Source organism: Notothenia rossii (genome assembly GCF_949606895.1).
Source record: "Notothenia rossii genome assembly, chromosome: 10".
Taxonomy (NCBI): domain Eukaryota; kingdom Metazoa; phylum Chordata; class Actinopteri; order Perciformes; family Nototheniidae; genus Notothenia; species Notothenia rossii.
The window spans coordinates 25,014,085-25,158,263 of NC_136908.1; the positions used below are offsets into that span (position 1 = coordinate 25,014,085).

Genomic DNA, 144,179 nt, shown 5'->3' on the forward strand with positions numbered 1-144,179 from the left:
AGTGCAACACACGTCTTTCCTTCCTGAGAGAGGGATCCCTCCTCTGTTGCTCTCCCTGAGGTTTCTCCCATTTTCCCCTTTAAACTGTGTGTTTTTCTCTGGAAGTTTTTCCTTGTACGATGTGAGGGTCGAAGGACAGAGGGTGTCGTATTGCCATACTGATATTCTGTACAAACTGTGAAGTCCACTGAGACAAATGTAACATTTGTGATATTGGGATATATAAATAAATATTGATTGATTGACTTTGAAAATGCACTTTGTTATAATAGAATAGCTTCTTGATCAGTGTACAAATGCTGACTACTTCAAAGAATGGGAAACTCAGCTTGACAACTTATTTGTAATGAGTCTTAATCCTAAAGCCTATTTCCCCTTTGTGGAGTTTTTCTGCAAAACATTTTTTATTAAAAAAGGGAAACCAATATGCAATGTCTCTTTATTTGCCATTTCATTTCAATTCCATTTATCCTTTTTGTATCGTTCATTGCATTTGTTTTTAATTCAATGTACACATCAGCATGTTCCTTATTTTAATTGCCTTTTAAAATCTTCCATACTTGGCTGACTGTATAGTAGATGTAGCTTCAAAAAATTAAATGTCTCTACATATGTTGAGGTAATTTTTCATGAGCCATTTATGTTTAGGAAAAGGAACCACGTTCACAAATTTGCAAGTAGGCTACCACAGTGACGAAAAAGCTGCTATTGCTCAGAAACGCAGTGATTTTGGCTATTTCCTGGTTGGTTACCCTGCAACATGCAACGTTCATTAAATGTCCTCATTGTTTGAAAGGTCAAACAGCTCTTTTTATTTCCTTACCAGGCAAAAATATCAATCATTGTCTAATTTTGGGACTGACACAAAAAAATATTCAACTTGAGGTTTTTTTAGGAATTCCTTTCTCCAAATAAAGAAACTCAGCAGTTTCCTCGTCTATTCTACAGCCAACGTAAATAGCTAACAGGTCAAAGTCATGTCTAATTTTATTTACAACTGTCATTGTAGAAGTGTTGATTGCACACTGGGAGGTTGAAAAAACAACAACAATGTGCACAAAATATAAATGTTGTAGGAAAGCATGATTTTTATTAGAAGGGTAAACATGAGGAATATGACCACTGTGAGCCCGACAGCACCGCAACATTAACCTTAACTTTTACAAAGTCTAAGGATTCCTTATATTAATTGAACTGCCTTTGTCTGTCAACCAACTGGAGATCTTTTTCCAAATCCAACCCTCCTCCATGGTGGGAATGTAGCCGCTCAGCTTTCAACCAGCTGGAAGAGAAATGAAAAGAAACGATGTGGGTGAATGACAGAGAAAATGACAAACTATAACATAATTTGTGGTCTTTTAATTGCTGAAAATGTCAAGCGCAATACACAAAAAAATTAGAACTGTCCTACTTTGAGTGCTTTTAGACTGCCAGCTTTGACTTTAAAGTGCACATTTAAAATTCACATTCATGTAAAGGGATAGATTGGATATTTTCTAAGTGAGAGTTATATGAGGGACTTAGTAGACGGGGGGCAAGCAGCAAAAAAATATTCAAGCCACCTAAAAACACCAATATCAGTTTAAGCTATATTTTCACCACGACCAAACGCCATTTTATGGGGATCTAAAGCTGTTATCTATGTTTTTTTTTTAAAGAGCCTCCAGATCCCATTAACAAAAACAGTTGTTCTTCCTCAAACACATGTGAGAGGTGGGTACGTTTGTTTGTGTTATTGTCAATGTGTTTTAGAGGGTTAGTTATGATCCACCAGTCACACAGTCATTTAACCAGTAAATCACATGTTCTGCTAGGAAAATTACATTTTTCCAATCGAGTCTGGTGGCTTTGAAGAGTGCATAGATAACGGATTCAGTTCCTCGTTTGAAGAGCTGTCTGAATACATTGTGAAGCGGTGAAAATATTCTTTAAATGGCAAACCCAAACAGCTATTGATTTATTTTTGGGTATAGCTTAAATACATTGTGCTGCTGCCCCTGGCACATCATTGCATTACTTAGCTTTGTTGCAGTAAATATTGTCAGTTTCTCCAAATACGAAGTGCATCTCCACCATCTACTTTACAGAACACTAACTATGGATAGTGACTTTATACAATATACACTATGCCTTTAAAACATTTACCAAAACAAGCAGCAAGGTTAGCCATCATATTTCAAAATCTATACGTTCATAGCTTTAAAAGTTATAAATAAATAAGTAACTAAGGCATCATTGAGCACAGGAAAGGATATTAAAAGTGGAAACTTGACATGAAATTGCCTGGTGGAGCTGAATAAGAGACACAAATCTGCCTACTGGGCCTCCTGAACATCTGCTATTGTTTTTCATCACAACAACCCCGGTGAGAATAGAGATATCAGTATTCAGGGGAAAGTTCAGGTGACAGTCTGCATGCAAGATGTTTCCACTGTACAACAACAGCAGGTGACTACAGAGACGAGGAGGAAACGCAAAGGTGAAGGAGGAAGAGACGATTCAAGGGCAAATCCTCCAAAGCCGCTTGAGTGTTCAGAGGAGATTCCTTAAGGAAAATTGCTGTTGATATTTTAAGAATTGATTTGACCGTCTCCCATTGTTTCCAGTGTCAGGAAAAGGGAAAAAAACGTAGTAAGCAACTCCAAAAGAACAACTTCTGGGAGCAGCATTAAAACGTTGAGTCCAAAATTAAAGTGTGGTTATCCACCAGGCCTGTGAAAAAGAACACACTTCCAAATGTTTAAGTATAGCCCTATTCAGCCTTATATAGTTTTCTGTGCATGTAAATGGTCTGCAAAGGCTAAAATCCCAGTGTTCCCTCCAGAGGGATTAGGTACATCTCAAAAAGGGCTTCAACAAGTGCTCTACATATAAAATGCTTTACATGTTATAATTATTGTAAAACAAACTATACAAATGTGGCAAATAGTAAATACAAATAGTTAAAAATAATTGGGGTTATAATGCATCAAAGAATATGGGCATGGCGGAAAGTGTTACTGGTTTTGTTTGTGGTGCTCACACTAATGGATACTGAGGAAAATAGTTTCTCAGAAATAGTTTGTTCCGATAAATTCCAGAGAAGACATACAGGAAGTCCCATGCATCCCTTTAGAGAAAAATGAGAGCAGAAACCACACATTGCTAAACCGTGTAAAACCATTAAAGGGGTAGAGCCACATTTGAGATAACTTCAAACACACTGGAAGGTCTAAACAAGGAACAGTACTGATTTAGCATGAGCTAACAATTAAATACAGTTTTTTTTTTTACCAATACGGTCTCAGAAGTGTATACAAGTTCATTCATGTTGCTGCCAGAGGGACAGCAGTACGAGGAAGGAGGCAGGAGATTATAGAGAAGGATCAACGAAGAAAGGGAAGTACATCCTGGGTTCTTATGAACACAGTCAGATACACATTACTTGAACCCCTTAAGTCTGAGATTCAAACCTAGCAACATTAAACCAATACATCTTACTGGTTTGACTGGTTTTGACAAAGTCTGACAAAAAAACAGAACTCCTCAGATAAAATCAATTGGTCAAGTATTAGATCACTCACTAGGGATGTAGCTCTATATTTATATCGTTACATTTAAAAAAATAAATACTGATATGTTAATAATATGCAACAAAAAAAAGAATACTGGTATGTTATATTAAATTAAGAACTTGTAAAGAATCCAGGGTTTCTAAAAGAAGTTTAGTTTATTTTCTTTTTTCCCTCCCTCAACTGCCCCACAATCAATTTTTTTAAACAAATGTGCCATAAAAAGGGAAAAAAAGAAATATAAAAAATGCACAATATTCAAAAGATCAGGATGGATTTCATTGAATGATTTGAGTTTTAAGTTGGAGTACTATTTTTAAAGTTGTATGCATAAATGTGCTGGTTATTATATGTACATATTTGTTAATAAAGAACATTTTATTACTTTAAGTTCAATTTGTTTCAAGGACTTTCTTTGTAGATTTAAGGACATTTCTTACATGGATTTATTATTTATTTCACTGGTATAAGGGATAATGAGGCTCTCAGAAAGAAAAAGTCCAACTGAATATAAAAGCAAACAGCAAGTTTATGAATTATGACTATAAAAGGTCCTGCATTTTTTTTAAGCAAAGTGAGACTTTTGAGAAAATCGGGTGTCAACTGTTTTAAATAGCGGTGATTCAGTTAGCCTGTCTCAGTGTGAAACCCTCTGATACCGTATAGATAAATAAAGGCTATGCAAATTACAAATGTTGGATTTAAGGTTTCATTAAATGTTACTTTCTCCGCCCCGTTTTAGCTTTTATAGGATATTTTTTCAGCAATAAGTTCATGCATTATATTATTTCCCTTAGTATTGTAAAATAAAATTGTCATTGCGGTTTTCTAACTGCAAATTAAACCAACATTGACGGTTTCTCCACTGCTCCCCATCAAAACTAATTTAAGAACATTTTTAAGTACTTTAAGAATGACTGGCAGGTAAAACAATGCAAGTCTGTCATATTTTCGACATGAAAGGCATGTAAAGAGGAGGAAATGTAGCTGATGGGAAAAATAGGAATCCTAAATGTACAGTCTGTGCATGAGAATCAGAGACTGAGGGAGAGAAAAGGGCAGAGTCATCAATTAAACAAGAGCAAACCTGTCCAGCGAGGGCAAACAATGTGCAGCCAACGTCAATACTTTCAAACTCCTTCCTGTGAAAGGCCTCTGTAGAAACGTGCATGGCATTCTGCTCTGCTAAATGTCCAAACATTTAATCTTATTTGTGTAAGCGAAAGGCAGAAGCAGCGAAGAGCTCAGCTTGCTTTGTGATTATTGATTAGTTCTTTCAGATTTGATATTGTGATGAAGAGAAACAAAACATTACATCCTTTCCGTTTCTACAACAGGGATCACACTGGTGCCAAGTTGAGTCTCCATTTTCCATGTTTTAGATTGCAAAGATATTTTTTGCTGCCATTGTTAAACTTGATCAGCTCTTGTATAATCTCCAAGGAGGAAGGAAGGAAGGAAAAAGGGTTTAAATGAAGGAAACTTGGTCTTTACAGGCGACGGCGAGGGCGGGGAGTTCCGTGGCGTTGGAGAAGGCAGCTACGATGGAGGCGAAGACCACATTGGGGCTCAGGGAGGCGTTGACGGCCGCGTGCAGGCCCCGGGCGCTGTAGTACTTCACCAGAGGGACGGTCTGCCGGTGGTAGGAGTCCAGACGGGAATGCAGCGTCTTCTCGTTGTCGTCACTGCGGCGGATGAGTGGCTCGCCTGTCAGCTGAGTGCAGACAAGAGCAGAGGAAACCCATGAGAAGAAGGACAGAGACAGAGGACGGGCTGAGATTGTGAAACCTGTACAATCAGATCAATGCTCCTCAGTTTTAAACCTAAAGCCACATACACACTGCACGCTACAGCTCAACTCATTTTGAGCTGCGTTTACGGAGGTCGACAGGTATAAACGCGCTTCAGCAGCCCAAAACACTTCCATTAAGGGAAAAGCACTGTAGCTTCAGAAATTAAGCAAATGAAAAAAAAACACAAATGTGCCAAACCACATCAAAATGACACATCTTCACCAACTTGACAACATGAGTAGCATTTAGGATGCTTTATAATCCCTGAAAGTCAATAAGTGCTCCGGTCCCAGATGTGGGCATCACTTTTTGTGTGTCCCATGGTTTCCGTTGAGTTTTGAACTTCTTGCAGCGTTTTTTTTTTTAAGGAAACACTGCACATGTTGAGTGAAGTTGCTGAATGTTTTCTAAATGTGGTGCATGTGTTGTAAGTTGGTGAAGCGGTTTCTTCATTTGCATATATTTTGGCACATTTGTGTTTTTATAATTCCATAGTTTTTTAAGTGCAGGTGTTTTGGGCCGTTGAAGCGCGTTTGCAATTGTCGGCAGCCATAGAGTTTCTATATAGCTAGTACGATCGACTATTGGAAAATGCCATGGTTTGTTTGGAATCCAAACAAAGGAACGTCTGCACTTAATAATTGTAAGATGAGGTGTTTGAGCGAGATGTACTGTAATACCCTATTGAGGATTCTCTCGGAGAAATGTTTTTCATTTTCAGCAAAACAAAAGAATGCGTTTATTTGCAGTGTTTTTACACATTTGTACATTCTTTAATGAAGGAAATAGACTACATGTCATCTTTTTTAACTATTGAGTCTCTTCCTGTTAATCAACTCCTTTGTGGTGATTCAAGATTCAACCTGTTAAGCCCCAAGTCTGTTTTTCAGGTCTCAGGCTCAAAAATGACATTCCCAGAACAAATGACAATAACTTCACTTCTAAAAAGGGGTAAATGAAAAATGTTTTTTCTCAAAGCAATGATAAACCTGTGATTTGGATTTAGAAAAGTCAGAATCAATATAGATTTTTTTTATTTTAAATTCAATTCTGATTGAACATAGTAACATTTTTTTAATGATAAGCCGCGTTCACACCGGAGTCCTTTCCCCACAATAGTTCACCAGAACTACGATATATTTGCGTTCACACCAAAAAGCCCCAGGAACTAAATTAGTTAATGAGAACCTTTTTACCCCCTTTTCAGTCCCTGCTAGAGAGCAGGGACTTTCGTGGGAGAAAAAGGTTCCTATGTCTGATTGGCTGGGAGGATTGCAAACCACGCCCCGTAAAACTCCCAGAAAGTTTTGTGAAGCCGCCATTTTATTATCCTCGCATTGCATTATTAGTATTAGCATTAGCCCAGCGCAGAAACACAGAGAGACTAACTTATGGAAACACAAAATAATGGGAGCGGCGTTCTGGCGATTTACTCGGTCGGATAATCCAAAAATCAGCTCCTAACGTCTAACCCTATCGTCTATTCCTTGACCTCTGAGTGAAATGTCACGGGGTTAAGGGATAGTGGATAGGAGAATTCAAAAGAACATAGGAGAAGAGACTGCGGTACCTTAGAGAATCCGACTGCACTTTCACTATCCGACGTGTTTATGCTGCGCCAGCGGACGTCATGAATGTGCGTCTGCTGCTGTGGGAAAACTATGGAATCTACAGTTTTCTATACAGCTGACTACAACATGGATGTTTAATAAGAACGAGGGACTACTGTAAACTCATCTAGAGACTCTGCACCGTGCTCTGATGCTGTTGCTTTATGCTTTATGAACGTGGACAACAGAGAAACATATTCTTCATGACCAAAGTTGGAATTGAAATAAAAAGGAAAGTGAAACTTATGCTCGTCACCCTCTCCCTCCGGTCCACATTAATACAAATGATCCCAATATGATTGTATGAACTATGAAAAGATCTTAAAATAACCCCACAGCTCAGTAAATACTGTGAAATGTTGACTTTATTTGATAATTTCAGTAAAAACTAACGTTCATATTTCTCTTTTTGATTATAATACTGATGAACGTTCAAAACAAAGCACTTTGGCAACTTACCACATACGTTTTAAAATGCTTAATAAGCACCGTAACTTTCATGATATAATTTCTCTGTCATAATCGGTTGTTTCCGTGAACGGCCGACTGTTGTGTGACGAATTCTGCGGCTGCAAGGCATTGTGGGGCAGCATTTTCTCCTCTCCTTTCGGTAAGGGAGGTCCAGTGGTTCCTAAGCTAAAGGAGGTTATAAAGGAAGTTTGAAACCTCCTTTCCTATCATCTAGAGCAGGGGTTTTCAAAGTGTGGGTAGGTGAGCCTCCCCTCAGAGAACATAAGAACAACCGCGCCCCCCCTCACAATTATTATTGCTGTTATTATTATTATTATTATTATTATTGTTGTTGTTGCTATAATGCAGGGGTATTCAATTGCATTTCAAAGAGGTCCAGTAAGAGAAAATGTAATTAAATGCTCTGTTTTCGCTGTCTACCTTCCGCTATTTGAAATTACTCCGACTGTTTCTCTCCTCTTGTCTCGTCTCTCTGTGTGTGTGTTTGAATCTATCGTGCTGACTGCACCGATTTGATTGGCTGAGTAGCGTCACCTCCTTAAAACATTGAACAATAACTTTTTTAAACCTAAACTCCCCCACTACTTGGACTATTCCTTGCACCCCTCTAGAATAAGCCCGAATGGTCTCAACCATATTGCATCAGTAACGTGCACTTGTTATTATAACAAGATCGCAAGGACACTGGTAGCGATCAGAAAATTGAGTGTTGTTCAGTTTGTGTGTTGTGGAACATGCGTGTCCGTGCATGAAAATATACCACACACCCAATTACAATTGCATGTTCAATTCACTACCCTGGAAGTTAATACAGTTGTTAAAGTTGGAACAGCCTGTGGACAGCCGTTCTTCCTTGCATGTCAGTCGCCGACACCTTCTTACAGAGGACAGGCACATCTAGCTGCAGCACGACCCGTATATTTCCGCACGCCGTGTTCTCAAGACATATTTTTTTTAACATTTTCAACATGGTGGATAAATCCTTATATGCTCCCGGCAACACACTGAACGTCAACTTTGCCTCCTTATTACACTCACCCCTACTTTAGTGGGAACAATGAGTCTGCGTCTTTGATGCACACAGGAATAAACACAGATCATACTCTGGCTGCAGCCTTTACCGGTACTTGCTTTTGATCAAAGTCAATGCGGAAAACCTGCACTCACACAGGTAGGTGGAGGTGAAGGGAATGAGCACTTTTACAGCCTTTTTAGCGAGGTGGGGGAACTCGGTCTCCACAGACAGCCACAAGTGGGCAAGTGTCATTTTACTCGTCTTTTTCTCTTTCTTTTGTGTTTCACGCTGCGCCTCCCCTGAAGCTCTCTGGCGCCCCCCAGGGGAGGCGCGCCTCACACTTTGAAAACCGCTGATCTAGAGAATTCGAACAGCACTTATCATGGCTGCCACTGAGGGACTTCCGGGTAATTTCACTCGGTTAGGAAGGTTCCTAAGCTAAATGGACTATTCGACTGCAGCCCCTAACTCCGGGGACTTCCGGCCGGGGATTTTGGGCGGCGGTAAAGAGTGGCGAAGTCCTTCCCCCTCCGGTGGATCTCCATGGGACCTTATTTCGGAAAAATTATGTATTGAAGTCAATGGAGAGAGAAAGATTGTCTTTCGATCCCGTTTGAATTGTGCCACGAATTACACATATGATGTTTGTCAATTTAAAAGATAAGTTTGCAAGAAACAAATATATATATGTGTCGTAAAACTGTGAAGTAACACATTTGTTTGTGTGAAACGCTCAATGAACTACATCTCTGGTCTCATAGAACAACACACGTCACCAAGATGGCCGTCACTACTGTCTTGTCAACAAAAGGATTGACTAACCTCACTATCACCACAATGAAACACGTCCAGAAGAATGTCATGCAAAGCTGCCTGCCTTCGATTCTCTCTGAACTGCCTGGTCTTTTTAATGTTTAATGTCAACCATTTGTGCAGATACCGTGAAGTAGAAAAGATCGCAAATGCTAATGTAGCGTTAGCATTTCTCCCCCAGGCTTAAATTGTGCATTATAGAATAGGTTGAGCAGACGTCCCCGTTTTCCGGGGACAGTTCCCGTTTGTATTGGCCTGTCCCCGGTTGAAACTGTCCCCGTTTTTTAACATACGTTAAAAACACATAGCAAGGTGAAACAAAACGTTTCATGTCAGGAAACACTGGGTAAACAGACTGTGGTCAAGCCAGCCCCCACTTCGGAAAACACAGTCAAGCCAGCCCACACGTTGTATTGCGGTGCGCGAATATCCTATGCATTACGGTAGAGGCCTGTAAAAACTGCCTTCAAAATACAAGCGTTTACTCTGTCAATAACAAATATACCTAAAAGACACACCAAACATATTCATATATACTGGAGCTTAAATTAAGAAATATGTACTATATAATGTGATCGATAATAAATTAAAAGAAACTACGTATAGCTACCACATTATAACTGAGTGAATGTAAAATGTAAGTATATAGTTATGAAGACATATCTAACATTTCCACTGGGTGACTAATTTCAATTGATGTTGACACCATCTCTCAACACTCCTAAAATAATATTACTTTCTGAAGCACAATTTAAAATGTGCTGTTTAAAATCTCAAATTAGATCTATTGTCCATTAGGGCTGTCCCGAATACAATTTTTCGGGCTCCGGATATTCGGTAGTAATCAGCAGCGAATATTTGAATATTCGGTGCGGAGAAATTTGTATTTTTTTTTAATACACTTTTTTTTTTGGTCCCACACAGCTGAAGTCTTCGGCATTTTGTGGGTGAAACGAGGTGAAGCGAGGGTGAAGCGTGCCGTTTGCGTTCGTGACTGAGTGAACGCGATGTCAGGAGCACAGGCTGAGATTGTATATATTTCCGCATTTTAACAGTGCAATTCAAAAGTATAAATATAGTATAAGAATATGGCAATTCGCCTTTATTAATAGCATAGATTTAGAAATAAAAATAAAAAATTGGGAAAAATAAAATAAAAAAACCAATATCCGAATAATGAAATTGAAACCCGAATAGTTGGCCAACGAACGAATATTCGAATAGTCGAATATTCGGGTACAGCCCTATTGTCCATCTATATTTTGATTATTATTTAATGGAAACCGTCCATAATCAAAGAGTCATTCGAAGTCAATCAAATACTTATTTCACTTCAGGGTGATAGCAGGAGACCCCAACTAGTCAATCAGAGAAAATCAGGAAATTCTGATTTAGAGTTTCAAAATAAAATACTTTTGAAATCTCATATATGGGCTATTGTCCTTCTGTTTTTATACAAGAATAAAAAAAAAACTGTCAAATTATCAAATACTTATTTCACTCCAGGGTGATGGCAGGACACCCCATCTAGTCAATCAGAGAGAATCAGGACAATCTGATGTATAGTTTCAAAATAAAAGACCTTTGAAGTCTCATATCTGAGCTATCATCCCTCTGTTTTTAGATAAGAATAAAACAAAAACTATCCTGTATCAAATACTTATTTCACTCCAGGGTGATAGCAGGACACCCCATCTAGTCACTCAGAGAGAATCAGGACAATCTGATGTACAGTTTCAAAATAAAAGACCTTTGAAGTCTCATATGAGCTATCGTCCTTCTGTTTGTATCCAACAGTTAAAATGTTCGAATTAGATTGAACCAGAATTGTCCCCCTTTTTTCTTTAACAGTGAAGAAAATTGGATATGTTAATGGTATATTGATGGCAAAACTCAAAATGAAAATCTGGTCACCTTATTATAGAATGATCACACCGGTGTGACAGTACTCTTCAAAGGGTTCACGAAATATGACTACTACTCTCACTGTTTAACATGTTGGGTTACTTAAAGACCCTGTGAAGTGTGCACCTGTGCATGATCTGTTATGCTAATATGTATAGTAATGACCAAAATTGTCCATTGGAACCCATATCAAAAGATGTTGGAATAGCAACGAATTTGACGAGTTTTGAATTTTCCGGGGAAATCTGCAGTCGACCTTCGCCTTCGTGGGCGTGGCTTGCGATCTACTGCGTGACGTCACGAGATGGACGCCGCCGCACTGTTTACATTCACCAACGCTCATTTTTTCTCTTTTTCAAAGTCGAATTTCTCAACGTTTTTGAGCTAGTATTTTCCTGGAAAGTGTGTCGGAGTCGACTGGAAGTGATTGCCAATCGAGAAAACCTGACAATGGAGGCGACAGTGAAGAAAGAGGGATGAAAAACACAGGGGAAACGATGCATTGCCGCTGGCTGTAGTAATGTCAAGTCTGCCGAAGTGGCGATGTTTCTGTTCCCAAAAGATGAAGGTGAGCCTGGCTGGTGTCATTGTTTCGTAGATTCTTTGATTGATCATGATAAATAAAGGCCACTGGTCGATTCGAGAGAGAGAGAAAGAGAGACTGAGAGAGTTACAGGGTTGTTGTTAGCATCTGGTGCTAGCTCGGAGCTAACGGAGATTAGCTGTTTCAACAATAAGGAGAGGGAGAGTGCTCTCCTGTGGGACTGAGAGAGATAACGTCAGCTCAGGGAGGTAAACTGTAGCCTAAGTTATCTCAGTGGGTTTGGTCATCTATGTTAACAAATATTTCCATCTATGTAATATTAGTTGTATAAAATAGGTTAAGAAATCCTTCCAATGTTTTTTGATTATTGAAATATATGTTTCATATGAGTGTTGAGAGCTGTATCCATAAATCTCTTAATGTTGCCCTCAAAGTGCACCAGATTGATCACTTTCCTCATCTATCCTGTCCGAAAAGCTGTCCAAATCAATCATTTCTCTCACACTAGTATCCCTTTCCAGAGTCGCCGCCATGTTTACAATCGCAACTGGGTACATCTTGTGACGTCACAGCCACTATCGTCTGCAACTTCCGTTAGGCTCAGACGGCAAAATTAATAATTCATTAATTAATTAATTATGAATTATGAAAAATTAGTTTTGCCATGAACAGGCACAATGATATGTAAGGAATGAAACTGCCATTTCATTTTGGTGCAAAAACATGCACTTCACTGGGCCTTTAATGTTAATTCATGTTAAGGCTAATAAAAATCACAAGGCTGTAATGCTAACTAACGTGCTAGTTACTAGCTAGGTAGCTAAACTACTCCAGCCACTCCTGGTCCTTTCATCAGAAGGGAAGCGAAAGAACGAGCAAGACCCATTGCTGGTATGATAACAACCTGGTACTAAGCACACAGGCATCTTGTTAAAGTTATCTTAGCCAGTTATCTGATCTTAGCTATCTCTTAGTGGAGGAAAACAGTTATGACATCACTTACGCGACTCTGGGATTTGTAGTCTTTCTAGTTGCGTATTTGTCATAGTCTTATATTTCAACAGTTTTACGACAAACTGTGACTTTTTTGATATGGAAATTATTTTTTTTAAGATTGACAAACATCATATGTGTAATTCATGGCACAATTCAAACGGGAACGAAATATATGTTTTCTCTCTTCATTGACTTCAATGCATAATTTTTCCGAAATAAGGTCCCATGGACCGGAAGTAGATGGGCGTGACTTCGCCACTCTATATACGCCGTGAAGTTGTTTGCGGCCTGTCAGTATACCCAAAGCAGAAGAAGAAGAAGTGACGTCAGAGGCTTCATTTGCCTAATCCACCCACAGGGACTTATTTAGGTGTGGACGCCATCTGTACTTAGTTCATGAGAACTAAAGAGTTCTGATGAACAGTGGGAAAAGTACTGCGGTGTGAATGCGCCTATAGTGTCCATCCAAAAAAGAAAACATTACTTATAGTGAAAACCATCCTTGAATGATGGGATCGGAGACTAATGGCGCATTTCAACTACAGCGCAGAGCTCGCTTTAAGCGTGCCGTTGCCCGGCCCGTTTTTGGTTGCGTTTCCACTTGTCGTAGTACCGGCTAGCGGGTACTATTTCACCGTTTTTCTGGTCCCATAAAATCGAGGTTCTTTCCGGGCCAACAACCAGGCTGAGTCAGGCTGAGTATGCTAAACTAGAGAGAGAATCGCTGGCAAGGGGGTTACAACTACAACAACAACAAAATTAACATATTTTACCGTGATTTAATTGTAATAAACGTTTCAAAATTATGCCGAAGTAACAACATACTGATACCGGTTAGTAAAAACCATGAATTAATGCTTTGACAAGTCTGCAGACAGACGGCAGGCGAACAACCTTTTAAAATGCGTGTTTTCTGAATGGAGATCGGCTAAGCTAACGCAGTATATGCTCCGACCGTCCACAGTCACAACAACGGCCTATACAGACATAAATAAACCAGCGACTGTATTCGCCATGACAGACAGTCTGTGGTTTGTACTTGTTTAACTTTTGTCTAGTTTCTGAACAGATATGAGGAGCTGTGAGCTTGAGTGCTAACAGCTAATGTTGTTTTTCTGTGGTTCTCATTGAAGATGACGTCACGGCTCCGCCTACACCATGTTACTATAGTTACTGCCCCAGCTACTAAACTGTAATGGAAACGCAGCATAAAGTGAGCCAGTCCTAATAAGGCCTAACGAGGACTAGCCATACCGAGCGAGGCCCTGTAGTGGAAATGCACCATAAAAGCTTTAGGAATCCAAACTATAACATATAATAAGTACCCTGTATCAAGATTGATGCAAAACAAGTGACATTAAGAAGCCCTCAGACGCTGTTTCTTGCAAGATGTTTAGTTTTGCCCCCAGTACCATCCAAAGGATGATACCCAGAAACATCTTAATGTATACATTTAGTAAGTGTCCCTGGACATTTTTTCTACATTCAGCTTGCGTCTGATGCTGGCTGATTGTCACCAGTTTCAGACTTGGCAGTGAGTTTAAGTAGGTGGCAGATTAGCCAGAAGTGGTTTGTAAGTGGGTTGATAGTTAAACTACTTACGTCATCCTTCATGGGCTCTTTGGGGGGGTTGAACTCCTCGTGGTAGGAGCGGCCACTCGGCTGATGAATTAGTCTGGGGGAAACGGAGGGGACACGGTGAGAGGCAGGACAAGGACGAAAAAGAAATCAGTGAGAGCAGAGGAGGCTGGATGAGGTTTAGACGGCCACGGTGACTCACATTACATTACATGTCATTTGTTAGAAACTTTTATCCAAAGCAATTTACATACATTCAGTACTGTGGACAATCCCCACAGGAGCAATTTGGAGTGAAGTGTCTTGCCCAGGGACACAATCTCATGCTGACTGCAGTGGGACTCGAACTTGCTACCCCCTGATTCCAAGTCCAGCACACCATCCACTTAGCCACAGCCTCACTAACTGCTTAACTGTCCCTTTATCATCCCACATGCTGCCCTTGCCCTACTTGGCGTGTAAAAAAGGCAGCATGCGGCCTCCTCCTTGCAAAAGGACCCCCGCAGACAGAAACCTGGCTCTCTGCAAATGGTCCGCCATTCAGCGTGGCATACAGATAATGTGGGGTGAGGACGTCAAACACTGAATAACAGACACTAATAAATGATTTCATAGGACCGATTCTTTAAAAGCGCTCACACGAGTTGGTGATGAAGGAACACGTCTGCCTGCTCAATGTGTGTCAGCTTACAAATCAGAGCATGGCATGTTCTATTTAACCGTTAAAACGGCTATGTAAATCATGACTTGTTGCACAGTGGAGGCTGTAGACATGGAAACAACAGCATGCTTCCAATTAAACTTTTAGAAGTGTTTTCTTTCTATTCAGGCCTCAGCCTGCTGAGATTATGAAAGGAGTCAGAGCGTGTTAGAGCAGAACAGCAATATGTACTATCAGAGCATCTTTCAAAATAGGTGGAGAAATAAACAATCAGGTTGTGCAGTGGTTTCTGTTGGTTGTCGTCTTATTTAGCTTGGGGCAAAATGAAGACAAAGAGGAAAAGTCTACTTATTTAACCAGATATGCTGCAGGACATCCTGCATAGCATGTGTTTCCAGGAATGGTAAATTAAGTCCAACATTGAGAGAGTGTTTGAGTTATGAGAAATGTTTCACAACTTCCTAACTTTGTCTAAAGTTCAGTCTCCATGTGTCAGCAGAGTGCTGCGGTCTCTGCCGTCAGAACAGAATTAACATGGACCCGAGAAGTGGTCTGTCTGTGGCAAACACACAAAAACTATCCCTGTTAAATTACATGTATTATATTTAATTGTTTATGCACAATAGCACTGCAGGAGGAAAAATAATGACGACAGAAACGGAATTAAATGCATTCACCGATTGCTGTAATATAAAATCTGAGAATATAGTACAGCAGAGTTTTAGAAGTTTGTGCTCATTCAAAGATGGCTAAAACAAAAATAAATTAAAATCAGCAAGCAAGAAAGCTAACAGTTTTCTGAATGCAGTAAAATATGTTGTTTTCTTTTCTGAGGGATAAAAGGTATTGTCAGTTTTGGAATAAATTATTTTCAATATTTTGAGACATTTTGAAAAGTCCAAAGTGTTTGCTTATCGAGACAGATCGCATGAGGAAATCATGAATTTCAGGAACAGAACTTTGATATTCCTTTTTAAGAATCTGCAGAGGAAACCCCTCCATGGACTCCACTGAGTCATTAAAGGCATGAATGTGACAGCAATTGAGGATAGAACCGGCAGACGATAACACACACCGGTACCGAAGACATAGCACTGCCTTTAGTTTCCCTCCATACATTGCACACATGAGTACTGAACAACCACATGCATGCCAAGAAATAGAGGGCATCAGCAAAGTTGCTACTCTAAACATCTGCAGACAGGGGCGGATTGGGACTACAAATCAGCCCGGGCCTCTCGACTGGCCACTTTGGTACCGCCGGCCCACCGCGGTACCGCAAGTAAATACCGCTAGTAAATTGTCGACGGGGGGGGGACGGGGTGACTTACCGCAGAGGTAGACATTAAGGGTAAAATGCCACTGGCCCTCTGGAACAACACATTTGTTGCAATAGTAATTTATGCACTAACTACATTACTACTTGAATCTTCAGTTCTTCCTCATTTTCCTCAATTGTTCATATTTGGTTTATTAAAATAATGATATTGTGGTCATTGTTAAAAAATGTCTGCTATTATTATGAGTATTATTATTTGTATAAAGCGCTTTCTTTCTGCCTTCCTGTCATTAGGAGTTAGAAATGTAATGGCTATGCAATTGATTAGATTAGAACCTTCATTATCCTAAACTGCTGGGACATTTCCCTAAAGCCAATACCTTTATATTGTCTACTCTTCACTTACTTGTCAGCATAGGTCGGCATTGATGTACAGAGCCAACAGAAGACCTTGTTTATATTGGCATCATATTGAGAGGTGCAGTGACGCGTCCTAAAACCAGGAAGTAAGCTGCTGGTTCCCTCGACAAAAAGCAATGGGATTTCTCCACAGGGTTTTGGAAAATAGCTGGAAATAAGGTCTGTGGAAAACAAACCTGTTTGATGAATGCACGTTTTGTTCAGCCGGATAATCTCCACATGTCTACCCTACTTTTATAATTTTCGAATCATAAATCTAATCGATAGATTATTAAAGGGTTTTAGGACGCGTCACTGCACCACTAGAAGCCAACTCCATCGATCAAGCTGGCCGAAACTTTCTCTCCCTCTTCTTCTCATGCTCCCTATCACTCTCCTTTAACTCCTCCAGTGACTTTCTTTTATTTGATGATTGTTTTTTGCCCGGCGCTTGGCCGGTTACCGCTGGTATTAAAAACATTTTGGCGAATGGTTAGGTGGCGCAATAGTCTGTAGTGAAGGAGCGCGCTCCGGGGAGCCTGCTCGCGCTGCGCTCCGGGGAGCCTGCTCGCGCTGCGCTCCGGGGAGCCTGCTCGCGCTGCGCTCCGGGGAGCCTGCTCGCGCTGCGCTCCGGGGAGCCTGCTCGCGCTGCGCTCCGGGGAGCCTGCTCGCGCTGCGCTCCGGGGAGCCTGCTCGCGCTGCGCTCCGGGGAGCCTGCTCGCGCTGCGCTCCGCAGCAAACAGCTGTTTGCTTTTCACCCAACAACGACAACCGACTCACAAAACGCTATGTTGTAGCGTTGATAAACAAAAAAATGTAACTAAATTGTTAGTCAAAATACCAATACCACAGGACCATTTTTTTTAAAGCAATATTTTTAGTGGCCCGAGCGGGCAAAGTACGTTATGCTGGCCCGGGGTGTCTAAATAGTGCTTCCGGGCCAAAGGGCCATTTAATCTCGAGCCCTTCCGGTTACCGGCCGGCCCACATCGTCCGACCGGCCCACTTCAGTACCGGCCAGGGGCGGCGCCAGGGGGGAGCCCCCAGGATTGCCAAAGCACCCCCTCAGCACCCCCAAGAAATATATATTTGTTTGTTTTTTTCGATTTTTTTATTTTTTTTTTAATTAGAAAAATTATTGATTACATCAATGCAAATGTGAAACAAACAAATGTTTGACCAAAAACATAAAGCCAACACAGGTGATTAGGCCAATGGCCAGCACCCATTAGATTTTTTGACCTACCCAGAGGCTAAATTACTTTGTGACACTTTAGTGACTTCCTGTTAGCTGGAGCGCCAAATTATTTGCTAACAGCAAAGTGACAAATGGATCGTTTTTTAGTCCCTTAAACGTCCACGTGTGGACACTCAATCAAAACCACCTGAAAGCGAGAGGGATTCTGCACATAATAGGCCTCGTGAGTACAAGTAGCTTACTTCTGGCTCTCTGTGTTTCATTCAAGCTCTGCTCTGTGTGTGTGTGGCACGAGCCATTTTGTGTGCGTGCTCGAGCACCGGTGGGCCTCTACCGGAGATCGTTGTGGTTAGCATCTGGTGCTAGCTAGCCAAGCAAACGGATATAAGGAGCTTTTTCAACAACAAAGTGGAGGGAGAACTCTCTCCTGTCAGACTGAGAGTCTCAAATAACCTCAGCTCAGGTGAAGTAAAGGACTCTCAGTGTTTAGATAGTTAACTTTAGTCTAGTTATCTCAGTGGGTCTCAAACGTTTTGTTTTAAAAAGGGGACTGATTTGTAAAATATCTATAAAGAAATAGTAAATCTGTTTACAGTTCTGTTTCATATGTATGTTGAGAGATGTATCCATAGATGTCTTCATTTTGCTCTCAAAGTGCACCAGATTGATGCTTTTAACTTCAATATTTAAAAAAAAAATCTTCAGGAGCATTTCAAAATGCAACATGGGGAGGGGGGGTGCTAGTGGATCGCCGGAGCTGTTAGATTAACATTAAAATGCTTATATTGTAGTTCTAAGTGCACTGACTTGCGGCCTGTAGCACCATCCTTGATGGAGCATGCAGTATGTGTGGGCAGGAAAGGAGTGAGCAGAGAGTAGAGTAGTTGTCGATTTTTGTTCTGTTTTCTGTGACTATCTGCCTCACCCTGTCAGACTTTCAGTTGCGCGCGCTACTAAAGAGACGTGTTACCATGGAAACCAAACAATGGTTCAGCTGTATTAAAGTCCGAGTGGAAACAGTTGTGAGAAATCGGGAGAAATGCAGGAGAAATATGACCACGGGAGGAAACCGGGAGAGGGCAATGAAATCGGGAGTCTCCCGCGAAAATCGGGAGGGTTGACGAGTATGAGTTGCAGTAGAAAATTCAACTGTAGCGCTGGTGCATTAATGGGAAACCCTTAAAGTTTGAGCCCCCTCTATGAAACGTCAAGCTACCCCACAGCATCCCCTAGAGAAAATCTCTGGCGCCGCCACTGGTACCGGCCCATCGGGATTCGTCCCGAACGTCCCGATGGCCAGTCCGCCCCTGTCTGCAGATACATTTTACATTGGTGCATCCCTACCAAACTGGTACGTAAGCAGAGGTTAGCAAGCTAGGAAATAACACAGTAATGTGACATCCTCTTCCACATATAATTCCTGGTAAATTACATGGATGACCTTTACAGACATCGCTAGTGATTCCCATTATTCCAGTGTTTCCCCTATATTTCAGCAGCGGCGCTGCGCCGCTGCTGAAATATGCGCGCCGCTGCTAGGGGGCAGCAGATAAAAAAATAAAATAAAAAATTTTTTTTATTAAAAGAATTATAAGTGCTGCCCCCTAGCGCTCGCGGCAACTTCGAGCCACCGATACGCGGGAAAGCTGTCATTTTCAGAGCTGAAGGAAAACTGCCTGACAAGACAGACAACAGCAAGTTGAAGCAGACATAACTTTATTTGGACACAATCACCTCAAGAAGAAGGTCATAACGCCATAAATGTAAGTTATTATAATTTAAAATGTTGTTACATTTAGATTAAATAAATTAATACTTTGATAAAAGCCTACAGTTAAGAATGAATTACATCTAGCTAACTTAGCTAGTTTGTAAGGGATAATGTGCAGCGACGCGGTCATTATGGGGAAAAGAACACCCGACAGGCTGATCAGGAGCCCGACGCGAAGCGGAGGGATCTAGATCTGCATGAAGGGTGTTCTTTTCCCCATAATGACCAAGTCGCTGCACATTATCCCGCTTATTACATGGCCACATTCTCAACAAAGTAACGATATGACTCCCAATATTAATTGAAATGCTTTTATAGATTTAGAAAATGTTTTTATTGATTTAAAAAATAGTACGCTATTATTTATTTAAAATGACATGCATCCGCTAAGAAAAATAGTCCTTTGTTACTGTTTGAACTAACGTAGCAACGGCAGGAACTGCTTCGATAACGTTTTAGAGGAGCTTTCTGATTACAGATTTGAAAACATCGCTGCTTGCTTTAAAAGTAGCACAATTCATTATGTCAAAGCTTGGAAAGTATCTAGATATCCCTGCCCAAATGCCAAAGTAACTGGCAACTGAATATGTGTCGCCGTTTGATGTCTATGTCTGGACCGTTGCGTAAAAAGGAGGGTTTCTGCCCCGTTAATTATCCGCTGTTTTTCTTGTCCCAGTTTGAAAAGCAAATTGCATGCAGTTTGCTTTTCGGCCATACTGTATACAGTTAAATCGACCGAAGTTCTTTGTAAGCGTCCTTAACAACGGTCAATAAGTCCTTGACAGCGGTCTTTCTGTTCTGGATTAACAACGTGTCACGTGTTCTGAATTGACCAATCAGAATAGAGTATTCAACTAAGCCATGTAATAAAGCTAGTTAACACCCAGTGTAATAGATTGTTCATCACATCTTATGTTATTTTCAGATGAGTTTAAAAGGCTGGCTTGTCAGCAAACGAAAGAGAAGTGATGATCGTGGTGATGAGGAGGAGGTTAGTTGGGTGAAGTTAGGGAGGTGGGTCTCTGTTGTCTGGCAGCAATGTTTTGAAAGGGGAGCAAATGGATACACACTTTTTGGGAAATCGTTTTTAAGTAGTTGTTTAAATTTACAATTGTATTGACTGATATCTCGTACTAGACAGGACATGCGATGAGAGTAGGCCAGAGCAGAGGAGGTGAAGGAGCAGGTCAGGATAGAAGAGAGGAGCAAGGTGCAGCTGCTGCTGCTGTCAGAGGGTCAGAGGTAGGAGGATCAGAAAGAGCAAGGCACCGGCAATCAGGATTTGATCCAGGGTGGATGGAGGACCCGAGGTTCAAACCTTGGCTGTACAACATAGCTAACCATGGTGAGAATCTAACATATGGAGCAGTTAGGGGCTTGATCTCTCAGATGTTTTAACGATCATACAGTAGCCAAAACCTCTTAAAGAAAATAAATATATATCAAAGATCTTGTCCCGACAGGAATGTTCTGCCGCTTGTGCCGCCAACACAAGCAAGCACCGAAGCGGGGGGTGTCTACACGGCCATTTATTGAGGTTGGGTGCATGCTTTTCCGAAGCGACTACCTTGATAAGCATGCTGCCACTCGGCACCATCAAGAGAGTGTGAAGGCACACGCCGCACTGATTCAAGGTAAAATTCACTAATACTGTAGGCCTACTGTATCTTATTTTTAGCTTATTATTCACAAAACTCTCTGGTTTAGTTTATTTTTTTCAGTTTATTTATTTTAAAGAAAAGAATGCACATTAATCAACATATCAGGTTTTACATCAATGTAAATGTGACAGATTTAGCTAGTAGACCTAAGCTAGTTTTCATCTGCAGTCCCTCAGCAGGTCAACATAGTACAAACAACACAGTAGGCTATAATACATTACAATTTTTATTTTTATTTTTGTTTACCTTTCAACAGGGTCCTCAGTGCTGGTCGCCTTTGACCCAGTTATCACCCTTGAACACGAAGCGGTGATTGGTGGTTTTAAGTGCCTCTACCACCTCACGAAAAAAGAACATGCTCACCATACGAACTATGCTGACCTTTTGGAGCTCGCAGAACTACTTGGCTGCCAGTATTTTGAGAAGTTAAAGGTAAGTTAATGCTTTCTTTAATCAACTTCATCACAAAAAAAGTGTGCAATATTTAATCTTAAGTGCATTTGTTTTCTTTAAGATCGGGAGGACCAACTACACATCTCACCGAATCATCGATGAGATGTTAGAAATCCTGGGCACTGTCGTTGAAGAGCCTATCTTGGCAAACATCAGTGCTTCTGTGGCAATTGGGCTTGAGGTGGACGAGACCACAGATGTGTCTGTGAAGAAGCAGCTCGATGTTCACGTTAGGTATAATTTTATTCCAAGAATGACAACAATTAAGACTTAAAATAATTTTGATTGACGTGTCTTTATTATGTTTAATATAGTCTTGCATAGCCAGACCTATCTCCACACTTCGTTTACACTGTGCCAGCGCTGAAGAAAAGTCTGGCTGGACTCATTACCACTCGGGGACAGGGGGGCTCCGGGGGAAACGCTCTATTTCTTTAAACCAATCACAGTTGGTTGGCGGTTGCTAGCTTGTTGTTCTTTCACGTAGTCTGGATTGAATCTGATCGGGGCAACAACATATTCCACCGCCACTTATTGGGTAGTAATAATAAACAAATAAGGCTTATCCCAAAGACCTACATCTGTTGAGTCAGTCTGACTGTTTAATATGTTCATCAGATACATGGACAAAAATGGGCTGCTTTACAGCCAATTTCTGGACCTGGTGACAGTCAGCGATGGCAGAGCTGACACCATAGTCAAGGCAATAAGAACGATCCTTACAAAAAAGAACATTCCCACCCAGAGGATTTATGGCCTGGGGACAGATGGAGCAGCTGTTATGACTGGTATGAACTACCAACAAAAACAAGGTTGATATTCACTGCAGCTTAAAAACTAAAACATGACATAAAACATGTTTGTCCTGAAACAGGGAGAGTGAATGGAGTGGCCAAGCAGCTACAGGACACCTTCCCATGGATGGTGTCGGTTGCATGTGCCGCACACCGCCTCGCCCTGTGCTGCAAGGACGCCTCATCAGGAGTGGCTTACATGAACTCTTTCAGGGACCTTCTACAGCAGCTACACCTGTACTTCAGGAAAAGTGCGAATCGCACAGCTGTACTCCAGGCTGCAGCAGAGTGCTTGGGCCTGGATAACTTGAAAGTGAAGGTAATTTAAAAGGGAAAAAACATCTTCCATATTTGGAGGCACCTGATATGACTTAATATGCTTTCATCTTGTGGCTCTAAATATTTTTAGGAAGTGAAGGACACACGCTGGCTTTCGCAAGCCATGGCTGTTTCCAATCTACAGCGGAACCTGACCGCTGTCCTGGCAGCCTTGGCTGAGGAGACGGAGCATAAGAAATGCCCAACAGCCAAGGGGTTGTATGGCTTTCTGGCCACCTACCGCTTTGTGGCATCGGTCTACCTGCAAGCAGATGTGCTGCCACATATCAGCAGGCTGTCAAGGCTGTTCCAGAAGGAAAATGTCAACTTCCTTGCTCTGAAAGTGCAGGTATACTTTCCAATGTTTTATTTTTGACACCACTGTCCATACACTGCTCATACTAACCAGATATCTGCTGCTGCTGCATTTACACCTACTCTGTCTTTGTTATTAGGTCCCTGTGACAATGGCCTGCCTCCGAGCAATTAAAGATGCTGGAGACCATCAGCCACCAGGGTCTTTCCTTTCAAAGCTCCACGCAGACCTGGACAACCCTGCGGGACTTGGGGCTTACAGTATTGTCCATGAGGAGGAGAGGAACAAGAGGGGGACAAGAAAGGGACTGACCAGGGAAGAGCTCTGGGCCCGGTTCAGGAGCCAGGTATGTTTGTTTTGGATTTAGCATTTAGCAGACGCTTCTACTCACCAGAACTCACAAGTGTATCTCCTTTCTAAACAAGCGACTAAGAGCATAATCTAGAGCTAAAGTCAAAGTGCAATCGTAGCAAACAATAATACAAAAGGTGCTTAAGAGGGAGGATCCTGTTAATACTAGATGCCTATTAAGTGGTTTGAATATGGACACAAGTTTCAGTTTAATAATCTGTTGCTGTTATGGTTAGGTGATGGATCCATATTTCGATGGCCTGCTGGAGAGCCTGGAGAGGAGGTTCCAGAATCTGGACCTTTTAGGGGCCTTCCATGCGCTGAGCCCTCAGGCAGCAACTGGAGATGAGGCCAATGTGCAGCTCCTTGCTGGCAAATTTCTACAGGCTGACTGTAATGAGGTGCTGCAGGAATGGTCCTCTTTTAAACAGCAGCTGATAGTTGGGCCATTCAAGGTATCATAATGAATTACAGTAACATTCCTTTTCAGGAGTTCTATAGCCTGGATTGATGTTCATGTTGTGTTTCAGAACTTGGATCAGCAGCAGGTGATGCAGGAACTGGCATCAGAGGTGGGTGAATGGGGGCTGCTTTACCCATCTCTGAGCAAGCTGGCTGCCATTGGCCTGACCATCCCAGTTTCCAGTGTAAACTGTGAGAGGGATTTCTCAACATTGAACCGGGTAGGATACTTGAACAAGTGATATCATTATTTGACTTTATTCAAATCTCAACCCCATGGGCTCCACATCCACTCGTCTGTTGATTATTATGTTTGTATTTACAGGTGAAGACTGACTTGAGAAATCGCTTGCAGGGGGAACACCTTGCCACCTGTATGCGATTGAGCATCAATGGCCCCCCAACCAGAGACTTTCCCTTTAGGAGAGCCTTAGAGCTATTCTTTAAGACCCCCAGAAAAATAAAGTGCTCTCAGGCAGGATGCCAACTGTGCCATCATCACTAAATGGAGTGAGTCATTTTATGTATAGAGCATAAAAAAAACATCATTTTATGTATAGAGTATAAAGAAAACATATATGGATCAAGAAACAAGGCAGGACAAATGATATATGAGAGAAAAACTAAGGAAGTAAACCCCTTGGCAGAACCCAAGATATTCAAGTCACTGGGGCAGTGGAACGAAGTGGAGACATTTGGCACATTCATTACTAGGTGCCATGCTCTTTTGACACCTGATATTAAACTAAAAAATTGCCTGATGAAAGTGATGTAAATGAACAACAAAAATAAAATAAGTTACATATGTGTTATTGGCTATGGTAGTTTATTGGTATGTTCAATTATTTGATTATTAAAATGTAAAACGATCTTTTTCATATGGGTGTTTAGAGTTAGATCTAGTCTCTAGTCATTGTGTGCTCAAAGTGCACCAGATTGAAGCATTTTATATTAAAATGTAAAAACAAATCTTCCCGGGGGGGCATACCCCCGGACCCCCCTAGAGGATGTGATGTCCAACCACCAATTATGTTCATACAATACTGAATACATTTGAAGCCTTTAATGATGTATGTGTCTTTCTTGTGCTGGCAGACAAATAGAAACATAATGGCGGGAAGCACTTCGCACGCGCACACACTTAAAATGTCCATGCGCGCCGCGCTCACATTTTGCTGGGCCCGCGTGCCTTAGCACCGCTGCTATGACTCCATCCTAGGGGAAACACTGTATTCACACATCCAATTAATAGGAAACATTGCACCTGTTCAAACATGGTCATGATAAAAACAAGGTAATAGCATTACAATAAGTTATAATCTTTTTTTTCAGATTAGAATGTTACTCCAGTTTTAATCGACAGACATGTTTTCAGTAAACGACCGAAACCACTGGGTTGTGCTGTTAGCTGCTTTAACATTTAACCTAATGAATGTAAGCAGGAGAGTGCAGAAATAATTTAACCAAGTTAAATGGAAACACAGCCCTTTCTTAGCCTAACTGTGGAGATTGAACTACATGTTGATGAAATGAAATGTTGTCGCCCTAAAGATAAATCAGCTGAGGATGGTGTGCCCCATTTGTCTCTGTGCTCTTAAAAGGTCAGCACATGTCCAAACTAGTCTGTCACAATACCAGAAAGGTTTCAAATGTGAAGTCTGTCCGTCATATTGAGGCTTTTAGAACACGGTTTCAGCTCATACCAATGCCAGAGAAATTCCACAATGTTCGGTACACAATTGTACCCTGTAGTTTTTCATATAAAAAAAATGAAATGCCATATATTGTAACGTTTGTTTTGTTTTTAGTTTTTGTCAAATGTGCAGGATGTACTGTGACGCCCTTGTGACAAATCTCTGACTGTGTGACCTCTTTTCATTTCCTTTTCACCAGAAAAAGGAAATAACTTCATTTTCAGAATTGTATTAACGTCACCATTAAATATCACTTGATCTAAAAAAAAAAAGGATCAAGTAAAATCCAGAGTGGAAATCCAAAAAAAAAAGAGTGTCAGTTGATCATTTAATTGTGTATTTAATGCAGCTACAATTTAAGGATTTTCTTTTTGGCATTTTTGTTGATTTAGAATCAAACTGATTTATAATCAATGAAGACACTGCCCTTTATTATTTACTTCAACATACACGTCTTTTTATGGTTTGTTTGTTGTTTTTTTTGAAAAATCGCAAGTTTCCATATCTACTTTGTGTCATTTGTGTGAAAACATCTCCTTTATACAACTTTATTAATTCCCGCATCTTGACAAAAAAAGCAGAGTTGATATGGACTATGAATGGACTGACTGTGAGCTATGGGCTTAGTGGTGTGTTACAGAAGGGCAGCATGGTGTTACACTATACCAGGGGTCGGCAACCTGTCTGATATAAAGTGCCATTTCAACAAAAAATATCTGATTAGTGTGCCAACGCTCGTTAACTGTCAACGGGAGGGCGGGGGGAGCCTCGCTGCGGGGTACCTGTGGCCCTCTGTCGCCTGTCAGCGCAATTTACATGATGCAGTTTAAACACAGTTAAATAAATAAAGGGCGGTGCCGGCCGTCAGCGAATCGAGCCCGGTCGTCAACGGCCCGCTGGCGACCGGCTCGGTTCTCTGACGGCCAGACCTACTGTAATTCTCCAGAACACACAGTTGGCCAGTCCGCCCCTGTGTAGCATATTATTTTCGATGACAGATGAGCAGATCGCCACTGGGTTTTCGACTAAGGACACAGCCACGCAAAAACTGCGGCATGAACAGCTCCTTATGGGTAATGCAGAAAGTCGACTGGAGTTAAAGAGAGCGGGGCCTAGAAGTTATCCTTCTGCGCTGCGTTGCGTGCATGGCTTCCTTCTGCAGGCGGTCTCGTTCAGGATCCGAAAATACAATTAAAATATTTTTGCACACTTACTCCTAGTAAGGGACTGGTTACGGTCCCGCGTGCCAATGGTGGCACGTGTGCCAGGGGTTGCCGACCCCTGCACTATACAATGTAAAAATACTTATTTAAATGTATTAGAATATACACACATACAACCTAATCTCTGAGAAAACGCACAACATGAAGGATAAATACACAAACTGACACAATGAGACAGGGGAGTAGTGCATGTTAGACAGAATGAAGCAGCACCACAACCAAGCGCTCCCAACTGCGGCTGACGGACGCAGACACACCATAAAATCCCACAATGTGAATACTTATTTTAACTTAAAGGAGCTTTACCAAACGGTAATGCAAGTCAACAGCATCTCGCATACTGGCTGCTAACAGCTTACATGTACTATCTTTCCTTCTGCTGATATCAAATCAGACATTTTGTTTACAATGTTGCGTTATTAGGGGGGGTCATTTTAGATTTTAAAATGTTGACAGGATGCCATAATTCTCAAGCCCCTTGATACTGATTGTATGGTACCTACAGTATTTTAGAAATAAAGGTCATATCACAAATTAATATCAGTTTTGATGCTTTTGACCTACCTAGACAAACGTCACAAATTAAATCTCTGTCTAAAATAAAATTAACACAATTTGCTCTAGAACTATGCTTTTATAAAGGCTTGCGTGACTGTTGTATGAACACCATAAACATAACAGTGTGTCTTTTATCTTAACACTCAAAACTAAACTTAAAATAATATATTTGAATGTTTTTTGTTGCCTTATAGTGAAGGCCACATTTCTTAAAAGCACCCGTTTGTTTCTGATAGCTTCATTACTATAACATCCTGCATGTTTCCCTGTTTGTTTGAATGTCACTGGGGAGCTGGAGCTTAATTCTAATAATTACATTTTTTGTTCTTCGCATATCTCTTTGGAGACTCATGAAAAGGAGCGTTCCGACACAGTTTACAAATACAGTAAGGCACGAGCAGCCACAGCAGTCATCAGCTTCTTTAAAGAGCCTGTGACACGAACCCAACAACTGTTGTGCAATGAAATAGTGGGCTACTAGTAATCTCGAACCGTCAGTTTAAAAAAGAAAAAGCGATACCGTTCCGATAAATATCAATAATTTCGAACATCGCGGGAAAATTCCTTCGACTCATTTTGAGGTTTTGGGGGAAGCCGGAAGTGACGTCAATGCGGGAACGCTTCACTGTGCGGCGAGAGAGCCAAACACGGACAAAGTGTGTTGTCATGCGTAGAAATGGTGAATTACTGAGTTTAGGCACGTTAATAACGTTTTAATGAAGTTGACTACAGTATATTCATATTTGTCAGTGCTTTCATGTCAATTCGGCAAACATAAACATAAATGATCGTGGTGAAGATGATGATTAAATTAGGATTAAAAATCGGTAGTGAGAGCTGCTGAATTTCCTCCCGTCGGATGTGATATAAAAACAAATCGATTATTTTTGTAAACTCAAGTGGATGAAACTACATTTATTAGTGCTTTCATGTCAATTCGGCGAACATATGATACATTAAATGATCGTGAGGCTGATGATTTAAAAATCTTTTGTTTGAGCCGGTCTGCATTTCCTGATGAGAAAACAAACCTTAGCTTTTTGTAGTTGCAGTCAGTGGTGTAGTGGGCGTTGGAAGCGGGGGTACCCCCACTTATTTGAAGCATGATTTATTTTTTTAATAGTCTAATACATCTAAAATCATTGCCAGTGTTATCAGTTGCAAGTGTGTGTTTGTTGTAATAATGACGAAAACATAATAGGCAGATTTCACAGTATTTATAATAAAAACGTAGCTCAAGCATTTATAAAACTAGATTTGAAGCGTGTGTGTGTGAGGGGCAGAACTGTGTGTGTAGGTTGACCAGGTGTCCCGCACTGTGCGGGACTGCACACACAGCATTTTTATTATTTGTCCCGCGTCCCACACATTGAGACTATGTCCCGCATTTGAGTGATAGTCGCGCAGAAAGGCCGGATCGGTTCGCTGACAGCCGGCACCGCCCTTTATTATTATATTGTCTAAACGGCATCATGTAAGTTGCGCTGACAGGCGACACAGAGGTCCCCAAGCCCCCCCCCCCCCCCCGTTGACAGTTCACGAGCGCGTCCATAGTGTCTCCCGTCCACCCACCACCCCGTCCACCCAGTTAACATCCCCACTACACCACTGGTTGTAGTAGTACACCAACATGGATTAAACGTGTGTTTTTTTTTTACCACAATGTTGGGGAAATTAATGGATAAAATGCACGTATGATTATTATTATTATTATTATTATTATTATTATTATTCCCACTCCGATCGGGACACTAGGTCCACCGTTTCCCCGCAGCGAGGCTCCCCCCATTGACAGTTTACGTGGGCTGGGCTGGGTGCAGTGGCGGACTGGCCATCGGGACGAATCCAGATGGGCCGGTACCGAAGTGGGCCGGTCGGATAAGTCACTAGCACATCCCCCACTCCCCCCGTTGACAATTTACTAGTTGTACCGAAGTGGGCTGGTCGAGAGTCCCGGGCTGATTTTTAGTCCCAGTCCACCACTGGCTACATGACCGTATGATCGCCCATATTGACGCACCTAATTCCTAAACTTCTAACAGATACAAAATAAACCGATCCTTCAGCCTCATATGAGCTCCCAGACACATTCAAAATTAAACTGTCATCGCTGTCTGAGCTTGCTGCTGTGTGCGCCATCGTGCGTTTACATGCAGATGCTGGGATCCTGAACGGTGCAGCTGGAGCGCTGTGCCCGCATTGACGTCACCCATAATTTGGCGGGACTTGAAGAATCCCCGAGAAGATTCAGGAAATGGTCAACATTGAAGGGCAGATTAATGGTTATCAAAGTACAAATATCCAAAACCAGTTCAGTAACGGTTTTCAAGGGGACAATATTTACTCAAATTGATGGGTTTGGATGATGGGGGAAAATCGTGTCACAGGCTCTTTAAAGATGCGTCCTGCGACCTTGCAGCTGCAGGACACTCTCCGGCCTCCTCCTCAGTTAATCGCATGCTTTCACGCTCCACTTCTCTCCGGCATTATCTCACTGTCCCAGTCTCTTCTGTTTAAATTAGTTAACCCTTTGGAGTCCTTGGCTAATTTGGCCGTTTTCGCATACTTTTGATTTGTCTTACTAAACCCCATTAAGAAATGTTTGGCATGTCAATGTTTGGTATCTTTTTTTTAAGGACAACCTCACCTATATAACCTGATAGTTATTTATTTCATTTTGAGATACTATATGAACATTTTGGAACCAAACTCACAAAAAAACGTAAAAACTGATTTTGAAAATGATATTATATTTCATATAGGTAACACAAACATACACAACGAAACCATTTGAAAGCTGGAAATATATACATGGGATGTCACTATGATAAATGTGAAAGTTTGATTGAGGTAGCATGAACCTATATACAAATTGAACAAATAACAGGTGTATCCATAGGCTTTTTTCCCTCATTTCTCAAGTTCTGTCAACAGTGACACAGTAGGCACAACAAAACATTTAAAAGCTTAAATAATGTACATGCGATTTCATTCTGATAAGGTAAAAGTGTTATTATAAATATAATACAAATATATATATAAACACATTATGTACAAAAATCTGTTTTTTCTGTCTTTATCTGTGCCACGCTTCTTGGCAGTTTCTGTCAACTACGACACAGAGGGCAACATCACAGGCTCCTCCTCCATGTCAAAAAACAAGCTTATAGCTTTCATCGTTCAGAGTTCTTTTCATTATAGTTGAATCTTCAAAACTCTAAATCTAAATTCTCAATGTTTGTCTGTCACTTTACTTCAATCGCAGTCTCCCGCCGCCTGTCTTCGTATATCTTTGTCTCTCTCCATTTCCCGCCGCCTCTCTTTGGTTCCCGCCGTCCCTCTTTGTCTCTTTTGTCTTGCTTCGTATCACTCCGTTTACCTGATTACCTCACCCCCTCCCTGGTAAATACATCCTGTTGAGCAGAATCTACAGTTTCCAGTATTTTCTGTTTCGTAAAATGATAAAATACGGCGAATATATTAAAATGTGTGCTTCCATTATTCATACTTTTGAAATATATTTGCATTAACTTTATATCACCGTATCTCCGTGTTTATTGGGTATTTTTGAATGAAACAAAGACTGGGATATAGTTTCAAGCCAGTACTTTCGACAGAAACAAACAGCAATGCTGTCCGGACTGTTGTTTTTATGCGGCACCGGCTTGAACAGGTCATGTGATCTGATCACGCCGGCGTGACGGTCGACTCCACAGGGTTAATCTATGGATGGGTTTAACACTCCGAGAGAATGAGGAGCTGTTTCCATCCTGGGAGCTCATTACTCGTTGTTGTGCCTGGGAAATAAAACAGATTGGATCCCTCCCCTGGTGGTGAATAATTAATTGTCCTACCTTCCACAGATCCTGCGGACCAACATAGAGTCGTCGACGGAGAACTCGATCACCGAGTCCAGGCTCTCTTGTCTCTTGTCCAACAAATCGTCCAGCTCCAAGAGACAAAAAATACTGTTAAAAAAGCTTTATAGTTTATTTTTGTCTGGTATAATGATCAGATGAAATGAAGATATCAGCTTAATGTCAGACATGTTACATATGCAAGTGATATGTTAAATAGAAGTGTTTTACTGTTAAAATGTACATTTTCAAATAGTATATGGTTGCTTTTACTTTACAATTTGCCTCTCTTTCACATGAAACAAAATGAAGAAAAAAAGGCTTCTCTTTCTTTCCTTTCTACTAATGAAGAAAACATCTAGGATTTAGTTTGCAACATGTTATTAGATATATACTTTTATTATTATTGATACTCTTAATTTATTCCAAACTTATATTTGATCATCCACCAACTAATAATACATTTTATTTATATAGCGCTTTTCACAACTCAAAGATGCTTTACAGTATGAGGGTGGGTGGACAAACAAGGACAGGCAAACAAATAAATATAGTAAAATAGAATAAACAAAAAAAGGCAGTCAAGAGGAAGTTGATTGAGAGGGGGGGGGGGGGGGGGGGGGCTTATGGGTAGACAGAGTTGAAAGGATGTATTTTGAGGCGGGACTGAAAGATCTTGGGGGAGGGGATTCCAGAGCCTAGGAGCTGCCACTGAGAAGGCTCTGTCCCCAAAGCTGCAGAGTGTGGATGTGGGAATGGATTGGAGTCCGGCTGCGGTGGATCTGAGGGACCGTGGGGGTTGATAAGGAGTGAGAAGGTTTGTGAGATAAGGGGGGGCCAAATGGTGGAGTGCTTTGTAGGTGAGGACCAGAATGTTGTAGTTGATGCGATGGGAGACAGGAAGCCAGTGGAGGTCTTTGAGGACTGGGGTGATGTGATGAACTAGAAATAATCCTACATTTTATAATTGTTTTAAAAATGTAGGGTGTATCTTTCCATCTTTCTGTTGGTCTTTATATTTGTTTTGACCTTACATTTTAAGAAAGCGACGCAAACAGTTTGTCCTGCTTGCGTTGTAGCCTCCCCTTCAATTATGTTGTTTAAATTGCGACAGTACGCATGGAATCCAACATTCAATCAGATCAGATGATCGATGGACTGAGCTAGACTGACTCGAAATACATACAAAATAGACCAAAACCTCTCAAACTCACTTTAACAACACTTTGTACCTCGTTTGTTTAATCTGTACACAAACCAAAATGTAAAACAAATTTCCTAAAATGTGAAACTACTGTACAGTTTTGTTTCTCAAGATAAGAGCAGAAAGTATAACATCACATTAAAGAGGTCATATCATGTTTTAGGGGGGTTTTCCCTTTCCTGGAGAGTGTTATAGGTTTTGGTGCATGTAAATGGTCTGCAAAGGCTAAAATCCCAAAGTTCCCCACAGGGGGAGTTTCTCTACCACATACACATAACACAGTGACATCACTACGCAACACTTGCACTTCTATTGGCTAGCGCTTGAACACATTGTATGTGACAGTTTAAGGGGGTGGGATATCTCTAAACGGTTGACCAATCAGAACAGAGCCGGCAAGCTAACCAATCAAAGCAGACTGGGCTCTGGTTTCAGACAGAGGGTGAATAGAGGTGCTGAGAATAATGTCCTTTATAAACACTAACCATCTCTGCTTGTTTGACTGTGCGAGGGAATCCGTCCAACAGGAAGCCGTTGCTGCAGGGCGGAGAGTCCAGGTTCTTCTCTATGAGCTCCACCACCATCTCATCACTGACCTGAAACACAGCAACATATCCTCATCCATCTTTTTATCTGCATAGCAACAGCTCTGCACAAGAGCCAGAAAACAACATGTGGACAGGGATTTCTTCCCCGGCCACACAGGGAGGAAATAAAGGGAGAGGAGACAAAACAGCTCTGAGGAAATCCGTCGCATGCTGAGACAGAGAGAGGTTATGCAACAGTGTTTCCGCCAGACCAGGGCTGAGAGGGCGTCCACCCCGAGAGCTGGGGGGGGTTGTTTTGAATTTTGACTTGAGCCGTCCCTTATAGATAGGCCTACTGTCTTTTTACGTTAGTGAGCCGGATCATTTGGCTCGGCTCTCTTAAAGCGCCGGCTGTTTCGGCTTCCAAACGGCTCTTCATGTTACCACAGTTTACCACGGAGCCTCAGTTTCGCCGCTGCGAGGCTCTGGTGCTCGCAGCTCACGCGTGTGCTCCACTAAAACCCCACCGCTCAGCGGCATGAATGTGACAGCGATTGAGGATAGAACCGGCAGACGATAACACACACCGGTACCGAAGACATAGCACTGCCTTTAGTTTCCCTCCGTACATTGCACACATGAGTACTGAACAACCACATGTATGCCAAGAAATGGAGGGTAGTAAAAACATTTTTCAAACACCAGTTAGTATCGATCAGTCTAAATTACATTTAACCAACTCCATTAGCAGCTATGCAAATAAGTGTTAGTAACTGTTACACTTCTCAATTTATGACTGTGCTCCAAGTCAAAAGATTAACATTTTCAGAGAAAATGTCTGGTTTTCTGTCTCTCAAAGACAAACACATGAGACATGAAGTCATGAGGGACTGAACATTAAAGGCTGTAACATCAACACAGAGCCTCAGAGGAGTCTGAAGAGGCAGAGAAAGGAAACACACAGATCCTGAGAAGCAGAGGAGCAGACAGTTACCAGTTTGCCAGCGTCCATGGTCTCCTTGAGCCTCTTGCCGAGCTGCGAGCCGGAGGCCACCATGGCCCTCAGCATGTCCCCGGTGGCCAGGTGGCACACACAGTACCGCTCTGCTAACCGCGGGGCCTGCAGGGAGAACAAGAGACATTTATGATTTATTAAGAGCTTTAGATGATGATCACCACCACCCTGACAGATGAAGAAGGTGCTTGGCAGGGCATTTGTTCTGTCAGAGGGCGAACCACCTGCATTGTTCTCTGAGAGAAGAATGAAAGCAGTTTTTGTTTTTTGCTGTCAGACTCAAACGTTTTCACCAGAAGAGATTCTTGGATTTCATGCCAAGCCACAACTTATTTAGTTGTGCCAATAAAATTATTAATTAAAAATAATTGGAAAGGGTTTTTGATTATCGGTTAACTGTTTGTCATTTTTCAACAAGAAATAGTGACACTTCAATTATTGTCAAGCCTCTTCAGTGAGGATTTTCAGATTTTCCTTGTCAGATTTATCAATAATGATTAATGATCAATACATTTTCTCACTCCTTCTGGCTTGAGTTATTCTTTCATCTCTAAAGACAGGAATGCATCTCCAAAACTAGTCAATCTTAGAAGAGCTCTACTGAGAACAGAGGACGTAAATCGACTGAGAGAGACTGAACACACTGAGGTAATGCCAGCGCATAGGTCGGTCTATTTGTAACTGCTCTGACAAGACAACACTGTGGGGCTGAGGGAGGTCAGTGAGAAAATGTTTTGGTGTCACCACAGAAGTTACTGTGTCTAACAAAGTTACAATACAAATCTGAATTATGTTATCATGCTGGGTTCTTACAGGCAAAGGCAACTACGTGCCCTTAAGAAAAATGTTTGGACGGCTGGACTTCCTGAAGCAATGGATATACACGTAATCAGTAACCTTTATATCAAGAAACCCCATCTGCCACGTTTTCCTTGCGCAGCCAAAGGTTGAAATTGCAATCTCTGCTTATCACAATATGGCATCTTTAAATTATTTATTTTATCTGACTAACAATTTACAACCCAAATGATTTAATGTATAATGATATAAAAGCCAAAACAAATCCCCACATTAAAGCAGGAACCATTTGTTTGTGATGTGAACAGTTATTAGATAATAATCTAAATTTGATAAAAATCCACCAGCTATTACACCACAGAAACCTAACAGATAAAACAATATTTTACATATTCAGGCTTCATGATTGCACACACTTTCTCTAGCAGATGCTGCTTACTGCAGATGAGTATTAGTTACATTGTTATTTTCTTCATATAAGCCTGAGCTCCTACTTAAAAATGTTTTCCTACGTGCCAATTTAGGTGTAAATGTCATCGAGCACAAGTAAAACATGACATATAGTCATTTGGGACTGAACATGAAGGGCTTCAACATAAACATAGGGCCTTAAAAGATACTTGGTACTCTGGAAAATTCTAGTATTCAATCCTCACCTGTCCTCTAATAAAGTTTAATCTTATCTAAAACAATAATCAGATATTAAACAATAACTTGATAGAGGAATTTTCAGTATTCTGAGAAATTTTGAAACTTCCAGTATTCTGAGAAATGTTGAAACTTCCAAAGTTTTTGCTTGACCAGACAGAACGCATGAGAAAATCAAGAATTTCATGAAAATAATTGTGTAATTCCTTTTTAAGAATCCTCCATGGACTCCACTGAGTCATTAAAGGCATGAATGTGACAGCGATTGAGGATAGAACCGGCAGACGATAACACACACCGGTACCGAAGACATAGCGCTGCCTTTAGTTTCCCTCCGTACATTGCACACATGAGTACTGAACAACCACATGCATGCCAAGAAATGGAGGGTAGTAAAAACATTTTTCAAATACCAGTTAGTATCGATCAGTCTAAATTACATTTAACCAACTTCATTAGCAGCTATGCAAATAAGTGTTAGTAACTGTAGTATCGATTGAAGCACAATTCATATGGTTGGATAAGAACATGTTGGACATGTTTACCTCTAGTTTTTTTTTCAATGAAAAAAGGTACTGTTTTGGATTTTAAAATCGCTCTGTTTTTTTAGTTTTTTTAATTGTTGGATTACATCAATCAAACAGTGTACCAAGATCAGTTTAAACTTTTAAATCCCTTCGAAAAACTGACATTTATAAACAGGCTTTTATGTGAATAACTCGATTTGCACTTCTTACCTTTAAAGTATGTTTGTGTATTCATAGCTAAAAAAAGTTTTTAAATGTCTATAAATGCTGTTAACATACTCTGGCCTTTTTTCATTTCTGTAGATGCCAACTACATGTTGTTGTTGTTATCATGTTGTTTACCTGTCCTGTAATAAAGTCTAATCTTACCTAAAACAATAAATCAGCCATTAAACTATATTTTGATTGTGAGGAATTATGGACTTTTTCTTAAAAACCTCAAATTGAAGGCTACAAAACCAAAGTCGACAAATCAATGGGTGACATACATGGATTAGGTCCACTTCTCAAATACAGTCTATGGTCGAAATCCTTCCAGTTATCTCCTATGTTTTAACAAAATGCATTTTATACACTATCAATGACTAATATACAAATGCTAAAAATATATATAAAGGAACAAAAGATGTACTTGAACATCTTAGGAGACAATGCAGTGAGTTTTCTAAGTATCCAAATCATTTGAACACTGACAGCAGTAAATAAGAAAACCAGTTTGACCCAAACTTTTTTTATCTGTTGATCTGTACGCAGAAAAAAAACACTTTTGTTTTTCATTGTGTACTTGTATCAACATCAGCCAAAGCAAGTAACTGAATGGTGTAAAACAAATAAAAGGAGAAGAGGACACAGACACACCCCTGTCTTCATCAATAGAGATTTGGTAAAGAACCGTGAATAGTTTTAAGTTCCTGGGAGTTAGCAGCTCATACAGCTAAACATGGTATTGATCACATATCCCCATACTGGTGAAAGAAGCTCAAAAGAATAACTGTTTTTCTTATGAAGAATTAGGAAAGAAACATTTCCCAGCCAAGGTCTGACTAGCTTGAGCGAGGAGCAATAGAAACCACCCTAACTGGAAAACATTACAAACATGCGCGGCTAAAGCTAAAAAACACCACCCGATTCCTTTGTAAAAAGTATTCTTGTAGGAAACTTATATGTTTGTATGTTAAAAATAAATAAATATTAAAGTGATAACAACTTCTATAGAAACATACCATGTACATTTAGGGTATAAGCAGACATTGACCGAACCTCAAAACAACTATAATGTGGCTTTAAGGAGGTAAAAAATTAGGCTTGGTGATATTTTCAACTTTTGTAATATCTTCTGGTTTTTCAGTGACACACAATTGATAAATGATTGAATATACATAAGATGTAGGAATTAAACTTCCTCTGTATTACCCAGTTGCTACAAAAACAACACCTGTAGAATTTTAGCATGACATCTCAGACAAAATAGCCTCATTATATTTATATTTCTTATGTCTCGGGTATTGAAGGAGGTTGTTATAGTTGTTAACATTAATATGAAACTGACAGACATATTTAAGAATAATAAAACACATCTCAACAGAGTCCAGGTGTGTTTTTTCTAAGAGTTGAAGTCACAAACACAACCAGTTCAACTAGATGTGTTAGCATTAGCATTAGCATTAGCTTGTACAAATACCGACCATGCGCAAAGGGCTAACAGCTAGCTCTGTTAGCTCCCCTCCTCTCACCTGAGTCCCCTTCCCAGCTCCGGGGGGTCCGAGCAGGATGGCACGGATCCCCTCCTGCACATCGGCTATCGCCTCCTTCAGTTGCGCGCTGGGGGGCATGTCTGGAGCGGGAAACCAGCAGGGCAGAAACTTTAATAAAGTCTGTCTGTCGTCCTACTGACACCTCAAACAAGTTCAGCCAGGAAAGGACACGTCTCCGCCTCCTGTCTGCTGCAGCGACTAAACCCCGCCCCCTAATGCTGTTATGATTGGCCGCGAGACTGCTCTGTCACTAATTGTGAGCGTTGATTGGAGGAAATCTGGGTGATGGCTCTTGTGTAATATCCGACATGGATTCCATCAGGGATGTTTCTTTTGTTAAAGTAAATTAAACTATAATACAAATAAAAAAACGTGAAACAATTGATGAGGATATAAATAAGTTTTTTTTGTTTTCTCAGTCAAATGTTTTCTTCTGATTAGTTGCTGCTCATTATTGGATACTTTATGTTGTCAAATGTGTTTAGTATTTTAAAAATGTAAGATGTCACATGTTTTACTTTTTTTAAATCAGGAATGTATGTAGTATTATGCGTGTGACATTTCTATAAAGTATATGATAATATTTATATGGAGTATGTTTTTAATTATTTTTAATATTCTGTATTATTTGTATTATATTCTTATATTTTGTGTTTGTTTTTCTTAGTTTTTTTATTTGTATTTGTGAAGAAATCCAAATAAATTAACAAAAATGTTCACAATTATAATTGTAATGAAGTTATCTTGACTAAACAATTAAAATCAAATCATTTATTTATTTAGCTGGCAGTAAAATACAAACCAATAACTCATATAACATTTGTTAGATTTTGAGGAACTCTGTATAAAGCCCTCCCCCAGCATTTTCTTAATTTAACAGTGTGCAGTGAAGCGTTCCTTTAGTTCCCTAAAGACACTGATGATCACAGCGATAAAATGCCTGAAGCTGAAGTGTTGTACTCTGATTTAAGGTTCAAAAGAGACAATGGAAATACTCATGGTGAGTCCTATAATTATCTATCTAATTATCTATCTACCTATTCCTAAAAACAAAAACCTACCTTTTCTAAAAAAGAAAAGACACATGTGTTTCTGTCATTTGAGTGAAATGTGTATATATTCAGAGCTCATTTAACAGAAAGTTGGGTTGTTTTGTGGTTTGTGTTGCAGGCAGCGTTTCCTCACCGCATGAAACCACTTACTCTGAAGTCAGGATTGTGAAGAAGCAGCCATCCAAAGAGCTTCCTGGTGAGTGGTCAAAAACTATTTTATAAATAAGAAAGGTGAACAGGAAAGTAACCTCCAGTCAGTTGAGTCAGAATGCAACTGCCACAAAATGTCTGAATAAAACTGTGTATCTACTTATCATCTAAATCTTACAGTTAAGGGCTCAGTCCTTGAAACAAACAAAACATATATTAAACAAAACAAACAAACAGCTCGTACCTTAAGAAAGATTTGGTTGTTTACAAAAATAAATATAGTAAATATTACAGTAAAGAAATTATACATTTGCTTGGTAGAATGTGTATTCCTACAGTACTTAAGTAAAATAAAAATATTGCATCCTGATGTGTCAGTTTAAAAACCCTCCATGTTTGGACTTTATTAATGCTGTAAAAAAAAATGAAAATAATACTGTATTTGGAAGGTTAGGGTTACATTTTTACACTTTTGTTATAAAGAAGAAAAAAAACATCACTAAATGTAGAGAGGACTTTCATGTCAGGGTTTAGTAAGTGACTGTAAAATGTGTTGATGAAAAAAAGACAAGTTTTAGAAAAGAATAAGGAACTGAACAAGAGGAAAGGATATAAGTGTTAAGTCATCTGTTTGACTTGCTTCCTGTTTGTTGTGTCCCGTCAAATATGTTAGTTTTGTCATGTTTGTGATTGTCATGTTCATCATGTTTCATGTTAGTTTAGTTCAATGGTTCTCAAAGTGGGGGGCACAGAGGCATGACAGGGGGGGCGCGAGAGACCAGGAGGAAAAATGGTTATTAAAAAATAAATAAAAAATAAATTCATAATTTGAAAAATTATTGATTCGAAAATAATATGATACAGTACTATTACGTCTGGGTCTCTGTGTTTCATTAAAGCTCGGCTCTATGTGTGTGTGGAACGAGCCATTTTGTGTGCGTGCGCGAGCGAGAGAGAGAGAGAGAGCGCACCGGTACCGGAGATCGTTGTTGTTAGCTTCTGGTGCTAGCGAGCTACGCTAACAGATATAAGGAGTTTTTTCAACAACAAAGTGGAGGAGAGTCCTCTCCTGTCAGATTGAGAGACTCAGTGAGCTAAAGGACTCTGTCAGTGTTATCTCAGTGGGTCTCAAATGTTTTGGTCACCATTAATGTAAACAATTATTTAGTAAAATTATTATTAGTAAAACAAGAATAAAGTTTAAAAGGGTGATTTGTAAAATATCCATAAAGAAATAGTCAATCTGTTTACAGTTCTGTTTCAAATGGGTGTTGAGAGATGTATACATAGATCTCTTTATTTTGCTCTCAAAGTGCACCAGATTGATGCATTTAACTTCAATATTTAAAAATAAATCTTCTTGGGGGAGTATGCCCCCGTACCCCCCTATGTGAGGTCCACACACCACCTATAAAAATAGCACTTTACCCCTGCTTACACCTATATGCCTCGAGCCTTCATTGTAACTGTCACACTGTGTATATGCGTGGGGATTGTTGCAGTAGAAAATTCCACTGTTGCGACCGGTACATTAATGGGAAACCCTAAATGTTTGAGCACCCTCTATGAAACGTCAAGCTACCCCACAGCACCCCGACTATTTGTGTTGGCCACTGAGCCTGACTTGTGTTGGGGGGGCCCGACATTTTTTTTTCTCCAAAGGGGGGGCCTGACAGGAAAAGTTTGAGAACCACTGGTTTAGTTTATGTTCTACTTCCTGTTTTATTTTGTACTCACCATGGACGTGTCTCAAATCAGGGGCTGCACCCTTCGGAGTACGCAGCCTAGGCAACGCGGTCCACGGAGGACCCAGACCACGTAGACCGGGTAGGCTGGACCGAGCGTCCTACGAAATGAGACGGTCTAGCCTACGGAGCGCTTCGTATTTATGTCACGTGATACGCGCTGTTCGGTTGCGCTGCTCCATGGATGTAGAATAAATGCTCCAGCAGCCTGCTAGCATTATAATTAGCTTACAAGCTAACTCAGCTGAAAAGGATCCAGAAACTTTCCATTGACTTTTTTACTTTAACCATTTGTTGGAGATCACCGACGGCGATGAAATAAAGAGGACCATGGCCAGGTAAATAAGATGAAGCTGTTCCTTTAGCCCCCAGTAATGGTAGGCCTACATTAGTGAGTTAACAAGTAAATTATATATAGCTGATGTAATTTAATCATATTATTTCATATATAAAATAACAAGTCTTAATTTTTCTGTAGCTAAAACAATATGTATTTTTAAATGAACAAAAGCATGTTGTATAGATTGATTCTTAACAATATTAGTGTTCTAATCTGTGATTATAACAGTTTATATTCTCCTTCTTCCCCTAAACCTGCCCAGATGATGTCCCATTGACACCAGGTCAGCACCTCCAGGTCCAGCAGCACCGTGACCCCCCTGCTCTGCTGAAATACACAATTAAACATGTTCTATTACTTATTTTTTGTATTAATAAAATTAAACTGAAGACAGTTTAATGACCTATAGATATCCTATTATTCCACTGCTTATGTACACATGTTGTAAATAATGGTTAAAACCTCAGTAAATGAAATAAACAATGTGTTTAACAATTACAATTTTAATTTAATTTTGTATTTTCATCTAATCAAAAAGTAGAGGTAAGAATATATCCATCCTCTCTCTGCAGCTTCATGTCTTCTATTATTATAACTTTCATCATTGAGACAGAGGAAATCAATGTTATTTAACATCACAAACAGTAAAACAAATATCAGCAAAAGTGTGTTTATCGAGCTGTTTATTTGTATTATATGTGCAGCAAGTATAGAAGCAGCTGTTTGGGGAATCAGACTCAAGCTATAATCGTTAAATATCTATTAAAAGAAAGGACACATACAAAATCAAATTCTGAAACTAAGACACAAGTCTTTAGGAGTGCAGTAAGCAGAGGTCTGGGTGGAGGATGTTCCTGATCGCCGTTTAGCTTTCTTCAGCACCACGGGGTGTCCAGGTGGATGGCAGCTCTGTCCTGATGATCCGCTGGGGTTAGGGGTCCTTCTCCAGCAGATCCATTTCTCCAGCACCTCGGGGGGTCCAGGTGGATGGCAGCTCGGTCCTGAGGATCCGTTGTGCACTTTTCAGATTAGGGGTCCTTCTCCAGCAGATCAATTTCTCCAGAATTGTCCTAATTACAGAGAAAAACAAGAGGAAAAAAAACAAGTGAATTAATCATATTAAACAGGGTTGCAAAAGTATTATTGCAAAATGTAACTCAAAGCATTTCAGACAAACAATCCTTAAAGGATCATTTAAAATTATGTACTGATTGTTTTTTTAAAGACTAAAGAGGTTAAATGACAGTCACACTTGCATCCCTTTGACATCACTGCACAAACAAACATCAAGCAAAAGGCTGCTGTCTATTTTTGATTGTCTAATTATTATGGAATTAGGATACAGTAAATACACTTTAACCTAAATAAAAGATGATCAAATCTGGTGGAAATATTGAAAATAGGCTTATTTTGTTGCCCTACCTCAAAGCAGCATGAGCTGAATACAAAGGTTGTAATGTTGTCCCAAAGTAAACAGTAAAACATTGCAAAATGTCAGAGAAATAAATAAAGCAAACATCAGCTACACATCTGTATTATTTAACGAAAATGTACGTTTTAATGCCCCTTGGGTTTGACGTGTGTGACGTTAATTTAAAGTAAGTTAAAACCCAATACTCCGCTTGATGCTGCTTTTAAATCCACTCTGCTAGGGAGAAAAAAACTCACTCTTCCCTGCGCGCATTGCACCCTGGGATATGGTAGACCGCGAAGGATACATCAGATGTATCCTTCGAATCCGGGAAAATAAGGCCGTCGTTTAAGAGACTCAGTGTTTTGCCTTTTTATCCTCCATGTCAGCGCTTTACTTCTGAACATTTTTTATATCCTCTGAAAGAGGGATTTTGTTTTTTCAAGTAAAGATTATTTTCTTCAAACCTTTTTTGTCTCTGGGTTGTGCATTTGAGTCCTCATACTATTGAGTCAAGGTTCTTTTTCTCATGTTTTCAGTTGTATCTTTCCTGGCTGAGTGAACATTCCAATTAAGTAATTTAGACGTGTCTATTCATATTTGTCGAAGTACGAATACTTGGACAAAAAGCCAACTTCCACAGTCTGAAAAATAGTCAGACTTCCGCAACATCAAACAAATATTTAAAACAAGTCATTAAAAAAACGCCCCAGGGTGTCAACAGCATCTTCAAAAGTTCTTTAATACAAAACAACACAGGGACAAAAACAATGTTTCATGGTCAAATGTTTCTGCTTCCGTAAGATTTATTTCTTCAGACTATTTGAAAGAAAACCTCTACATTTTTATTACATTACATTACATTGCATTTAGCTAACACTTTTATCCAAAGCGACTTACAATAAGTGCATTCGACCAGGAAGATACAAACTTGAAGAAAACAGAATCATATACGTGTAGTATCAGGCATAATAGGGTAGGAACCTTTATGATGTATTATGATTTTTACAAAGAGGTTCTATCTCACACAGGCTCCGCCCTCTACTGAACTCTGTGGGTACTCTCATAAATGATACGCGAGCGTTCACACGCTGAAGTTGTATCAATCAATCAATGTTTATTTATATAGCCCAATATCACAAAGGTTGCATTTGTCTCAGTGGACTTCACAGTTTGTACAGAATATCAGTATGGCAATACGACACCCTCTGTCCTTAGACCCTCACATCGTACAAGGAATAACTTCCAGAGAAAACCCATAGTTTAAAGGGCAACATGGGAGAAACCTCAGGGAGAGCAACAGAGGAGGGATCCCTCTCCCAGGACGGACAGACGTGCAATAGATGCCGTGTGTAAATCGAAGAGATAATACATTTTACAGTATAGGTATACCAAATGTTTGGAAATGCATGTGTCTATAATAAGAAGATGAATCCACGAGGAGGTCAACAATCCTGTGGGAGCCATCAGGGAGGTAGTATGATGAGAGTCAGACAGGACCACAGTGACAGGTTCAGCCACGACTCGAAGTCCAGGACTCAGATCCAGAACTCAAGATAGAGGACCCAGGACACAGGACCGCAGCAACAGGATCAGCCACGACTCAGGACACCAAAAAGAAATTTGGGGGAAGCTGGGTTATTCGGAACATGAGAGTACACAGACAGACAGAAGGAAGAAGTAAGGTGTCCCCCGACAAACTAAGCCTATAGCAGCAAAACTAACGTGTCTACATACATGCACTCCCTTAGGATAGGTTGAGAAAAAGGGCGTAGCAAGTAAGAAGTAAGGAACAGAGGTGGAGAGGCACAACGTGTCTACGTACATGCACTCCCTTAGGATAGATTGAGGGAAAAGGGTAGCAAGTAAGAAGGAACAGAGGTGGAGAGGCACAATGTGTCTACGTACATGCACTCCCTTAGGATAGGATGAGGGAAAAGAGTAGGAACTAAGATGTATGCGCCACATCTATACCATGAGCGCATTGCTCCTAAAAAGTGTTTTTGGCACTGACACCAATCAACAGCTGTGCGTCGACTCGGCAGGGATCAAGGCACGTATATGCCTCTCCCTGCTTCCACCGTCTACACACACCACCAAATTTCATACCATCAGTAAGGAAAAAGAATAAGAAACTAAAATGTATAGGTGAAGAGGCACAACGTGTCTACGTCAATGCACTCTTGTTAGATTATTTTGATAATTAAGCTTTATCAAAAAGGAAGGTCTTAAGTGTACTCTTAAAAACGGATAGGCTGTCTGCCGCCCGAACACAAACTGGAAGCTGATTCCACAAAAGTGGAGCTTGATAAGAAAAGGATCTGGCTCCCATTGTACTTTTAGAGACTCTAGGAACAACCAACAACCGTATAAACGTAGCCGGCCAATCAGGGCAAGCCTACCTGAATGTGCGCGCAGGCTCACAGTATATAAGGCAGCTACACCTCCTGACTGTCATCCTTTTCTCTTCAGCGAGCGAGACAACATCGGAGAGAGAAAAAGAAACATTTCGAAAAGCAAGTGAAAGAAGGAAAGCATCTTACCTCCATGGAGTCGCCACTGCAAGAGACCCGTGCCTGTCCTTCATGCCCTGGCTTGATAGCGGGCGCCGATCCCCACCAGCTCTGTTTTGAGTGCCTGGGGCCATCACCGTCCTGCACTGCCTGCCGAGCGCTCCCACGGCTCAGACGCCAGCACCGGTGGGACCATTTCAAGACCCACTACGTCTCACCGCATGCCGATGACACTGACGACCAGGCTGAGCTCGAGGTGGTGGAGATGGGGGACCAGGATATGGCCAATGCGACGCCATTTACGTTCGCCATCCCAGCTGTGCGGATGGCTCCGTTGGCCGGAGAGGAAGATGATGAGCACTTCACCTCGTGGTCGGTCACTTCCGTGTCCGGAATCCGTGGAAGTCCACCGGCCAAAGCATTTGCTGAGGGGAACTCCACTGGGGCGGGTGACCTCCTACGTCACGGTGTTCACAGATGACCGTGACAGGATGGGGGGGACATGCCTAGAGAGAGCTATAGGTGGTGGCTGGCCTCTGACAGAAACTCGGCACATCAAACTTCTAGAGCAGGGATGGGCAAATGGCGGGGACTTAAACCAAGACTTTGTTTATTTGAAATCAGATTAAAAATAAAAGTGACACGGACCCTGCCGTGTTATCTATTATTACTATACGCTTTTCACTCATAATTTCAGCGGGAAGGAGGGGGAGCGGCGCTGAGGAACAGCAGAGTGCGGGTTGACAGGTGCCTGTGTTGACATTCCCCTTATTGTGCGTTAGCAGAGACAGGCTACAAGTGTCTTAGGTTCAAGTTAGACAACTAATGTCTGGGTTAGTGTTCATGACTTGATGTTTATGTCATCTTAATGGTTCATCTCAATGCACACACATTTTCCGTGCTTTCCAATAGTTTAAAATAGTTTTATTCCACTGTTAAATAACTTGTTCAATGCAAACATGCCACTTGTAAAAATGTAATAAAATGTCTGTGAACGGATATTTGTTTAGTGAGCTTATTAGAGGATGTTCCTTGAAAGATTGAAAAATGTCAATGAAGATGTCAGACTTAGTATATTTGTTAATAATTACTAGGGCCGGGACTTTAACGCGTTAATTAAGATGAATTAATTACACAAAAATTAACGCGTTAAAAAATGTACGCATTTTAATCGCACTTATTTTTGCACCGCGGAACGTTTCTCACTGGATGAGTTTCAGGGGTACCGATTATACTGTAACACCAACTAACGTTCATGACTTCAGACAACAAACCACAGTGAACAATAGCCAAACATGAACGAAGAAGCTGATGAGACCGCTTTGGTTGGCCCCGTGGATGGGACATTTTGTTTTAAAAAACGGACGGATGGAAGCGTCGATAAGATCACGGTTGTTTGCAAATTATGCAAAAAGGAATTCGCATATCACCGCGGCACATCAAGCCTCAAGTATCACCTCAATGCAAAACATATAGCAGCTAGCGTGGAAGCTAGCGTGGACGTTAGCCCGGCTCGGAGTACAAGGACCCACACCCAATTCACATTGATCAAACAGTGGCCTATGCAACAGAGAGATTTTATTTTTCATCAGGATATTGGAAGAATAGGAGGGATTGAGGTCAATCACTGGCACTTTTTTATTTTATTTTAAATGGTACACTTTATGTTGAACTATTTATTATGTTGTTGGTGCAACTGGCACTTTATGTTGAACTGTTTATTGTTTTGGCCAAGGTTATTGAGAGAGTTGGACTGAAATGTATTAGATTTTTTAAATCAACTGTTGGTAAATCAACAAACTCTGTTATGGCCTCTGAAGCAACAGAGAGATGTTTTCTAATAGTCAGGGTTTCCAATGTTCTGAATGTACTTGATGTCACGGTTTGTGAAACAAGCAGGACCCAAATGCAGATATAAACTGACAATTCCTTTATTTCAAGGCTATGATATATATATATACAATGACAAAACAGAACACTCACCGCAGAACTAGTCAGGGAACAAGACGAACCGACCAAGACAGACAGAAAACTCAGAACTTAAATACACACAAGACTACTCACACAACAAGACACAGGTGAGGAGGGAGGAGAAAACACAGGGGCCCAGGTGAACATAATCAGACAATTAGACACACCAGGGAAACTAATGACAAGAGGAAAAACACAGGGAAAAGGACCAGACAATAACCCAAAGGAAAACATGACATGGAAAACAGCAAAAACACCCAAACCTACAAAACTATAAACGTGACATAACATGAGAATCGTGACACTTGAAAGTATTGTGTTTTACTTAAAAAACAAAGTGTTATAGTTTACAGAAGGTCTACCTACCTATAGGCTACCTGAATCTCTGAAATGTATTATATTCCTAAATATGCTATTGCTACACTTTATGGCAAAAATTGCACTCTTCTGTTGGTCTTGGTTAAGTACCACCTTGAAAAAAAATTAACAATGTTTTGTTGCTTAAGCTTATGTATTCAGTCATTATTCAATGGTATACTAAAATCCATGTGAAAAAAATTGCTTCTCACTGTTCTCAGGTCAAATATTTATATGTGATTAAAAATGCGATTAATTTCGAATAATTAATTACAAAGCCTCTAATTAATTAGATGCATTTTTTTAATCGAGTCCCGGCCCTAATAATTACATATAATACATGGAATTTGTGTTTGTGTGTGTTCCAAGTGAATCTGCGGCCCCCTGGTGGCCAGTACATACATTATGTGGCCACCACCACCATACAAGTTGCCCATCCCTGTTCTAGAACTACGGGCAGTAGTACTGGTCCTACAGCACTTCAAACCCTTACTACAGGGCAAACATGTGCTGGTGAGGAGCGACAACCGCACCACAGTGGCTTACATCAACAGGCAGGGCAGAGTCCGCTCTGCCACCTTGTTGAGCACAGCGGAGAGCCTGTGGTTGTGGGCCTCAGAGAATGTGTTATCTCTGAAGGCCCACCTCATCCCGGGGGTGGAGAAGCAAATCTGGGCCCAGTTCGGGAAAGCGGAGGCGAAACTGTTCGCCAACCAGCGCAACAACCACTGTACCCTATGGTTTTCCCTGGCTCTGCAGGACAATCGCGACAATCGTGTTTGCGCACGAGCCATGGCCAAGAAAGCTTTCCACCGCTTCCAATGAATTGTCAGTCATTCTGTTAGCCCCAGGTCGCCGCTCGGCGCCGTGGTGTGCAGAAGTGACACAAATTGTGGTGGGCCAGCCCTGGACAGTTCCTCAGTTCTGGGGGGCGCTGTCTCAGGAAGCAGGTGCAATAGGGGCGTTACCGACTGTAGGTGCCATAATGCTACTTAGCCCAAGTTCATTATTTGTATTATTATTATTATTATTATTATTTGTTTACGTCACTTTTATTTGTTTGTTGAGCACTTAATAATTGTAATTGGTAATTGGTAATCGTCACATGGGTGTGGTTTGTCTATATAAGTCACCTGTTTCATGTCGAGTGCGGATGACAGAGGGTGAGCTTGTGCTGTCATTTTTTCTGTTGACTGTTTCGTCCATAGTTACTGTGTTTTGATTTTGTTTATTAAATATCCTAAAACTATCTTGCTTCAGTATGGACTTTCTCTTCGAAAACGCGTTACAGTTTATAGCCAAGCTTAGCCTCACGGCGACTCAAACTGAACTGGAAATTGAGCCGCCACACCCACTCTGGGTCAACCTCTCCAGGCTTGGCTCTTGAGAGGGACAGGCTGGGAGGAGGTGGACTGTCTGACAATATTATATAGACTATCCAGCCAGTGGTGCATGTCTCCACCCCACAATGAGATCTGCCGTTGGTGCTAGAGGCTTTGGTTACAGAACCATTTGAGCCTCTGGAGCTCTCCTCCCTGAAGGCGCTATCATTGAAAACAGCTTTGCTGCTTGCTTTGACTGTGGGTCAGTAAGCTGTATCTGAAGCCCTTGGATATAATGCACTTACAATTCCCATGCATCAAACTGCTGCCCAAAATTCCATGCCCAAAAGAACAGAAGGACTACAGACCAATAGCCCTCACCTCAGTGATTATGAAATCACTAGAAAGAATTCTGCTCCGATTTCTTATCAGTACAACACAAGACAAACTGGATCCATACCAATTTGCCTATAAACAAGGGTGCGGCACGGAAGATGCTGTGGCCACTCTGGTTCACATCATCACTAAACATTTAGATAAACGCAACACCTATGCAAGAGCCCTCTTCCTAGACTTCTCATCAGCATTCAACACAATACAAGCAGACATCTTGGTGTCTAAAATGGCCAAAATGGACGTAAATCCATACCCGATTTACTGGTATGCTGCTTTCCTCACTAGTAGAGAGCAACTTGTGAAGGTTAACAAAACCCTGTCATCTGCCATCACAACCAATGTAGGGGCCCCCCAGGGCTGTGTGAGTTCAGCTGTGCTCTTTACTCTCTGATGATTGTCGTACCAACACACCAAATCAAGTCATCATTAAGTACTCTCATGATACTGCAATAATATCTCTGCTAAGTAACACAGACGACCCTGAGCTGCACCAACAGGCTGTAAATCAGGTGGTTGAGTGGACTGATAGCAATGCTCTTGAGATCAACACCAAGAAAACTGAGGAAATCATTTTTGGCTCACCATCTGACTCCTATAAAGTCCCCATTGTCATCCATACATATGAAATCAAGCAGGAAGTTTCATATAAATACTTGGGTGTAATGATTGACCATCTGCTGTCATGGAAGGATCACATTGAATATCTGTGCAAAAGGACAAAACAAAGAATTTATTTTCTCCGCCGTCTTAGGTCTTTTGGGGCGAGCAGAGAAATTCTTCTGTTGTCCTTTACATCTGTGATCATGTCTATTCTGCAGTATTGCAATACTACCTGGTACAAATGTTTGTCAGCAGCTTTAGAATCAAAACTGCTCCACCTGTTAAAAATCTGCTCAAAGATTGTTGGTCAGCCCTGTCAGAGACTCTATGACTCAGCCTATCATAACAACCTAGTGAGGCTGTCCAACAAAAATAATCTCTGACCCAAACCATGTTCTGAACAGTGAATATGAACTGCTACCATCTAATCGGAGATACAGGGTCCCACGATTCAATAAAGTCAGACTGAAGCACTCCTTCGTGCATCAGTCAATCCTCACAGTAAATACAGAGCTAAATCCCAGATCAAATGCACGCTGAAGGCTCTTTGAGCAGCTTTTCTCTCACTGATTGTGCTGTTATGTTAAATGTTTGTTGTTTGTGTTTCATGTATTGTGTCTGGATACTTGTCTGTTGATGTTGGACATGGAGCCGCTGTGACGCAAGTCAAATTTCAGACTTGATCTGACAAATAAAGTAATATTGTATCGTATCGTATGCTCCTTAGGGACCTGGGAAACGTGGTGCGCAGTAATCCCCATACAGCGCTGGAAGCAGGCGGGGAGAGCCTTCCCCACTAAGACATAAAAATAAATTGTCATTGATATTTGCCAATTATATGTATTGAAATTACAAGCTAGAAATGCAATGTCTTATTTTATTCATATACTTTCTAACCAGATATGTCCACGTCGGCAGTACTCACATCAAATCTTCCAGATCTATATTCTTAAGGTTTTTATTGCGTGATTTATAGAGCATTTTAGATTTGTTTTGTGACTGTTGAAAGTATTTTTCAGATTTTTGGAGTGATAATTGAGATAATGAAAATATGCTCTGTAATGGACTGCATTTTTATAAAATGTCCTAAAAAGGAAACTGTTTTTTGAACCAGGCAGTAGGGTGTGAACATGTGAATTAAGGTTTTACTGATATAGCGTCTTATAAGTTCCTGAAAACAAACACACAAGGAGCAAAACTGTTTTTCTTTGCCTTTCAAAAGATAATATGGTTAAAGGGCATACAAAATAAAAGACAAAGAACAACAATATTCAGAAAAATAAAAGTCTTCAAATAAGAAAGAGAGAGAAAATAAGGTCAAGAAAATGACTAGGATTTATTATCATACTATTATTTGTAACAGATGTCATAACAGATACATATTTGTGAGGCTTTAAATGGGAGTACAAATCTAGGGGAAATGTTCATAAATATCACACTTTCCCAAAGGTGGGGAGGGCATGCTAAGACAGAAGGGCATCAGGTGTAAAGAATCTCACCATCACACAGGAGGGAAAACACAAAGACAGGGAGTAAACACAGGCAAAGGGGGTGAAAAACTGGAAATGGGAATAGTAACAAGGAATATTTAACTTAATGTAAAGACATGTCTCTCTCTTGTTCTCCTCAACAGATACTCAACAGCAATCTGAGTCAGGTCCACGATGTAGAGTCACCTCAGAGAGAGCGGCTGTGTTTGTTCTCAGCGTTCTCCTTGCAGCTTCTCTCATCGCCCTCGTACTAACCTGTGAGTTTGCTCTCTTCTCCTTTTTATTTCAATTATTACCTTGATCTGTCCTTATGATAATCCTCGCTCTAAATTGGAATGATTACTACTATTCTACAAACCATACTTTATTTCTCTTTTTTAACAATCAGTGTATAAAAACAACCAAACCAAAGAAAATCTTCGGGCTGTGGAAAATAATCTCAAAGGTTGTTTTAACTCATTTTGTAATAACACTCACATATTATCATTACTTATATCTCTAAAATAATAACCTTCACCCTATATTGACCTTGGAATGTTTTGCCTCTGATGGATAGTGTACTCTACAAACTATACGATTCTCCAAAAGATGATAGATGAGCGTGACGCTGAGATAAAAAACCTCACAGGTAAACTTTGTCCACATCCAGATCTCTTTCAATTGTTTTAACACTCATATTGTTCTGTTAAATATTCATCTTTGTGTCTCTTCTCGACTGAGTGAACCATGGAAGAGTTTTGATCTCTGTTCAGGTTCTCAACTAAGAGACACCTCTGATGAGGTGAAATCTTTTTTTATCTTTTTCACAGAGAGATTCTCTGCAGTAAAACCATGCAAACTGGAGTCAAAGTGTCCTGAAGTAAAAAGTCAGTGATGGATTTACTTTCTCACATGTTTTGCATCTTCTGATGATGAAGTGACAGATTGTCACACACATAAAACATATGTGTATCACCTGAATAAAGACTTTGCTCTGATCTTTTTAAAGGGGACTCATGTACAAAATGTCCAGTCGGCTGGGAGCGTTATGGAGGGAAATGCTATTATTTCTCCACCAATAAAGCAACATGGTCAAGGAGCAGAAATGAATGCAGACATCACAGAGGAGATTTGGTTAAGATAGAGAGCAGAGAGGAGCAGGTATAACACACTGCTGCAGGGTCACGATTCACCACTTTGTTTCTGCAGTAGTTAGCACAGAAAAGTTATTCAACATATTTGTTTTTGCTGTCCAGGAATTCCTGGAGCAGAAAGTGAGAGGTGAAATGACTGCAGATGAGGACAAGTTCTGGATCGGACTGACGGACTCAAAGACAGAGGACACATGGCTGTGGACAGACGGATCACCACTGGACAACAGGTTTGATTGTTGTTAAGACTCTTTTTTGTCAATTTCTAATATCAAAGTCATCACTTTAATTAAAGCACGTCTTTCTATTCCAAATATCTCAGTTTGAAGTTTTGGTGCGGAGCTGAGCCAGACAACTATAAAGAGGTCAATCCTGATGGAGAGGATTGTGCGAGGATGGGGGAGAGAGGCAGAGCAGCACACGTGATGTGTTGGTTTGATGCATCCTGTGAAGACCCTCACAAAAGTATTTGTGAGAAACCAGAAGAACCTGGACAGTTGAAGTGTGTCTGAAAGCAGTTCAGGTTAAGTCTCGCTCAGCATGTTTAAAGCTCATGATAAAATAAATAAATACAGCCCTGCAAACATTAGAACAGTTTCTTGAATGTGTTCAACATCAAGGAAGGGTACCAGAGGAGGAGGAGGTACTCTCTGCAACTATTGACATTTTCTTTAAGTCCTTTTTCATGCAAATCATTTTATTGGATTTGCAAAACAAACATTGTGGAAGTGTAACTTTAGACTTCGGGTTAATGTGACAGCATTTCTCATTATTTACAGAATGTAATTATATTATTTGCATTTCAATACAAAATATAAAAATAAGTAAGCTCCACCTCAACCGACTCCAACAGTAAAATCATATGAATGGACAGGTAATAATAATTTGATGATATAATATAAAATGGTATAAAAGTCGGGTCCATTTACGTTTTGTCAGTTTGATTTTTCGTTTAAACCAAAAGCCAAAAATCGAAAAGACCTGCCTTTTCTCTTTTTTTTTATTGTAGGGCTAACCCATACAGTGGTGGGGCTCAAATCAGTATTTGCAATGTAATTACATACACGCTATTTCGCCCCCCTTTATGGAAAGCCCAAAGTGCCACTATTCGCCAGTTTAAAACGGGCGTTTTTTAATATGATAATGAGCCCCACCTTCTTTTTTGCATAGCCAGTACATTTAAAGTGTGTGCAACCAATCAGTGAAGAGTTAAGCCAGACTAAAGCAATCTGTTGATGAAAAATTCCTTTAGCCTACCCCATTGTGAGATTTAGATAGATAGATAGATAGATAGAAAGAATAAAGAATAATCATAATAATTCAATCTAAATTAAACATTTACAGTAAATAATATAAAGTATAAACATATCTACAGTCACAACTTCATTATTGTTATTCATACTTTCTGTTATGTCGTTTATTAATGTTTATTAATGCTTTCAGTTTCCATCCAGTAATATAATCACAATGCTATTTTGAAGGTGTGTTCAAAACAATCTATGTAATGCAACTTGCTGTACGTACTGCTACACCTACTATTGGGGAATCTGATGGATGTTGTAATGTTTGTGCTGGAGCCGCTTCATCCAAAACAGTACTCCGGTTCGAGAGATGACACCTGACGGGAAATACAGTCTCAATTGGTACACACTGTGAATATGAGAGGGGGGGAAATTAGCGTAATAAATGGTTTTTAGACAATAAGAAATATAAAGTTAACTCAAATAAAGTTGCTCAGCATTTTTTTATTGTCAATTCTACTGCATAACTAATATCTCACATCTGAAGGTTTAAAGAAAAGGCACCTTAAAATAAAAATTAGTCTTTCAATACATTTAGTTTATTTTGTCTTTTGAATTGTTTATCTAAAATCAAGTAGCTATAACTGGTACTTATCGTTTTAAGATACAGTCCGGTTATAATGCTGTTTGAAGGAGGCACACAGGTAAGAGCACTAACTAGCTCATGTATATTAGCTTGAATTAAATGTATTTAACGTATAATTAAGTGAAGACAAATAACTAATTTCATGCAAGAATATTAATCTTCGCTTGATTCCAGTGTTGAATTTATATATATTACATGTACTGATTTATATATACAGTCCATGGTAAAAACCCATATATACATACGTATATCTAGGAGCCAAGTGCAGTACAGAGACAGGGAGGCAGATATCCAGGTCCAAACAAAAAGCGAGCTTTATTCTAACAGCAGGCGAGGTAGTAGGACAAAAGTAAAATTAACTAACACTGACAAGGGGACACAAGGAACAGGAGCAGAGGCACCTGCAGCCTTGGCTGCTGTGCTCTCAGTGTTTTGTCTCCCTGTTCCTGCCTGTTGGCGTCAGCTGATAGAGGTGTTATTGTGCTTTATCTTGTTATGCACAATGTTGATTATTTTCTCAGAACTAGCTAAATACATGGGTCTGGGGTAGAGATCTTCAGCACATTTCTTGTGAATTCTCCGGCCGATGCACCAAATAAACCATCAGTGTTGCCATCAAAGTTCCTCTACCCGTGTCTCTCTGAGTCTCCATTGATACAGAAGTTTCCATCACACTTTTCAAATACCTATTTTTAATTTGAATTAATCATTGTACTTTTCAAAGTGCAGTATCAAAACCTCAGACCCAGAGTTAGCTCCATATGTGTTCTGTTTATGGAAATTTGATTAGCTCAAATGATCTGTTATTAGCATGACCTAGGCTACCTTTGCACAAGGCTTTCTCCGTCCTGTTGAGGATTTTGACGTTCTTCAGAATGGTCCAAAATGCGGTCCAAGTTCTGGTTCATCCTTTGTTGCAGTTCTAAAAGTCTTCTCCGCATTCTGCCTTCGATTCAGAACGTTCTGGTAGAGTGGTCAGTAACTAAGCCGTGCGTCGGTACAGTTATAGCCAATTATTATATTATACTCAGTGGCGGCTGGACCATAGGGGGTGATAAGGCGCAGCCTTCCAATATATATATTTATATAATATATATATAATATTATATAATGCGCCGCCCTCCCATATATATACGTATATTATATAAATATATATATATATATGGGAGGGCTGCGCCTTATCGCCCCCTATGGGCCAGCCGCCACTGAGTATAATATCATAATTGGCTATAACTGTATGTATATATATATATTTACACATATACAAGCAAAATTACTATATATATATATATATATTATAGAATAGTAATGTTGCTTGTTAACATCTAATAACCTTTTGAAGGACTGAGTAGTCCAGATCTGTCTCTTTCTCTGGTCCAGTATATATATATATTTATAAAACGGACAAGTCAAATCAAGCAATCTGATTGGTTCTTAGCCGTGATATACTGAGCGTATACCACGGGTAGAATTGTAAGTAACTTTTCACAACAAGTCAGTATCCCTCCGCGTCTGAGAAAAACAGTATACCGTTGGTGCAGTTTGCTTTTCATACTGGAACAAGAAAGCAGCGGAGAAGTAACGGGGCAGAAGCCCTCCTTTTTGACGCAGCGGTCCAGACATAGACATCAAACGGCAAAACATATTCAGTGTGCAGTTCCTTTGGCATTAGGGCAGGGATATCTAGATACTTTCGAAGGTTTGACATAATCAATTGTGCTACTTTTAAAGCAAGCAACAATGTTTTCAAATCTGTAATCAAAGAGGTCCGCAAAAACGCTATTGACAAATCAGATTGCTTGATTTGACTTGTCAGTTTTATAAATAAATTTAAATTTCTTCCGTTACGAAACAAACTTACAAAGCATAAAATGGAAACATTTAAGATTAAATTCGACCTCCGGGGGGGTCTTACTATATGGAGGAGTGGATTGAGCAGTGCCTATCTCCAGAAAAAAAAAGCACCTAAACTACGACATGCAGAGCTACGTGAAGAGCAGGTAAACCAACTGGAAAAGTACCACCATTCAAAAGCTTTCTGATGCGGGTCTTGAAACAAAGAAAGCAGAGAAATTATGACCGTTAGTGGCCACAGGTGCGAAAGCTCTCTCCAGAGCTACTGGAAGCCCAATCTCGGGGACCGGAGAAAGTGGAGCAATATTCTCGCCACGCCAAGCAACAGCCTAGAACAACCTCAACCTATACAAGTGACCACGTAAGCCATGCTACTGATGCTGGACAGGTTTTCAGTGGATGCACAATAAACAGCAACATACACATTAATGTAAATAAACAGCCAAATAATGGATCAACGCTCTCTGTCTAATATGTTCGCTCGCTGTTAGTGTTGTTGCATAGCAACCACCTTGCACTATGTTTTGTGCAGAAGGCAACGGAGGGACTATTTTATTTTGAACATCATTATTTACTAAGAAAAAATATTTAAATTAGAGTGTATATTTTTCTTTCATATTGCCACACTTGGTAACCGTTTTATAAAAGCAATAGCTCACTTCAGGCCGTGGTATATGCTCATTATATCACAGCTAAGGGGCGTGGTTCGGCCCGACGCGAAGCGGTCTGTCGTGAGCTATTGCTTAAATATATATATATATATATATATATATATATATATATAGTTTAAAGTTTCCTTAAGGGGATCCAGACAGGCTGAAGCAGAGTAAGACAGATCTGGACTCCTCAGTCCTTCAAAAGGTTAAGAGGTTAACAAGCAACATTACTTATTTGTCAACTTTCACATTTCAATGTATTCCTGGCAAAGGAACACATGGTGATTTAAAGAGCCTGTGACACGATTTTCCCCCATCATCCAAACCCATCAATTTGAGTAAATATTGTCCCCTTGAAAACCGTTACTGAACTGATTTTGGATATTTGTACTTTGATAATCATTAATCTGCCCTTCAATGTTGACCATTTCCTGGATCTTCTCGGGGATTCTTCAAGTCCCGCCAAATTATGGGTGACGTCATTGCGGGCACAGCGCTCCAGCTGCACCGTTCAGGATCCCAGCATCTGCATGTAAACGCACGATGGCGCACACAGCAGCAAGCTCAGACAGCGATGACAGTTTAATTTTGAACGTGTCTGAGAGCTCATATGAGGCTGAAGGATCGGTTTATTTTGTATCTGTTAGAAGTTTAGGAATTAGGTGCGTCAATATGGGCGATCATACGGTCATGTAGCCAGTGGTGGACAGGGACTAAAAACCTGCCCGGGACTCTCGACCGGCCCACTTCGGTACAACTAGTAAATTGTCAACGGGGGGAGTGGGGGATGTGCTAGTGACTTATCCGACCGGCCCACTTCGGTACCGGCCCATCGGGATTCCTCCCGATGGCCAGTCCGCCACTGCACCCAGCCCAGCCCACGTAAACTGTCAACGGGGGGAGCCTCGCTGCGGGGAAACGGTGGACCTAGTGTCCCGATCGGAGTGGGAATAATGATAATAATAATAATAATCCGTGCATTTTATCCATTAATTTCCCCAACATTGTGGTAAAATGTTGGTGTACTACTACAACCAGTGGTGTAGTGGGGATGTTTTTACTGGGTGGACGGGAGACACTATGGACGCGCTCGTGAACTGTCAACGGGGGGGGGGGGGGGGGGGGGGCTTGGGGACCTCTGTGTCGCCTGTCAGCGCAACTTACATGATGCCGTTTAGAAAACATAATAATAAAGGGCGGTGCCGGCTGTCAGCGAACCGATCCGGCCTTTCTGCGCGACTATCACTCAAATGCGGGACATAGTCTCAATGTGTGGGACGCGGGACAAATAATAAAAATGCTGTGTGTGCAGTCCCGCACAGTGCGGGACACCTGGTCACCGTACACACACAGTTCTGCCCCTCACACACACACGCTTCAAATCAAGTTGCATCAATGCTTGAGCTACGTTTTTATTATAATTACTTTGAAATCTGCCTATCATGTTTTCGTCATTATTACAACAAACACACACTTGCAACTGATAACACTGGCAATGATTTTAGATGTATTAGACTATTAAAAAAAGAAATCATGCTTCAAATAAGTGGGGGCAGGGGCGTAGCTGGAAATTCTGGGCCCCATGAAAGAATCTATTTGTGGGCCCCCAATCCATGCGAGTGCGCATTAGCGCGCACGCTAAAAAAAATGTGGCCATTTATTTATTGATGAAAACGCATAATATGGTTTTTACCTATACATTCGGATCAGCAGTTCAGCACCAGTTCAGGATGTCGCATTGCGTTCATCTTCAATGAATGGACCAATGCAATAGTCTACCAAACAACCTTGAGTTGCACTAGCTAGGCATATTTTCCACTATTCTTGTGACAATGTTTTCTGATACTCAACATACAAAAGCTGTTACTTGTCCTGTCTCTCTGTAATCCCATCTCCAACACAAATAGTCTACTCAAGCACACTATTAGGTTGACAGACACTTACATTTTGATGTGCTCTGTAGTATACAATCGTTCCCTGCTTGGATATACCTTTTACGAAGCAGATTTTGAACTGTCGCGGGCAGAGCACTAGCTTTTTTGCTGTAGCGGCCGGGTTGCTGCCTTTCTCAGCAGAGTGCTAAAGCCCTACCTGTTACACGCGCAAGTAATTCGAGGAGGCGCGAGTGACAAGTGTTGAGTTATTGGTGGGGACAATTCAGGATTCTTGGATACTGGTGGGGTCAGAACCTTGCGTCCACCCCCAAAACGACACGATGAAACCCAACCTCGAAAACCCTGTTGAAGTTAATGAACTGTAATGGACTGCAAGAAATCAACATGCACTGACTATCAACTTTATCTTCTGTCTATTTAATTGAAAATTACACCCAATACAGGAATGAACAAACAAAAAATCTCAACATTCTTTGACTTATTAAATTAAGATTTGAACAACACAAGGACAAAAGTATAAATTAACTGAAGATTTGAACATAATTATAAAACAATAAACTCTCAGGACATGAACACACTTACAGCAAACAATGAAAAATGTAGTGCGAGAGGACTATGCATCAGATAGTAATTGTTCACAATGTGGGCTGTAGCCTGTCAGCTTACTATAGGGAAACATCCCACAATCCTGTCATAGACTGGATTTTTATTCCTAAATCCCGAACGCCAATCGCCGGACCTTCTTGGTGGCAAAATCTTTTACGAGCTCTTTGAAATCAAGTGACAGAGCCAGCTTGCTTTCAATCGATAACATTGCAAGGCTGTTCAACCTCTCTTGCGACATGGTAGATCTTAAATAGCTCTTGATAAGTTTCAACTTACTAAATGATCTTTCACCACCAGCTACGGTAACTGGGAGCGTCAAGAAAATTCTGAGGGCAATGCAAACGTCTCCAAAAATGCTCTGGAGTTCCATCTTGTATATTGCATTCAGTAGATCAAGAGAGCTACAATCAGGGGGGAAAGTGGCAGAAAATATTTTATTGAGATGCTTTATCTCACTCTCAAACTGATCTGTGAGATCCTGTGAGTATTTCTCCCTCAGTGGCTGACACACAGAAGCCATGACACTGTCACTCAACTTCCCAATTTTAAGTATGGCAGCAAATTCTTCAACAATATTTGCTGTTGTTTGGAACCGAGTGTCCAAGTCACTTATGATCTGGTCCATGGCAGTGAGAAACACAGTGTTACGGAATGTTGTTTCTGGCCTATCCTCCTGACCTGTTCCTTCAGCAGTTTCATCATGAAACCTCTTCCTCCTCCTCTCACGGCAAAGTTCTTTTTTGAAATGAGGTGGAACCTCCATTTCCTTAGCTACCATTGATGCCTCAGACAGAATAGCATCCCATCCATTTCTGAGAGTCTGCATCTCATCTCTTAGTGCAGCAACATTACCTGCCTCCACCTCTATTGAGATTTTCCCTGACTGGAGTATCACATTTCTGTCATCAATAGATTGCAATACTTTCACCCAAATGGTGAGAAGGACAATGGCATCAAATGACATGAGGTAGTTCCTCAGACCAACAGCTTCAGATCTGGCCTCACCTGTGAGACTGCATGAGCTCAGTATGGTAGCAAGGGCTTCAATGACACCAGGTAGGTGCTTTGCTACAGGTTTCACAGCATCAATTCTCGCACTCCAGCGAGTGTCAGATAGCCTATGTACAGAGCAACCTGTTTTCTTTTTGTATATAGACCAACGAGATGGACTGGCACTTACAAATGTGTAGAGGCGGTTAATGTAACCAAAAAAGTTGGATACTTCAGGGCTCGATTCTGCAGCATGCACGCCTACCAGATTCAACGTGTGGGAGGCACAAGGTGAGAAAGTAGCAAGATTATTCTTTTTCAGTATTTGTGCTTGGACTCCCTTGATTTTCCCTGACATATTCGCCCCATTATCATACCCTTGCCCCCTGCAATCACTAATGTCTATCCCTAGATCCAGAAGCACACTCTCCATCATGCCTGCTATTTCACATCCTGTTTTTCCGTTGAAATCTTTGAATTCAATAAATCTTTCAGTGATCTCCCATTCGCCTGTGTCTTCATTATAATGTACATATCTTATGAGCACAACATTTTGCTCGGTGTGGGAAATGTCAGGCGTTGCATCACAAATGATTCCATAGTATATGGCATCCTCCCTTTCCGTCAGAATGGTTTTTAAAACCTTTCCCCCACACAATTCAATAAACTCGTTCTGGATGTCTGGGCTCAGATAATGAGTTAGCTGGCTTCCTTTTTTGGATGTCCTGATTTTGTCTAAGTGGTCTTTCAAGAGTGGATCATATCGTGACAAAAGTTCTAGCGTACCTACAAAATTTCCATTGTGGACATCGCCCAAAGCATGCGTTTTACCTCGGAAAGCTAAATTCCTCGTTGCCAAGTGCAGAGTGACATCAAGGAGTCTCTGCAAGATAGCTTTGTTTTTCTCAATTTCAGACTGTAGCTCTCTCTGCAACTGATGATCAACGCCACATGCAGTCATAACCGAACACTGTAGGTGTTTCCATCGCAAATAACAGTCCCTGTGATTCCTACTTGTTTCATGGCTTGGGAATTTATCATACATGCGACGCCACTCGACGTCACACATCTTGTATTCCTGGTCACTACTCAAAGCACTAAGAGAGGGTATTTTTTGCTCCTTGGAGAAAAGAACACATGGTATGCAGAACAGTGCATTTGCACTTTCACTGTGAATCAACCAGTCCCTTTTCACTTTTCCCCTACCCTTATCTGCTTTGGTGTATTTCAAGTAATCTGGAAATCTATTTCCCTTTGAATCATGTGGAATTTCTTGATCTGTTTCTCGCATTGCTAATTTCTTTACAATAGTTGCCCTGTCCTTGTCACTCATCCTAGCTGGGAACAACCCTGGGTCAAGTGATAGCAGATTTTCTACCTCAGACACCACTACAGGTGGCTCAGTATCTGTGGCATCCTGTGTCGGAGCCTCACTTTGTCCCTGACATTGACTGTCCATAGCTGCTTCCTCCTCATCTGTGCTGCTTTCATGGTCCTCGACCTCTTCTTGTACTGGTACCTCTGCCTCTTCACCTCTGCTCTCCTCGTTGGCTGCCTTGCTCGAAGGCCCTGGCTCTAGAGTATCCATAGTGTACATAATTTATAAAATGCCCTATAATAGTAATAACACAGTACAGCTCGAGCTATCTCTTAATTGTTATAATAATAATAATAATAATAATAATAATAATAATAATAATAATCATTTGTATAGATATTTTTCAATTGCTCAAATCTAGCTATAGCTACTGTAACAACCTCAATTTAATGTGCCAGTGGTCAATGGTATTGCAATTACTGGAAGAACTAGAGTAACTAAATGTGAATATTACCTAAAGTTCTATTCAATGCATGGTAAGCATATTTAAAATCTGTTTGTTAACCCCAAGCCCTGCTGCTTTACCTCCCTCTCCTTCAACTGGGAACCGGCCTGAGGGAAGGGGTACTGATCCTGAAGCCGCATCTGTGCATTAGAGCAGATGTGATTAGCATGTAACATTATACAGGTTAGGTTAGCTAGCCATAGCAAAAGGGCATAGCTGCTGGATACAAATTCACTGGGCTCATCGACACTCATCTAATTTTTGATAGCAACAGGTAGCTAACGTCAGCCACAAAATGTTGGCTAAGCTGTTATGGGCTTCAAAACAAGTTCTGTGAATAAATACCTTTCTTGTGAAAATACTTGGTGACTATCTGTCGACCTCTTTTATTATTTTCCTCTTGCTGACGTTTTTTCTTTCGTTTCTGAGCTCCTGATTCATGAGCTGTAGAGGACATTTTCCTGTCAGTCTGTTCAAGCTGCAAGCTGCTGGTGCACTGCTGTGCCGCCTAGTTATAGTTGAAAGTGGGGGTGCAAGATTAGTAACTGGCAGGCAAGGGGTGGTTTGGAGTGGGTCAGGCACGACCACCTCCATGGCAGAATTGTTTTAATTTAATGAACACCTGTACGTGCAATTTCCTGCAATATAGAGCACAGAACTGTCTCAAAATCCTATGGGATCCTAAAGGATTCCTATAGGGTTCCAAAAACGTATAGAGATTCCTATAGCATTTTTTGACTAGGGATGTTATCCTAGGTCTCTTTCTCACTTCCTCTGCCTCCTCCCTGAGTCTGCACAGTCACCACATCATTCTACATTAAGGAGAGCAATACACTTATGAGTACACTGAACTGGTTTGAATACACAATCTTTATGCTACTCTGTAAAGAAAGGGAGAGAGGGGGGAATATATTATCCAAGTATTTGTGTCTTAATTTGTTATGTTATCCTACACTTTAAGCTGACTGATATTTCCATTACCTGTAACTCTTGTGTCTCTTTCTCTCCTTCTCTGCCTCCTCCCTGAGTCTGCACTGTCACCACCACATCATTCTACACAGGAGAGCAATACACGTATGAATACACTGAACTGGGTTGAATACATGATTTTTAATTTTTTCTGCCATGTTCTACCTGGTTGGCTGGCTGGCTACACACACACACACACACACACACACACACACACACACACACACACACACACACACACACACACACACACACACACACACACACACACACACACACACACACACACACACACACACACACACACACACACACACAGTGTGCAGGTTAGTTACAGTAGGAGATGGGCTTCTATCATATTATCTTCTATCATTCTATAATTCATTCTTCTTTTATTTCTTTTATTTTCATTTCAGGTAGTTGTACCTTACTAGCTAGCTAGCAAACGTCAGCTAACCGCTAGCTAACATAAAGAGTGACCTGTAATTCAATGCAGCGAAAATGAAGAGAAGGTGATGATTATAAATGTGTTTTATTGTATTGAGTGGTAGAAGTAAAGACATGTCTAACATATTCTTTGTTTGAACAACTTACTGAAAAGGTCTGCCACCAATGACAGACTGTTCGCGGTGATTTACACTCAGCCTACCTGCATCAGGACTGCTGTGGGTGGGAGGCAGTTGATCAAACCATTGTGAGCTAAATGCGGGGGGGGGTCACAATCTTTGGAAACTTAAAAACTCGCTATTAAGTGTCTATAATCAGCACAAGTTCTTTCATTGCGTATTATTAATTCGATTGAAATTACACACTTATGTTTACAGTGATATATTGGGGGGGAAATGTCATATTTTTCATATGATCAAAAAGTGGGGGTGCAAAAGCACACGTTTGCTCCCCCAAGGTCAATTGTGGGGATGCACCTGCTCCGCTTGCTCCATTGCTCAGGCGCCCATACCATGCAATGAATGAAGGGAGGGGTGCTCATTCTGTCAAACAGAGTAACAAGCACCTGTTTGTTTCTTTTGGGACGTTTTTTTTTAATACAGGCAATTATACTTTTGAGTCATTCACATTAACTTACTTTAGGATAATAATAAAACCATATTAATAAAAAGATAATAATAGTGTTCTCTGGGCCCCCCCCCCAGTGCTGGGCCCTTGGAATCATCCTAACCTCCCCCCCCCCAGCTACGCCCCTGAGTGGGGGTACCCCCGCGTCCAACGCCCACTACACCACTGACTGCAACTACAAAAAGCTAAGGTTTGTTTTCTCATCAGGAAATGCAGACCGGCTCAAACAAAAGATTTTTAAATCATCATCCTCACGATCATTTAATGTATCATATGTTCGCCGAATTGACATGAATGCACTTATAAATGTAGTTTCATCCACTTGAGTTTACAAAAATAATCGATTTGTTTTTATATCACATCCGACGGGAGGAAATTCAGCAGCTCTCACTACCGATTTTTAATCCTAATTTAATCATCATCTTCACCACGATCATTTATGTTTATGTTCGCCAAATTGACATGAAAGCACTGACAAATATGAATATACTGTAGTCAACTTCATTAAAACGTTATTAACGTGCCTAAACTCAGTAATTCACCATTTCTACGCATGACAACACACTTTGTCCGTGTTTGGCTCTCTCGCCACACAGTGAAGCGTTCCCGCATTGACGTCACTTCCGGCTTCCCCCAAAACCTCAAAATGAGTCGAAGGAATTTTCCCGCGATGTTCGAAATTATTGATATTTATCGGAACGGTATCGCTTTTTCTTTTTTAAACTGACGGTTCGAGATTACTAGTAGCCCACTATTTCATTGCACAACAGTTGTTGGTTTCGTGTCACAGGCTCTTTAAGGAGACGTCTACATATCGAGAAAATATCCTTATACTCCAGAGCAGCCTTTCCCAAACTCAGGGTCGGTCGCGGACCCGTTTTGATTGGGTCGCATTTAAATGCATTGCTACACACACACAGCGTCAGAGCTGATGGCTGCGTTGCAAATACAATATTTTCATAATTGTTTTATTTAATCTTTTATTTTGAAAATGAAATTATGCAATATAGCATTGTATATTGAATGATTTAATTTTGTAAATACAAATAAACTAAAAATAAAAGATAGTATTTGTATCAGCTCTGACGCGTCCCCCGCGAAAGTTTTCGCGCTGTCTGTTTATTGTCTGTTGATTAATCCCGATCGTACATGATGGCAAAAAGATGATACAAAGAGGAGTTTTTAAACGTTGGCTTCACAAAAGCTGTTAGAAATGGAGAGGAGCGGCCTCAGTGTGTTTTATGTGGAGAGGTGCTCAGTAACGAAAGCTTGAAAATGAATAAATTGGACCGGCATCCCCAAACAAAACAGCCTCTGCATCGGGACAAATCGAAGGATTTTTTCATCTGCAAAGAAGATTCTTTCAAGAAGCAGTGTTTTGACGGCGGAAAAGTAAGTCACTCATTTTAATCATTTGTTTTGTGTGTTTGTGAGTTTGTCAGGGTCTGTTGTGAAATTGTTTCGTTAATGCAAAGTTGGATGGAATGCTGACTGAGCCCCGGAGCGGACCGCCAGCTGCGCGCTCTCGCGCGTCCTCTACTCGCTCCCGCGAGTCCACTACATTCTGCAGCGGCATAGAGCGGTGTTTCAACTTTTACGAGCCTGAAATGTTTTTAAAACGGCCGGGAGAAAAACAGAGAAACAATAACCACAGGAAGATTAGAGGGAAAGTGACCGGCAGTATGAGAAGGAAAGCGAGAGAAAGTATCAGCCGCACGGACGTGACTGCTGCAGTGTGATGCACATAGGAATACATATGGGGGTTATTCCCTATCTTTATTCAAGAGCGTAGTCTTTAAATTTGAGAGCATACTTTATTGATTTCACGTTCAGAATATGTATTTATTTCCCTCAAACCCTGTCCTCACACTCAAATAGTGCCTGCTTGCGCTTAGATTTGCTCTGCTTCTGCTCAAACTGTACGCTTGCACTCAGATATATTGCTGCTTACAGGTTTCCTGTGTTCCAGCTTAAAACCTTCTCCTCGCACTCAGGCTGTTTCTTTGCGCTCGTGAAATGTCTGCTCTCAGATTTCTTCTGTGCGCGCTTGGATCTTTTGTGCAACAACCCTGTCAAAATCCCTCTGTGGGGATTCCCCACAGTATTGGGTATGTAAGTCGCTTTGGATAAAAGCATCTAACAAGTAACATGTGATGTAATGCGCTATAAATGTGGTTGCCAGGTCCACATTCGTACGCCGGCTGGTGTTAAAAATCACCCAATAACCCAGCATTGTTAATGATAATATCTTCTCTGTTATGGCATTTCTGCTTTGATTCTTATTTTTTCTGGGCAAGCTCAAAGGGAAGGTTGTTATGGTGAGAAACCTAATTGCTGCGATGCACTTTTATAATTAAATAAATATTTTCATTTACATTTTAAATTCATGGTGTGTTGCATTCTTTGTTTATAATTGTAGATATTATGGAAAATCATGACATTTTTTTAGCTTGGGTCCCTTAGGACCACAACATTTATGTTTTGGGTGTCATGCTGAAAAAGTTTGGGAACCCCTGCTCCAGAGGGTTAAGGAAAAGGGTAAGGCAATTGTATTTTAAGACAATGAAGGCAGCCTATATTGATATATTGTTTGATTTATTGATTATATTCAAAGGAACATTTATATTTGGTGCCCTGCATCTGGAATAATGTACAATTTACAGCAAAGCCGAACAATTTCAGGAACTTTTCATCTACAGATTGCTTTGGTCTGGCTTTACTCTTCACTGATTGGTTACAGACACTTTAAGTGGCTATGGAAATCAGGAGGGGCTCATTATCATATCATAGAGAAATGAGAACTACTCTCGTTCATCTCTCGGTCATTTCAATCAATGATGACAGGAGGCACAGCAGCCCTCTGTCTGATGGACAGATGTGTTCATGACGACTTATATATTTACTTTTAATGAATTGACAGTGCGGTATAATGAGACAATAACAACACAGGCTACAGATGCGGACATATACACACACATATATTTATATAAAATATATATATAATTTCAGAATCAAAAAAGTATGAGAGCACTCTCATAATAACGTAACACAATCAGAGACTGGATATCTACTAAACTACAGCATACAAATACAGAGAGTAATGTAGGCCTGTTACACTGAGTGATGTATATTTTACACACTGCTCTGCTTTCTGCACGGACCTCACAGCTGTTCTCACTGTAAACATTGCATCGCAATGAAAGCAGTTACTAAAATAATATCCAGGGGATGCATGCAGAGCTGTCATTGGCTGAGATAAGTCCGGCCGTGCGTAACGCCTCCACCGTTCCCGGAAATGCATCCGCGGAGGAGCCGTGGAGGACCCATCAGTGTCTCCTCGGTTAGAGCTCCAGAGAGCCTCCTCGATGCTCGATCCTCGGTCCTCGATGCGCATTTAGAGAAATGAGATGTCCTTCAACATGGCACGCTGAAATCCATTTCCGGGTCACTACAGGAGGACCGAGGAGTCGAGGAGGGGAAATTAGAGAATTGAGAAACCTCTCTACACACTGTACCGCACACACACTACACACTGTACCACACACACACACAGCTCCTAAAGCATAATCAGGCTACAGCCGTTGTGTATTTTATTATGTGAAGCACTAAATGGTCTTAGACAAATATCGACTCTTTGTTTGTAGATATCTACTAAACTAAAGTAAATAAAGAGAGTAGGCCTGTTATACCGAGTTATATATATTTTACACACTGCTCTGCTTTCTGCACGGACCTCACAGCTGTTCTCACTGTAAACATCGCATCGCGATGAAAGCAGTTTCTAAAATAATATCCAGGGGATGCATGCAGAGCTGTCATTGGCTGAGATAAGTCCGGCCGTGCGTCACGCCTCCACCGTTCCCGGAAATGCGTCCGCGGAGGAGCCGTGGAGGACCCATCAGTGTGTCCTCGGTTAGAGCTCCTCCAGAGAGCCTCCTCGATGCTCGATGCTCGATGTGCATTTAGAGAAATGAGATGTCCATTTCCGGGTCACTACCAGAGGACCGAGGAGTCGAGGAGTCGAGGATGGGAAATTAGAGTATTGAGAAACCTCTAGTCTGTCCATGTAAGCGTCTGTCGGTCTCACGTCACGATCTGTCTATCTGGCTGGCTGTCTTGCACTGTCAGCCATGAATCCCTATCTTATAAAGTATGATTATTTCTCTGTATGATGTTACTGACACTGCTGAATTGATGCGGCCGTATTTCCCGTTTGCGTGGTCAAGTCAGCATCGAGGGTTTTTTCTTCAACACTATATTAAAACAGCTTGGAGGTTGAGGATCGATAAATACTATTTAGAGTACTTTTACTGTGTACTTTTTAAGTGATTCTCTGTCAAACTCCCCTCCTGAGTACAATAATGCATGATTTCTGCTATCTTTGATGAGAGATACAATGATTTTCTGCCATAAATTCTTAATGAGAGTGATACTGTTTGACTCAGTATACTCATTTAATTACACCAACAAGTACTTTTTCAGGTATTCTCTTTCAAATTCCCCTCGTTAGTACAAGAATGCATCTTAAATAAAAATATGTCATGAGACTTTGTTGGACAGAGTATTTTAAGAGAATATGGTAGACATGATATCAGCACTACTTCCAGTCAGTACTCCAGCAGCAGCTATTACCCCTTGGGAAATCTTTAGAGACTATCCTGCATAGCTGGTCTCAGCAAAATGACACACCCTGTCACTCTTGTTGGCCTCTTATGATGACGCTGTCTTAACCTTTAACAGCCAGCACCACCATTTGGTAGAGCACATTTTGTGTCTTGATATCTTGTTGAAAAAAAAAAAAAAAAGTGTAACTCCATCTTTATTCAGCCAGCTCTACCATCTGGTTGACATGTTATGCACAAAACAACCTCTAGATGTCACTGTGGTTCGAACAGAATGCCCTTCAGCTAGCTTCCACTGAGAAAGTTGGCATGCTAAAAATCACTCCTGAAGAAATTACTCTTTTTGGTCAACTTTTGTAAGGTAACCATATCATTTTTGACATAACTTAGTGTCAGAGCACTGACTGAACATAATTATATAACTTGATGCACAAAACATTTTGTAACAAGGGTGGAATTATTTTTTGGAAAATATGCTCAACCAACCGGTCGAATTGGCCTTCATATTGTAAACTAGCAATATGACTTTTTCAGAGTTTCAGAGATGTTTTCCAATAAAATATGGTAAATAGCTAGATTCATGGTAATATTACTCAATCTAGTACTGCCTTATGAGTCTCAGAGTGAAAGAGTGATAATAATTTATTTAGCACCTTTCATGCATGCAATGCAGCCCAAAGTTGCACACAGATGAGCAAGTTAGGCCAACACAGGATATAGACATTTGCTGTTAGGCCATGCAGTTGTATGTTGTTAGGCCAATTCAGCATATACAGATGAGCAAGTTTTTTTTTTTATAATGAAAAACACTTTACATTACTTTTTTCCATTTCTTTTTTTTCTTTACAATTATAATTTATAATTTATTATGAATATATCTGGTTGTATATATTGCTCATCTTCCATACAAGAAAACAATGTATTTGAGTTTGTGTTTTATTTGAGTTTGTGCTTTATTTGAGTTTGATGCATACAAATCGATACAAATACTGTAGCCTACTGTATGATGATTGTTAAAAATGCACTTTTGCCAAGGCTAGCTCGACCAGTTGGTAGAGGCTCATAAAAACAAAACTGTGTGGTCAGTAAAAAAATAAATAATGGTTTGTGGTTATTTGTGTCATACACTGAAAAAAAGGGGAAAGTGGGGTTGTTCAATTTGGAATTTTCTGCATATATGAGACAGAATTTATGAATTTTTCTCATCGAAACATCAATCAATCATGTAGAACTATTTTAATCTTGAGGGGTGTACGTTCTATAAGTCCCAATAATGTTAAGAAATAAGAAAAAAGTTATGTTTATCTCTGTAACTCCGCCCACTGAGCACATACATCAGCATCTTGCTCTGCAGCCGATTACTCAGTCAGCTTCTTATTATTGACAAATATTTTATTCACAAATCAAAATGGTCGGACTCAAACCACTACTTTTAATAGTTTCATAATTTAACTTGAACAAAATGGCACTTTCATGGACAAGATGAAAAGCAGAACAAAAAGCAAAAAATCTTTATTTGATGTTGAAGCTTTTCTTCAACATCAAATAAGGGAGGGGGGGGGGTCACGGAAGTCACGACCATCTACTTCCGGTCCATGGGACCTTATTTCGGAAAAATTATGTATTGAAGTCAATGGAGAGAGAAAAGTTGTCTTTCGATCCCGTTTTAATTGTGCCACGAATTACACATATGATGTTTGTCAATCTTAACAAATCATTTCCATGTCAAAAAAGTCACAGTTTGTCGTAAAACTGTTGAAATATAAGACTATGAAAAATCCGCAACTACGTAGAAAGACTATAAATCCCAGAGTAAGTGATGTCATAACTGATGTCACAATTGTTTTCCTCCACCAAATAAGAGATAGCTAAGTTAAGATAACTTTAACAAGATGCCTATGTGCTTAGTACCAGGTTGTTATCATACCAGCAATGGGTCTTGCTCGTTCTTTCGCTTTCCGTCTGATGAAAGGACTAGGAGTGGCTGGATCAAGTTAGCTACCTAGCTAGTAGCAAGCATGTTAGTTAGCATTACAGGCTTAGCCTTGTCATTTTATTAGCCTTAATATGAAGTAACATTAAGTAACCCAAAATGTTAAACAGTAAGAGTAGTAGTCATATTTCGTGAACCCTTTGAAGAGTACTGTCACACCGGTGTGATCATTCTATAATACACCATTTAAGCCCAGGGGAGAAATGCTAACGCTAACGTTACATTAGCATCGGCGATCTGTTCTACTTCATGCTATCTGCACAAATGGTTGACATTAAACATTAAAAAGATCAGGCAGTTCAGAGAGAATCAAAGGATGGCAGGCAGGCAGGCAGCTTTGCATGACATTCTTCTGGACGTGTTTCCTTGTGGTGATAGTGAGGGTAGTCAATCCCTTTTTTGACAAGACAGTAGTGACGGCCATCTTGGTGAAGTGTGTTGTTGTGCGAGTCTGCGAGACCAGAGATGGAGTTCATTCAGTGTTTCACAAAAAAAATGTGTTACTTCACAGTTTTACGACACATTTACATTTTTTGACTTGCAAAATTATCTTTTAAATTGACAAACATCATATGTGTAATTTGTGGCACAATTCAAACGGGATCGAAAGTTAATCTTTCTCTCTCCATTGACTTCAATACATAATTTTTCCGAAATAAGGTCCCATGTAGCTCCCCCGGAAGGGGAGGGACTTCGTCACTCTATAGAGAGGCGAGAGGCGAAGTCCCTCCCCTTCCGGTTACTACATCTCCCGTCTCGCACCCATGCTCGCACCACACACCAAGACGGCTGTCACGTTGGCACATTTCACTTCTTTGTTTCAGAATGAGGTTTTAAAAGAGGTTAAAATCACTACAAGTCTGGGCATGTTGAGAGCTGTACATACACAAAAGGGGAGTTAGTCGGTTCCGTAAGAGCCAGCATGCGGGACCGGGATTCTGGGATTTGTAGTCTTTCTAGTTACGTATTTTTCATAGTCTTATATTTCAACAGTTTTACGACAAACTGTGACTTTTTTGACATGGAAATTATTATTTAAGATTGACAAACATCATGTGTAATTCGTGGCACAATTCAAACGGGATCGAAAGATAATCTTTCTCTCTCCATTGACTTCAATACAAACTTTTTCTGAAATAAGGTCCCATGAGTCCCACCGGAAGGGGAGAGACTTCACCTCTCTATAGTGAGTGTGTTGGGTAGGGGGGGAGTCATAGCCGATTGATGAGCTTGTGGCATGTTTGCGGTACGTCTTGTTTTAAATGATTGTTTTATGTCTGCTGTCAGGCGGTGTAGAACTTTACTGCGTCGGTCCGGTGTCGGTACCATATGTGTTCGGGGTACCATATGTGTTCGGGGTCCGTCTCTTACCAATGACGTCACGCATTGTGATTGGCTGTACGGTAATTTACCCAGGGGTGCTCGGGGGCAAATCACATCTACAGATCAAGACGAAGCGAATGGAAGTACTCCAGTGGCGGCCGGCCCATAGGGGCACTAGGGGCGCCTCCCCCCCTCTTCCCACATGTTTGATTGTCATTAAAAATTAAAAATAAATAAAAAAATATATGCAGGTGTAGACTCCGGTGCTAGTGGATCGCCGGAGCTGTAGATGAACATTTACATGCTTATTGTAGTTGTGAGGGCAATGCCTGTGGCACCATGGAGCATATGTGTGGGCTGGACGTGTATTTTACAGGAAAGGAGTGATCAGAGGGTCGAGTTGTCGAGGGTTGGCAAGTATGACACACACACACACATACACACACACACACACACACACACACACACACACACACACACACACACACACACACACACACACACACACACACACACACACACACACACACACACACACACACACACACACACACACACACACACACACACACACACACACACACACACACACACACACACACACACACACACACACACACACACAGTTCGTATTTAGACTCCTGATTTTAAATGCCCTAGTATGGTTTTGTCACCATTTCCATAGCCCCACCAAAAATATTTTCCACCAGCCGCCACTGAAGTACTCCTATACTCCTAGCGTGTGAAAATGTTTGTGAAAAACGTGTGCAAAGTCTCCGAAAACGGAGCAGTGGCTGTACGGCAACTCAAGAGGACCATCATACACGGTCAACTTCCGAACATTTAAACATAGCCTACACTTCATTCTTTACTTTGTCCGTTATTATATGTAGAAGATATTACTTTTTTCTCCGTCATGTTGTTTCCATAGCAACAACTTCAAACAGGAAGTTAACCTAAATTACATTTAAGACACTGCAACGAAAGTAACAAAAACAATGTAAAATCCTTTTCCGTTTCAAAGAACACAAATTGGGTTATTTACATAATTATGTTTACACTGTCGATTGTTATTTTTGGGGGACACACGACACATCAAATCACATCTACAGACCAAGGCGTAAGAGACGGACCCCGAACACATATGGTACCCCGAACACATATTGTACCGACACCGGCTCTGTCTACTCTTGTGCCGACGTTTAGGGGTGCTGAGGCAGGTTGTAGCCTACCTTACATTAAGCGACCATCTTTACCCATTTAAGGTGTTGATTGTTAAAGATATATTACAATATTGTCTGTGGGACCACAGTGTTTTCCCTAAAAAACAGTGTAGGTATCTGCTTTGATCCGCTCTGTGTTCATGTAAATACCGTAAATGCACACAGAGCGGATCAAAACAGACACGATATTATGTGTGGGGGTGTGTCCCGGAAAGCGACACTTGATAATGGAAAGTGGAGGATATTAATGATTGTGTTTTTCATTTTAGCAGCTGTGCACATACCATGAATATGGGGGAAATGCCGGACAGATCTTAAAGTAAGGGTTACGATCCAGCCGCTGTGAAAATAACTTATCTTCCATATTTGCCGTACACTTGTGTTTACGGAAGTTGAGATGTTTCTTGCTTGTGATTGGTTGTTCCTCGTCACATGACGAGCAGTGCGCGCCGCTGCGGTCCCAAATTTGAAGGCCGCGGCCAGAAAAAAAGACCTTGGCAGCCAGTGCACGTCTCCATTGAAACCAATAGAAATGAGCTCGCAACACTGATGTGTATGGCTCCGTACAAGGTTGTACTCATTGCATTAGTATACTGTAGCTTTTTACACTGGAGGCGCCCATTTTGGCCGAAGTCGGTTCATATTAACCTAAAGGTACATCATTATGGTAAATGTCGCCTTTAAGGAGCAGAACATTTTTGTTTTATTTGTGTGTGAATAATGAAATAATTTCAAATGTGTTTTTCTGTGATAGGTAATTGGTGTGGAGAAGATTGACCTCAGCCTTGCTTTGAACATTGTTCCAAAGGCTCTGTAGTAAATGGTGAGTATTCAAATGTTTTTGTGTGATTTACTTGACTAACTTAAACTTGATCTTTAACTAATTGAAAACTGGTATTAATCTAAACATTTCTGAATATTTATTCATAACATTTACATACTGCAAACATTGCAGGGATATACACATTCTCTGATTTATTAGGCAAAAGTTATTCAGAAAGTGAGAGGCAAAAGCCAAACATTCTGCGATAAAGCCTCCTTCACAAAAGGGATAATGTTTTGTTTGTTGAAATGGCTATAAGGGTGTTTCTTATATGTAGTCTTGCATTACAGTAATACTTATCTTAAGCCGCTTTGTTAAAAAACGTAAATTAAATGTAATGTAGTCTAACCTGGTTGTTCGTACTTGATAAAACAAGTTATTCTCACTATATCACAACCAGTAGCGTGGCGTGGGGAAAAAATTAGGGGAAGCCAATAATACGTCCTTTCTTTTGGGGTGGGGGGGGGGGTGTGGTGGTCAATGTAATAATGTAACCAGATGAGTGATTACAGCGCCCGGTATCATTTTACACACATTTGTATCATACAGATGCAGGACTTACACACGCCTGTTATCTGACCGACAGGTCCGCGCGCACTCTCCAGCCGAAACTCTAATAAGCATTCATTCACAAACTAAATCAGGAGACCTTTAACGTTTTACGTCTGGTTCGCTCCTTTGTTCCTCGCTGTACACAGCTCCAGTTTGGGCATTGGCCTGTCATCAGATTGTATTTGTTGTTGCTGCTGCAGCGGAAGTTTAGTCCAATTATTTTTGATGAAATACTCCAAATCTCCACCCTCCATAATTGCTCTTGCTTCAGTTGCTTGCTACTTTCTAACTGCGGTGAGAGTGGTGCAGTGACGCTATCTATCTTCTATCGATTAGATTTATGATTCGAAAATTATAAAAGTAGGGTAGACATGTGGATATTATCCGACTGAACAAAACTTGCATTTACCTAACAGTTTCTTTTTCCACTGACCTTTTTTCGAGCTATTTTCCAAAATCCTATGGAGAAATCCCATTGCTATTTTGTCGAGGGAAACCGAGCGCAGCTTACTTCCGCTTTTTGGGACGCGTCACTGCACCACTAAGTTGATGCGATTTGATTGGATTGTGAGGCAAGGGAAGCCAGCCGCCTCTGGCTTCCCTTGCCATGGCCCTGACCAATCACAGGTTGGCAGGGGCATGACGTGAGCCTCATCTGATTGGTCAATCCCTCCATTTTTTTTCACCAAGGGAAGCAAATTTCGGCTGGCCTCCTCTCGCAACAGAGAGTGCAATCTACTGTTTCACCATAACATCTAGAGGGGCGCTGTTTCACTCTTTGTAAAATACTCAATGAGAATGGGGGAGAGACGGGCCGGTGTCGGTACCAGATGTGTTCGAACTTCAGGGTACCATATGTGTTCGGGGGCCGTCTCTTACCAATGACGTCACGCATTGTACGCATTGTGATTGGCTGTACGGTAATTTACCCAGGGGTGCTCGGGGGCAAATCACATCTACAGATCATGACGAACCGAATTGAATTATTCCTATGCTCCTAGCGTGTGAAAATGTTTGTGAAAAACATGTTAAAAAAACATGAAAACGGAGCAATGGCTGTACGCCATTGGCTGTAGGGCAACTCAAGAGGACCATCATACACGGTCAAATTCCGAACATTTAAACATAGCCTACACTTCATTCTTTACTTTGTCCGTTATTATATGTAGAAGATGAACTACCTCTCTGAAAGGTCCCAATGTGTTAATTTTGATGGGCTGTCTTCTGAGTGGTTAAACATCACTAAAGATTTTCTGACTGCTTTGGATATATAATTACACCACAATAAGGTTTTACTATCACAGTGCACTGAGATTTGTGACAAACTGTAAAGCACTTACGCATCACTGTACACTGTAAACCAAGGCAGTTTTGCCATCACTTACTGTACTGAGGCTCAGTCACTGGTACATTTTCATTTACATTACATTAAATTACCAAGCTGGTACCACTACATGTTTTTAAAGCTCGGTTGGATGCTCCACAGTCAGATGCTGTTGGTACCTGTACATGTGGATAGATATGTAAATTGTAATCCCTGTATTTTTTGCTGTATGATGTCCTTTTGTTGTTCTGTTGTTTAAGTTTTTATGTCTTCATGTGGAACCTACTGCTGCAGGTCTCCCTTGAAAAATAGATCATTGATCTTAATGGGATTTTACCTGGATAAATAAAGGTTTTGAATTGAATGTCGAGCATTAACTGCAAGTCACTCAAATGCATAAACTGGAGAATAATTATGTTACAAGTGTTACAGAAAACATATCCAAGTGTAACAAACATCCAGTATTAACCTTACTGTTTTTTTACTAACAGTAACCAACTAATAATTTTCATGAAGTGCATATTTATTCCAAACTGACAATATATATATATATATATATATATATATATATATATATATATATATATATATATATATATATATATTATATATATATATATATATATATATATTATATGTAATAAAACATAATGCACAATGATACACAGTATCCAAACTCTTTAGGCACTGGTCAGAGGCATTCATGTAAAGCAGATCACCAGAATCCAATACTGGTAAAAACGTTGCAGAGATCAAATGTTTCCTTGTCTGAAAGGAGAAACCTAATTTTAAAACAACATTTTCAGTGTGTGACTTGAAAGATAAGTTCTGATCAATAATAAAACCTAGATATGTGTATGTAGTGACCCTTTCAATGTCAATGTCAGTCCCTTGAACAGTACAAATGTTGGGGAGAAAAGAAGTTAACTTTTTGCGATTTGAGAATATCATGAGTTTGGAGTTGTCTGCATTTAATACTAACTTGAGTTGAGATAAATGGGATGGAATAACATCGAAGGCAGACTGGAGGAAATCAAGACTTGCTCTATAGAAGAGGATGAACAATAAATAACAGTATCATCTGCATAGAAATAGAAAGCAGCATTTGAAAGATTATTAGAGATTATTTACATACAGTATATGGTGAAATTATTGGTCCTAATATGGAACCTTGGCGCACACCCTTTCAAATCAAATCAATCAAATCAAGTTTTATTTATATAACACATTTATAAACGATTTTTGGTCGAGCCAAAGTGCTGTACAAATAATAAAAATACCCTACAGTAAAGACATTTTACAGCTAATACAACAGCAGTTTGTTCAGAATATCAGTATGAGAAGAAAACGACACCCTTTGTCCTTAGACCCTCACATCGTACAAGGAAAAACTTCAAGAGAAAACCCACAGTTTAAAGGGAAAAATGGGAGAAACCTCGGGGAGAGCAACAGAAGAGGGATCCCTCTCCCAGGACGGACAGACGTGCAATAGATGCCGTGTGTAAATCGAAGAGATAATACATTTGCAACATAGGTAGACCGTATGTTAGGAAATGCATGCTTCTATAATAATAGGATGAATCCACGAAGATGTCAACAATCCGGTGGGAGCCTTCAGGGAGGCAGCACGACGAGACCCAGGCAGGACCGCAGAGACAGTTTCAGCCACGACCCGAAGTCCACGACTTAATCCAGAACTCAGGATAGAGGATCCAGGATGCGGGACCACAGCAAGAGGATCAGCCTCGACTCAAGATCACATCAAGACACAAAAGAAGAACATTTTGGCTGGGTTAATCGGAACATGAGAATACACAGATACAGACAGACAGAAGGAAGAACAAGCACTCCCTTTGGAGTGATTTTTTTTAAATATTGAAGTTAAATGCATCAATCTGGTGCACTTTGAGAGCAAAATGAAGAGATATATGGATACCTCTCAACATCCATATGAAACAACTGTAAACAGATTTACTTTGTCTTTATGGATTCGATTGTGGACTTGATTGTGATTGCTGCACATTATCCCTTACTTAATAAATACTTTTTTTGATAATCTATTATATAGAAAAGTATATCATATTGATATATAATATATAATTTATTGATAATATATAATATAATCAAATATAACAATCAAAACGAAATAAGTAGTATTAAGTATTAGGGCTAAGAAAATATTGTACATGTGAAATAGTTGTATGTATTGATTTAAATTGACATGCATACGCTAAGAAAAATAGTCCGTTGTTACTGTTTGAACTAACGTGCCAACGGCACTGAACATATTACATATTACCTACCATATTACGTTATATACTTCTTACCTTCGATTTCTCTTGTTCTTCTCCTCATTCGTCTTTGTTTTTCTTCAAGTTTTATTGTATTTCTTCAAGTTTTTATCTTGTTGGTCGAATGCACTTAAGCGTCAGCTAAATACAATGTAATGTAATGATCAAAAAACCCCTCTATACTAGTCTAGACAGCGTGGGTAAATTACCGTACAGCCAATCACAATGCGTGACGTCATTACGTCGTGACGTCACTGGTAAGAGACGGACCCCGAACACATATGGTACCCCGAACACATCTGGTACCGACACCGGCAGCAACACACAACAAAGAATTTCCGAAACTAAATGAAGTGTTTTTATTTATTTATTAAAATTATAACTACAATCCGAAAAAACAGGGGAAGCCTGGCTTCCCTTGGCCTCCAGGAGAAAACGCCACTGATCACAACACCATTCAACAGCACCACAGATTCCATCCTCCAAAAAGAGCTTTTGTAAAAATACCTCTCACAGAGTTTTAACAAAAAGTATGATCACCTCCATGAAGGAAGGATTTATTGCAGGACTTGTGCATTCGACTGCATTTGATTTTGCTCGGAACAACAAAAAAACCTGCATTCTTGGAACGCAATGCCCTAGTGCAGGGGTCTGCAACCTTTTTGACCAAAAGAGCCATTTTGCTCCTTTTTCCCAAAAATGTTTTTGTCTGGAGCCGCAAAACATATTTCATAGCTTGATAGCTAATACAGTTGTATTTATTGTTATATCAGACAAAAACTACAGTTTTTTGCATTTATTAGGCTATTTATTACATTATATAAAACTGTTAACCTCTAATAAGAAACAAAGAACTCCTAAAAGGATAATTAAAAATAATACACAGGCCTACTTTAAAATAAATTAAACACAGCACTTGGGGAGTCCTCTGCGCATTTGAAGGAAAAACAAATATTATTAAAATGGGCCCACTTTGAAATAAATAAAACATATCACAAACGCGCATCATCAATGAGGCCACGAGATAAGTTTGTGCACAGATGGAAGGCTGACAGGCAGGTAGGCCATCCAGTTATTTTAGCCGGGCCGGCTAAAATGATTGGTCGTGCTTTTTACAGCGCTACGGCTTCCAGAGATTACTTTTTGTATGTATTTATTGTCAACGCATTTAATATATTCATTGCTATCGGGACGTTAAGAGCGTTCCATGGAATATAACAAAAAGTGTTTTCTGAAATAAATTACATACCTCATTGAATTATGACTGAAGGTCGTCAGCTGTCTTCCTCTCCGTGTTGTTCATCGATACGTAAAGGCTGCAGCACCTTTGACAACTTCTCTCTACATATCAAACATACCGGTAAACCAGCATCGTTTGCTGTGAAAGCATATAACTCAGTCCACACAGAATTAAATCCTGTGTTCCTCCGGTACTTTTCTCTGATTTATCCATAGTTCGCTCATCGAGCCGGGGGTCAGGTTATTCACCCGGAGGAAAAGGCGCTCGGCCACTCGCGCGGAACCGTAGCAGGATGTGACGCATATTTTAGTTGACCTAATTAAAACCGTTTTGTTTTTTATTTATGTGTCACAGTATCACCTCAAAATACAAGATACGAAACATTTTCAACCGTGCAACAAAATATAAATAGTCCTACAAGTACTTTTATTTTATTTCCTTCTTATTTTTGTCTAAGCTCAAGGGAGCCAGAGCAGAGGGCTTAAAGGGCCGCATGCGGCCCGTGGGCCGCGGGTTGCCAACCCCTGCCCTAGTGGGACAGTAGGGTATAATGAACTATTTAAGATAAAGATGGCGCCTGCCCATTAAGGGCTTTGTAGGCGAGAAGAAGAATTTTTAATTCTATCTTGTGTTCTACAGGGAGCCAAAACAGGAGTAATGTGGTCCCTTTTCCTTGCTCTGGTCAATACATTTTGAATCAGCTGAAGCAACTTAACTGACTTCTTGGTACACCCTGATAATAAAGAGTTACAATAAGCTAGCCTTGAAGTAACAAATGCATGGACTAGTTTCTCTGCATCGTTTTGAGGCAAGATATGCCTGTGTGATTTTGTAAATACATTTAGCACAGAACTACAATCATAACATCATTAGAAAATGAAATGATTTGATAATTTTTATGACTGTGATATTTTCTTTTCTTTGATAAATGCGGAGTTTAACAACCCTGCCCCTCCAATTAAGATTTCTTTCTCAGCTGGATGTGCTATCTGACAAACTTCTGAAGATTTTTGAGAAGAGAGGAGGACAGATAGGCCAGCGTCTGAACTGTATTATGTCAAACATGACTCAAGTAAAAATTCATTTTAAGGAAATTAAACATCGAGTCAATAGTGTACACATTTCATAGAGCAAAACAGATTCTTTCTTTTCGTATTCCCCTTCACTTAGGTCAGGGGTCGGCAAGCCGCGGCCCTTTAAGCCCTCTGCTCTGGGTCCCTTGAGCTTAGACAAAAAATAAGAAGGAAATAAAATAAAAGTATTTGTAGGACTATTTATATTTTGTTGCATGGTTGAAAATGTTTCGTATCTTGTATTTTGAGGTGATACTGTGACACATAAATAAAAAACAAAACGGTTTTAATTAGGTCAACTAAAATATGCGTCACATCCTGCTACGGTCCCGCGCGAGCGCCTTTTCCTGCGTGTGAATAACCTGACCCCCGGCTCGATGAGCGAACTATGGATAAATCAAAGAATTGTACCGGAGGAACACAGGATTTAATTCTGTGTGGACAGAGTTATATGCTTTCACAGCAAACGATGCTGGTTTACCGGTATGTTTGATATGTAGAGAGAAGTTGTCAAAGGTGCTGCACTGCAGCCTTTACGTATCGAGAAACAACGGGAACAACACGGAGAGGAAGACAGCTGACGATCTTCAGTCATAATTCAATGGGGTATGTAATTTATTTCAGAAAACACTTTTTGTTATATTCCATGGAATGCTCTTAACATCCCGATAGCAATGAATATATTAAATGCTTTGACAATAAATACATACAAAAATTAATCTCTGGAAGCCGTAGCGCTGTAAAAAGCACGACCAATCATCTGAGCCGGTGTTCCGGATTAACTTGTTTCCCGATCAACTTGTTTCCCGATCAACTCGTTTCAGTGGGGTGCGTGGCTTTCAACTGAAATACACATTTCGATCGCTTTCTTCTGTCGTTTACATACATCTTTTGGTATATTTGGCTTCTTAGGAACACGTTGATGCACATCCAGTACCAGTGTGTGAGGTTGTGATTACGATGGCGATATCCGGACGCGAACAGCGAGGACTACAACAAGACAAACGAGTTGCTTGAATAAATCATTTAAACCAGCTATTGTTGCCAGACTTATTACGGAATATCGTAGTTAATGTCCAAGTCCATCTGTGTATACCTTCAGACAGCCTCCAAGTTTGAAAGCAGCGTGGAGAAGTCTTCATCTGTGTTAAACTGTGATCCTCCCAGGGAACTGGGACCCGCCCACGTTAAAATGTGACCCGCCCAGGTTAAATTGTGTTACGATTTCTGTGGCTATCTACCAGCGATCATGTTTAATATGAAAGACTAACCACACATGTATCCCTTATAAAAACGGTATTGTGCAGCACTCATCCAGATAACATGTGACTGTTACCTGGTTTTGCAAAGATAGCAGCAGAAATGTCATTGGTGATATTTAGACTTTAAAATGCTGCTTGGTCATGAATGTTGGTGTCGGCAAACAATATTACGAATCCTCTATTCAAACATAATATTCAATGTGCATCGATATGAAAATAACAAAAAAGTTCATGCTGGACTCAAACCCGAGTCCCAACAGTAAAAATCAATCATGCCCTGCGCGTTACGAGTGCGCCACAAATTATCACGTCTTAATAAATCGCCACAGCTCATTTTCTTAGATTAACATTGTCAACAAGTTCTAGAAAAATGCAACCCGACATCATATTGATAATAATATATGATACAAATGTAAGACTGACAACAATAATAGTTAGTAAAGGATTTATTGATGTGAATGTTTTGAACAGTGAACACTTAACACAGAAATCGTAACAGTTTAACATGGGCGGGTCACAGTTTAATCTAGGCGGGTCACATTTTAACCTGGGCGGGTCCCAGTTCCCTGGGAGGATCGGTTTAACACAGATGAAGACTTCTCCATTCAACACGTCCTAACAGATCACCAGAGAACAATAAATCCAGTCGCTGTGTTGATGCCTGTTACATCACATTACATTACATTGCATTTAGCTGACGCTTTTATCCAAAGCGATTTACAATAAGTATTCACTGTTCAAAACATTCACATCAATAAATCCTTTACTAAATATTATAACTGGATGGCCTACCTGCCTGTCAGCCTGTCAGCCTGTCAGCCTTCCATCTGTGCACACATTTATCTCGTGCCCTCATTGGTCATGTGCGCGTTCGTGTGTGTTGGAGGAGGGGCTCTGTGAGGAAGTCTGAAGGAAGAGGCACATTTTCTCCGGTTGTGTATTTTCAAATTGTGTATTTTCAAATTCTAGCGCACCGAGGACGGGCCTCGACCGCGAATCCGGCGGCGGAGAGAGGAAGGACGACGGGACGACTGCTCCCCCAGCCGCGGCTCGAGCCCAGCCCCGCTTCGCACCCCAGGTTTCTCCATTCTTACCTACCCTAACTTTAACTATTTTTAGGGTGCAGCTATATGTTTTATTTATTTCAAAGTGGGCCCATTTTAATAATATTTTTTTTCCTTCAAATGTGCAGAGGACTCCCCAAGTGCTGTGTTTAATTTATTTTAAAGTAGGCCTGTGTATTATTTTTAATTCTCCTTATAGGAGTTCTTTGTTTCTTATTAGAGGTTAACAGTTTTATATAATGTAATAAATAGCCTAATAAATGCAAAAAAACTGTAGTTTTTGTCTGATATAACAATAAATACAACTTTATTAGCTATCAAGCTATGAAATATGTTTCGCGGCTCCAGACAAAAAAAATGTTTGGGAAAAAGGAGCAAAATGGCTCTTTTGGTCAAAAAGGTTGCAGACCCCTGACTTAGGTTAATGATGTCGATTTAGGGCGGGAATGTCTTCTCAAGAGGCTGTGTGTGCACCTCAATGAGGACCCAGAAGATCTGCTGAGAGAGTTTGTGGTCAGTAAAAGTAATATTTGACCTTTTGATTTTTTTTTTGGGCTTTAAAATGTGTATTTATTTTTATTTTTATTCTTTATTTATTTGGGGTCACATTATAGTACAAGTACAGTTTTTCAAATCATATATTTTCAGAGACCCGAAAGTGACAAATGAAATAGCAAACAAAATTAGTCAAAGTAAAATAAAAACGAAAAAGTACACAGGGGTTGTTTGAAATAGCAAATGTCTACACATGCACATATGCATACATATCAACATACATATACACATTCAATACACATACACATATACATGTGACCATACATACACATCTATACATATACATTCAATCGGTGTATAGGAACAGTCAAATAAAGGATGGTCGTCTTTGGGATACAGTATGTAAATTCTCCACTTTTTCCATACTTCTTCAAATGTGTTTTCCTGAAGCCTCATTGAGAAGGTGATTCTTTCCATAACATAGATTTCATGGATTTTGTCGTACCAGTTGTCAAGAGAAGGGATATCCGCTTTGAGCCATTTTCTAGTTATTGCTTTTTTTGCTGCGACAGTGAGAATTCCAAATAATTGTTTTGTTTGAGTTTGTGGGGATTACGAGTACGAGCCCAAATAGAAATTCGTCCCAGTTTAAAGGGATTTTTTCCTGTAGTATTATTTCCATTTCGATATGGATCTTTTGCCAAAAAGTTACAATTAAAGGGCAAGCCCAAAACAAATGGTAGTGGTGTGCTAACTGAGAACCACATTTCCTCCAGCGGCTGGGGGGCCCTAGATGATGTGATTTCTGAGCAGGGCTGAAAAAGTACCTGCTCAGCATCTTCCAACTAAACATTCTGTAGGTGCCTGAGCTCGAGATCTTCCATTGAAAAGTACAGTAATTTGTTCAGACTTCGTCAGTGATGGTTTTTTTGGTTTCGTTTTCCCATTTGTGTTTTATATAGAAAGTATTTTCCTTTTTAATATCTTTAAGAGCTTGGTAACGTTTGGAGATTACTTTCATCCCTGTGTCTGATGTGTATGCACTGGTGAAAACTATTAATAAAAGGGTTTTCAAGGGCCTTCTGGCTGTCTGACAGGGAACTATTTAAGTAACGGCGTACCTGTAGAAATCTAAAAAAATCACCGTTATTCAATCCATATAGTTTTTTTTGTGTTTGAAAATCAAACATGGTTCCTTTGCTGAAAAATGTGCAATATGAAGTAAGGCCATGTTTGGCCCAATCTTTAAATGTTTTACCCAGCTTGCTCGGGGTGAAATCAAGATCATGTGAGCACCATCTTAATATCTTCATTTCCTCCAGCAAGTCACTCCTGGTAAGGATCCTTAACCATAATTTTAAGGAGAGGTTTATCCAACGGTTATCTTTTTCCAGTAAGTTTTTAACATGTCTTTTATCCCCTAACCTTGCCTCGATTGGTACTTCTCCTAGTACATTATTCTCAATTTCTTTCCATCGAGCTCTGTAGTCTGGCTTGCACCAGCAGAACATGCTTCTTAATTGGGCTGATATATAGTAGTCCTTCAAGCAGGGGAGCGCTACTCCTCCCTTGTTTTTTGCTAGTTGAAGAGTACAGAATCTAATCCTTGGTTTCTTCCCTTGCCAAATGTACCTTGATATGGTTTTATCCCATTCGTTAAACTGCTTGTCTGTGATTTCAATTGGTAGATTCTGGAAAAGGTATAAGAGTCTAGGTAGGATGTTCATTTTCACTGATTCTATTCGAGATTCAAAGCTTAGCACTGGGATCAAGTTCCATCTATTTATGTCTTCTTTTATTTTCTGACTTAGAGGGTTGACATTTTGTGTATACAATTCCTCTAAATCTTTAGAGATGCTTACTCCCAGATATTTTAAGTTATATGCTTGGCTTGTAATTGAAGCTCAGTATTTGGGTTTTCGTTATATTAATTAAGTTTGTACCCTGAGACAGAACTATAAGTATCCAAAAAAGTCAGTAAACTCAAGAATGATTCATCTGAGTTTGACAGGTATATTAATATATCATCAGCAAATAATGATAATTTATGTTCCTGACCATATACTTCTACACCGGTAATATTGTTATTTTGAGTAACCCCCAAACTCAGAGCTTCGATATAAATTGCGAATAAAAGAGGGCTAATTTGACATCCCTGTCGTAATATGTATTTATTGAAACACCACATATTATATAGCCAAAAGTATGTGAACATCCCTGTTTTTTGTTTAATAGCCACTACACTGAAAAGCTAGAGGGCTTTTCATTTAAAACGGATACAGGAAGTGAAAGATTTGTTATCAGGTCAGGAGTATATCAGATAACAAGGAGGCTTAAAAGTACTGAATCTGACCAAATGTACTTGTTAAACACAGGGATTTAGTAATGGGTATATGTATTGATTTGTTAGATCTCACTCTGTTCCTTTTGTGACTGTGCACTCTGCAGGCAGAAGATGAAGACGTCATTCTGCGCTCCATTGAGGGGATTACAGTGGGACTTTATGTTGTCAAACACAATTCCACCATGAGACCAGAGGACAGACTGTCCTGGAAGGCCAACAGGTACTAACTGATGTGGACAACATTGCATTAGCTGCTACCATGTTATTTGGACTAATGCAGGGGTGCCCAACTAGTCGACTGCGACTGGGAATCTCCCCGCGATCGACCGGTCGATCGCAGGGAGATTCTCAGTCGATCGCGAGATGTGTCTAAAAATATAACAACAATATTCCGTTTTATCGTTAATGTCCTATAACATAATCTTCCTGTGCCAGAATAATGCACTTGAACGCATCAAAGCTTTGTGATTGGCCGGCGTCACCCCATGTATCGGGGCATGGCTGGTGGGCAGTGGGCATAGTTCGCTGACGTTGTCCGTGTCAACAGGAGTGACAGTCCGCACACACACAAGACCACAATTATGGCAGAAGCAAAAAAGCCCAAAATATATAATTTTCACTCCGAGTGGGAGGTTGATTATTTTTGTATCTATTCCAATTCAAAGTCCATCTGTCTCATCTGCAATGCGAGCGTGGCTTTATCGAAGAAGGGTAATTTAGGAGCGGCATTTCAAAACAGTGCACAAACGCTACGAGACGGAATTCCCTCCTAATTCTGCCCTACGCTCCCAAAAGGGGAGGGACCTGAAAGGACAGCTAAATGCACGGCAATCCATTTTCACAAGGCCCAACAACAATAGCAAGGCTACCATAGCATCTTATCGTGTCAGTCACGTTCTTGCGAAACACATGAAGTCTTTCAAAGACGGCGAAGTTGTGAAAGAAACATTACTGGAGGCTGCCGACGTGCTTTTTGGGGACAGTAAAAATAACAGTAGCATTTCAACAGGTTTTTGATATAATAAAAACTCAAGTTAGATACTGTTATTAATCAGCTGTAAGTTTTTGTTTGTTTTAACTTATTAATTATAATAAGAATGCGAACTTAAATTGATTATAGTCTATTATCAATTCAGGTTAAGAAACTAGTGTTGCTTGCATCCTATCTTAAAGGCATTTCTTTTTATACTCTACTAAAATGCAACAAAAAAAGGGTTTGATTCTATTAATTTTGTCTTTTTTATTGCACTTTGGCAGCAGATTCCTGTGTAGCTTCAGATCTGAGTTGTCTTATTAGTAAGCCTAATTTATACTTTTGTAGCAACACTATTTTTATATAATGGCAAAGCAAGGGTTCAGAGTCTTTTCTCTTTTTTCTGTGTCATATGCGGCAGCACTGTTCAATGTTTCTTGAAAACATTACCCACTGTAGTATGTGACGTGTGAATAAACTCCAACTCTGTATCAACAATACTGTTGTGTAACTTCAGTTAAATACCTGTATGTGTGTAGATTAGAAAGAGGTAAGATAAAGGATCTGCAGTATTTTATGAAGTATTAATCGTACAAAGGTCAGTTTTATACAAGTAGAAGTGTTTATTTACCTGGTATTAGGCTGTCAGTAATGGCTACGCCTCTCTATTTGGACTGGTAGATCTCGGCAGACTGGCAACTTTAAAAGTAGCTCTCGGTTCAGAAAAAAGGTTGGGCACCCCTGGACTAATGTATGCAATGAACCTGAACTACCCCCCTAAACTGAAGTGCACGTTCAAAGTGCTCCAGAAAATGTTAATGGAGCTAGATGGCAACATGCTCTCCAAGAAAGCCCACGCGTTTAAAAACGAACTGTTTGAGTGAGCTGTTGCCATGGACCATTGTAAACTTTTACAGCATTTATACTGGACTTTCATCGATACAACTGTCTTGCACTTCCTTTGCTCATGCTTTTTGTTGTATTTATTTGCATGTAAACTGCTGTGTTTAACTTCTAACTAAACATCATGCTTCATAATCTCTTCATTTTTTTATTCAAAAATGTGTATTTGCTAAGCCCGGCCGGAAACCACAACATCTGCAAGCAACAGTGTCTGAGGGCTTCTTAAGATTTAATAAACTATGAATGTTTCATATCCATGCAACGGGAAGAAACTCAGCTAACTGATGATATGAACCAACACAAGACTAATGCTGAGCCTCTGAATTAGCCCTGAGCGAGAAAATGCTAACGCCGTTAGCACAGAACTCACGGTATAAAACCCTTATTACTTATCGTAAATGCACATCCAACCCACCGATTAGCATCGTGAGATTACACAGATTCAATAGGTATCAGTATCATCACTCCATGATCAAAACTCGTGACATGAGAAACATAAACAGACATCACAACACGTGGCATTGGGTAGCAAACACGGCACATTTCTTACCTTAGCTGTTATTCTGATCAAAAGTTGTCTTCAATGGCGTTAAATGATAAAAACGCTGCTGAAGGTTAATCCATAGGTTAATCCAATGTGTATGTGTCACTTTGAAATGATTTCTGATAATCCATCAGCAATAAACCTAGTTTTAAGTTTTCAGATTTTAGAGTGTAAAATAGGTTTCGCTTTGGGCAAACTGCGTGCGCATTGCTCTCATTTCTCAATGGTAACGTGTGTGTATGTGGAAATTCTCCATCGATTCTATTGGCTCTAACGGTTCAAAAGAGATGTCAATCATCAAAATCGACCACTGGGTACCAGAGAAACGGCAAATACGCCCATTTCCACCCAATAGTTTTTTTTTGCTAAACCTCTCTAACAAGGTCAAATGTCATTTGTTTTGCATCAATCTTGATACAGGGTACTTATTATATGTTGTACTTTGGATTCCTAAAGCTTTTAGTCTACTAACCCATCATTCAAGGGTGGTTTTCACTATAAGTAAAAAAGAAAAATATTTGTTTACTATGTTCAATCTGAATTTTCTTTAAAATAAAAAACATCTATATTGATTCTGACTTTTCTGCATCCAACTCACAGGTTTATCATTACTTTGAGAAAAAAGATTATTAATTTACCCCTTTTTAGAAGTGAAGATATTGTCATGTGTTGTGGAAAAGTCCTTTTCGAGCCTAAGACCTGAAAAACAGGCTTGGAGCCTAACAGAAGTAGCTAACTAAAGTTGTCAGATGCATGTTATGAAGTAAGAAGTAAAAAATAATTACGGATGTATAATTTAGTAAAGTGAAGGATTTAAAAATCTTTTTACAGAACATTTTATTTGTGCTTCGAAAGCTCGCTCAAAAAATGTCACAGAATGATCAACAACAAACACACTATCAAGTCAAATGAACATCCTGCATTTTAACAACATCCTTTCAATAAAGAGGAACTTCACTGTGCCTCCAACAAACACATGTAAGAACAGACATAATTATTATTATATATATATATATATATATATGTTTTTTTTACAATAATATTTAACTGTTAGACAAACAAACATGTACTTTAAACTAAACACTTCTGAAGCATCACTCAGTTTAAGAATCTTAACACGTTATTTATTTACTTTTGTATATCAAGTGTTTCAGTGGGAGTATTGAGAGCTACCACACAAGCTTCCCACGATAAAACCCCTTTTCTATAAGGACTCCATTGTTACAGATCATAATTAGTAGTAGTTTTTCCAAACAGAGAACAATTGAAATATCTCTTTCACAAACAAATAGATGAAAGATTATATTTTGTCTGTGTTCAAATCCTGACTTAAACACATCGAAACAGTTATTTAAATGCAAGAAACTCAGCTGTTGAAAAATAACTTTTTCAATGATTTTACCTGGAAATGGGAGGTTTGATATGGGCCTGTAGTTGTTCATTACTGAAGCGTCTAGATTGTTCTTTTTTAAGAGGGCTTTAATGACTGCAGTTTTAAGGGCCTGTGGAAAAACACCTGAGTGAAGAGACTTGTTTACTAAACTTAACACAAAAAGTAAGGGAACAATGCTTTTTGGCAATAAATCTTATACCGTTGGAAAGCCTGTTTTCTGACCTTTCCAATGTGAGGAACAAGCATTTGTGGGATGAGCAGCAGAGCTGAGTATGTGGGGTGCGCCCATGAAAACTGTGACAAATTTCCTCTGCCAATGCCAAATAGCTTTTTTTGCTGCTGACTCTAGTTTGGTGTTGTTTGGTGGATTGGATGATTGAAGTCTGACAAATACAGACATATTGGCAACAATTGATTTATGAACAATTGATTCATTTAACAAGCAGCCTCAGTAGCGTGTGGAAGAACCAAACACAGCCTCTCCTACAGCAGGGCCAAGTTGATCCCACAAGTGTTCATTGGGGTTGAGGTCAGGACTGCAGGCCATCCTCTCCACTCCTAGCCTTCTCTGCGTCTTCTCCACACTGTGACCCTAGGCAGAATCTGAACTCACCGCTGAACATAATGTTCCTCCACATGTTGAGGCTCCTAGCAGCCATACGAGACCGGAGAGTGGCTGCTCTGTGGCATTGGCAGAGGAGATTTGTCAAATTTTTCATGGGCGCACCCCACATACTCAGCTCTGCTGCTCATCCCACAAATGCTTGTTCCTACCAAATGTGGTACCATTGGAAAGGTCAGAAAACAGGCTTTCAAACATTATAAGATGTATTGCCAACAAGCATTGTTACAACATATAAATCGTATACCAAACACAAATTGCCTTACTTTTTGTGTTAAGTTTATATGTGGTAGACCTGACAGTTAAGTTATCTGGACTGGAAGCAAAAACAACCTTATAAGGACTTCCTTTAGATACATTTTGAGGAACTCTCTTTAAAGACCTCCCCATCTACGGGTCCAACAGGAAGTCTTTTTTTCTTCTAATAGTGTGCAGTGAAACGCTCCTGTAGTTCTCTTTCAAAGTCACTGACGATCACAGCGATAAAATGTCTGCAGCTGAAGTTGTGTATTCTAATGAGGAGATTACAATGGAGAGGGGAAACACTGACGGTGAGTCTGAAGTATAATAATCTATCTATCTATCTATCGATCATATTGCTTTCAATATTGCTTTGCAATAGCTTTCTCAGAAATAATTAGAAGACGCCTTTGTTTCTGATGTTTGAGGGATATGAATGTTTCATCTCACTTTAAATCAGTGCTGAGGACAGATTCACAGCTTTTTCAGAAAGTTTTGTGTTTTGTGTTTCAGGAAGCGCTAACTCACCGATTGAAACCACTTACTCTGAATTCGGCATTGTGAGGAGACGGCCATCTACAGAGCTTCCTGGTTAGTAATAAAAAACATAAAAGCTTAATATAAAAGGAGAACAATTACCTGAGCAGAGTTATGACATGGAGGGGGGGGGAAGCCAGTTTGAAGAGGTGGGTTTTGAAGGCTTATTTGAAGGATGATAGGGTTGGTGATTGCCTGATAAGGAGGGCGTTCCAGAGGGATGCTGCAGCAGAGAAGGCCCTGTCATCCCAGGTCTGAAGTAGTCCTGGTGGACTTTAGGGTGTTTGCAGACCTGAGGCAACGGGTGGGGATGTGACAGTGGACGAGGTCAGAGAGATAGGGGGGGGCAGGTTGTTTAGGGCTTTGAGGTGGTGAGTGATATTGTGTAGACTCTTCTGCTTTTGACTGGGAGCCAGTGAAGGTTGTGGTGGACCGGAGTGATCAGTATCGGTGGAGGTGAGCAGGAGGGAGGCAGAGCTTTGGACGTATTGCAGTTTGTGGGTGATTTTGTTTGGTAAACTGTAGAGGACGATGTTGCAGTAGTAGAGTCTGGATGGGGGGATGGATGAAGGTTTCAGCAGCAGTAAAAGAGAGGGAGGGTCAGAGGCGGAAAATGTTCTTGAGGGGGGGGGGGGAAACAATTTTGCTGATGTGGTAGGCATGGGAAGAAGGAGAGGGTCTTTTCAAATATGACACAGAGGTTGGGGATCTGGGTGGAGGGGGTATCAATGGGGAGTGAGTTATTGGATAAGATACTGCCAAATTTGAATATTTAAACATACTATTTTGGAAAACTTGTTATACAATTATTGTATCCAAAAAAAAAAAATGTTGGTAAATCTAAGTTACATGTGTTAACCTATTCACCCTCATACAAACAGATTCAAATACAAATGAGGGGTTACTTCTGCTTTAAAGACCATTATGGAGATTATTACAAGTTCAAATGTCCTCATTAAAATAAATTGATGTTTCGAGAACATCTTTAGAACAATGACCCTCACCTTTTTGAAAACACATCCCAAGTGGTCTCTCTCTTTCTGGGCACAGAGTATTTGATATTTTCAGATGGACGATGCAGAGTCACCTCAGAGAGAGCGGCTGTGTTTGTTCTCAGCGTTATCCTGGCAGCTTATCTCATCACTCTCGGCCTAAACTGTGAGTTTCTCTCTTCTTCTCTGCATTTCAATTATTACCTAGATCTGTCCTTATGATAATCCTCACTCTAAATTGGAAAGATTACTACTATTCCACAAACCATACTTTCTTTCTCTTTTTTAACAATCAGTGTATAAAAACAACCAAACCAAAGAAAATCTTCGGGCTGTGGAAAAGAATCTCAAAGGTTGTTTTAACTCATTTTGTAATAACACTCACATATTATCATTACTTATATGTCTGAAATAATAACCTTCACCCTAAATTGACCTTGGAATGTTTTGCCTCTGATGGATAGTGTGCTCTACAAACTATACGATTCTCCAAAAGATGATAGATGAGCGTGACGCTGAGATAAAAAACCTCACAGGTAACTTTCTCACATGTTTGCATCTTCTGATGATGAAGTGACAGATTGTCACACACATAAAACATATGTGTATCACCTGAATAAAGACTTTGCTCTGATCTTTTTAAAGGGGACTCATGTACAAAATGTCCAGTCGGCTGGGAGCGTTATGGAGGGAAATGCTATTATTTCTCCACCAATAAAGCAACATGGTCAAGGAGCAGAAATGAATGCAGACATCAAAGAGGAGATTTGGTTAAGATAGAGAGCAGAGAGGAGCAGGTATAACACACTGCTGCAGGGTCACGATTCACCACTTTGTTTCTGCAGTAGTTAGCACAGAAAAGTTATTTAACATATTTGTTTTTGCTGTCCAGGAATTCCTGGAGCAGAAAGCCAGAGTTAAAATGACTGCAGGTGAGGACAAGTTCTGGATCGGACTGACGGACTCAAAGACAGAGGACACATGGCTGTGGACAGACGGATCACCACTGGACAACAGGTTTGATTGTTGTAAACAAATTATTTGTCAATTTCTAATATCAAAGTCATCACTTTAATTAAAGCACGTCTTTCTATTCCAAATATCTCAGTTTGAAGTTTTGGTGCGGAGCTGAGCCAGACAACTATAAAGAGGTCAATCCTGATGGAGAGGATTGTGCGAGGATGGGGGAGAGAGGCAGAGCAGCACACGTGATGTGTTGGTTTGATGCATCCTGTGAAGACCCTCACAAAAGTATCTGTGAGAAACCAGAAGACAGTTGAAGTGTGTCTGAAAGCAGTTCAGCTTAAGTCTCGCTCAGCATGTTTAAAGCTCATGATCAAATAAATAAATACAGCCCTGCAAACATTAGAACAGTTTCTTGAATGTGTTCAACATCAAGGAAGGGTACCAGAGGAGGAGGAGGTACTCTCTGCAACTATTGACATTTTCTTTAAGTCCTTTTTCATGCAAATCATTTTATTGGATTTGCAAAACAAATATTGTGGAAGTGTAACTTTGGACTTTGGGTTAATGTGACAGCATTTCTCATTATTTACAGAATTTTTTTTAATCCAAAAATGTATGGAAAAATGTATAAGCAGATGTATTCATAATTATTATAATTATTTGCATTTCAATAAAAAATATAAAAAAAGTAAGCTCCACCTCAACCGAACAGTAAAATCATATGAATGGACAGGTAATAATAATTTGATTATATAATATAAAATATTATAACAGTCGGAGTACTTTCAATAATTTTCAATGCAAGACTTTTATTCAAAAATGTATTCACCTTTGAGATGTAGTTGAGTAGAAGTTGGCATGAGAAGAAAAAACTACACTTTCAAGTATTTTCAAATTGCAAATAATAATTTAACAAAGTTTTTACCGAACTGTTTCATTTATGCTACGACAACAAATTGTCAAATGAAATAAATGATTTATCCATAATTTGTCTTGTTTGTATTTTTGTATGCAACTTTGAAAGCTTTTATTTTTACAAAAACGTGGATTGAACGTGATGTAAAACATGCACTTGGAGGTATGTGCTACCAAGCAAGCCTCCTCGACATTGAGAAACACCCAAGAGGTTTCTCAATACTCTAATTTCCCCTCCTCGACTCCTATCCTCGAGACTTAGTCCCGCCCACAGGAGATGCGAGCGGAGGACTGAGGAGGGGAACCGAGGAGAGAGGAGGGGAAGCAGCAGGCTGTTAGAGAAATGAGAACTCCTCTGAGCGGTCATTTTAAAGAGACGTCCATTAATGATGACAGGAGGCACAGCAGCACTCTGTCTGATGGACAGATGTGTTCATGACGACTTATATATTTACTTTTAATTCATTGACAGTGCGGTATAATGAGACAATAACAGGCTGCAGATGCGGACATACACACACACACACACACACACATATTTATATAAATATATACAATTTCAGAATCAAACCAGTATGAGAGCACTTTCATAATAACGTAACACAATCAGAGACTGGACATATCCCCCCACCCTCTCTCTGGTCGCCGAAATGGGGAATTGAAATTACAGGCCAAAAGTTGTATTTACAAGTATTAAAAGTAAGAATAGGACACCATGCAAACCAACTGAGACCCGTCTGTCCGCCGCATCTACGCACTGTACAACACACACAAACACACACCTACACACTGTACCACACACATACAGCTCCTAAAGCATATCATCAGGATACAGCCGTTGTGTATTTTACTATGTGAAGCACTAAATGGTTTTAGAAAAATATCGACTCTTTGTTTGTAGATATCTACTAAACTAAAGCATACAAATACAGAGAGTAATGTAGGCCTGTTATACTGAGTGATATATATTTTACACACTGCTCTGCTTTCTGCACGGACCTCACAGCTGTTCTCACTGTAAACATCGCGTCGCCGTTCAAGCAGTTACTAAAATAATATCCAGGGGATGCATGCAGAGCTGTCATTGGCTGAGATAAGTCCGGCCGTGCATAACGCCTCCACTGTTCCCGGAAATGCATCCACGGAGAAGCCGTACAGACAGCTTATATAGAGCTTATATATCTTTGAAAGTCATCACATGAATGCATTGTAATAAATGGTTTGGCTGCATTAAATATATTACACATCTTTCGTAGTTCTTTATTTTTATTTATCTACAGAGATCGGGCTCAGAATAGACCGGAAACTATTCTTTTACCGTTCAGTTTGAATTTCACAATAAAGTTAGTAGTAATATTTTGTTTTGATATTATTGTTTTTTATTAACTACTAGACCGCTGGGTCATATTAAGACCATCTTTTCTGTGTTGCTGTGGGTTTTTTACATCGCTTTTGTGTTAAAAATATCAAAACAATAACTAAATATATCCGTCGTAAACTAAACCAGAAACAGCCGTATATTTTATTTTGATAACACTGTAAACTTGATAGCTTTTTAACCTATGTTTTTAACCCAAACCACCTACTGGTTAAAGCACGTTATTACACGTTTAGAGTAATGCAATGCAGGTAGATTGTGCTACCTGCTTGAAATGGGACGGAACCACGGCAGACTGTCCAAAACTGGATTTGAACCATATATTTGAAAGGGTCCACCACGTCCCCGTCCTAACTTAGACTAAAGTTAACTATTTAAACACTCAGAGAGTCCTTTAGCTCACCTGAGCCTCTCAGTCTGAGAGGAGAGCTCTCCTCCAGCTTGTTGTGGAACAAACAGCTCCGTATGTCCGTTAGTGCAGCTAGCTAACCAGATGCTAACAACACGGTCCCTGCTGCTGGCACCGGTCCCTCTCTCTCTCCCCCTCTCTCACACACACTAAATGCGCTATTTCCGCACACACACAGAGCCGCGAGCTTGAATGACACAAGCACCCTTTTATTTCCATGCAACTCTCTGATTGGTGTGGTGTCTTGCCTCTGTTGCATTCACTGAACACGGGAAATTACAGTCCTGCCGTCCTTTCTAGTGTCTTGATGAGGTTCACGTAAAGCAAGGTTAATGTATTATATTATTGAGGTAGAATTATCCGGGGCTACAGAAAAAACATTCGGGGCAGGCCAAAATATTATTTGACCAACAATGTGGAATTTATTGGCTACATATTACACAGATTATGCACAGCGGGAGCAGCAATAACCGTCAAATAATAATTCAGACAGGGGAGCTCCGCACCCCCTGCCTGCCGCTAGGGGGTGCTGCAGCGCCCTCAGCACCCCCCTTCCCGCGCCCATGCATGCTGGCTATTATGTTTCGCAACATGTTCTCTATCTATGGCACGTCTCTACTGGGAGTTGTAGTTTTAAAAGACGTTTTCGTATTTCCCATAATAATAAGTTGCCAGTATACTGTGTACATCCCTGGTGGTTTAGGGGATAGGAAACACTCAAATTTAAAACATATAATTAATAAATGGGTGAAAATTGCTTGTGCCCATAATGGGCAGCATTAATATATATACCCACATGCCAGCTATGTCAGAAGAGCTTTATTTAACAGCTGGTCTTATGTTTGTGACCCCTCCTGTTGTTAATTGATAACATTACATTACATTACATTAATTGATAAGCCTGAAACATGTACTTGTCAAGGTTCAGAGGCACATTTTGCAAATATGGCAGTAGCCATCGATCATCTTAAGATAAGATATACTTTATTGGAAACATTTGCGTTACATCAGCATGTGTAACAGTTGTAAATATGCAGTGGTGTTTATTTGTAAATTATTTAGTATAATCACACAAATTCTGTGTTTTATATTCAATAATTCTGTGTTCTTTATTTATTGATTGTTCAATACCTGACAAGGCCGGAGATTAAATATCTATATACATCCTATAAGAGTGTATAATGTATAATATCAGTTAAAATAAGTGCTTCAACATAGTTAACATTGCTGGAGGTATGCACAAATATTGATAAATGTCTTGTAATGCACTATTGAGGAACCTGCGACCCAAGTTTTTCATTCATTGCATAACTACACCGTTTGTGTATATATGTCAATAAACCTTAGAAAATCTTGAAAGGGATGTGCAAAATAGTCATTATATACAGTCTTTAATTAGTTATTAGAGAATAACGAGTAATGAATATACTTTATACGGATCCTATATCTAATAATAACAATTATGAAATTCAATAACATGCTTTAACCACCAGGTGTCCCTTTCTATCAGCTGTGCACCTTTATGGTGTAAATACAGCCTATCTACCAATTGGATCAAATATAAAAGTGGGCCGAATTAGTGTTGATCCTGCGAGGAGACGTGTTGTGTGAAAAGAAATGTAAGATGTTGTTTAATTGCTGATATATTTATGATCCACGTCACGTTTTTAGTGTTGGCGGCAGTTCCTCATGTTTGTCTAGAAGTCTTCTCATCAGGGCTCTATAAATAGAGAACTACGGCAGATATGTAATATTTAATGCAGCCGAACCGTGTATTACAATGTCGTTATGTGATGACTTTCAAAGAGAAAAGCAAGCACACTTGGAATAAAGTATTATTTTATTTTTTTTAAATGTTTTCGATCTGTTTCCGGTATTTGTTAATGACGATGTGATGTGAGACTGGAATTGGACAGGGGAAAATAACGTATCTTTAGATGCGGATTTTGTTAAACTAATACGTTTGCGCTGTGGACCAACACTATACATTGACGGGGAAGGGGGTAGCAATAAAGATAACACCATTAAACAGTTACACAACATAACGGAAATAATATCGATAGCAGCGTCCCTAGCAACCACCTTGGTAACAATGAAAACGTTCTTTGGACGGAATTTCCTGAAGTAATAACTAGCAAACTAAAGATCATGTACATCCACTGCACACATAATCTGAAATAACAACTCATATTTCTCGCATCAAATGACATCAAAACGGGGGACTTCCGGCAACGAGGAATGGAGTAGACGCGTGTTTCTCCAGCTCCCACTACTTTTAACACACAACTAACTTTTAAACCTCTTACCTGTAAACAACGCGGGGATTTTTGTTTAATTGTTTTATTTATTTTACGCATAACGATCGACTTTCCGTTGAAACGGCTAAATGGCTTCGAAAGCAAGCAAAAAGGAGAAGAAAGACGAGGCACCGGCTACTGCCGTAGCTAGCATGGCGTCCTTGGTTAAGCTACTGGAGGAGCACCGAGACGCACTTTCCAAGGAATTTAAGTCGGCTATGACTTCTCTGGAAGCGAAATTAGACTTTGTCCAGGAGACAGTCACAGACCACGGTAACCGCCTGACCTCCCTCGAGGCTAACGCGAATCAGCTCAGCGACAAAATGGAAGAGTTGGAGGCTAATTGTGCAGCAATGGAAGGAAGCTACAACAAGCTAAAGGCTAAAGCTATAGACCTTGAGTCACGCAGCCGTCGCAATAACATAAGGATAACTGGCTTACCGGAGTCGATTGAGGGTGCACGTCCCACAGACTTTTTTTCGAGACTGCTGGTGGAGCTTCTGGGTGACCAAGTCCTCACTACAGCTCCGGAGCTGGACCGAGCACACAGAGTCCTGACGGCCAAGCAAGGTCCCGGGTCAAGATCAAGAGCGGTAATAGCCCGCATCCATCATTTCAGGACAAAAGAGCTGATCGTTCAGGAGGCCCGGAAGCGGCGGGGAAAGCTGTTTTTCCAGGGGAAGCCCGTGGCTATCTTTGAAGACTACTGCCCAGAGATCGTGGAGCAACGCGCGGCGTACCGGGAGGTGATGTCGGCACTTTATCAACGCGGCTTGAGACCATCACTCCTGTATCCAGCGAGGTTACGGATCACAACCAAGGACGGGGGGAAAAAGCATTTCGCATCGGTGGAGGACGCTACATCTTTCCTGAAAACACTGCAGGGTAACGCGGCGGAGTCACCGCGGTGAATTTGGTTTTAGGTTGGATATTCGACGGACATTCGCGGAACCGCCAGCAGCGTCAGTTTCCCGGACCCGCCAGCAGCGTCAGTTTAACGGGGAGATCTTCTCCGCAAAACGAGGCTTTCATTTAGGGACCATCAACAAATGACTTTTACAATTACACAAGAAAAATGTTCTTTTTAATAAATCGACAGCTTCTCGATCATGATGCGAATATGAAGCAAATTCACTCCAGAGCATACAGTTATTGAACACACATTTTAATACTTTAAATACGTTTTATTAATAGTTTTGATGGAAAAATGTGCTTATTTCTTCAATAACTTCCAGGTCATGTGACCTAATCACTCAAAATCAATGTTGGGTCAAAGAACTACATTGGCTAAATAAGACACACCTCTTTTTATTGCATTTTAATACTTAAAATATGTTTATATTAATATTTTAATGCGAAAATGACCTTATTTCTTCAATACCTTCCAGGTCATGTGACCGATTCACTCAAAATCAATGTTGGGTCAAAGAACTACACCGGCTGAATAGGACACACCTCTTTTTATTCAATTTTAACCCTCTAAATATTTTATATTAATATTTTGATGTTAAAATGAGCTTATTTCTTCAATACCTTCCAGGTCATGTGACCTAATCACTCAAAATCAATGCTGGGCCAAAGAACTACACTGGTTGAATAGGACACACCTCTTTTTATTGCATTTTAATACTTAAATAATTTGTATATTAATATTTTGATGCAAGAATTAGCTTATTTCTTCAATACCTTCCAGGTCATGTGACCGATTCACTCAAAATCAATGTTGGGTCAAAGAACGACACTGGCTGAATAGGACACACCTCTTTTTATTCAATTTTAACCTTCTAAATATTTTATATTAATATTTTGATGGAAAAATGAGCTTATTTCTTCAATACCTTCCAGGTCATGGGACCGATTCACTCAAAATCAATGTTGGGTCAAAGAACTACACTGGCTGAATAGGACACACCTCTTTTTATTGCATTTTAATACTTAAATAATTTGTATATTCATATTTTGATGCAAAAATGAGCTTATTTCTTCAATACCTTCCAGGTCATGGGACAGATTCACTCAAAATCAATGTTGGGTCAAAGAACTACACCGGCTGAATAGGACACACCTCTTTTTATTCAATTTTAACCCTCTAAATATTTTTATATTAATATTTTGATGGAAAAATGAGCTTATTTCTTCAATACCTTCCTGGTCATGTGACCGATCCACTCAAAATCAATGTTGTGTCAAAGAACTACACTGGCTGAATAGGACACACCTCTTTTTATTGCATTTTAATACTTAAATAATTTGTATATTAATACTTTGATGCAAAAATGAGCTTATTTCTTCAATACCTTCCAGGTCATGTGACCGATTCACTCAAAATCAATGTTGGGTCAAAGAACTACACCGGCTGAATAGGACACACCTCTTTTTATTGCATTTTAACCCACTAAATACTTTTATATTAATAATTTTATGTGAAAATTAGCTTATTTCTTCAATAACTAATGACTCAAAATCACTTTATTAATTGAATACTAGTCTGTACACAATAGAAACAGCTCTTTATATCGGATAATATTACATCCTCTATTTAATATTCATATTTCTATTACAAATTCAGGGTTTTTTCTATAGCTTCCCTGTCATGTGACCCAGTGATTAATGATCAGAAAGTAATACAAACAAGGCTACACAGGACACATGTTTTACTAATCGTCATCATTGAGCACATTTCAAGTATTACTTGCACAAAGGACATTTCCAATATCCTGTCTCTGCCTTTTTAAGGTCTCTGCTGTCCATTGCCAGACACTGGGCATGGTACCATCGTTCGCAGTCATCACACTGAACCTGTTGAAGTGAAAGAAATAATGTATTTATAATATATTTGTACCTTAGATTACCATTCAGTTGTCTTAATACTCAAGTGTTAGTGAGGAATCAGCTGACACAATCATCTACTCCTTAAAACCCACTCCCTGTGTTTTAACATGCTCTATTGTTTTGTTTTATTTTTTTTGTTTTATTGTTCTGTCTTTTACATTTTTTGATTTAAGTATTCCAGTAGTGAGTGTTGCATTTTTTAAATGTATTGTATTTAGTTGTTTAAAATTAAATGTGTTTTAGGTTGACTTTTAAAATCTGTCCAGGGACTACAGATGAAAAATAGCCTCTTGGCTAACTCTGGCATATTTACAGAAATGTTCATTAATGTGCACTGTCCCTGTTAAATAAATAAATAAATGTAGACATCACAATTACACATTTTCTTCACAACAGCTCACCCAGTCTGTGATGGGAGATCCAGATCCTGGAGGCCTTAAGGCAGCACACATAGCACAATAAGTGTGCTCATCAAAGACTGAAACAAGATAACAATACATGTATGTCAGCTTCTATATAAATACATATATATATATACATACAGACACCCATATATACATATACATATATTCATATTTATTTACCTGATGCCTCAAGGATTTCGAGAGCCAGTTCTCTCCTCTCCTGTGTCATGTATTTCTTTGAACACTCGAAATTCACATTCGGGATCAGAGGGAAGGATTCCATGACTGCCTTTCCATCTAAACAAACAACACTTATGTTATGGAGGGTTTTTCTTCTTTATTGTATAGTAATACAGATACAGACAAAAACATGAGACACATTATAGAAAACATCCACCCTTGACTAGAATGCCTCCCAAAACCTTTGATTATTGATATAGACCGGTCCTATTATTGGAGTTTTGAGATATTCAGAAGCAAAGTTTTGTCAATTAAACTTTCTGTGTTCAAGTGAATATCAATCAAAATACTAATATAAAAATATGTAGACTATTAAAATGCAATAAAAAGAGGTGTGTCCTATGCAGCCAGTGTAGTTCTTTGACCCAGCACTGATTTTGAGTGAATCGGTCACATGACCTGGAAGGTATTGAAGAAATAAGCTAATTTTTCCATCAAAATATTAATATAAAATATTTAGAGTGTTAAAATGCAATAAAAAGAGGTGTGTCCTATGCAGCCAGTGTAGTTCTTTGACCCAGCACTGATTTTGAGTGAATCGGTCACATGACCTGGAAGGTATTGAAGAAATAAGCTCATTTTTCCATCAAAATATTAATATAAAATATTTAGAGTGTTAAAATGCAATAAAAAGAGGTGTGTCCTATGCAGCCAGTGTAGTTCTTTGACCCAACATTGATTTTGAGTGAATCGGTCACATGACCTGGAAGGTATTGAAGAAATAAGCTCATTTTTGCATCAAAATATTAATATACAAATTATTTAAGTATTAAAATGCAATAAAAAGAGGTGTGTCCTATTCAGCCAGTGTAGTTCTTTGGCCCAGCATTGATTTTGAGTGATTAGGTCACATGACCTGGAAGGTATTGAAGAAATAAGCTCAATTTCGCATTAAAATATTAATATAAAAATATTTTAAGTATTAAAATACAATAAAAAGAGGTGTGTCCTATTTAGCCAGTGTAGTTCTTTGACACAACATTGATTTTGAGTGGATCGGTCACATGACCAGGAAGGTATTGAAGAAATAAGCTAATTTTTCCATCAAAATATTAATATAAAATATTTAGAGTGTTAAAATGCAATAAAAAGAGGTGTGTCCTATGCAGCCAGTGTAGTTCTTTGACCCAACATTGATTTTGAGTGATTAGGTCACATGACCTGGAAGGTATTGAAGAAATAAGCTAATTTTTCCATCAAAATACTAATATAAAAATATTTAGAGTGTTAAAATGCAATAAAAAGAGGTGTGTCCTATGCAGCCAGTGTAGTTCTTTGACCCAACATTGATTTTCAGTGATTAGGTCACATGACCTGGAAGGTATTGAAGAAATAAGCTCATTTTCCCATCAAAATACTAATATAAAAATATTTAGACTATTAAAATGCAATAAAAAGAGGTGTGTCCTATGCAGCCAGTGTAGTTCTTTGACCCAGCACTGATTTTGAGTGAATCGGTCACATGACCTGGAAGGTATTGAAGAAATAAGCTAATTTTTCCATCAAAATATTAATAAAAAATATTTAGAGTGTTAAAATGCAATAAAAAGAGGTGTGTCCTATGCGGCCAGTGTAGTTCTTTGACCCAACATTGATTTTGAGTGATTAGGTCACATGACCTGGAAGGTATTGAAGAAATAAGGTAATTTTTCCATTAAAATATTAATATAAAATATTTAGTGTTAAAATGCAATAAAAAGAGGTGTGTCCTATGCGGCCAGTGTAGTTCTTTGACCCAGCATTGATTTTGAGTGATTAGTTCACATGACCTGGAAGGTATTGAAGAAATAAGCTAATTTTTCCATAAAAATATTAATATAAAAATATTTAGACTATTAAAATGCATAAAAAGAGGTGTGTCCTATGCAGCCAGTGTAGTTCTTTGCCCCAGCACTGATTTTGAGTGAATCGGTCACATGACCTGGAAGTTATTGAAGAAATAAGCAAATGTTTCCATCAAAAATATTAATAAAACCTATTTAAAGTATTAAAATGCAATAAAAAGAGGTTTGTTCAATAAATGTATGCACTAGGGTGAATTTGCTTCACATTCACACGATCGAGAAGCTGTCGATTTATTAAAAAGAACATTTTTCTTGTGTAATTGTAAATGTCATTTGTTGATGGTCCCTAAGTGAAAGCCTCGTTTCGCGGAGAAGATCTCCCCGTTAAACTGACGCTGCCGGCGTGTCCGGGAAACTGACGCTGCTGGCGGGTCCGCGAATGTCCGTCGAATATCCAACCTAAAACTAAATTCACCGCGGTGGCGGAGTCTTCGACTAGAGAGGAGCAGTGATGGCCAACTTTAATAGCAGGTTTGATCTATGTTTTATGAGCGCCGTTGCGCTTCATACACCACTCCATAACAAGCTAATAAGTCTTATAAAGCTGTGGAGAATGACTTTTTGACACTCTTTGCTGTTTTTTTTGTTTTTTTCATACTATACATGTCGAGGTACAGTCTTATGCTTTCCCATCACACTACTGTGACTATTTATTTATTCATTTCTGTTATGAATAAACCCCCAGTCACTGTTACTCTATTCGGAGTGATTTGCATTGAGATATGCCACCTATGCTCCATATAGTCGCGAATCCCTCGGCTGTGTGTGTGTCCTGAAAAGAACGTCACATTTTGACCCTCCAAATGCTTAGTTATTCGTTATTACTATTTCGTATTATAATTAATATTGCTGTTTACCATTGTTTATTTGAATCACTTATTTCGTTATCGTTATTATCTAGTTACCATTTTGTTATGTATGTTTTTTGTTTTTGGTGTGTGTGTGTGTGTGTGTGTGTGTGTATGTGTTTTTGTATATGTATGGTTTTTTTTTTTTTTTCACATCCCCGAGCACTGCTTTTTGTTTAACCTCTTCGTGTGTAAGGTTGTTAAAATACATTTAAAGTTGAAAACGCTTTGATTCTGAGGTACCTGTATCAATCTGGGGCTGAGATAGCAAGTGCAGGGAAGTTGATTTGCAGATGGTAAGTTTTGGGGAGAGCTTGCAACTGATTAACACAGTTGCTTTCTGGGGTATGGTTAATTTTATTTTGCTTCTGAGTTCTTTGGAAGCTTCTTTGGGTTTTGGGACAAGGTGGGGAGGTTATAATAATTGCACATTGTTTTTTTTCTCTTTACAATGGTCTGGTTTGGATAGTAAACATAAAATGGTCCACACCAAACCAACCTTATACAAACAGTACTTTTCTCTCCTAACATATTATGAGTCGCTCTCTTAACACTGTGAGTTGGAATGTCAAGGGTCTGAACCACCCAATTAAAAGAAGGAAAGTACTCAATCATCTGAAGCAGTTCAACGCTGACATTATCTTCCTTCAAGAAACACATTTGCGTTCTTCAGACAATGACAGATTTATGGCATCTTGGGCGGGGCAGCACTTTCATTCTACCTTCCAGGCAAAAGCAAGAGGGGTTTCTATCCTTGTGGCAAGGGGCGTAGTCTTTGAACCACTCGATATTACGGCTGACAAGAACGGTAGATTTGTAATCGTCACTGGGAAATTATTTAACATGAACGTTGTCCTGGCTAACGTATATGCCCCAAATATAGATGACGCTGCCTTCTTTGCATGCCTTTTCTCTAATCTTCCCGACCTGGGCCAGCACTACTTGATACTTGGAGGGGACTTGAACTGCTGGCTGGACCAGGCGCTGGATCGCTCCTCCACCAAGCCAGGTGCAGTGAGTAGATCAGCACTACAAATTCAATCCTTTCTCTCAGAGTGTGGTATCTCAGATGTATGGAGGTTCCTCCACCCAAAAGAGAAACAGTATTCTTTTTTCTCCCATGTTCATCATACATATTCTCGAATAGATTATTTTCTCATTGATAATAGACTACTTTCCCAAGTCCGTTCTTGTTCTTACCAGAGTGTTGTTATATCTGACCATGCACCTGTTGTGATTTCACTGGCACTCTCAGGTGTACCGATGCCCACAAGGCACTGGCGTTTAAACTCATCTTTACTGTCTGATGATGAGTTTGTAAAATACTTGAAGGACCACATCACCTTCTTTCTAGAAATGAATACAACATCCGATACCTCTGCTCTCATGGTCTGGGATGCACTTAAAGCTTACCTAAGAGGACAAATAATTTCATTCACCGCTCACAAAAGGCGAAAAGCCCAAAGGGAACGTTCAGACCTGTTATCCAACATTTCAGGAACTGATGCACAATACGCTCTAACCCCGACCCCTGAGCTATATAACACTAAACTGGAACTCAAAACTAAATTTGACCTACTTACTACCTACCAGACTCAAAACATTCTGCTAAAAAACAAAAGTACATTTTATGAGCATGGCGAGAAGGCAGGAAAACTGTTAGCTAACCAGCTGAAAGGACGGAGGTCAAAACAACTAATCACAAGTATTAATACACAAAGTGGCAATGTCACACAAGACCCTACAGAGATAAATACTGCATTCAAGGACTTCTATTCTAATCTGTACTGCTCCCAATTTGATGGGGACGATCCAAGAATCAAGAGTTTTCTCGACTCTCTGCCCATTCCAACTATTCCCCCGGATTTGTCAAAGGCCCTGGAGGTACCTATAACACAAGCAGAAATAACCATAGCTATATCCTCAATGAAATCTGGAAAGTCCCCCGGACCAGATGGGTTTCCCTCCGAATTTTTTAAAAAGTTTTCCACGCTTCTCTCGCCATACTTGACAACCGTTCTGGCCGAATCCTCTCAGCTAGGCTCGCTCCCCCCGTCTCTCAACGAGGCAATAATTACTCTTATATCTAAAAAAGGGAAAGACCCTACTGAATGTGCCTCTTACAGGCCTATCTCATTGCTGAACACAGATGCTAAAATCTTAGCCAAGGTTCTGGCTCGCAGATTGGAAGGTGTCATTCCACTAATAATATCATCCGATCAGACTGGCTTTATGAAAAACCGCTACTCCTTCTTCAATGTCAGGCGTCTCTTTAATATAATATATTCACCAACTGGAAACGTCCCAGAATGTGTTGTGGCTTTGGATGCGGAAAAGGCGTTTGATAGGGTCGAATGGAGGTATTTATTTACAGTTTTAGAGAAGTTTGGCTTTGGGTCATCACTTATATCTTTGGTTAATCTATTATATGCTTCTCCCACCGCCGCAGTCCAAACAAACGGTACACGCTCGCAACCTTTTGCCCTGGGCCGCGGAACACGCCAAGGTTGCCCATTGAGTCCAATCCTTTTTAATTTGGCTATTGAACCGCTAGCGATTGCTCTCCGCAAAAGTGCAGACGTTGCCAGTATCTCAAGGGGGGGCTCGGTGCATGAGGTGTCTTTGTATGCAGATGACCTTTTGCTATATATTTCAAACCCAACAACCTCTATGCCAGCAGCAGTATCTCTGCTAGAGCAGTTCGGTTCCATATCTGGTTACAAGCTAAATTTAAACAAAAGTATTCTGTTTCCAATCAATAGTGAAGCACTCCACTTAGACTACAAAGACTCGCCATTTAAACTTGAACGTGAGCAGTTTACTTATCTTGGAGTGACAGTTACACGAAAATGTAAAGATCTGTTTTAGGAAAATTTCATGACACTATTCGGCCAGGTGAAAACGTTGCTACAGCAGTGGTGTCCTCTCACAATGTCCCTTGCCGGACGTATAAACTCCATCAAAATGAGTATACTCCCGAAATTCACATATCTATTCCAGATGGTGCCAGTGTTCATCCCCAAATCCTTCTTTGTTTCCTTAGATTCTGTTTTCTCCTCGTATATATGGCAAAACAAGAAACCGCGAGCTAATAAACTACTACTGCAACGACTCAGGAGGGATGGGGGCATGGGCCTCCCGAACACTCGCCATTATTACTGGGCTGCTAATATTCGCTGCCTCACCTTCTGGCGCCACTTCTACCTTCAACCCAACAGGCCAGCGTGGACATCCTTGGAACTGGAGTCTTGTGGTGATGTCTCACTCCCAGCACTCCTTGGGTCACCACTCAGTCAATTCTCGTCTAAGTCGATAGCTAATCCAGTTGTTCGGCATACCCTGAAAGTGTGGGTCCAGTTTAGGAGGTCTTTTGGTCACAAGGATTTCTCACTTCTGAGCCCTGTGGCTTCCAACCATTTTTTCGTTCCATCGAGACATGACTCCACCTTTCAGGGCTGGCACGGGAAGGGTATCAGTCAATTTAAGGATATGTTTACAAATGGTAATTTCATGTCTTTCGACCAACTTTCAGAGAAATACAATCTACCTAAGACACATTTCTTTCGATATCTACAGGCTAGGCACTATGTGCGGTCTATCTTGCCGTGTTTTCCTAAGGAACCGGATAGTAACCCTGTTGATATGTTCCTCTCCTTTAACCCAATATCTCCAAAGGCTATGTCAACCCTATACAGAAACATCTCCACGTTGATTCAGGCACCCTTGGTCAGTATTAAGCCGGCTTGGGAACATGACCTGGGGCAGATGTTTGTCAAATTAAAAGAACATTTTGCAAGTCAAAAAAATAATAATGTGTCGTAAAACAGTGAAGTTACAATTTTTTTTCAGCTACATGGATGTCGGTGCAGTCCACAATAATTTTGCAGTTGAAGGCAGAATGAATTTATTATTGACTCAGAATGAAGCACAACTTCATGTCATACAATACATTGACTTTATTTGTAATTGTGTAAAAAAATATGAATATTGATTAGCAAGCAGGACCTGCAGGAACAGAGAATGGTGATGGATGGAGCTGGGAAGAGAGAAGAATAAAGAAAACAGATCAACTTTATCGGATATTAAAAATTCCATTTCAAAACAAGTTGCCGCTCCTACAGTTTTCTAGTATGGAAAGATGATTTCACATGACCAATGCAAAATATCACACTCAATACATGTGTCTCTGGGGGGTGCATTGTGCCTTTGATGTATATAAATAATAATACCATAACCAAATACTATTACGTACACTGGAAATCAGGTTGCCAGAGCAGGTCAGTCCAGTGTGCATGTTCCTCAGGGTCTCAGCAGTTACAGGTGAGGTAAAGAAAAATAAAAGAGAAAAAGGTCAGTAACAACACTTTAAAGTAACAACACTGAATAATTATCTATTTTAATAATTTTCTCTCAGTAATCACTCAACTACTGTCTTTCCAACAAACAGATTGACTCACTCTCACTATCATCACAATGAAACACGTCCAGAAGAATGTCATGCAAAGCTGCCTGCCTTCCTTCCTTCGACTCTCCCTGAACTGCCTGATCTTTTAATGTTCAATGTTAACCATTTGTGCAGATGGCATTAAGTAGAAAATATGCTAATGTGGCGTTAGCCTACCTCCCGCCCCCTTAGCACCTGGTGGAGGGGGCGATAGGCTACTCTTCAAATGTTTAACAAAATACTTACCATCATGACTACTCCTACTATTTAACATTTTGGTTTACTTCATGTTAAGGCTAATACAAATGACAAGGCTAAGTAATGTAATGTAATGCTAACTAACAGGCTCGCTACTAGCTAGGTAGCTAACTTGACTATGTTCCATGCAAAACATGTATATTACCTGATATGTTTGGTCCTGGTCCTTTCATAAGACGGGAAGCGATAGAACGAGCAAGTGGTATGATCTCTTTTGTGATTACAACCTGGTACAAAGCACACAGGCATCTTGTAAAAGTGAATTTATTGGAGCAATCTCTTATATTTATTGGAGGGAATAAATCAGTCTTCTTCTTCCTCTTTGCTTTGCGAGTCGCAACCAGTCTTGGAGCATTATTGCCTATGACATCACTTACGCGACCCAGAATGCATTTGGGATTTGTAGTCTTTCTAGTTGCGTATTTTTCATTGTCTTATATTTCAACAGTTTTACGACAAACTGTGACTTTTTTTACATGGAAATGATTGTTTAAGATTGACAAACATATGTGTCATTCGTGGCACAATTCAAACGGGATCAAAAGATAACTTTTCTCTCTCCATTGACTTCAATGTATAATTTTCCGCTTCCGGGGTCCCATGGAGGCTCCCGGAAGGGGAGGGACTTCGCCTCTATTGGAATGAATGGGGGTTGTCAAACAGAGCAGATGGTATACACAAGTTATTGAGCCGTTTCCGCTCTACAGCCTGAACTCCTCCCTTCGATGCAATGCACTTCCGTTTTGGCGGACTGGGTTTGTTTTGCTAGCTAGCTCCGTTGTGCCGACAAAGCACTGATATCGCAGAGACAAAGAGGATATAACAATTACAACATGAAGAAAAGTGGTTCGGGAACTACGTGTGCGGTAGTTGGTTGCAATCACTCGAGAAAGCACCTGAACGAGTGGTTAGATAGAGAGTGCTACGACCACAAACCAGCACCCAGCACCCAGCCATGTTGTTCATTAAATACAGATAAACACAACAAATACTGCATGCATTGTATTTTTTAATATTATATATGAATATTTTCATAGTGATGTAATTGTGTGGGCTGCTTTTATATTTTAATTTGTAATACCTGTTAGGATTAAACATGTGATCTTTCTTGTTGAAGCCATTTCTTTAGTTTCCTCTCAACAATTAATTAATTCAGTGTTATTTATGTACAGTATGAGCTTAATATGAATGATGAACTGTATTAAAAGAAATTGTAGCACTCTAAGGAACATATGAAATGCAATAATGCAATAACAGTGCAATAATGAAATTAAATTACATCAAACTTTATTTTCACTCAAACAGTACAGGCACATATGATATATTGCACAGCATAAAGAGATCATGTAAATTGTGCATTATGTAAACAACAGACAACTGTTGGCTCCTGTGGGCATGACCTAAATAAGGCAGTTTATTTTGGTTTTAAAATGCTGAGATATTTACTGCAGAACTGTAACCTTCCCTCAACAAAATCGTCAACAATTTTCGGGAGCATGTGGGCAAAGTAGAATGTGCGCAGCCTTATGATATGCCTTCAGACTGTCCATTGCTTTTCCATCTATTGCCATGGATTGAACGAAGTAGGAGCAAATTTTGCTGTACGTTATGCTGGGCCACGTCGTCATGTTATCCTCCCAGTTTTGCACTGAATTCGGGTGGGGGAGAGTAACGCCATCTCCAGTCAAAGAAGTAGAATCGTGTTCCCAAGCTAGCATCACTGTTAGCATCGAAATCGCTGTGTTTACACCAGTGCCCGTCTGACTGTTTACACCGGTTTACACCGACAGACGCTGTGCAAAAGACTTCCGGCGGAAATGAGGTGCATTTGTGTAGGGTTATGGCGCTACCCGTGGTTTGGCGCGTAAACTTGTCTTTATTCCTAAACGATAGCTGGGGATTCTGGGTAGTGTAGTGTCTTCTGCCATCCTTTACTCCGAAAAAATATTTGTTTTTCCGAATCGAAGGGGAAAAATGCAAAAGCATTGCACACAATTTAAACCAATCAATGTTGTGTAATTAACAAGGATAATCTGGTGTTTTTTAGTCGATGAGTAGTGCAGATATCACTGTAAAATCAATCAACAGTAAGGGGAATACTTACTTCCGGGTGTACAATTCTCCGTTCCAATGAGAATGGACGCTCACATTGCCTTTAAGGGCAGCCGATACAAACGAATGCCGTGCTTCCATGAGCGTCAAATCTCGCAGCAGATGGGAATACATTGCAATCAGTTCAAAGCTATTTGCGTCCCTTTATGAAGCTGAAGGAGCCTAGGAGCGTCACAACTGCACGCCACGGGACACTGACCAAACGTCGCTCCTGGACGATTATGGAGTGAGAGTGTGTTGGCCAGTGTTGGCAGGACCTCCTTCACTTCATGAAATCTCTGCAGCACCAGGAGGCAGCGGGAGGGTTAACTCAGCGTCTGACAAAACAAGCGCGCAGTGCCTTTCACGCACCGCCTTTCAAGCACCGCCTTCACTGTGTTTACCTTCAGAATCATCAGAAAGGCTAAAGAGCGGTGTGGCTGATGTGTTTTAACTTTTAACCACACACACAGACACACACACACACAGACGCACGCACGCGCACACACACACACACACACACACACACACACACACACACACACACACGCGATTTAAACGCAGAGCACTCTCTCTATTATGAGAGTGCTCTCATACTTGTTTGATTCTGAAATTGTATATATTTATATAAATATATTTGTGTGTGTATATGTCCGCATCTGTAGCCTGTTATTGTCTCATTATACCGCACTGTCAATTAATTAAAAGCAAATATATCTAAGCCGTCATGAACACATCTGTCCATCAGACAGAGGGCTGCTGTGCCTCCTGTCGTCATTAATGGACGTCTCTTTAAAATGACCGCTCAGAGGAGAGGAGTTCTCATTTCTCTAACCGCCTGCTGCTTCCCCTCCTCTCTCCTCGGTTCCCCTCCTCAGTCCTCCGCTCGCATCTCCTGTGGGCGGCACCAAGTCTCGAGGAGAGGAGTCAAGGATAGGAGTCGAGGAGGGGAAATTTTAGTAAATTGCAGCTTTTCTTTGTGTATGTGCCGTGGTTGTATTTATTAGCTGGATAATAACAAGAGGCTGTGAGTGAGACGTAGTATTACAAAGTTGACCCAGCAACTTTACACCAGTGGGAGAGGCATAACTGCTCTTTCTTTTCAACATAACTTAAGTTACACATGATTTCTTCCAAGTGGTTTGGCTTGTTAAACACATCTTACATTTTAGATTTAGCTTTGTGTTTACCTGACTATGCCGGACTTTTGTGCAGCCTACAAATGCTCTAATCGCAAACAAGAACCCGTGGAATCACCTTTCACGTGTAAGATATGACAATATTATGACTATAATTAGGATAATCGTTAATTACTTAGTGGATGTATGTGCATTACAAGTCCTGCTACACAGGATCAGTGGGGCTATGTGAAATAATAGTATTGCAAGATTGTTGTTGACCCAGCCTCTTTAGAATATGTTGCTACCATTTATTTACACAATTATTTAAAGTTTCTTTTGGACACCTTTTTTATAACTCTTAGTGTGGTTGTCTTATTCTTAAAGTATACATTACATACATACATACATACATACAGTACATACATACAGGGCAGCATCAGAGCCGGTGGCACCAGCAGGATCAATAAACTGATCAGGAAAGCTGGGTCTGTCATCGGAATCAAGCTGGACACCTTTGAAGCTGTGGTGGAGAGGAGGACACTGAACAGGCTGTTGTCCATCATGGATAACCCCACCCATCCTCTCCACCTGCAGCTGGACAGTCAACGGAGCTCCTTCTCCAACAGACTGCTGCAGCTCCGCAGTGCCATAACTCTGTACAACAAATCACCTCTGGCTGGAAGATAACTCTCTGCTCCATAGTTTCTCTTGAATATAACCACGTTGTACATTTTACAGATATATAATCTATTTAATATTTAACATTAATATTCCATATGCCTTATATTTATGTATATTATATATATATATATACAGTATATATAATATCCTGCCAAACTCAACATGTATATTTTCCTCTTTCTTTATTTTCTTTACTTTTCTTGCTTATTTCTAATTTATTGTAAAATGCCTTGTCCCTTATGCTGCTGTAACTAAAAATGTTTTCCCAAATTGGGATCAATAAAGTACCATCTTATCTTATCTTATTTGCATGTGGAATGTCAGTAACAAATGAGAGCATCATATGGCTTGTCATTAAATCCTTTATCTCGGTGGTACCCAGGAAGGTCTATGATGGTGTTACTAGGAGAGCCCAATATCATTTGAGGTGGTACTCTGTGTAAAAAGTTTGAGAACCACTGGCCATCTCACTTGCTCTATGTCACTCACTTGAATAAACATGTGCAAACACTTTCATAACACCCAAGGACACCTTACAGGGCATAGGGGTAATATAGGGAACAATAAAAACAGTGGATTTAGTGAGATATCAGCCGGGGTAAGACAAGACAAACAACAGTAAATGGACTACAGAAGGACACAAAAGGACACAGGGTACAGTTTATATTATTCTTGGGCTTTTTTCGACTACAAGAACTCAGCGCACCGTGCTGTGAAGTGGTAACATATTTCAAAGGTTATGGATTTGTTTACAAATCTAGAAACTAAATACAAGACTCGGACGATAAGAAGATCTGATGTCAAAAATAATTGTGATAAATGAGACAGAACTGTGAGCTCATTTTATGTTGGTTTGGTTCTTCTGATAAAGGTGTGAATATCTAAATAATATACCACCATATGCTATTGTCATTAGTTGTGTCCCTGTTCTTCAAGCTAAGGCATTGCTAAATTAACAACTCTTGGCTTACAGAGTGGTGGTAACATGGGACCGATTTTTATATATAAAATATAAAAATATTTTAATTTTATAATTTATTTTAAATATGAACAATATAATAAAATAAATGGAAATATATACACCGGCAAATATTTAATATAAATACCTTGTGTGTGTGTGTGTATAGCTATTGCTTTATCTGCTTAATGTTATTTTCATAAGAAAGTCCATGATTATAAGTATGCAGTATCATAACTACATATTTGATGTTTATAAAAAACCAAACGGTTTGAAAATTGGTTGAAAATTGAGCAAGCTATGGTTATTTAAATAGTAAACCATAATGTTATGAATGAGAGCACTGCCTGTAGCAAGATGGCGGCCATGTGGCAACGTCGGTCTCCATTGGCCAGCAGCGCGGGTGAGTCATCTAGTGTTTATATATATCTATGGTCCCAATGGCCTTATTTTTGCCGGAGGACCGAGGAGCGATAATGGAGGAGCTATAATCGAGGAACCACCAGACCATCCTTCGATGAAATCCTCAGACACTCGTCCTGTGTACTGTGTATCGCTCACTGATTGGACGATGGAGTGCATGCACTGATCTGATGCTTCTTGACATGAGAGCAGTTTCCCAGCGGAGTGAAGAAAATGAACCTCACGGGAGTCACTCCTCAGTTTATACCGTGTTTTGTTTCAATTCATGTATAATTTAGTTACAAATATGTGATATATCTGAACAACAAAGTGGTCAAAAATCATTTTATTCATTTTTTGGAAACATTTTCATGATCGCTTTTTTCGTTTTACATTTTCATTTATTGTCATTTCCATTCAGTAAGTCATTAAGTGCTATTTAAAATGTTAATATGCTACATATCCAAACAAACAAAGTGTGCAATCCAATGAATGTTAATCTAACTGGGTTTTGATAGATAACTATTTTTCTTCTCTTAATTATTTTTATTTATTTTGCACTCTAATCAATATTAATCAAACTATTGTTCATTTATACATTTTAAGAATGGCGTTTATCTTTTTTGAGAATTTGTTCTTATTTTATTCGGTGAAGTATAACCGGACGTGAGAGAGAGATCAGCACCTGCAGCTCTGCCCGCTGTGAGGGACCAGTGAGCGGAGCAAAACACACCTTTAGACCGAACACACTTAGCTATGGCACTGTCGTAAACATTTAATTATTCCATTTGATCATATGTAATCAACTTAGGCACCCCTCCCAAAAACAAAACAAAAAAGAACAAAAAAAAAATTCATAAGTCATATTCGAATACCTGAATAATTTCAAATATTAGATTAATCGTTCCCATCCCTAATACCAGCTCCAGCATTTGTTTAGATTAGCTAAAACCCACGTCAGAAAAGATCACGCTTGTCATATGTCTATCTCCATAGAATCATCATGTTAATCACATACCGTAGCTATCATATGCCTAAAACAGTCCTGATGCTCTTCTAGGTAATGGTAAGGTCATGTACACATTTACAGTTGGGATACCTTTGTTATCATATGTACTCTCATATTGGAAGAGTATATTGAGTATTTTCCCAAAAGAAATAAAAAACTGTGTGTGTGTGTGTCTAAAATGTGCAGGCTTTGCAAAAATAATCTTCATTCACAGAGGGCTCCCGAACACATTTCATGTGGTACCACATAGTCCACCCAGTGCACTCAATCTTAAAAGAAACATAAAAAACACATGTTAGAATATTGACAAACATTTTTCTTTAAGTTAACATCCGTCATCCAGAGTAAGCAGTAATCAATTGTTTACATTTAATTAAACAAGCAATGTTGGGATCTTAGCTGTTCTCCTTTCTGTTTAGAGTCTGTGCTCAGAGGTTTCTTTAACTGCTCCAGTGTCCTCCCATAGTGCAAAGACATGCAAGTTTGGTGAATTAAAGTAAACATTTTCAATATATGTTATAGTGAGTGTTCACCCGGTGATGTTGAGGTAACCAATCCAGGGTGTGTCCCAGTCTTCCAGCCAAATGTTGGTCAGGAAATTAATACAACTTCTTACCCATTGGTCAACCTTAGAACCTGAGCTCAATTCCCCACAAGCCCGACAGAGCTGGGATAGGTCATCTGTAAAACAAAAAAAAGATAAGAAATACAGGCATTAAGGTAGTGAAATGCCAAATAAGACACAATATTTCTTGTTTCCCTGGTCTACTCCTTTATACCTGAATTTTTCACGAGAGCCATTGCCATGTTGCCTTTTGTGTTAAAAGTATTTGCTCTGCAAGCTTAAAAAGGTCTGTGATAAGTATCTTTGTATTTTTTTTTTTTATGACAGATATACACACACACAGTAAATGTAAATGTTACCTTGCCAACAAACACACCGCATGAAGTCGAATCCTGCCGTTTAGGGTGAGTGATGGTCGTGCAGGCTCATCTCCCAAACGAAGGTTTTTTTTCCGGACCAGCGATCTACACAAGAAACAGATTGGGTTTTGTATATAAGCTCAAGTAAGATACTTTTATAAGTCAAGAAGAGCTGAATGTTCACACAGGACAATCTAATGTTATTAAAGTAAGACAGTAATAATCAGGAAAATGATTTATGTGGCTTTGTGTTGCTCCCTAAACCAAAATCATGAATATGTCTAGTAAACACAATAGAGCTTATATTTTATTCACCTTGTTAAATCTTTGCATTTGTTTAACTGGTCTTCATTGGCCCCGAATGGGTCAAAGAACAGGGACCGGTTTTCTTTCAGATACATGATCTATGGAAGTGCAAAGTGTTGAGTGTTAAATCAAATAAATGTCTTGGCCATTAACATTTTAGATGACTTACAATGATTGTTTAGTGCAGTGGCGTAGCCAGGAATGATTGTGTGGGTGGGCCTGGAGAAATGTAGGTGGGCCAGGAGGAGACTTATTCAGCGTGGGGTCTGAGCTGAAACTTCATTAATGATTTTTTAATGCACTAATTGAACATAAGCATAAACTAGCAGTGAAAACAAAAACATAGGCACGGCGGCCTCAGAATGTGTGTTACTGACATCCACATGACTAGGGATGGGTATCGTTAAGGTTTTAACGGTAGGCCTACTACTACTTTTATCGATACCGCTTATCGATCCGGTGCTTTAACGGTACTTTTATCGTTTTTTTTGGAGAAAAAAAGAAGGTAAACTAACTAAACAAATTGTGAACAAAACTAATATTGCTTTTTATTTAAATTAAATACACAATATTTCACATCAAAAGAAACAACAATCGTATACATCGTATTAAATAATCAGATAGAACTGTAAACAGAATAGCTGAAACTTTAACAAAATAAATGACTCAATTAGGCTACCTCTAATCATCAACCCATGTTTGTATAATTGAGTTAACTCCGTGTGTCGCTGCTAGCATTCATAACACCTGACGTGGAAACGTTACTCATGGATGGGGGGGCTACAGCGCTACTAGAAAGACAGTCGAACCCGGTGCATTTCTCCGTCTGAATGTGGTGCACTTTTGCTAAATGTTTAGACAAATTGCTTGTGTTACCGGCGCCCTTACATGCTAAACTCTTATTGCGCTTTTGGTAACGAGCATCGAGACGGGTAAAGTTTAACCACACCTCGGAGCGCGTTCTTTCTGCCATCTCCTCCGTGTGTGTGTGTTGCTGCATGTAGCAGCTGCGTGTGTGTAAACTGCCCCGCCCCCTCGCAAGCAGGCGGGGATTGGAAAGTGTTAAGTTTAAGTATTAATATGTCTGCATGTAACTGCACTATAACTGTTCCACAGTAAGAGGGCGCTATAGGCGCAAGGAGGCGCAGCTATTGTAGCTGACGTCAGGTATCAGATATAAGGGATTGTTCCCTCCCCTTCTATCTCTCTAGCTCTCATGGAGAGCAGGTCAAGTGGTGAAATGCACATATGAAAATAAACCACACCAGTTAAGGCTAAAGAATACCTCGTCATCATGACCAGTTTATTGCTATACATGTGACTCTGTCAACAAGTTATGGGCCCAGATCACGGAAGAGCGAAATAACGATAGCTAGTTAGCTGAAAAGTTTAGGCTAGTTTAGCGGCGGGAAAACCGCGGGATGCTAAAGCTAAGCTAACGGACAGCTAAGCTAAGCTACAATCAAAAGATGGCGACCAGAGGCAGAAGCAAGTGGCCCACGTTTGACGGAAGGGCAGAAGAATACGAGCTCTGGGAAGAGCGGATGTTGTGCTGTATGCACGGAGTGGGGCTGAAAGAGACAATTTTGACGGGCCTCACGGGAGAAATAACGGAGGCCGCGCGAGCCCTGGATACTAAGCTGAACGCCGACGCATACTGCGAGCTAGCACCACTCCTAGACAACACGAGCTTGGGGCTGATATTCCGGGACACAAAGGACAAAGGCAGAGAGAGTCTAAAAGTGTTAAGAGAACACTACATCGGCAGAGGTAGGCCCCGGATCGTATCCCTGTATATAACATTGACCGCGCTGAAGAAAGCTAACACAGAGACGGTGACTGAATACTTCATCAGGGCGGAGCAGATCATCACGGCGCTCAAAAGTGCAGGAGAAGCACCGAGCGATGGATTAATGATGGCGATGGTTATGAGGGGACTACCGGAGATGTATAAACCGTTCACACTGTTGGTGACGCACGGTTCAGCGGACATGTCGCTGGGGGAGTTCAAGGCCAAGTTGCGGAACTACGAGGCCTCAGAAGACTCAGACCCGGTCGCAGAGGAGGCGGGAGAAAGGGTAATGAAGGCCCGGGCAGCGCCAAAGAAAAAGACCGGACCCCGGACGGAGATGGCGTGTTGGCGATGTGGAGAAAAGGGTCACCGAAAAGATAATTGCACAAAAACTGTTTGGTGTAGTTTCTGTAAAACTTCGGGACACGCAGACAGAGTGTGTAGAAAGAAGCGCGAACAGAGCACTCGGTACGCGCGCGTGCAAGATGGCGGCTGTGGACAAGATGGCGGCAGCGGTGGACGTGAGTCGAGTCGAGATGACGCCCGGAGAGCAGCGGGAAGAGAGGACTTCACCTTCGGGGCGCAGACAGCATACGCCAGCTGGTCAGCGCAGCAGCAGCAGGCCAAAAGGAAGGGACTGATCATGGACACAGGTGCGTCGTCCCACATTATCAAAGACAGGAACCGATTCAAGAACTTTGACAGCACCTTCGAGCCGGAGAGACACAGCATGGAGCTGGCAGACGGGAAGCGCACTTTCGGGTTGGCGCACGGGAGAGGAGACGCACAGGTATGCCTCATAGACAGTGAGGGGCGCCGGTGTACAGTGACGTTGGAGAACGCCCTCTACATACCCTCGTTCCCCCAAGAACTATTTTCTTATTTTTTTGTAAAATCTGCTACTGCAAATGGTGCCAAGGTGTTCTTCAATGAAGGTAACAATGTTCTTGTGGAGCCTGACGGTACAAGATTTAACATTGAGGTGTATAAGAGAATGTATTATCTACAAACAGAATGTAATGAAAATGATGTGTGTAATGTCAGTCATGATATTCAGACATGGCATGAGATCATGGGTCATTGTAATTACGAGGATATACTGAAGCTGCGGGCGGTAACAGTAGGCATGCACATTAACGGTGAAAAGCATAGACCTAACAAAGAATGTGATGTGTGTATAAAGGGAAAGTTCACTCAAACAAGGAACAGAGGTCCCACAGAAAAAGTAAAGACACCACTTGAGCTAGTTAACACAGATCTAGCCGGTTCAGTAACTAATGAGTCCATAGGTGGCTTTAAATATATGCAGTCTTTCCAACCCAGTCTCACGGCATTTCGTGTTCACCAACACGATTTTTAATCTATTGATTCGTGTTCACCAACACAATTTCCCCCTTTTTTTCGTGTTATATAGCACTATTTTAAAAGCAATGTATTTATATTGGTAGTCTCACGACATTACGTGTTATAGGAAGACCGGAAGCTGTGTGGTTCATAAAAGCATGTTTTTACTCAATATCAAGCCACAATTATTGCTTTTATTTTAAATCGTATAATTTCTGACTTTTGTTGCCGTCTGTGAGGAAAATAAATGGGGCTGAGAGCCTCAGGATACTGAAATCTGTATGTAAATCTTTTTTTCCTTCTAATTTGTTATTCTTTTCAAAATAACACACTGTTATTTACTCACCAATAACACACAATTATCCTTGTTTTTATTTATTTGTTTAATTCCATAATCTCTGTTTTTTTTGGCGTCCGTCAGGAACTGAATTTCAAAATAAAAATAACCGGAAACAGATTTACGCATTTCGAGTTCAGGATGGCCGAAGACACTACACTACCCATAATCCCAAGCTATCGTTTAGGACTACAGTCCCCGTGATTAATCTTCAAGCTCTGGGATTGGATGTTGGAATGGCAGTGCGCCAAGGTTACGCCGAGCGTCAAACAGCTGTTTGAAGTGGAACGAAACCACGCCAGACTATCCAATATTTGAGTTACTTTGCAGATTCTGATTAATGATGTGAAATATAAACAACCCTTAAATCAGACTTTAGTTACATCTGAGTAAAATTCAGGGAAGGTGATTGTCAAGTGCCAACAATCAGGAGAGATATTTGATAGTTGGTGCTTGAGAAGACTAAACATTTATCTGCAATTGACATGAATGGAAACGAGTAATAAGGTATATTCATTACTCGTTATTCTCTACTAATAGTTAATTAAAGACTGTATAATGGCTATTTTGCACATCCCTTTCAAGATTTCAAGATTTTCAAAGGTTTATTGACATATAATACACAACTGTGTATGCAATGAATGAAAAACTTGGGTCACAGGTTCCTCAACAGCGCATTACAAGACATCTATCAATATGTGTGTACCACCATGGTACCACCACCATTAAACTGTCATAATCTGCACATTTCTTATACTATCTACATACATAAGAGTATAATTCATATGTATGATATCAGTTAAAATAAGTGCTTCAACATAGTCAACATTGCAGGAAAGCAATATACTAGACGTTAAGTACTTTGTCAGGCTTAATATTTATCTGTAGATACCCCCAAAGCTTTTTTCTTATTTAAAAGAAGACCTTAATCTAAAGAATTATTTAATGTTTGAATAAAGGTTAATTTCTTTTTTCTGTTTTGCACATCCTCATATTAATATCTTTGTACATCCAGCACTAAACTGTTTTATTGTAGAGATCACTTACAGTATCTTCTTGATTTTTTATATTCTATATTTCTATCACAGACCTTCTGTCAAGGGGTGAACACTGAGGCATGAACTCAATTGCACGACTCAAAACTCAGACTCAGATAGCGTTTCAAAATAAAGACTTTACTGGAATTTTGCACAGTAATAAAATAAGGAAAACAAAACACTCTTTCGAGGAAAACTAGAATCGTGATCTATAGCATAGGTCCGTGAAAGGTCCGTGAAAGGTCCGTGAGGTAAGCCGATACGTAGGTCTTCGAGAGACAACGAACTGACAATTAACAGGAGGGAGCTAAGACAATATATACACAGGTAAGTAAAGGGGACACAGTTGGAAACAATCAGGGCAGGGAAAATAATCAAGGACGCAGGAGACAGAAAGGGGCGGGGAGCGTGGAGGCCTGAAATGAGAGGAAGGAATAATTAAGGGCATAGACATAAAGCACAAGACAAAGGGACATGACAACTCTAACATAAAGAATAAACTTTCACTATAAGTTTCTTGGACATGACACCTTCTACTTTCCCCCTATGAAAGTATGTACTCTTAATATGTTTTTAATCAAATATAACACATAAAAACAATTATTCAATAACATGCTTTAACCACTAGGCGGTGCACACAAGGTGCACACAGCCATAATAACTTTGTATTATTAGTGTAGGACACTTATGTATGTACAACATCTGAAGATGTGTAGTTTTATTCATGCTTTCACATAATTTTACAGCATATTGCTATACTATTTCAGACTCAGTATTTACATTCTTATATTCAAAGAAAATCAGTAATATCTTTAAAAACTACAAGTCCTTTTATATCAGCTGTGCACCGTTATGGTGTAAATATAACCTATCTACCAATTGGATTAAATGTAAAAGTCAGCGGAATTAGTGTTGATACTGCGAGGAGACGTGTTGTGTGAAGAAAAATTGAAGATGTTGTTTAATTGTTGATATATTTATGATCCACGTCAAGTCTTCAGTTTCGGCGGCATTTCTTCCAGTTTTTCCAAAGGTCTTCTCATCAGGGCTCTATAAATAAAGAACTACGGCAGATCTGTAATATTTAATGCAGCCGAACCGTGTATTACAATGCCGTTATGTGATGACTTTCAAAGAGAAAAGCAAGAACACACGGAATTAAGTATTATTTTTTTTTAAAATCCGGATTTCATATCATATAAACACAAAATCCCAGCATGCATTGCGGCTAATACATCCAATCGGCGAGCTTAGCTGAGGGTCTTGGGTAATTGCTCGAAATGCCTACGTCTGTTTCCGCTAATTTTTATTTTGAAATTCAGTTCCTGACGGACGCTAAAAAAGCCAGAGATTATGGAATTAAACAAATAAATAAAAACAAGGATAATTGTGTGTTATTGGTGAGTAAATAACAGTGTGTTATTTTGAAAAGAATAACAACTTAGAAGGAAAAAAAGATTTACAAATATACAGATTTCAGTATCCTGAGGCTCTCAGCCCCATTTATTTTCCTCACAGACGGCAACAAAAGTCTGAAATTATACGATTTAAAATAAAAGCAATAATTGTGGCTTGATATTGAGTAAGAACATGCTTTTATGAACCACACAGCTTCCGGTCTTTCTATAACACGTAATGCCGTGAGACTACCAATAGAAATACATTGCTTTTAAAATCGTGCTGTGCAACACGAAAAAAAGGGGAAAATCGTGTTGGTGAACACGAATCAATAGATTAAAAATCGTGTTGGTGAACACGAAATGCCATGAGACTGGGTTGGTCTTTCACAGCTGTGTGTACAGGGGCAGTGTTTGTTTACTTTCTCAAAGCAAAGAGTGACGCACTTCAGGCCACAGAGAAATTCCTTGCAGATGTAGCTCCGTATGGCAGCGTAAAATGCCTGAGCTCCGACAACGGAACAGAGTTTACAAATAGAGAGTTTCAGTCACTGCTGAGAAGGAACAAGATCAGACACGAAACGTCCTATCCTTACTCCCCGCACCAGAACGGGATAGCTGAGAGGGAAGGGCGCACTCTTTTCGAAATGGCTAGGTGTAAGCTAATAGACGGTAACTTACCTAAGAGTCTATGGCATTATGCGGTCCAAGAAGCAGCTTACACCAGAAATCGGTGTTTTAACAAGCACACGGGCACCACCCCATATACAGCACTGACAGGAAAAAGGTGTGATCTAGCCAGGATGCACAAGTTTGGGTCAGTGTGTTATGCTTACCAACAGGACAGAGGAAAACTCGAGTCCAGGTGTGAGAAAGGACTTTTTGTAGGGCATGACAAAGGCAGCCCCGCTTTTCTAGTCTATTATCCCGGTAAGGGGAAAGTGCAAAAGCACAGGTTAGTAAAGTTTGTCACAAAGACAATATGTGAGAACGAGACACAGACACCAGAGCCAGAGCTGGACTCCAGAGTAGGGTGTGAGAAAAGAGAGACGACACAGCCTAGTTTACTGAGCACAGACATGCAGACAGACGGTCAACAGCCACCGGAGGATGATGGCGAGAAGCACCCTAGGGTGACGTCACGTGCCTCATGCAGTGGGAGATATCCCCCCCGGGAACATAAACCCCCAAAGTATCTGAAAGACTATGCCCAGAGAGAAAGTGACGAGGATGACAGTACACTTACCAGCATAGATTACTGCTACAGAGTAGTGAGTGGTGTACCTCAGACCTTTAAAGAGGCCATGATATTCCCTGAATCAGGAAAATGGGAGAGAGCGATGGATGAGGAGATGAGGTCCCTGGAGGACAATCATACTTTTACTCTAACAAAATTACCCGAGGGTAGACACTAGACAGTGGGAGGCAAGTGGGTGTACTCAATCAAGGAGGGTATTGAAGGGCACGACAGGTACAAGGCCAGGTTTGTAGCTAAAGGCCACAGTCAGAGGGAACGAATAGACTACGGAGAGACATTCTCCCTACAGCTAATCTGACCAGTGTACGGGTAGTTATGCAGAAGGCAGCCGAAGACGACTTGATTTTACACCAGATGGATGTGAAGACAGCCTACCTGCACGCACCCATTGATAGGGACATATATATGGAACAACCTGAAGGTTACGAGAAGAAAGGAGAGAAGCTAGTGTGCAAGCTAGAAAAATCCATTTACGGCCTGAAACAGTCTGGGCGAAATTGGAACGAGATGCTTCATACATGTCTAATTGAAGACCACTTCATACAGAAACCCTGTGTGCCGACAGAGGTGTAAACATGTGGATATAAAATATCACTTCATAAAATCTGTCATCAGAGAAGGAAAGATGACACTGGTTTACTGCCCTACAGATGACATGGTTGCAGACGCTATGACCAAGTCTCCAAACTGAAATTGCAAAAATTTGCAGGGGTCATGTTCGGTGTGCAAAATATTGCCTACTATGTAATATTGACTGCCATGTTCTTTGATGTTTTGAACTGTTATTTTTCTTGGAAAAGTTGTACAGTATACACGTCATTCATAAGTGGGAGTGTTAAGTGTAAGTATTAATATGTCTGCATGTAACTTCACTATAACTGTTCCACAGTAAGAGGACGCTATAGGCGTAAGGAGGCGCAGCTATTGTAGCTGACGTCAGTTATCAGATATAAGGGATTGTTCCCTCCCCTTCTATCTCTCTCTCTCTAGCTCTCATGGAGAGCAGGTCAAGTGGTGCAATGTACATATGAAAATAAACCACGCCAGTTAAGGCTAAAGAATACCTCGTCGTCATGACCAGTTTATTGCTATACATGTGACTCTGTCAACAGAGTCTTTTCATATTCAGCAAATGTGTACACGCTTCACTGCAGACCTCGAGAAGAAAAAAGACTTTAATTCACTCAAGGCAAAACTTACTTTACTTACTAATTTACTCACGTTAAAAAAATGCACTCCCTATTCCATTATCATGAAGGTGGAATCTAACTATATCCCGAATAACTTTGATTGGATCCAGGCTATAAACATGTTTATTTCTGTTGTAAAGTTGGGCAGTTTAACATGGCCCACTCGGGCCCACCCACAGCTACGCCACTGCTTACCCTGTCACAGACCGCTCCGGCTGCCACATCATGTTTTGACAAGTCCAACCGAAAACTATTTGTACATACATCAGTACATATGTTCATATAAACACTTCTTTCTAGTCCTACTCTACTCACCTTTCTTAAACCTCCTTTGTGGGTTCCTTGCCAGAGGGAAATCATGAGGTAGGAATAAAAAATGAATACCCCAGCTTTGGCCCCAATCCATGATAGATAGGCATTCACGATCTATAAATACAACAGTATCTTTTTAACCAATTTTCTAGAGAATTATCAGTTTGCATACGTATATTTTTCTTAGAAAGTGGGCTTACTTCACCCTCCAAGTCCTTTCCCGGGGCCAAGACCAAAAGATTCTCACTATATACCTTGTATGGGCCATACTTGGCCCACAGCGTCTCTTTTCTTCCCCCTGCCCATATGTCTCGGATTACTACAAAAAAAAAGGCATGTTAGTGGTGAATGAAATGCATACTTTAAGGTGTACTTTGTGTCAGTTTACTTACAAGTCTCTACATCAGAAGATGCTCCTCTTGCCTGGCAGTCCGTCGATCGAGCCATGCACTTGGCGGATGTTGAGGATGTTGAGTAGGTGGAGGATGTTGAGGATGTGGAGGTGGATTTCAGTGGACCAGCCAGACGAGAAGGATCCAACACTTTTTTTTTTAAATTTAGCAGGGATCCTCTGGATGTCCCGGCTGGACATAGTGTGACAGATGGTCCCCTCAATTGTTAAAATCCGGTAGTTTCCTCTTGCTGACCTTATCTTGGCTTTTTTTTAATGTTTGTTTTCACCAACTGTCCCTCGAAGATATCCTCCATTTCCACCAAGCTGCAGACTTTGTCTTCTGCCACAGAAAACCATTAGAATGTAGAGAAAACATAGATGAAATTAAAAAAAATAAAAAGGATGAGAACATTAGTAGATCTTACTTCGTACTCATGGGCACCTCGCCTCCCTCCCAAACACCAGATAATAGGGACTGAACTTTGTGGTCAACTGCGTCTTTGTTCGAAGAGCAAGCATTGTCCCTTGAAGGAGTTGGTCCCACCGTTTTGGCTCACCTGCCACCAGTTTGTTCAGGGACCTAAATTCAGGTAAAGTACAAACACAAGAAAGTAGAACAGAAATCGGTTTCTAATATATGATGAAGCAGCTGATTTATTCATTCACTTTTTTTAGGTATCAATTCTGATATTAATATACGAACAGTAATGTTTGTTATTCTACGAACAAATATACCTTTGTATTGTTGTATTGTTTTTCCACAAGCCCATTTGTCTGGATGGTAAGGCATGCACAGGCTTCTTTTAATGCCCAGCCTCTCACAAAGGCTATAGTTGACCGAAGTGAACATTGGGACAAACAGGAAATAAGTTAGCACAGCACAGTTACATAATGGGGAGTCATAATGCTTCAAAGTACCTTATTTCAAAATTCCTGTTGGCAGGCTTTTAGGTGCACCAAACTTGTAAAATATATCAATAATACAATTTGCTGACCTCATCTGCTGTTTTGCTTTTAAGTGGGTATGCCTCTGCCCATTTGGTGAAATAATCAACCATGACACATACAGTGGGGCAAAAAAGTATTTAGTCAGCCATCAATTGTGCAAGTTCTCCCACTTAAAAAGATGAGAGGCCTGTAATTTTCATCCTATGTATACCTCAACTATGAGAGACAAAATGAGAAAAAAAAAAAAAAAAAAAAAAAAGAAATCCAGAAAATCACATTGTCTGATTTTTAAAGAATTTATTTGCAAATTATGGTGGAAAATAAGTATTTGGTCAATAACAAAAGTTAATCTCAATACTTTGTTATACCCTTTGTTGGCAATGACAGAGGTCAAACGTTTTCTGTAAGTCTTCAGAAGGTTTTCACACACTGTTGCTGGTATTTTGGCCCATTCCTCCATGCAGATCTCCTCTCGAGCAGTGATGTTTTGGGGCTGTCGCTGGGCAACACGGACTTTCAAAAGACCCCTCCAAAGATTTTCTATGGGGTTGAGATCTGGAGACTGGCTAGGCCACTCCAGGACCTTGAAATGCTTCTTACGAAGCCACTCCTTCGTTGCCCGGGCGGTGTGTTTGGGATCATTGTCATGCTGAAAGACCCAGCCACGTTTCACCTTCAATGCCCTTGCTGATGGAAGGAGGTTGTCACTCAAAATCTCACGATACATGGCCCCATTCATTCTTTCCTTTACACGGATCAGTCGTCCTGGTCCCTTTGCAGAAAAACAGCCCCAAAGCATGATGTTTGCACCCCCATGTTTCACAGTAGGTATGGTGTTCTTTGGATGCAACTCAGCATTCTTTCTCCTCCAAACACTTCTAGTTGAGTTTTTACCAAAAAGTTATATTTTGGTTTCATCTGACCATATGACATTCTCCCAATCCTCTTCTGGATCATCTAAATGCTCTCTAGCAAACTTCCGACGGGCCTGGACATGTACTGGCTTAAGCAGGGGGACACGTCTGGTACTGCAGGATTTGAGTCCCTGGCGGCGTATTGTGTTACTGATGGTAGCCTTTGTTACTTTGGTCCCAGCTCTCTGCAGGTCATTGACTAGGTCCCCCCGTGTGGTTCTGGGATTTTTGCTCACCGTTCTTGTGATCATTTTGACCCCACGGGGTGAGATCTTGCGTGGATTCCCAGATCGAGGGAGATTATCAGTGGTCTTGTATGTCTTCCATTTTCTAATAATTGCTCCCACAGTTGATTTCTTCACACCAAGCTGCTTACCTATTGCAGATTCAGTCTTCCCAGCCTGGTGCAGGTCTACAATTTTGTTTCTGGTGTCCTTTGACAGCTCTTTGGTCTTGGCCATAGTGGAGTTTGGAGTGTGACTGTTTGAGGTTGTGGACAGGTGTCTTTTATACTGATAACGAGTTCAAACAGGTGCCATTAATACAGTTAAGTGGAGGACAGAGGAGGCTCTTAAAGAAGAAGTTACAGGTCTGTGAGAGCCAGAAATCTTGTTTGTTTGTACGTGACCAAATACTTACTTTACCGAGGAATTTACCAATTAATTCATTAAAAATCCTACAATGTGATTTCCTGGATTCTTTCCCCCCATTCTGTCTCTCATAGTTGAAGTGTACCTAGGATGAAAATTACAGGCCTCTCATCTTTTAAGTGGGAGAACTTGCACAATTGGTGGCTGACTAAATACTTTTTTGCCCCACTGTATGTACTGATTGCCACCATCTGTTACTGTGAGTTTACCCACTAGGTCCATTCCAACAAGCTCCAGAGGCTCTGTTACCCGAAAGGAAAAAGAAAACACATGAGCATCGCAGTACATCACTGTTGACATGTTTAAAAGCGGAAATTGTCTTCAAATGTTTCCTTGTACCTCTATAGGACTGTACTCCGTCTTCTCTTTGACAGTGGCCCTCTTTGATAGGCACTGGGGACACTGAAGAATCTGAACAAAAAAACAGACTATAAACTTTTCTGTGTTACACTTTTGTACCATAATGTGTAATTTACCTCATTATTTTTTAACTCACCCACTTGCGGATGTCCTGCTCCATGCCAGGCCAATACAATCTTTTAATAATGGCCTTGTGAGTCTTTTCCCTTCCAAAGTGTCCACCAATGTGGCTGCAGTGGAACTCAAAGAGCTTGTTGGCTTCTTTTGCTGACACCACGACTTTTGCAAGGTGCTCAGCCCCATTTCTTTTTCTCCTGCATATGTAGTGCATATCCCCATCTGGTATTGAAATGCCATAATTATACATGTATACAGTAGAGAGTGTTATCATAGTAGATGATGTTCTGAAGACCACTTGTCTGACATTGTTACCTTTAATCCTGAAGGACTCAGCTCTTCTCTTGATAAAAAACCTTTGTTTGCTAGTCAAGCCATCAGGATAAATATGGTTTATAAGTGAGAATATAAGAGAATAGCTGTAGGGCTAACTAGAGGAGATGGATCCTGATGAGGCAGAATCTCTGCTTTGTGCCGTTCCTCTATGAGTTTGTTTTAAAAGAAGGAAAAGTCAAAGCAGCCAGGATAATGGTTAAACAATAATCTGCTTTAAATGGCAAAAACATACAATACATCACCCAATCACCTAATCACCTAATCACGAAGCACTCTGCAGAGTACTCCGGGCGCAGACACGTCTCAGGAACGGCCAGTCAAAAACAAGAGCGCCGATCTTCAAAATAATCACAACATTTATACACAGGTGGGGAGGAGTTTTGTCGCTTGCTCTTCCCTAGTTATTTGTTATTGGCGAGTTCACTTCTGAGCGAGCTAGCCAGTGAGTTGGCAGTGTTCCATTGGTCGGTTTCCCTTCTGGGCGGGACCCCAGGTAGTGAGTCTGCAGTTTGTTGATTCCATCTGTTGCTTCTGTGCGCGTGTGTGTGTTTGTCCCTCAGCCCTTAGGCAGATCCCCCAATCAATGATTTGGAGTCATGACAGAGGACTCTTTGACAGGACACATACTCATTCCCCCTAAACATCTTCAACACACACACACACATCCTATCATGTATCTTATCACACAACAGCCACCTGTTTTTCTCTATGAAAGCCATATTTGTAAATATCCAAACGCCATCGTCCCATGACAGTCACCGCATCAGTCAACCAACATAAGTTAATTGTTCTTGTGGCTTAATGGCTTCCCTGAACTTCCCTCCACCCCAAAGTCAGCTTACTAGGAATGAATACATTTTATTGATAAGCTCAAAAGGACGTTTATCTCGTTTACTGCTGGGTGACCCAAGTTTCAAGGCCTCTTTTGGGGTCTGTAGGAGATAAATCATTAATTCTACAAGACTTTAACTGTCTTATATCTGAAAATGTATCCGGGAATTCCCCTGTTAATTGCAAGGACTATTGATAATTAACAGAGAGACCCTAGGGGCCTCTTCTTGGTATCTGCTAGGCAGAAGTCACTCAATGCAGAAATCACAAGTTTAACACACATTCTATATAAGGTGACATTAAAATGAATATACCAGATTGAACTTTCCTGCCATAACACGTTACTTTAATACTTGAAATCATTCAAATAATACTTCAATCCAAACGCTAAACAACGTTTGAATCCATCCCCTCTAGTTAGCCCTACAGCTATTCTCTCCCTCCAACACACACACACACACACACGCACACACACACAGGCAAACAGCTACTCACTAAACTACAACCCAACACACTCACAAGGACAAACTATCACATTCAATACTCACTTGTTACGCACAACCGATCTTTCTCTACGTCTCGCTATCTATCTACTCCTCACAAACCCACCAAGTTGGGACATTTCCGCCGGTTTATATAGCCTAGACCAGAGACATATGGCTCTGGCCTAGACAACAGGATCGAAATATGAATTAAAAAAAAATATATATATATATATTAAAATATATATATATTTTTTTTTTAAAGATACTTTTTTTTTTTTAGGCTATTATATGGATTCAACTTGAGCTGGACTTACTTTTCTGGGGTTTACCGTTACTGTGACATATCAGTATTAGCCATGGAAGCTATTTTGTTTGTTTCATTCCAAGCTATGCATCAAGCTTGGAACAAAACCCTTTTGGGTTGGAGGGGAGAAGGCAGGGCCGGCTCTAGAGAATTTGCAGCCCTAGGCGAGATTTGAGTTGGCGCCCCAGCCAGAGAATCGTACAATAGAAAAGATAAAGATCAATAGAGTATCGAAGGAATACACAATAGAATGGGGGGTTGACATCACATCCTCTAGGGGGGTCCGGAGGTATGCCCCCCCGGGAAGATTTTTTTTAACATTTTAAAGGTCACATGTCATGCTTTTCCGGTTATTACCCGTCCCCTTGTGTGTTATGAAGGTTTTTCTGCATGTAAACGGTCTGCAGAGTCAAAACCCTCAAAGTACACCCTGTAGCGAGTACACCTCTAAAACAGAAAATACCTCCCCAAAACGCCTCGTTGGTGAAACGTCATAATAACGTCATCATCCATTTGATTCTTCGGAAAGCACGTACCCGGAACTAAATGGGCCAATCCGTGGAGCCGTTACGTTACGTCCGCGGAGCCATTAAGTTAAGCCCCCGCTGATTGGTCCAAATTGACCAATCCACACACACACACACTCAGTGCAGGCAGCCCTGCTGATTTCTGCTCCCTGGCTGCAGGCTGATAAAGGACAGTTGGGATCGCGCGAAATTCTCTCTGCAGACCCATTCTCACAGCGTTTATCCACCTATAAACCTTTTTCTTACTCAATATCAAGCCACACTTATTGTTTTTATTTCGGCTGTGACTTTGTGTGTGTTCAGGTTGAGTTTGACTGTGTTTGGCTGTGTATCGCTAAACAAGGAAATCACGGAGGGGCGGGGGGTTAGTGGAGAAAGTGAATACTGCTGAATACACATACTTTACAGAGATGCTGTATGCGAAACCAATGTGAGTTTGGAAAATTGCACAGTATTTTTCTATTTTAGTATACCTCAACAATGGAATTATGATCAGTGGAAATGACCATGACATGTGACCTTTAAAGTAAAATGCTTCAATCTGGTGCACTTTAAGCAGTTCCGAAATGTCACGTTCACACGAAAAATAGTTAATGAGAACCTTTTTACCCCCTTTTCCGTCCCTGCTAGAGAGCAGGGACTCTCATGCGGCTCTCTTGTGAGAAAAGAGCTATATTTCTGATTGGCTGGGCGGATTGCAAACCACGCCCCGTAAAACTCAAAAAAAGTGTTGTGAAGCCACCATTTTATTAGCATTATTAGCATTAGTCCAGCGCAGAAACGCAGAGAGACTAACTTATGGCAACACAAAATAAAACATGGGAGCGTGGAGATGAGGAGGTGTCGGCGTTCTGGCGATTTACTCGGAAGGCTTCAGTAGAAGCTGCTGGGAGTCCCAGCAGCTTCTACTGAAGCCAGTCCCCAACGACCAGGGACTTCCGGCCGGGGATTTTGGGCGGCAGTATACGCCGTGAAGTTGTTTACGGCCTGCCAGTAAACCCAAAGCAGAAAAAGAAGAAGTGACGTCAGCGGCTTCATTTGCCTAATCCACCCCCAGGGACTTATTCCGGTGTGAACAAGATCTGTACTTAGTTCATCATAACTAAAGAGTTCTGATGAACTAAGTTCTCATGAACCTTTGTGCAGTGATGCAAATTAGTCGCTTTTCGGCGCCTCCCGCTTTTTTAACGCTGATTTGGGTGACTTGTGTAATTCGCGGAGAACCGAAGAGTTTTCGTTTTGGGGGGGGGGGGGGGGTCCGTCCGTCCGTCAGTCCGACTAACGGACAACTTTTCACTTCAACAAAGAAGAAGAAATCTAGACCGCAAAATAATTAAACAAGCGAGTGCCTGTTTTTCCTGGCCAAGGGCAGGTACCTTGAACACAACACGAGCGTAACGTGTCTTCACGTGGTATATGTCTCGTCGGAAAGGAGTGTAGACTAGAGTGCTGACGGAGAGCACCGGAACGCCGCTCCAGCTCTTCAAATATTGCAGTACCCATAAGGAGCCGTACACACCGCAGTGTTTGCATGGCTGTCTTTAGTTGTAAGCACAGTGGCGATCTGTTGTTATTAGCATCTGGTTAGCTAGCTATGCTAACGAATTTAAAGAGCTTTTCTACAACCAGGTGGAAGAGAGCTCTCTCCTGAGAGGCTCAAATAACCTCAGCTCAGTGAGGTTAAGGCACACTTTGATATGATCATTATAGTTATTAATGAGACATTAGAGTCTTTATGAAAAAAAGGTATAGAATACAATATTACAGTAACAAAAAAGTTGTTAAAAATAACAAGAATAGAGTTTAAAAGGGGAGAAATGTGTAAAATATCCAAAAAGAAGAATCTGCCTACAGTTCTGTTTCATAATGGATGTTGAGATGTATCCATAGATCTCTTCATGTTGCTCTCAAAGTGCACCAGATTGATGCTTTTAACTTCAATATTAAAAAAAAAATCTTCCCGGGGGAGCATGCCCCCGGACCCCACTAGAGGAGGTTAGGTCCCCCCCACTTAAATCATGTTCACATGGATAGGATACTAAATACATTTGCACACATCTTGTGTCCATATCTTTCTGCCACAACCATGAGTCATGGTGAGATATCTGGATTAAGAGGTAGCTTTTTCTTTGCACAGCATGAGAGAAAGGCCAAATTAATTGGCTGTGATTTTAGTTTTTTTAAGCAGTTCAATAATTTGTAGGGCCCTCTGAGGATGTTGTAAAAAATTGAAAGGAAAAAGGTTCCCCACCCCTGCTGTAAATAATAATAAAAACCCTTGATTTATAACTTAACATCTCTGTCTCCTATTGATCTGAGTATATTATAAAGAATAGCCAGTTAATTGAAGCATTATAGCGCAGGCCTTTGTCAGATGGTATATTACGTTGTTTTTTTCCTGCTTCGAATAGTTCTCTCTTTTTTCACCATACGTGTGTTTGCATCCCTGTTTGTGGGAAAAGTACTGCGGTGTGAATGCGCCTTATATGGCAGCTGTGTGGCTCGCGTCTGACTTCTGTGGTTGCGCTCCCTGATAGTGATACTATGGACTGTATACAGAGTCCTGAAAAGGTGGGTCTCCAAAAAAAGTCTCCAAGCTCTGTGTGTCACCAAAGGCAGAGAAAAATAATTTTATTTTCCTCACTCACCTGCTGCCTTTATATTGTGATGTGAACGCGCCTGCATGGGCACTGATTAACTGAACTGGGAACAGGTGTGTTAATCAGCGGGCGGAGACTCACAGGTGAGAGACTAAATGCAGTGGAGACATGTGAATGGAGGTTGGGATCTTCAAATTCCTCAAAAGCACTGGTCTGAAGACAAGGATTTAATATGAACATGTAATAACTCAACAGTAGGTGGCGATATATGCTCCAAGTGGAAGCGATTCGCCATTAAAGAAAAGAAGAAGAAGAAGAAGAAGAAGAAGGTTGGGCAGACGCTCTTTGGGATCTCCGGGAGAGGCTGGTTGGCAACACTGGACTGTGACTGGACGAGAGATGGCAGAGGGAAGTGACGAGGCAGGAAGCAAGTTAGGAGACATGGACGTATCAGGCGGGAGTTGTGAAAATGGAAAATGGGATATAGTGAGGAGAAAGAAACGTAAAAAGGGAGGAAATACTAATTCGGATGAGAGCAATAGTGAGGGGGGAAAGGAGAGAAAGAGTAGTCGGAAATAGGCAACAGGAGTTCATGGTGGTTGTGAAACTTGCGCAAGAGGGAGCTTCGTTCGGCGTGTGGAACCCTATACGCTTAACTAAATCCATCAGTAAAGAAATCGGGGAGGTAATGAGTGCTAAAGTATTGAGGAATGGCTCAATGTTGATCAAATGTAGGGATAGAGAGCAACAGGGGAGAGCAATAAAGATGAGTACCGTGGAGGGTAAGAAAGTGGAATGTTCACTGTTCAGTGGTAAAAAGCTAGTCAGGGGAGTTGTGACAGGAATCCCCGTCCCCGTATCAGCTGATGATGTGAAAGACAATATAACAAATGCAAAAATAAGTGATGTCAAACGCATGAAAGCAAACCGCAAGAATTAAAGAAGATAGCTTTTCTGTTCTGATCACCTTTGATGAAAAAAGGCTTCCGGAAAATATACTTATTGGATATATGTGTTATGATGTGAGACCTTATGTTCCACCACCAATAAGATGTTTTAAATGTCAGATTTGGACATGTGGCGGCAGTGTGCAAGGGAAAACAAAAGTGGCAGATGTGGTGGAGAGCATTAATACGGAAAATGTGAAGAAGGGGCAAAGCTGAAATGTTGCAATTGCGGAGGGGAGCATAACTCAGCGTACCGTGGATGTGAGGTTAGCAAGAAAGCAGAAGAGGTGCAGCGAGTCAGGGTGACGCAGCGAGTTAGCTATGCAGAGGCAGCAAAGACAGTTACAGGAGGAACGCAGGTTAAAATGGGAAACAACAATAAGAGCAAAGAAAGAGGAGAAGTCCACAACTGTGTTAAGTTGAAGGAGGACACTGATAGTGAGTAAAAGAGAGTTTGTACTGTTTATGGCAGAGATTATCAACTGTTCAGCGCAGACTACAAGCCGGAATGAAAGAATCAAAAATGATTGTCAAATCAGCAGAAAAGTACCTTGATGTGAAAGGGATGCAGTGGGAAAATGTGAAAGATATCCTAAATGATGACGTCCAACAACGTCAGACATGGACTGGATCATCATGATGGTGTTAATTGTACTGCAGTGAAATGCTAGAAGTTTAATTGCAAATGGACAGGAGTTCAACAAATATATTGACAACCTGGGAGAGAAACCTAATGTACTTTGTATTCAGGAAACATGGCTGAAACCACAACTGGATTTTATTGTGAAGGGATATACTGCAGTTAGACGAGATAGGGACTCTGGCAGAGGGGGAGGAGTTGCAACGTTCATACAGAGTGGTATAAGTTACAAAGTTATGCATGTAAGTACAGATCATGAAGCAATAGTTATAAGGGTATGATAGAGGACCTATAGATATAGTAAATTATTATAATCCATTTGGGAAATTAGATCAAAGGATATTAAAGGATGCTGGGGGTTCACTGCAAGACAAAGTAATATGGTGTGGGGATTTTAATTCACATAACTCGCTATGGGGAAGCAGTAGCACAGATGCAAATGGTGCAGTAGTTGAGGAATGTATAGATGACCACGGGCTAGTGTGTATTAACCATGGTATTAACACAGGGGAAGGAACACGATATAATTGCACAAAGAATATAGAAACAGTACTCGATCTGACATTTGTATCTAGTGCTTTAGCAGGTACAGTATAAGTACATGGAATGTGGTAAAGCATACTACAGTGGGCAGTGATCATTATCCTGTAGTGACTAAAGTTGGGACCAACATACGTTTTGAAAAGGAAAAGAAAATTCCTAGATGGAAATTGGGAAAAGCTAATTGGGATGCCTTCCAAGTTGTAAGTACGAATAGATGTAAAACACTTCAAGAGGAAAATTATGATATAAATAAATTAAATGATGAGCTGGTTAAGGTTATCATTCATTCAGCTAAAGAAACAATTCCGGAAATTGCAGGAGTTAGGTGTACCAAGAGTGTACCCTGGTGGAATGGTGAATGTAGGAAATCCATTGAAGACAGAAATAAAGCATTCAGGCAACTCAAAAAACTCCATTCTCAGGAAGCTTTGAATCAGTATAAAAGGGCCCAGGCTATAGTAAGGAGAACAATAAGAACACAAAAACGCAGTTTTTGGAGGCAATATTGCAATAGTATTGGAAGAGAAGTACAGTTTGCAGATGTTTGGGGCATGATTAGGAGAATGGGGGAATTTGAAGGAACTATGAGTTGCCAGTTTTGAGCAGAGGGGACAAAATGGCTGTCACAAACTTAGGAAAGGCGGGACTTCTAGCTCAAACATTTAGGAAAGTTCATAGTTCAGATAACCTTACAGAGGAAGCCAGGCAGTGCAGAAATAATACACTCCTGGAAAACCCGAGAATATTGGATAGAGTAGAAGTTTTAGGGGATCAGTTGGACCTGCATTTTAGTATGTTTGAGTTGAGAAGAGCAATTATTAGTGCTCGTCAAACCACTCCTGGGAAAGATGGTGTTTGTTACAAAATGTTGGAACACATGACAGATAACACTAGCCATTGTGTTAAGGTTGTTTAATAGGGTGTGGGATTCTGGCCAACTTCCTTCAGTGTGGAAACAAGCGATAATAGTGCCCATTCTAAAGCCATGGAAAGACCCTTCAGATCCATAGCTACAGGCCTATTGCCCTGACATCTCATTTATGCAAAATCATGGAAAGAATGGTTACAGAAAGGTTAACATATATCTTAGAAAGTAAAGCTCTGTTGTCCCCATATCAAAGTGGGTTCCGTAGGGGTCGGAATACAATGGATTCTATATTGTGCTTAGAATCAGACATCAGGAAAGCACAGACCAACAAGGAAATAGTGATTGCAGTCTTCTTTGATATTGAAAAAGCTTATGACATGCTCTGGAAGGAAGGACTACTAATCAAGTTAAAATCATTGGGAATTGGTGGTAAAGCATATAATTGGGTTATTAATTTTTTACTGGACAGAAAAATACAAGTAGGAGTAGGTGCAGAATATTCAAGTGTTTATTCTGTGGAAAATGGTACTCCGCAAGGTAGTGTGTGTAGTCCGTTGCTGTTCAATATAGTGATACATGACATTTTTAATCAAGTTAATCCAAGTATGGAAACATCTTTGTATGCAGATGATGGGGCTTTGTGGGCAAAAGACCGCAATGTAGCACATGTTGGAAAGAAAATACAAGCTGCAATAGTGGAAGTGGAGAAATGGACAAATAAATGGGGATTCAAACTGTCAGTAGCTAAGACGCAGGTCATTTGTTTTACAAAACGGAATAACATTGCTCCTATATCGTTAAAATTGTATGAGCAACCTCTTGAACAGGTTAATACAATAAGATTTCTTGGTGTTTGGTTTGACAGAAAGCTAACATGGAGCAATCATATAGGAAAAGTTCAAAATAAATGTAAAAAAGTCAACAATGTACTTCGGTGTTTGGCGGGACAGGAGTGGGGAGCAAGTAGGTCATCACTTCTGAACATATATTGGGCACTCATGAGACCTGTATTCGATTATGGGTGTATAGCGTTCATGGCAGCAGCAGAATCAAACCTTAAAAAGCTGGATGTCCTACAAGCTCAGGCCCTGAGGATTTGTAGTGGAGCTTTTAAAACATCTCCAGTATCAGCAATACAGGTGGAATGGGAGAAATGCCTTTAAGGATAAGAAGAGTGAAGTTAATGTTGGCATACTGGGTAAACCTTCAGGGGCACAGTGATAGTCATCCTGCGAAAAGTATTTTTGAAAGACTGCTGGGAGCACAATGAGTCACATTTAATAAGTTTTGGATGGATTGGCGATGTTAAAGCAGCAAGTATAGGTTTGAATCAAATACAGTATTGCCCCACAGTTCCAATCTCGTCTATTCCACCCTGGTTATTCCCATTGCCAAGTGTAGACCTCAATATACAAAGGGAGTTAAAGGAAAAGAAAGAACCACCAGTATGGCGCATAGTCCAGAATTATTTTGCAAGATATCACTCAGACTCAACAATCATATTTACAGATGGTTCCAAAGATCCAGAGACAGGGCGTGCAGGGGCAGCAGTATACATCCCAGTGAGTAATTCACATATCAAGAAAAGGGTAACAGACCATGTGTCAGTATACACCACAGAGTTGTTGGCATTGGTACTGTCATTGAAATGGATAGAGGAGAAAGAAATACATAAGTGTAATTGCATCTGACAGCTTTTCAGCATTATCAAGTAGATCTTCATCTAGAATGGACATAATAAATGAAATATATCTAATTTTATATAAAATGCAAATCAAAGGCATAGCAACTCGTTTCATCTGGGTTCCTGCTCATGTTGGTGTGGAGGGTAATGAACAGGTGGATATTCTGGCCAAACAAACACTCAGAAGTATGAACATAGACATAGAAGTTCCACTCAGTAAAGCGGAGGTTAAAACATTCATACAGAAATATGCACAAACAACATGGCAAGATCATTGGGACCTTAGTGATACAGGAAGACATCTTTATAAAATTCAAAGGTATGTGGGGGATGGAAGGAAGGTAGGGTTTAAAAGAAGGGAGGAAAATGTCATTTCTCAGATAAGAATAGGTCACACAGGTCTCAATCATACATTAAGTATAATAGGAAAGCATCCAACCGGAAAGTGTATACACTGTAGCCAGCCAGAAACTGTTGAGCATGTTTTACTGCTTTGCAGGAAATATAGTACTCAGAGAAATGTGTTTTTCCAGACACTGAAGAAAGCAAAATTCCATGACTTGTCGCTATCAGGACTGTTAGGGAAAACATCAGGCAATATATATTGTGAGATTATTAAGTTTCTAAGAGAAATTGATAAATTTAAAATAATCTAGAGTTTTGATTCTTTGTTTGGTCTCTTTTGTTTATTGTTTTCTGCTTAGTCTCTTGTCCACACTCCAGTCCAGTTGGTGGCGGTAATGCACCTACAAGTTGGTTAAACACGAAAGAAGAAGAAAAGGAAGAATGGAGGTTGGAATGTGCATAATGTGTTTTATAATGACTAACAAAGAGCCAATATACTGCTAATATGCATGCTAATTAACAACTAGTTGATGGTGAATTTGTTACCTAATATTCATTAATGCAGTTCAATAGAAACATATTTAAAAAAGGGAGTTCAACCTCAACCAACTCCAACAGTAAACAACATTAATGCATTGGTAACATGAATCTAATGATATGATAATAGCCATAGTCGCAGCTTTGAGTAATTTTACTTTTCAATCCTTTTACTGGTGATAGTGTATTTTTACGTATCAGTTTACTATCTGTTAATATAAAAATTGCTTCAGCTTTACTTATGTAAACTGTAGTGTTAGTTTAAAATCTAACAACATATTTTATATTCTCTTCACTTTTGTATGCAAAAATCTTAATTTATAAGGTAGCTAGTACTAAAGCTGTCGGATAGAAGTAATGAAGTAAAAAGCACAATATTTACCTTTATGATGTCGTGGAGTAGAAGGTGGCGTGAGAAGAATATACTTAACTAAAGTAAAGTGTGAGCAGCTTTTTTTAAACGGAACTTTAATTTGTGCTACAACTGCTGGGTCATCTGTAAAAATGCATTAAACAATCTTCATCTATAAATTGTCTGTTTTTTGATTTGTATGTTCAAGCATTTATTAAAGTGATTGGAGATTTGCATAACAAGATACTACAAAGAAAGGTTAAACAAAGATTACTTTCAACTTTTTTTCATTGATACCAAAAAATTAAATCTTGAGTCACAGCTTAATGGCATCAACATTCAAATGACTCAAGGAAGATTTCAAAAACAAAGACTTAATAAACAGTATAAATCAGCAGGTAACGTAGACTTTTCTTTTAAAGATATCAAAAACATGTGAACATGGTTCAGAGGATGGTAGGCGATGGTGTGGAGCGAGTAATGACAAGAGGAGCGTTCGCAGAAGATCTGAACCCACAGCAGCTCCGCTCCTCAAGGCGCTGACATTTGATGCCACTCTAAGTTTTTCTACTATTAAGCAAAGTTTTTAGAAAACAAACTCCTTACAGAACTGTTACATTTTCCCAGAATGCTGCTGAAGAGAAGGGAACAGAGGTTGGATTTTGTTTCCCAGTCAGCCAAGAAGAACTCCTCAAAGATGTATTATTGTAGGCCTGACATATTTCTGCCACAGCAGGTTCAGGAAACCGCTGTCTTCAAAACGAGAGAGCCGGAGTGGTGAAATGCTTTCAGGGTTTTAGGACTCATAACTGCACCAGTGACTATTAGTTTAAACTAAGCCACGGTCCAAGTCTTTATTTAATCACCCTGTTAGCAACAATCCAAACTTTTAAATGATTTGAAAAAAAAGGCTTGTAATGTTTGATTCATCTGAATTTGTGATGCAGAGAGTTTGAAATAATCCCTTTACATTGTGTCCATCACCGTGAATCCTCCTCGTCAGACTCAGACATGGTGTAATCTGACGCCTGCTGCTCCGTACCTCGTCTGTCGTCCCTCTGCAGCTCTCTGACGGCGAGGATTCGTACGAGCATGGCCTCCATGGTGCTGTCGTCCAGAGGCACGGAGGAGAACCACAGGGGGCTGTTGGGAACACAACACTGATCCGGGTGGAGGTAGAACAAGTCGCTGCGCTGCCTCACCGACTCTGAGCTGGAGGACGAGAAGACACAGAAAATGAAGATTGTCAATAAGTGAATCCCCCTGAAAGAGGAGAAAAAATGACTAAACTCTAAATAAAATGACGCACCACTTGGAGAGGTAGAACTGGTAGAGTCTGACTGGACAGCGGAGAGGGTTCTCCGTGTTCTCCATCATCTCCACGATGTCCTCTTTACTCTCAGTTCTCTTACGCTTCTTAGCTGGGACGCCGTATGAATCTGAGGAACACACATAACCACATCCACAAGTTCTGTAAGGCTCAAACAGCAGTCCCATTGGCTCACTGGTCTTAGCCATGCCTTTCTTGGTTGAAAAGCCCATTTTCATTGAATTTGCACTTCCCTATGTCGAGGCAAGCTAGTGCAGTCATCTGCTCTACGATACGCTGAGTGTTGTTGACATCGCCTTCTTAATCCACACAATGTTAATGCAGGAGGCCTTTCGGTAAATTCATAATAAAATAGATGTTACCAATTATTTAGGTAATTTTAACTGCAATATCAGGAAAAAAAAACGTTCATAAAATAGTCCCCATGTTAAAGTAAGAGATAATGTGCAGGCGGTCATTAATTTAAAAAAGGACACCCTAAAGGACCATGCAGTGTTCCCGTTAATTTGTACTTCCTGTCTGTCTTCTTCTGACGTCCAGTGCTCAGTTTAACCTCTTTCCTTCCTTTTCTTTACTGAGGACAGTTTAGCCATCATGAATCCACAGTTTTGTGCTCTCCACAAATATATAAATGAATATGAAAGCCCAGCAGCGCCTACCCCCCCAATCATGTACACCAGGGCTTCTCAAACTCCGGACCAAGGTCCGGATCCGGGCCGAACTGCAAATCAATCCGGACCGAACCCCGTATCCCATTATAAAAAAATAATAATACAAAAAATTAAAAAAAACGTGCTGATTCTGATGTAAATTAATGTATATTTTCTTGTGTCTGACGCGTTGTGAGAATGAACGTGCATATATATTTACTTGTGCGTGACACGCATTGCAGACCGCAAGTTTACCTGACCTTCTAATGCCTTTTTTGCCGAGGTTCAAGGCATTGGCTACGGACAAACAGTGCCATTTCTCCCACTAGTTCAAGCCACCATACTGTATGTATGTATTGAATGTGTGTGTGTATTGTAACAGGACTGGGCAGATAAAGAGGAAAGTGGCAGTGCAGCAATCACGACAGAGGCAGAGTTCAAATCCAAAAAAAAGGCTTTATTGCTATTAAACTAAAAAATACCTTCCATTAAACAAAGGCTAACGTAGCCGGGCCGCTAACCAACTTACCAGCTTACCAAAATGTTTCCACAGGCTGGGAGCCTCCTGCTCCCTCCATGTGCCACACATAACTGAGCAACTCTGTGTGCTTTGTCTCCCTTGAGGGAGTGATTAGCACCAGGTGTGAGGTCTCCACCCCTGCTCCCAATACTGCTAATTGGAAGAGGGTGGAGCCACCTGTTGGGAATGTAGGTGCCTCCCACTACCCTGCCTCTCAGCCCCTTACAGTATACAGGGGCGCCGTTTGCCGACAGGCAAGTGCTTGGACCAGAAGGAGGCCCCCAAATAAGGTAGATTAAGAAGGTCCACAGCAACGACAACATGAAACACCCTTTAATTTACTGCAACGACATGTCGGGGGCCCCATGCATAGCGCGCCGTAAGAAACTGCTTCTTAATTTCAGTTTCGTTGCTCCGCTCCGAGGGACTTTACTGTCATTTATCTGGACCAGTGACCTTGTATAAAATTCCCAAGTGGACCTTTAATAAAAAAGTTTGAGTACCCCTGATGTACACCTTCTACCGAGGCGCCATCGAGAGCATCCTCAGCAGCTGCATTACGGTGTGAAGCTGCACCCCCTCCAACCGCCCTGCAGCCCATAGTGAGCTCTGCTGAGAGGATCATTGGTGCCTCCCAACACTCCTGCACCTCCACAACACCTTGAAGCACTCAGCATTGTGGGGGGACCCCCATACTACCTTTTCACCCTCCTGCCTTCAAGGAGGAGGTTCTGCAGCCTCCGGTCCAGCTCCACCAGACTCAAAAACAGCTTTTTCCACCAGGCTGTCAGGATGCTGAACTCTCTCCCCTCCCTCCCACATCTCCACACTCAAATATATTGATAATAAAGTTGACTTTGACAATCCTACTGGTACCTGACTCTGCCTCGTTTGGGGGGTAGAAGCGCAGGAAGGTGTTCTTGCTGTTGTCATGGTTGGTTTTGGTGCAGCGCATGACGTGGGCGAAGGACAGCTGGCGGTGCTGCTCCACCGTAGTGAAGCCAAAGTATTTGCAGCAGAAGAAGAGCAGAGTGTTGAGGAGGACGATGGGGGAGTACGCCCCCAGCTGTTTACATTCCCAGAGAAACTCCTCCTCCACACGGGAATGGATATAACCTGCAGAGAGGGAGGAGAGCTGTTAGAAGTCTGATCACTCTGAGCAGGTCATAGGCGGAGAAAAGACACTACGACTCACCGCTGGCTGAGACTGAGGGTCTGAAACTCTTCAGGATCTGGGTGAACATTGTGGAGAACTTGCTGTAGGTTAGATCACTGAATATGTTCTCCATACGGGCGTTCTCAAACAGGTACTGAAGAGAAAAGACAACATTTAAGTCCGATAAAGAAACAAAACTGTGTGAAGGCACTTACATCAGACCCTTCAATAACAATCGACAACACAGTGAATGTGATGAAACTATTATAAAAGGGTCCCATTATTAATAGGATTAGCATCATAATCACATGATGTCCAATATATATTAAATGTACACAAACGTTAAATGTTATATGGAATAAAGCAAAAAACATATGACCCTATATCTATATGAAACAGTTACTAACCGAGAAACAAGCTTATATGAGGAATGTTTTCACATTTCTATTATGCATTATGAATGATGGCACATGGTGATTATGTAGTGTCTTATTTTGACTGACTATCCTGCATAATGTACGTAAATGTATTTAACAAAAAAAGATACGGTAATGTAGATTCTTCAGTTTCTTTCATTTCAATAACTGTGGTTTATTTATTTATTTGATTCTCACACATACATATAATTCATATGAAAATAAATACAATATAATGTATGTATGAGGAAGTGGTAGAAACCTCAAATTTCTACCACTTCCTCATACATACTTTAGATACAAATGTGTAATGTAATAATAATATAACATAGCAGCTGTGAGAGTGCATAATACAATGTGTGTGTAGTGTTGCTCATCTTGCCTGTTGGATGCTGAGGCAGAGGTAGAAGAGGCCGTCGGGGGGGTACGGCTCTCCGTCAGGACGTTTCACCTCAGTGATGAAACGACACAGGCTGTCGCTCAGCTCTGCCGCGGAACAGCGGAGAATATCTTTGTTAAACGTCACGGCACAGGCTGACAGGAGAAGAGGCAGGAGGACGTGTCAACAATGTTGTGTTGGGTTATCATATACTTCATACGTTGTTTATTGAGGTCAGGTTCCACTGACCTATCTGTTGAGTTATCTAAATAAAAAAAAGATTCTTCTTGAAGTGAATTCTAATCTAGATTGTTGGGCTTAAGCTGAAATACTACCATGCGTGCCAAAAACAATATACATTTGATAAAAATGTAATAATAATATCTCAATAATGATAGAAGTTTTAGTTTCAAATACCTTTGCACAAACAATTGCAGACATCTGGCAGTTGTTAAGATTTTTTCTAACTCAAAAAACTAAACTTTTAGTTTAGGTAAAGAAAGTTGAAGTAAAAAAGGAAGAAGGACAGAAAGACATACAGGAA

General features: G+C 40.3%; 7 protein-coding genes and 4 long non-coding RNA genes across 20 annotated transcripts in view; 5 read left to right on the forward strand and 6 right to left on the reverse strand.

Moving 5' to 3' along the window:
* Window positions 1-1,064: 1,064 nt before the first annotated feature.
* On the reverse strand, window positions 1,065-37,928 carry ak2 (adenylate kinase 2). Of its 2 annotated transcripts, XM_079655955.1 has the most exons (7): window positions 37,724-37,927; window positions 33,997-34,122; window positions 32,961-33,071; window positions 31,269-31,363; window positions 14,301-14,373; window positions 5,046-5,265; window positions 1,065-1,282 (listed from the first exon to the last, which is right to left on the reverse strand). In XM_079655955.1, exons 1-7 carry the CDS (start codon window positions 37,820-37,822, stop codon window positions 1,275-1,277), a joined length of 732 nt encoding a protein of 243 aa, XP_079512081.1. In that variant the 5' UTR covers window positions 37,823-37,927; the 3' UTR covers window positions 1,065-1,274. The 2 variants fall into 2 exon arrangements, with proteins under 2 accessions (XP_079512081.1, XP_079512080.1); XM_079655954.1 differs by lacking the exon at window positions 1,065-1,282 and having other exon boundaries at window positions 3,691-5,265; window positions 37,724-37,928.
* LOC307021814 (zinc finger protein 862-like) lies at window positions 19,401-22,937 on the forward strand. Of its 4 annotated transcripts, none has more exons than XM_079654281.1 (8): window positions 19,401-19,576; window positions 20,510-20,575; window positions 20,722-20,929; window positions 21,033-21,218; window positions 21,502-21,677; window positions 21,760-21,932; window positions 22,317-22,486; window positions 22,573-22,932. In XM_079654281.1, the coding sequence occupies exons 2-8, from the start codon at window positions 20,510-20,512 to the stop codon at window positions 22,818-22,820; spliced, it is 1,227 nt and encodes a 408-aa protein (XP_079510407.1). In that variant the 5' UTR covers window positions 19,401-19,576; the 3' UTR covers window positions 22,821-22,932. The 4 variants fall into 4 exon arrangements, with proteins under 4 accessions (XP_079510407.1, XP_079510408.1, XP_079510410.1 ...); XM_079654282.1 differs by having other exon boundaries at window positions 21,048-21,218; XM_079654284.1 differs by lacking the exon at window positions 22,317-22,486 and having other exon boundaries at window positions 22,573-22,937.
* On the forward strand, window positions 22,906-25,005 carry LOC307021815 (uncharacterized protein). The gene is made up of 5 exons (XM_079654285.1): window positions 22,906-23,159; window positions 23,266-23,472; window positions 23,714-23,932; window positions 24,008-24,160; window positions 24,265-25,005. The coding sequence occupies exons 1-5, from the start codon at window positions 22,935-22,937 to the stop codon at window positions 24,442-24,444; spliced, it is 984 nt and encodes a 327-aa protein (XP_079510411.1). The 5' UTR covers window positions 22,906-22,934; the 3' UTR covers window positions 24,445-25,005.
* A 733-nt stretch (window positions 37,929-38,661) lies between the features above and the next one.
* LOC307021816 (hepatic lectin-like) lies at window positions 38,662-54,051 on the forward strand. Its single transcript, XM_079654286.1, has 9 exons — window positions 38,662-38,744; window positions 38,915-38,992; window positions 51,235-51,348; window positions 51,480-51,536; window positions 51,648-51,719; window positions 51,901-51,957; window positions 52,080-52,231; window positions 52,327-52,451; window positions 52,544-54,051. The coding sequence occupies exons 1-9, from the start codon at window positions 38,681-38,683 to the stop codon at window positions 52,731-52,733; spliced, it is 909 nt and encodes a 302-aa protein (XP_079510412.1). The 5' UTR covers window positions 38,662-38,680; the 3' UTR covers window positions 52,734-54,051.
* LOC307021817 lies at window positions 40,705-41,532 on the forward strand. Its single transcript, XR_013803251.1, has 2 exons — window positions 40,705-41,029; window positions 41,294-41,532. It is a non-coding gene; the product is annotated as an uncharacterized lncRNA (long non-coding RNA).
* Window positions 54,052-56,870: 2,819 nt separating the features above from the next.
* LOC307022731 (zinc finger MYM-type protein 1-like) lies at window positions 56,871-62,965 on the reverse strand (the record flags this gene model as incomplete). Its single annotated transcript, XM_079655623.1, has 4 exons — window positions 62,914-62,965; window positions 62,013-62,072; window positions 60,125-61,684; window positions 56,871-56,881 (listed from the first exon to the last, which is right to left on the reverse strand). Exons 3-4 carry the CDS (start codon window positions 61,566-61,568, stop codon window positions 56,871-56,873), a joined length of 1,455 nt encoding a protein of 484 aa, XP_079511749.1. The 5' UTR covers window positions 61,569-61,684; window positions 62,013-62,072; window positions 62,914-62,965.
* Window positions 62,966-89,178: 26,213 nt separating this feature from the next.
* On the forward strand, window positions 89,179-93,761 carry LOC307021059 (C-type lectin domain family 4 member E-like). Of its 2 annotated transcripts, none has more exons than XM_079652826.1 (8): window positions 89,179-90,590; window positions 90,793-90,870; window positions 91,867-91,974; window positions 92,105-92,161; window positions 92,273-92,344; window positions 92,454-92,605; window positions 92,701-92,825; window positions 92,917-93,761. In XM_079652826.1, the coding sequence occupies exons 1-8, from the start codon at window positions 90,527-90,529 to the stop codon at window positions 93,086-93,088; spliced, it is 828 nt and encodes a 275-aa protein (XP_079508952.1). In that variant the 5' UTR covers window positions 89,179-90,526; the 3' UTR covers window positions 93,089-93,761. The 2 variants fall into 2 exon arrangements, with proteins under 2 accessions (XP_079508952.1, XP_079508953.1); XM_079652827.1 differs by having other exon boundaries at window positions 91,885-91,974.
* A 6,651-nt stretch (window positions 93,762-100,412) lies between these two features.
* LOC307023188 lies at window positions 100,413-101,302 on the reverse strand. The gene is made up of 3 exons (XR_013803618.1): window positions 101,190-101,302; window positions 101,007-101,083; window positions 100,413-100,572 (listed from the first exon to the last, which is right to left on the reverse strand). It is a non-coding gene; the product is annotated as an uncharacterized lncRNA (long non-coding RNA).
* Window positions 101,303-107,879: 6,577 nt separating this feature from the next.
* LOC307023161 lies at window positions 107,880-111,235 on the reverse strand. Its single transcript, XR_013803610.1, has 2 exons — window positions 108,194-111,235; window positions 107,880-107,977 (listed from the first exon to the last, which is right to left on the reverse strand). It is a non-coding gene; the product is annotated as an uncharacterized lncRNA (long non-coding RNA).
* A 3,421-nt stretch (window positions 111,236-114,656) lies between these two features.
* LOC307022007 lies at window positions 114,657-115,901 on the reverse strand. The gene is made up of 2 exons (XR_013803297.1): window positions 115,830-115,901; window positions 114,657-115,586 (listed from the first exon to the last, which is right to left on the reverse strand). It is a non-coding gene; the product is annotated as an uncharacterized lncRNA (long non-coding RNA).
* Window positions 115,902-139,370: 23,469 nt separating this feature from the next.
* The window catches only part of LOC307021818 (uncharacterized protein), a 49,388-nt gene continuing 44,579 nt past the window's right edge, over window positions 139,371-144,179 (reverse strand). For all 5 annotated transcript variants that reach the window (XM_079654289.1, XM_079654288.1, XM_079654291.1 and 2 more), the window contains 6 exons: window positions 144,175-144,179; window positions 143,639-143,790; window positions 142,880-142,994; window positions 142,561-142,800; window positions 140,494-140,623; window positions 139,371-140,396 (listed from right to left, as the gene is read on the reverse strand). The exon at window positions 144,175-144,179 is cut by the window's right edge and continues 161 nt beyond it. In XM_079654289.1, coding sequence (XP_079510415.1) covers window positions 140,165-140,396; window positions 140,494-140,623; window positions 142,561-142,800; window positions 142,880-142,994; window positions 143,639-143,790; window positions 144,175-144,179 — 874 coding nt within the window. In that variant the 3' untranslated portion in view covers window positions 139,371-140,164. The remainder of the gene's footprint in view (window positions 140,397-140,493; window positions 140,624-142,560; window positions 142,801-142,879; window positions 142,995-143,638; window positions 143,791-144,174) is intronic.

What these genes read in the sequence shown, in the direction of transcription:
- LOC307021814 (XM_079654281.1), top strand. Translation starts at nt 20,510, where the DNA reads ATGAGTTTAAAAGGCTGGCTTGTCAGCAAACGAAAGAGAAGTGATGAT. An exon ending in CAGCTCGATGTTCACGTTAG is followed by an intron (nt 21,933 to 22,316) that starts GTATAATTTTAT and finishes TATGTTCATCAG; the next exon opens with ATACATGGACAAAAATGGGC. An exon ending in TGGAGCAGCTGTTATGACTG is followed by an intron (nt 22,487 to 22,572) that starts GTATGAACTACC and finishes GTCCTGAAACAG; the next exon opens with GGAGAGTGAATGGAGTGGCC.
- LOC307021815 (XM_079654285.1), top strand. Translation starts at nt 22,935, where the DNA reads ATGGCTGTTTCCAATCTACAGCGGAACCTGACCGCTGTCCTGGCAGCC. An exon ending in TCCTTGCTCTGAAAGTGCAG is followed by an intron (nt 23,160 to 23,265) that starts GTATACTTTCCA and finishes CTTTGTTATTAG; the next exon opens with GTCCCTGTGACAATGGCCTG. An exon ending in TGATAGTTGGGCCATTCAAG is followed by an intron (nt 23,933 to 24,007) that starts GTATCATAATGA and finishes GTTGTGTTTCAG; the next exon opens with AACTTGGATCAGCAGCAGGT.
- ak2 (XM_079655954.1), bottom strand. Translation starts at nt 37,822, where the DNA reads ATGCCCCCCAGCGCGCAACTGAAGGAGGCGATAGCCGATGTGCAGGAG. An exon ending in GAGCTGGGAAGGGGACTCAG is followed by an intron (nt 34,123 to 37,723) that starts GTGAGAGGAGGG and finishes TTCTCCCTGCAG; the next exon opens with GCCCCGCGGTTAGCAGAGCG. An exon ending in GTCCGCAGGATCTGTGGAAG is followed by an intron (nt 14,374 to 31,268) that starts GTAGGACAATTA and finishes CGTTTCCCCCAG; the next exon opens with ACTAATTCATCAGCCGAGTG.
- LOC307021816 (XM_079654286.1), top strand. Translation starts at nt 38,681, where the DNA reads ATGCCTGAAGCTGAAGTGTTGTACTCTGATTTAAGGTTCAAAAGAGAC. An exon ending in CATCGCCCTCGTACTAACCT is followed by an intron (nt 51,349 to 51,479) that starts GTGAGTTTGCTC and finishes TTTAACAATCAG; the next exon opens with TGTATAAAAACAACCAAACC. An exon ending in TGTGGAAAATAATCTCAAAG is followed by an intron (nt 51,537 to 51,647) that starts GTTGTTTTAACT and finishes TCTGATGGATAG; the next exon opens with TGTACTCTACAAACTATACG.
- LOC307021059 (XM_079652826.1), top strand. Translation starts at nt 90,527, where the DNA reads ATGTCTGCAGCTGAAGTTGTGTATTCTAATGAGGAGATTACAATGGAG. An exon ending in TGAGATAAAAAACCTCACAG is followed by an intron (nt 92,345 to 92,453) that starts GTAACTTTCTCA and finishes ATCTTTTTAAAG; the next exon opens with GGGACTCATGTACAAAATGT. An exon ending in GGATCACCACTGGACAACAG is followed by an intron (nt 92,826 to 92,916) that starts GTTTGATTGTTG and finishes CAAATATCTCAG; the next exon opens with TTTGAAGTTTTGGTGCGGAG.